The sequence below is a fragment of the Erpetoichthys calabaricus genome, chromosome 6, assembly GCF_900747795.2.
Source record: "Erpetoichthys calabaricus chromosome 6, fErpCal1.3, whole genome shotgun sequence".
NCBI classification, from domain to species: Eukaryota; Metazoa; Chordata; class Cladistia; order Polypteriformes; family Polypteridae; genus Erpetoichthys; species Erpetoichthys calabaricus.
Genome location: NC_041399.2, coordinates 46,769,490 through 46,913,668, shown reverse-complemented (window position 1 = coordinate 46,913,668; position 144,179 = coordinate 46,769,490). Strand labels below are relative to the sequence as shown.

The window sequence follows — 144,179 nt, the reverse complement described above, 5'->3', positions numbered from 1 at the left end:
TGGAATTGTACAGCCTTCGGTGAGTGCATGGTGTAGTCCCATTTCATGCAACCAGAGGCCTGTGCCAATTCAATGTAATGCCATTTGGTCTACATGATGCAGCTGCCAATTTCCAACGCCTGTTAGACAAATTGCTGCTGGGAGCAGAAACCTATGACAAGGTAATAAGTCATAGGAAGACCAGTTAAAACACCTTACTGAAGTCTTTGACCATCTAAATGCAACTGGTTTGATGGTAAATCTAGAAAACACAATTATAGCTAAGGAAGAGGTGCAGTACCTGGGTTACACTTTAGGGGTGGTATCATCCATCCTCAAGTTGATAAAGTGGTTGCCATCCAGAACTGTCTGTAGCCTGAAAAAAAATGACAGGTCTGTTCCTTTCTGGGACTGGTAGCATGGTATTGTTGGTTCACACTGAATTTTTGAAGTATTGCAGCACCCTTAACCGACCTGCTGAAAAATCAGGCCCCAAGAACTATGCTTTTAATACATTGAAAAAACTCTTCTGTGGAAAGTCATTGTCCCGACTTTAACAAACCTTTTGTTTTACAGGTTGATGCCACAGGGAAAGGTTTGGGTAAAGACTTAACACTAGAATCCCTGAATCCCTGAAGCCTATGAAAAAACGTGTAAACCCAGACCACATTAAATTTCTTCGCACCTCTCCATTAGTGTTTTTTGTTTTGTAAATGTGTCGATCAGCACAAGCAGCAAGCAGCCTGCTTTCCCATCCCCACACCGATGCAGTCAACTCAGGCAAAAAGTTCCCCAAGCTCAAGTCCTGTTTATCTTGGTTTGAGGTGCATGAAGTTGTATAGGGTAAATAATATATTATTATTTGGAACACATGCATTTCATGTGTATTCCATGTCTACAATGATCTATGTAAATGTAGGATGACAGGAAATGTGAGAAATGTTGAAGACATACCTAAAACAAACTTTTTTCATGTTACAGTACTAACAACAAAATTTTGACATGAAGTGTATAATGTGTGAAAGCTGAAGTCCAAATATCAAATAAACACTTTCACAAAAGATACATGTATAACAAAACAAGTGTGCTTTTATTTAAAAATATAACCAAAGAAAAAGATATTGGGTTAAGGTACAATGCTGTGTTTTGTGGTTGGGTGGTGCGGTGTTAAGAGCTGCTGACTCACAATCAAGAGGTCGCCGGTTTGAGTCCGGCCACTAACTAGAATTACTGTTTCGGGTAGTGAGCAGCTCTTACTGTTACCATTATAGAATAAAAAACGTACATTTGATTTGAGTCTGTAACAGCTGGTGTAAATTTTTTTTTCAGTTTTATTCTCTCAGTCACGTTCACGCTCCCTGCTGTTCACTGCTGTTTTCAAATAAAGACGTGTTATAACAGAGGTGAACTCAGACGAGGATGAGGGTTCCACATCAGAGAAAGAGAACAGAAGCCCTCCCTGCAAGAAATGTCCACACACACATAACTACAATGCAGCTGCACCAGGCATAAAGATGCAGCAAGAGGTCAGGAGTATTCCTGCCAGTGGATATTATTGGTCAACCTGCCACGCATGTCCTTCAGTGAAACAGCAGGGCCTGCTGAGCTCGCCAAGGTATCATCAAAGTTCTGTTTGTGATGGTCTTTATTTGAAAAACATTTATATTTTACCTATTTACCTTGATTTATTTACTTATCTCCCAACAGTGTAAAGTGACAAGTAGACTGCAGAGCTTCCTGTGTTTGATCAACACAGGCATGCTGACAAACTACATGTGTAGACACATGTGATATGTGTCATCCTACATTTACATAGATCGTTGTACACACGGAATACACATGAAATGCATATGCTCCAAATAATGATATATTATTTATTTTGTACAACTCCAGGCACCTCACACCGAGATAAACAAGACTTGAGCTGGGAGAACTTTTTGTCCGAGTTGACTGCGGTGGTGGGGGGATGGGACAGCAGGCTGCTTGCTGCTTCTGCTGTTCGACACATTTACAAAACAAAAGACACTAATGGGGGCAGCATGGCGCAGTGGGTAGTGCTGCTGTCTCGCAGTTAGGAGACCCAGGTTCGCTTCCCGGGTCCTCCCTGTGTGGAGTTTCTAACTTGTCCCTAGTGTGTGCTTGGTGTGTGTGTGTGTGTGTGTGTGCGTGTGTGTGTGTGTGTGTGTGTGTGTGTGCCCCGTGGTGGGCTGGTGCCCTGCCCGGGGTTTGTTTCCTGCCTTGTGCCATGTGTTGGCTGGTATTGGCTCCAGCAGACCCCCGTGACCCTGTAGTTAGGATATAGCGGGTTGGATAATGGATGGAGGACACTAATGGAGACGTGCAAAGGAATTTAAGGTGGCCCGGGATTACAAGTTTTTTCATAGGCTTCAGGGATTCTAGTGTTAATGCAGAGGGAAGAAGAAGAAAGGAGACCTATTTTGTATATCAGTCGAAAGCTGTTTGATAGAGAAAAGAAATATGTGGTGTTGGAAAAGGAAGGACTATCTATTAAATTGGCAATTGATAGTTTAAAATATTACCTTTTGTCAACGGAATTTGTTGTTGAGACTGACCATAGATATTTGCAATGGATTTGACACATAAGACTTTCAAATACACATGTTGCATGTTGGTATTTATTCCTCCAACCTTGTAGATTTCAGGTGTGCTTCATGTTGGAAAAGAAAAATCGCATGGCAGATTATTTGTCCCGACTATGCGACCTATAATCTTGAGGGGGAGGGTGTGTGGTAATATGCGACTCCTTGCATTACCAATTTAAGTTTAAGTAACACTAAACTGAACACTATTGTTCATAAGGGTAAAAGTACGCCAGGGTAAGGGAAGGGCCCTTGCCGTTTGGGTGTTGAAGGAGCTGCTGCAGGAATGCAGGATTGTCTCCGTGGATGCACGCTCTGAGGCACAGTGGGTCTAGGCACACATGGAGCTGGTATAATGGCCAGTATGGGCTCCTCCACATGTGTTCAGCTTCACATGACTGTGTCCTCACAGCCTGCCCATCGCAGGCAGTTTAAGGTGCAGTGCACCTGGACAAAAAAAAGCTGGCATCTGGATTTATAATTGAGGTTGAGTCAGAGATGGGTGTAAATAACGTTGACTTGCTGGAGCATCAGCAACTGGTGTGCTTGAGCTCAGCAGTTGGCTGTCCATAGACCTTGTGCATGTACAGCAGTGGTTTAATTTTAAATAGAAAAGTGCTCGGGGTGTGTCACGGCACATGGTGTGGATGTGCCAGCATCTACCTGGATAGGAGTGTGGGCCAGAGGTGGGGCGGCAGATTGGCTGGATAATCTTGCTGGTTATAGTTAAGGAGTTGCTGACCAACAGAGGTTGTCAGTGGACCTAAAGGCGAGGTACGATTAGAAGGATTAAAAGGAGCAGTTGTTTTACTTGACGGCTTTGTAAATATTTTCTTAATTCTTTTTGTACATATGTATCTCTGAGAGATGGTGTTGGTGGAGGTATATATACATTTTTGGCTTTAGTATAGTTTTTCTTTTGGGATTGGTGCAATTGTTTTTTCTTTTTGTATACCTGTATATATACATAAAATAAATATTTCTTGTACATATTTTTACTCTATTTTTTCTCCCTTTTGAGGAGCTTCCTGAGCCAGGGACAAATAAGGAATTCTGCCTTTTATTTTTGGAACATGTGTATGTAGTTTTTGTATAGAGAACTGAGGAGTGCACTGTATATACTGTAAATACACACTTTTTCCTTTTTTTTTCTTTTTGTTTCTATTTGCTTTTTGATGGAGTGTCAGCGCTGAAGGACTGTGAAACAAAGCTCACCTGACACTACTGTGTTTTTGTTGTACAACACTCTTGTAAATAAAGTTTCACCTTTCACCCTTCAATTATGGATCTGTGTCTCTTCTCTCCTCTGATCCTGTTTGGCAGATGTCCAGAGCATAAGTTGGGACCACTTTCCCACTACATGGGATATCACACTGAGATGTTTTTTATAGTCAGCTTCTCAAGGTATACCTGAGGAGCATTGCCCTCTGAGGTCCAGACCCTGGGATTGCTACACAATATTTGAATGCATTTAAATAACACTTATACCAGACATTTTGAGATTAAGCAAAACCTTAGCTATTCTGCCACAGAAAATGTTGGGGAATGGTAGATAATAATGAGGATGAATCAGGAGATGAAACACAGTCCAAAGTCTTGCAAAGTTTCAAACCAAGAAGTCTTAGTGATCTGTTGTTAAGTCTAATTAAATAACCAGTGATCAAAGTGAAAACAAAATTAAGCCCTAAGTCATAACCAGAAGGTCAATAAACAAAACTGAATATGTGTTTTTGAAACAAGGGGAGCATTTTGAGGGGGATTAATGGCAATGTGTCTTTTGCTGTAATAATTTTTTTATTTTGCTGTATTTTTTGATGACACCTCATATGTACTGTGTAAAAAAAAAGGATGGCTCAGTAGTAGGCTGTATTACTTCCTCGTCAATTATCATCATAGCCACGAAGGAAAAAATGATAACAGATCAAGCAATGATTATATTCTTGAGTTACATTATTTGTAATTAGTCCTAACAATTGTATTTCTCTACAGCCATCAGAAGAACACAAACGAGAGACAATAGCACTGTACCAGTTTCAGGGGTGAACCGCTCAGTGACTCTGACCATCCCATCAGATTCATCACTATTTATATGTTGAAAAATTAAGTAAAATGGTAATTTATTACATTTTAGTTATCACTGTACTTTCTTGTTGTGGTGTAATGAGTTTTTTTTTATTAAAAAAAGTATTATACATTTGTGTTTTAAATGTTCCAACTATAATTTTTTCATTAAAACAGGCAGATATGTTTTAATAGGTCATCTTTCAATCCAAAACAAAAGGTATAAAATCACTCTCACTGTTGTAATATGAATTGTAGTACTCATTTTTATAATTTTGACATACACGTAATTTGCCCTTGCATGTATGAATACTTACATTGGTATTTTGTATTCTGTATTTTGGATGGTCAGTAATAATAAAATAATTCATTACATTTATATAGCGCTTTTCTCAGTACTCAAAGCGCTATCCACACAGGGAGGAACTGGGAAGCGAACCCACAATCTTCCACAGTCTCCTTACTGCAAAGCAGCAGCACTACCACTGCGCCACCTCAGTTTTTATACTGTGATATTCTTTGTGCAATTTACACTTGATATGCCTATTGCTGGTCACGGGACATATTTTGTCATTGTGCCCCACCTATAAAAGATGGTGCAGCACAAATTTTGGCACATCTTGGTATTTGCTCTCTTTGTTATCCATGTCTGTTCCCTACCATGAATCCAACTACTCCAATTGTACTTCCACCTCCTAGTTACACCTTTTCATTTCTGTTTGTGGGCTTTACCTCACAATTATTAACACTCACATGATAAATATTTCTCATTGTAACACAATTATTTACATATGCTTCTCTTGCCAATTACCTTTCCAAACTCAGAGAATTTAACCTTTCTTCTGGTAAACATGTTTCTGAAAGTGAATGTTTACAGCCTACAAGTTTATATAAAATTGTGCCTGCCACTGCAAACATTAATATGCCTGCCTCTAATAAAGGTGAATGCAATATGGCAAATGTAGTAACTTATGGAGTGGCTGTAAAATGGTAGCAAATACAGTACGTTTCCTTTTCCACTTTTAGAATGGAGGAAGATACTCACAAGGAACCATCATGTCACTTCTGCTGCAACTGTGACAGTCCCACTAATTCCACTCCAGGTGCTATTTAAATGTGACAGAGGCCAAATTTTGGCTTTCATTTGAAAACAGTGGAAGCATCTACAAAGATCATTTTCCTAACACAAATGCTCAGATGATCATAACATTCCTTCTCCTGGTTTATATAAACTCAAAATTTCTGAAATCGCTAAATTTATGTTGATGACTTGAATGTATAGCAGCATAATCTCAGGAGTAGGAGGGCAATGCATTAAAAGTAACTTGTGTTAAGTAGTCTGATGACTTTTTAAACTAACGAGTAACCTAATGGAATATTTATTTTAATGAAGTAAGAACACCTGCGCTATTGTTATCCCAGAAGCACTGGTATGCTGTTCCTTTAAAGGGCTCACTTGCACTGGCAAGCAGAAAAAAGTGTGCTGCATGCAATCCAGTTACAGAAAAATATTAACAAATTGTCACTTTAGTCTTCATCAAGTTATCTGCTTAAAGATATGTTGAAGCAGTGTGATTGGGAGATGCAGTGGTCAGTGTTCATACTGTGAACCTTTAGAGACTCAGTTCAGGAATGTAAAAAAGGGATGGATCTTATTTATTTCACACTACATGAATGACTAAACACAGGAAAATGTTTGGCTGTTTTCTTGTCAGTCTAATGAAGGTTCATATACGGGTTCAGGATTTAATAACAAATGCTGGGCAGTCAAGTGTGTCAAATGTGCAGTTTTTCATACAAATAAAGAAAAAAACATAACTATATAACATATTTAGTTACATTTTTAAGTTATGAGTATTGTAACTAAGCTACTTTTAAACATACTGTTCCCAACACTGTTAGGGAGAAACAGGCTCAAGGCTTGTTTTCAGATCTTTTTTTTAAAAGCTTTTCTATCACATCAGAGTGTTTTACCAAAGAGAATACGAGGCTTCTGCCTTAACCAGGTTACTCAAATTATCCCAGCTTTCTGTGTGCATGGAAATGTACTCATTGATGCATTATTGTCAGTGCTTGGATATTATGGGTCAATCGCTAATTGTAGTTTATATATCTCCAATATAAAATTCTGAAACAAATATTCATTGAAGAATTAAAATCTTTGTTGATGTCCACAAGCAGCTGAAAAGACAACGACTCTACAACTTAATAACTTGCATTGGGCATCTGTTCTGTTGTCAGAATCAGGTGTAAAATTGAAAATATACAAGCTTGCCAATGCATTTTAAAAATGTGAGGTTTTGAAAATGTAAGACATTGCACAGCACTCTCTGAGATACCACAATGAAAATGGATTTTTTCCAAAAAATCTTGAGGAATAAATGTAGCAAAGTTCAACAAAATCAGTCCACTGAGAGCTGAGTTGTTGCATTAAGACAGACAGATGGAGAAACAGACAGTATAACAGACAAATATAATGATGACAATAGGTGGTCTTGCATTTTACACAGACATACCTAAAAAAGACAGGAATGACCAATTAGGAATTATTGTGAACAATACTTTAGTTTCTGAACAATATTTTAGTTTATCAGTATATGCTTTTTCTGCCATCTGTGACAGATGTTAATGATTAATTCCTGCATCTTCACTGCAACTACAAAATTATTCTAAAAACATCAGTAAAAACAAAAGAAGACCAAAATCAAATCTTTCCTCATGAATGCTATGCAGACTGAAAACTTACTGAAATGTACTGTACTGCTGCCCCATAAAGCTTTTCAGTTGGCCTAACTTAATGAGTTTAATTATTATAAAAAATCATCTTTGCTGGTCTATTTTTCAAAAACATGGAACTGAATATCCAGACTTCCCTCTTTTAAGACTTCATGTCATGTGAGTTCTTTTGAAGCAAGGCATTTAACTGTCTAATGCGTTGTGGTGAAACTCAAATGAAAGCTCAGGTAGTTCTGTGGTAGTCACTTTCTGAAATGCTATTCCGATGTTTGTGTGAATCTGTTTAAGTTTCTTTAATTAACTGAAGCTATCGTGTTTTCCACACTGCACTCAAACAATGGCATTCTCATCCTTCTTTATGACATACATATTAGAGATGTACGTTATGACCTATTTCTGTCATTTACCATTCAGTGTTCTTCATTCCATCTGTTTACTGCATTTGGTGCATTTCAACACAATATCTGATTGTTTTTGAGGTGTGAAGTTCTAAGCTGTTTTGTGAAGTAGTCCGATATAATGCCTGCTATGAAAGCACACTTTAAAAAACAAAGCCTGCTTTAATGACAGACTCTGCCTAACATTTTCCTTGTACATTTATGAGCAATGCAGTATATGTATTGTAACATGAATGCAATTGTATATAACTAACTTAATAAATCACATACAGCATTACACTGACATCTAGAAAATGCAACATATAATTGTACAAACAACTTTGAGTGACAGAGTAGGGATTTAGATGTAGGGAAAAATACATGCTTAATATACTGTATACTTTAAAGCATACTGAATACCCACGGCACTGATAATACTGTGCAGGCAGGAAAGATTGAAGAATTTTCAAGTTTGCCTTATATACAGTATCACCCCGGGGACAAATAAAGTTCTATCTATCTATCTATCTATCTATCTATCTATCTATCTATCTATCTATCTATCTATCTATCTATCTATCTATCTATCTATCTATCTATCTATCTATCTATCTATCTATCTATGCTTACTGATAAACATTAAGTACAGTATATTTAGTCTCATCAAGTTATTCAGATTTTTAGACATTTTTAAGAGTTTTACTTATCGTTTTATTCTCTTTGTGTCTCTTCTTGTCCACCTCTTCCTCTTCTTCATCCCATCCCCTGTTTGTATTTTCTTCCAAATAAGTGACTACTACTGACCATCGCTTTATGTGGATAACGCAGTAATTCATGCTGACAAGTGGACTTCTGTCCTCTCTATACATGAAGAACAGTTCTGGGGGATATTACTGCAAGTCATCACATTACATATCCTCTTTAATTCTGTTCTATGTCACATAAAGCAAATGGAAAAAACATGTCTTTTAAATCATCATTTTAAATTTTCTGCTAAATGGGCCACTACCTTCATAAATACCCCATGACCATTATAAATATATTAGAACTTGACAATATTAATCCGATCAGTTATAATAATAGCAGAAAGATGATGATAATAAGAGAGCCTAATGTGTATGAAGTGCTTTTTAAATGGTTATATTATAGTATGCTATAATGTGAACTGACTTTCATTTGATAATTTATCCACTGGTTTCTTGTACTTTAATAGGAATAATCTATCCAGAAAATGATATGACTACTCTCTGGACAGTTTAAATATATCAGATGGACAGCATTTTTGTTATTAAAAATGCTTCCTGGGTCTCCATATTTAGTAGGTGAACATTTAGACAATGTCCATTACATACCACATGCTATAGACATCCATGAATTAATGATGAACTAGAAACCATCACTGAAGCAGTAAAACACTGCTTATGAAAACAGCAAGCATAAGAAACTAAAAGAAATAAGCAGGAAATAACTTTCCTAAAGTATAACATATTTCAAATGTGAAATAATTAGATGAAAGAATGAAACTGAGAAATAACATCAACAAAATAAACTTGTATTGAAACTTCAAAACAAACAAACTAAAAAAATACAGAATTATAGAAAAAAATTCTTTGTCTGGGGTACATAAACATAGAAAAAACACATATAAAAGTCTGGGCCAGCACGTCAGAGGACCTCCTCACAGGCTCAGTCGAGGTAACGAGACAAGCCAGGACGCTGCTGCTAACCTTGAGTTTTCCTTCTTTCCAAAAGATCCCCAAGAAGCAGCCATGCAGTGAAGACATTTGACCCCACCCCTTCTGGTCTATCTGCTAAAAAACCCAAGGTGTCCTGGAAGGAGGCATCATTACTGGCTACACCAACCCACCGGACAGAGCACCACTAGAAGCGACTGCAACTCTCTACCCTTCTTTGCGATGGGTACTCTTCTTTATGAACAAATTTTTTTTTTCATTGTCCACAGACAATAAAAAGGACAACCCAGTTGATGTCCCAAACTTTCTTTTTGCTGTCTGGAGACCAGTCATTCCTGCACCCGGCCACAGCTATTAACCAACAAACAAGGGATGGACCAAGAAACAAAAACAAAAAAACATATAAATAAGGAAGTATGAAATAGAGTTGTAATAAGAAAAAGTAGTGAGTGTAAACAAAATACAGTCCCATAATCTCCTCCATTATCCTGTGTTCTTGTTGAACCAGGGCCTTTTGTTTTGATAACGTGCTATATCCTAACAGATACCTGTTTCAAAAAGTTAATCCTGAGTTGTGTTAAGCCTTGAGTATTTTCTTCTGTAATGTTCAACTGTTTTGTAGTGTTGTACTGTTTAAAGTACTCAGCAGCCATACTTGAGTAAAAGCAGAGATACCTTTCTGAAAAGTGTCCTGTGTTGGGCTGCAGTTACAGTATACATATTTTGTGCTGCATTGTTGTTTTTGTTAATTCTGAACAATTATTTCTCATGTCTTGATGTTATTTCTGTTAGTTGTATATATGACATTATAATGATGTATTTTTAAGTGTACTAATGTTCCAATGTTCTTTGTGGTTGGGGCCAAAAGAATATGAACTACCTTGACATCTCCACTCCTGGGCTCTCTCTGAGGCTAGTTAAACTAAGTGAATATTCCTGGGAATGATAATCATTTGTTTTTTAAGGGGTTTGCAAGTTTTGTGTTTTCTGGCTTAGATTTTCTGGATTTCATTTTTACAAGTGAGAGGTCATAGATTACCTTTTTTCTCACGGAGCTTTCTTTAAAGATCTTGCATTTTATAGTTGTTTTTCCAGCTCCTCAGTTTTCAGCCTGCTCCAAATGAAGCAAGCAGGTTGACTTGGGACCTGGCTGAAGTTCAGGTTGCCCCTGCTGGGCAGACCAGGTAGGCTTCTGACTTTCTTCTTAGCTTATTTTGCAGGCCTCATTCCTTTTTGTTCTGGAGGAAACTCCATTTAATAAAAAAAGTTACTCAAGTAAAATTATGATTTGCCCATGAGCAAACTATTCAAGTAGAATTTTTTAGTTTTACCATGTATTTATGTACAAGTACATATAAGATCTCTCCTATTTTAAACACCAATCCATCTATCCTTTTTGGAAAACCACTTATCTAGAGTAGGGTCAGTAAAGAGCCAGAACCCTCTCCAGGAGGCATCATATGTAAGGCTGGAAACAGCCCTGGACAGGGAGCCAATCCATAACTACGTCAACACACACACACACACACGCACGCACACACACACACACACACACACACATATATATATATATATATATATATATATATATATCAGGGGCCAATCTAACCTGCAGGTCTTTAGACTATGGGAAGAAACCACACCACCTAGACAAAACCCATGCAAACATGGGAAGATCATACAACCTCCATATAGCTAGCATCCCAAGATGTGAACTCTACGTACATACTTGTGAGCCAGCTGTGGTACCACTGAGCCACCCCTTTGTTTTTATGTATAGTCAAAATTTATATAGACTTAAAATAATTTAGACTACCTTCTTTTTTCTTCTGATTTGTATTACAATCACTAAAATATGAGCCAATTAACTGCAACTAGAAGCAGTGACATTGAACATAAACATACATCTTAATGATTATGCATTAATTTAATAGAGTAGGCACTAATAGGATAGGAACACAATACTCCCCCACTTTTTGAAGGAAGTAATCCATTCTTGATAATCCCTTTGTAAAGTCAATTATTGCAATGTGAACACTTAACTACAATTAATTTTAATGGAAAATAGTTGTTTAGCATTCCCTGGGTTCAAAACTTGATCCCAATTTTTGTTTGAATAACGTTAAACTGCATGAAAATTGTCAAAATTAGTTTAATTACCTAGACTTTATCATTTCTAGCTCCTCATTCAAAGGAATGGGCTTTCAGTTTTTTTCAGTTAGCTTTTTCAAGTATTTTACAATCTTCTTTGAAGCTGTAACTCCAGGATAATGTTGAAGGGCATGTGACTAAAATTTGTGAAAAGGTGAGTGCGCCTCAGTATGTGAATGCACAAGCCTATCTTGGTGCAGTCTGTGGATCAACTCGCCCTGTTCAACAGAAAACCGTGAGGACAGCGTTGGAATATAGCAGCATCACTCTAGATGCTGTTGTAATGACTGACACTGGAGATTACGCGTCACCAATGTCCAGCTCTGCTTCATTCTGCAGGCTGGAGTAAGGTGTACTTCGAGCAAATGCGTCGATAATCAGAAGTTACTACCAGTGGTGCACATTTGAAAATTGTCTCAGATTCGTGATATACACACATTTTTTTCAAAGAAAGGGAAGACTAGCTTTGTAAAAAAAGAAATTGTGTGTATTTGAGTAGCCCCTTTGTTTCTGATTTAATATTGAATTAGTTAATATGTCAAATACAATGTACAGTAATCCCTCACTACTTCACGGTTCACTTTTCGCGGATTCACGACTTCGCGGATTTTATATGTAAGCATATCTAAATATATAACGCGGATTTTTTGCTGCTTCGCGGGTTTCTGCGGACAATGGGTCTTTTTACTTCTGGTATTTGCTTCCTCAGTTGGTTTGCCCAGTTGATTTCATACAACAGATGCTATTGGCGGATGGCTAAGAAACTACCCAATCAGAGCACGCAGTTAAGTTCCTGTGTGCTGCTGATTGGCTTAGCGACGGAGTGCTGCATTAACCAGGAAGTCTCATCTCACTCATTCAGCATTAACGTGCTCTTGCTACTGCATTCAGGGGATTATCACCTTCATCGTCATCATTTTTACTGCGCAGCATATTCATCACCATCATCACGTCATATATAGCTACGTGTACCTCGCTATACAGTAAGTGTAAACTTATCTACCGATTTCATATTGCTTAGCAGTTGTCCCTGTTATTAACAGAGTAAAGGGTGGGTTGTAAACAATACAGGGAGAGTTTAAAAACGTCCAAATACACGTTAAATAATTAAATAAATATGGTGTCCCTACTTTGCGGAAATTCAGTTATCGCGGTCGGCCTTGGAACCTATCTCCCGCGATAAGTGAGGGATTACTGTATATTGGAGTAAAAGCAGTTTATGTTTGAAAGTGTAGTAAGTAGACAGAAAATTTTATATTCAAGTTAAGTACAAATTTAGTGCTAACAGCATGAATCAGTGCACCCAAGCTACCTTGTGTCAACAATCCAAGCTGATTGTGATGGTGTAATGGAGTACAGAATATTATCTTGGACACTTTGGGACCATTAATACCAAGTAATCATTGCTTGAATGACATGACCTATCTGAGTATTGTTGCTGACCATTTGAATCCCTTGAAGGCCACAATTTACCCATCTTCTAATGGCTACTTTCACCATGATAATGTACCATGTCACAAAGCAAAAGTCATTTCAAACTGTCTCAAGAACATGACAATGAGTGCAGTGTTCTTCAGTGGCCTTTCCAGTCACCAGACCTGAATCCAGTAAAATACCTTTAGAATGAGGTAGAAGAGAGATTCACAGCATGAATATGCAGCTGACAAATCTGCAGAAATTACATGAAGTAGGTATGTCAACATAGATCAGAACCATCAAGGAAAGTTTCCAACATCTTGTAGAAACTGTACCACGAAGAACTGAGGCCGTTTTGAGAGCAAAAGGAGTGAAAGCATCACAAGAAGCCAGATTTGACTTTATGATGTGGCACCATGCATGTTCTGCAGTATATACAATTCTTCTGATATAGGAAACCACATGAATGCAATTCAGGGCCCATACTGTACATAATTGTTTCTTATCAGCAGATACTAGAATCTGGTGAGATTCTCCTCTACCTTTATGTTTCTCTGTCTCTAATATGGCCCTCAAGGAAGTTTCTCCTGACCTTTGCCCCCACTTGAAACCCCTTTACTTCTAGGCATGTCTACCTCTAGGTAACCAGATCTCCCAAAAACCTCTCAAAATTTGCTGTGATCTTTTATTTAGCTTTAAGCAACACTGTTTCTTTTGTTTTCATTTGTAGTGAGATGTGTAACAGATTTAGATGTTAATATGTGGTGCCCTTGAGGCAGCCTCTGGTACTTTGTTCATAGCCCCCTTAGAAACACTGACCATTCAATACTTGAATTCATTATAGTTCCTCAGGTCTTCATTAAATAATTTCTCAAACTAATAAAATATAATATCAAATGTGACGTAAATAAAATAAAATACATTTCTGTTCATTTATTAAAAAATTTTAAATGATTCATTATGAATAAGAAACATTATGTACCATTATGACATTAAACTATTAATGTTACTAGTATGGTATATGCAGATAAAAACCCTACAGGAAACAGGATTAGCACCTAATAATAAATTTGGTAAAGTATAAAAGGTATAAATCAACTTAACAAAACCACCATATGTTTTTAAATTACTACAAAAAGGTCTGACAGATTTTAAATGATGACTACATGAAACACAATGGACCTTTTCATGCAGCTGAAACATTTTAGTCAAAAGCTTTATCAGCAGTAGGCAGAAAAGGCTGGCAATTTCAAAAAAGAACCGTAATTATTGTGAAAGGAAAATGAACCAATTGATAAAGGACTGAAACAGGTATAACAATCCAAATTTCCACAAAAAATAAAAAAGTTAAAAAAGAAAAAAAACAGAAAGTGGACATGACAAAATAAGTTAATAAGCTAATATGCTAAAAGAGCACTAAATGAATTTAAACAACTATAATGTGCAAAATACCAAAATGTAATGAATTTTAATTACTTTTAATGGTTCTATTGTTGTTTTTTTGTCAAGAAAGTAAAAATATGTATTTTGTAAAAACAAAAAGAATATTAAATGGGGATTTCAGTTAGCAAACAAATAATAATCAGATGTTTTGAAATTGTGGGTTCCTGGGACAATTGTGATGTATCATATGTAAACCATAGTCCGTCTGATTACTGCTGTGTTTCTGTTGTTCCTGGAACAACCTCAAGGTTGTCATTCCAAGGCATTCAGTGACAGTGCCACAGTCTGGTTTCGAGTGCAATTACCAGTAGATGATCCCAGAAGTGGTCTCCTGTACACACATGCGTGACACAGGTTTAAAGTTAGCCTCTGAAATCATAAAACAGGGACCATATGCACAAAAGTACACAATTTCACAATGTTTACAGTCTAAATTAAATTTGATGTCACATCTCAGAATGAAGATTATATTTAAAAATAACCACATAAATATCTTTCCTGATTTCTCACCGTCAACAGCTGCTAAACGTGCCGCATTTTACAGTATTAAACAGTGCTTACACAAAGTTAAAATCGGATACAGCCTCTTGTGTCCTGCTAAATTGAGAGTGGATATTCAAGGCAAAGTTCTACATTTTTAGGTCTCTGGATGAAGCAGAAAAAAAACTAAGAAAACTGATCCAGACACTTTTTGAAATACGATTGCGAGTAAAATAGTGTCCTGGCAATGCAAAGAAGATTTTACCTGCAATGTGGTTTATTCGCATTCGCATTATTATACATTCTGTTTCGTTCTTGGCTCTTTTTACATTTTAATTACAATTACAGTGGAACCTCGGTTTGCGAGTAACTTGGTTTACGAGTGTTTTGCAAGACGAGCAAAAATTTTTAATAAATTTTGACTTGATAAATGAGCGAGGTCTTGCAGTACGAGTAGTACGTATACTCTTTGTCTGCTGAGCGTCATGTGATCACAACTGAACTGATGGTTCTTCTCTCTCTCGCTGCGGGATTGTGGGCAATCATCTCCTATTCTCTGTCTGAGTCGGCGTGCCTCAATCATAGTAAACATCCGTACAAGCGTATACTGTTCACTACAGCATTAGCACGCGCGCTTGTGTGTGTGTGTGTGTGTGTGTGTGTGTGTGTGCTCGCGCACGCACGGGTGTGCTGTGATGTGCGAGTCCCCGTCTTGCACACTAAAACACAAAGCTGAGTTTCAGTACTTTCGCAACACCAGATTTATTCAGCTTGAAACAGACACAGCAGTCAGGCAGGGCCCTGCTTATTTATAATGTTCCTTGTTCCTTGTATCACCCATCGACGGCAGGCACTTATAGCATGTCCGCGATCTTTTTGGATTCGCTTTTACGGCGAACTGCTACAGCGCTGGGAGACTGCAATTGCTTTGGTACTCTCTTCTGCGTGTCGTCCCATTGGGTGGAATCCCACAAGAGTTTAGAAACTCACTCACACAAGCCATGATTCTTTTCAAAGGTAAAGTGCAGGTTAATTTGTTTTGTGTATTTTTACTTTATATTTTGTATTAATTATTTTTATATGAATAGTTTTGGGTTGTGGAACAAATCATCTGAGTTTCCATTATTTCTTATGGGGAAATTCACTTTGATATACGAGTGCTTTGGACTACGAGCACGTTTCCAGAACGAATTATGCTCGCAAACCGAGGTTCCACTGTATATATTTTTTTTCTTTTTGCCCCAAAGGGGACTGTTTAACATCACACTCTTGGTTTATTGTATTAGTATTACCATACATTATCTGCTTCTCCATGGATACTGTTTAACATCATTTCATGGGTTTATTCTTTCGGGACTGTTTAAGATTGTACTCTAGGTTTATTGTATTTGGCCTGTATTGCCAATAGATATCTTTACTTTAATCCTTCCTCACTGCTGCTAGGGGGGCTTGTTTTGTTTTGGATATGCTCTGTCTCTAGGTATATCATAGGACTGGGACTTTGTGAAGTGTGATCTAGGCTCACGTGGGGAGGCTGAAGGGGGGGGGGGGATCGAGCAAGCTATTTCTAATCTATCCTTTTTACCCCCACAATTGTAAGTGCCAACACAACAATAGGCTTCATAGCAATAACTCTTGGCAAAACTGGAAATTAAGGCTAAAGATATCTTATGTAATATAACATATCACCTTAATTTAAAACAACAAAATGTCAACAAAAGTTAAATGTGGCAATGTGTCTATGACCAAACAATGAACTTTGTGAGCTCGACTGTCAAAGGTATTGTAAAGGACAGCCGGGTCCCATGCCCAGCAGGGATGCCTCTGCTACATCTAGTCCGGGGGAGCAGCCATGGACTGTTCAATACCTCCCCCGGGACGCTTGGTGGCAGCCTCCCTGGCAGCCAATGATTCCCCAACCCAGCGCATGGCTCCAGGGGAGATGGAGTCCTCCACAGCCTGGTTGGGGGCTCAGAGGGCCACCAGGGGGAGCTGCGTGGAGTCAGCAGCCTGGCTGGTCATACCTTCAGCCCCACCCGGAAGGGCAATTAGGACCAGGTGGCCAAGCACCTGGACGGCTTCCGGGTGGGATATAAAAAGGGCCAGCCACCACCACTCAAAGAGCCAGAGTTGGGAGGAAGGAGGACGAAGCCTGAGGAGGAGTGGTGGTGCTGAGGTGGATAGCGTTAATTGTGAGTGTATTTTGGGACTGTGTTGGGCCTGTGGGACACGGGGAAGGCGTGCCCCATGGCTGAAGATAAATAAAAAAGCATTTGTTTAAGTACGTGCCTCTGCCTGAGTCTGTGCCGGGTCGGGCGCTATATAGCGCCTTTGACAGCATCAATCACAAATTAAAGAGAAAGAAAGTATTCTCTTACCGAAGAGGTCTAAATGCCAAGACAGTATTTTAACAGGAGACCCACTTGTTAAGTAAGGATCAGTTTTGGTTGCAAAGATTGGACTGGCCAAATATTCCACTCCAGCTATACAAAGAAAACTGAAGATGTGGGAATTTTAATAGACAGAACAGTTTCATTTGTAGAATCAGATGTAGTATCTGATGATGTAGTATCTGATTCTGTATTGCAATATGTGATTGTTATGGGTAATTTATTTAATTGTAAAGTGATTCTGATAAACATCTAAACACCCAATGTGGATCAGAGAGACTTCATCCAAAACGTATCTGCATTCATTCCTAATGTGAACATTGATAAAATTATAATGGCCGGAAACTTTAACTGTGTTTTACATCCAGACCTGGATAGGTTTTCAGCCACAGGGGCAATAACATCTAACAATGCAAAAAACAATTACACAGTGTCACAGACGTGCGCATGGGAGGCAGTTAAAGGGCTCGAATAGTGACAATACCATGTCTGACCAGGGGATGACGAGGTGCACTGAATTTTTCTGTCAATGCTCTGCAGACCATTCAAAGGAAATTCCACACAAATTCTGGCAGCCGTGATGATGTCACTTCCTGCCCAGAAAACGTCACTTTCTGTTTCCGGCGCCTGTAATGACGTCACTTCCAGTTCCGTTGCCCGTGATGACTTCACTTCTGGTTTTGCCGCCCATGATGACTTCACTTCCTGTGCAGACCTTTAAAGTCGCCATCTTTGCCACATTTCATCAATTCTGTTTTGGACTTTGAACCAGACAAAACACAAAACTCCACAAAATCCTACCCTTTTGCAGCTAGGGCATAATATACGGGTGGCTGCCCCAAACCTTTTTGTACATTCTTGTAACAACAGTTTGTAATTGATCATATCTTATCAGACCCTTGGAGATTTCTAAATCCAAACTCAAGAACATATTCTTTCTTCTCACCAGTACATCATTATTACTCAAGAATTGATTATTTCTTTATACATTACAAGTTTTTGCCCACGGTCAAATACAAGTACAGTACTATTGTTATGTCCGATCATGCCCCTCTGATTATGGAGCTCAAATCATTATGCCCTACATACTCATTTCACAGCAGGCATCTTAATCCCCTGTTATTAGCTGACAAAAACTCTACAGAATTTATATCCAAGCAAATTGATTTTTTTAGAGACAAATACATCCTCACAGGTCTCTGCAGGAATACTCTGGGAAACTCTGAAGGCATTTTTAAGAGGACAGATTATTTCATATCTCTCCCATAAAAAAAATCAGAAACCAAGAAGGCATCAGAGTTAATCAGTAAAATTACCAGAATAGATCAAAAACATGCTAGGTTCCCAAATTAAGCATTTTACAGGAAAAGACAGGCTTTGCAATCAGAACTCAACCTCTCAACAAAAGAAATAGAACAACTCATACTTAAATTGTAACATCATTACTATGAACACAGAGAGATGCATAATAAAATCTTAGCTCAACAAATCCACAAGCAGGGAGTTCGCATTGCAATACCAGTAACTACCAACACAGACAGAGGAAAATCATTGACTATAAAAAAATTGAATGCACACATTTACTATACGCCTTATATTCTACTTAGTTTAAAGAAGATAAGACACAATCTTAAGTGTTTTTCAATGCATTACAGATATCATAACTAGATGCTGTCAGTGTAGAGGAATTGGATAAACCTCTAAAACTCTCAGAATTACTAGACACTATAAACTCACTTCAGAGTAGGAAAGCAGCAGGCTCTAATGGCAACCCTGCCGAAATTTATAAAACATTTTCAATCAAGTTAGCTCCCCTTTATTAGCTACATTTATAGAAGCCAGAAACAATAAAATTCTACTTCAAACTTTTTGCCAAGTATTAATTAACATCTTTCCTAAGAAAAATAAGGATTTATAACAATGTGCATCATAAAGACCAATCTCATTTCTGAATAATGATGTTAAGATACTCTCCAAAGTTCTAGGTAGAAGGATACAAAATTATACTAAAACAAATCCAAGACTAAAAAACTGAAAATAATATATATATATATACACTTTTTTAAAACCATGGTTATATTAAGTTATAAAGTGTACTAAAAAGTAAAAAATAAGTTACTCATATATCACTCGTAAAATAAAAGGTGGGCCCACACTTTTATTTTACAATTGATGTATGAGAGACTCATTTTTTACTTTTTAGCACACTTTTTAACTTAATATAAGTGTGGTTTTTAAAAAGTATGTAATATATATATATATATATATATATATATATATATATATATATTATTTTCAACTTTTTAGTCTTGGGTTTGTTTTAGTATAATTTTGTAATCAATATTTTAACATCCATCCATCCATCCATTTTCCAACCCGCTGAATCCAAACACAGGGTCACGGGGGTCTGCTGGAGCCAATCCCAGCCAACACAGGGCACAAGGCAGGAAACAATCCTGGGCAGGGTGCCAACCCACCGCAGGACACACACAAACACACCCACACACCAAGCACACACTAGGGCCAAGTTAGAATCGCCAATCCACCTAACCTGCATGTCTTTTGGAATGTGGGAGGAAACCGGAGCGCCCGGAGGAAACCCACGCAGACACGGGGAGAACATGCAAACTCCACGCAGGGAGGACCCGGGAATCGAACCCAGGTCCCCAGATCTCCCAACTGCGAGGCAGCAGCGCTACCCACTGCGCCACCGTGCCGCCATATTTTAACATTTCCTTTAATATTTCTATCCGTTACTAGCGCCATCTATTGGTTAAATCTTTAACTATTCTTCATATGAAAATTTCATTTCTTAATTAACATGGATTAATTGATCAATTGGTGAATCTGATTATTGATTCATGTATTGTCATCGGAAATGTGAGTAAGTCTGCAAAAACTTTGAGTCATTTGGACAATAGGAAGTGGGTTAAATATTGATTACAAGACTTGTACCAGACAACAAACAGGTGAAGTTAAAATAAGCGTGGTAAAGAGCATTTGATATGGTTGAATGGGACTAGCTATTCACTACATTGTACAAATTTTGGTTCAGCCTGAACATATGTGCATGGATCAAACTACTGTATACCTTCTCCAGAAGCCTCAGTTTGTATTAACCACATTATTTCAGACTACTTCAAATTACAATGTGGTACAACTCCCCTGTTACCACTGCCATTGAGCCATTGGCTGTTTAGTTTTGAAATGCTTTTGAGATAAAGGGGATTATCAGAGAAGGACTTGAACAGAAAATATCACTATATGCAGATGATACAGTACTATATACAGTCATATGAAAAAGTTTGGGGACCCCTCTTAATTCTTTGGATTTTTGTTTATCATTGGCTGAGCTTTCAAAGTAGCAACTTCCTTTTAATATATGACATGCCTTATGGAAACAGTAGCATTTCAGCTGTGACATTAAGTTTATTGGATTAACAGAAAATATGCAACATGCATCATAACAAAATTAGACAGGTGCATAAATTTGGGCACGCCAACAGAGATATTACATCAATACTTAGTTGAGCCTCCTTTTGCAGATATAGCAACCTCTAGATGCCTCCTATAGCCTTTGATGAGTGTCTGGATTCTGGATGGAAGTATTTTTGACCATTCTTCCTTACAAAATCTCTCCAGTTCTGTTAAATTTGATGCCTGCCGAGCATGGACAGCCTGCTTCAAATCATTCCATAGATTTTCGATGATATTCAAGTCAGGAGACTGTGATGGCCATTCCAGAACATTGTACTTCTCCCTCTGCATGAATTCCTTTGTAGATTTCGAACTGTGTTTTGGGTCATTGTCTTGTTGGAATATCCAACCCCTGCATAACTTCAACTTTTTGACTGATTCTTGAACAGTATCCTAAAGAATTTGTTGATATTGGGTTGAATTCATCCGACCCTCGACTTTAACAAGGCCCCAGTCCCTGAACTAGCCCCACTGCCTCACAGCCCCACAGCATGATGGAACCTCCACCAAATTTGACAGTAGATAGCAGGTGTTTTTCTTGGAATGCAGTGTTCTTCTTCCGCCATGCAAAGCGCTTTTTGTTATGATCAAATTACTCAATTTTTATCTCATCTGTCAATAGCACTTTGCTCCAAAATAAATTTGGCTTGTCGAAATGAGCATTTGCTTACAACAAGTGACTCTGTTTGTGGTGTGAGTGCAGAAAGGGCTTCTTTCTCATCACCCTGCCATACAGATGTTCTTTGTGCAATTGCGCTGAATTGTAGAACGATGTACAGATACACCATCTGCAGCAAGAGGTGATCTGTGGGTTGTCTGTAACCATTCCCATAATCCTGCGCATATGCCGCTCCTGTATTTTTCTTGGCCTGCCAGACCTGCTGGGTTTAACAGCAACTGTGCCTGTGGCCTTCCATTTCCTGATTACATTCCTTACAGTTGAAACTGACAGTTTAAACCTCTGAGATAGCTTTTTGTAGCCTTCCTCCAAACCATGATACTGAACAATCTTTGTTTTCAGATCTTATTGAGAGTTGCTTTGAGGATCCCATGCTGTCACTCTTCAGAGGAAAGTCAAAGGGAAGCACAACTTGCAATTGACCACCTTAAATACCTTTTCTCTTGATTGGACACACCTGTCTATGAAGTTCAAGGCTTAACGAGCTAATCCAACCAATTTGGTGTTGCAAGTAATCAGTATTGAGCAGTTACATGCATTCAGATCAGCAAACTTACAAGGTTACCCAAATTTTTGCACAGCCAGTTTTTCACATTTGATTTAATTTCATACAACTAAATACTGCTTCACTAAAAATCTTTGTTCGGAAAACACCCAAGTACTCAGATGTTCCTAGGAAATAAAAGACATACCACTGTTATCTTTTTTGTTGAAAGTAGAGTAAATTATTATGCAGGCTGAGAGGGGTTCCCAAACTTTTTCATATGACTGTATATCAGATCCACAAAATACTGTGCCTGCAGTCCTAACAGCACTAGCAGAATTTTAAAAGATACCTGACCTCAAAATTAATTTGAATAAAAATGTGTTTTTTCTAGTGAACTCTCTTGCACACAACATTAGATTGGACATGTTCCCTTTTATCATCAAAGATCAATTTGGTGATAATCTGTGCATTTTCCAGTATGATGGAGCACCATATCACAAGGCAAAAGTGATAATGAAGTGGCTTGGAGATCGTGACATTGAAAATTTTGAATCCCTTGGCCAGGAGACTCCCCACATCTTAATCCCACTGAGAACCTGTGGTCAGTTCTCAAAAAGCGGGTGGACAAGCAGAAGTCCACAAATTGTGATCAACTCCAAGCACTAAAAAGGCAAGAATGGATCACCAACAGTCAGGATTTGACCCAGAAGCTGATATCCAGCATGCCAGACTAAACTTTAGATGTTATGAAGAAGAAGGGTCAATACTGTAAATATTGACTCTTTACATACATTTGATGTATTTGCCAATAAAAGCCTTTGAAACTTATGAATTTTTTATAATTGTTCTTTAGTATACAATAGAAACATTTTTAAAAAATATGAAAATGCTGAAGCTGCAAAGTTTGCAAAACCCAACATTTGTGTCACAGCCAAAACCTTCGGCCAGTACTCTACAGTGCCCTCCATAATATATGGGACAAAGACACATTTTTCCTTGATTAACCGCTCTGCTCCAGAAATGAGGACACCATGTAGAAAAAGAGCTGTCATTTCTACGTGATGTGACCAAAATGTATTCAAATACCCTTAAATTAAAGTCTGCAATGTACACCTTAATCATGTCAGAATTGTTTGATTTGTAATTTTAGACTGTGGAGCAGAGGGGAACACATTAAGGAAAAATGTGTACTTTGTCCCAGACACTATGGAAGGCACTGTATATTGCTCCTATTTATTACCATTGCTTTTTAGCAATCTACAATATGTGTGCTTCGTTAAATCTTTGTTCCTGTAGTGCTAATGTTTCTGCACCAGCAGAACCAGCAATAAATTGTTTTTATTACGTTTTTAGTTATACACTAGTGACAAATGGTTGGATTGCATTATATTTATGTGTTTTTTATTCCTATGGTTAATTCCCATAGCTAAAGTGTGCATCCGGCGCCGCCGTGAGTGGCAGCCTTTTCAGCAGCTCTGTGTATGACTGTATATGTATGTGTACTTTTCTACTTTTATTTTTCTATGTTTATTTATTGATCACTCCTATTACTTTATTTTATGTGGATTCCTTCCCTGGACACACTTACTTTTACAACATGGGCATGGATTTTAACACGCCGAGACTCGCCTATTCAAGTACTCAACTTCGGGCGCTGAGAACAAATGCCAGTGCCGGTGTGGTTCCACATTTACCCGACGAGGTAAGAAGGCGGTATCGTGGCAGCAGAGCCGGCACTAAGCTAAAAAAGAAGCAGCTTGCGAGAAAGTGGCGTTTCAAGCCTTCGGTGCCTTCTGTGATTCTGGGGAATGTAAACTCAATCTCAAATAAGATCGACGAACTGGCTGCGCTGGTGAAAAATGTAAGGACCTACAGAGAATGCAGTTTGTTGTGTTTTTGCGAAACGTGGCTAAATAACACCATCCCAGATGCCAACGTGGAGCTACCCGGGTTTAGCACAGTTAGAGCGGACAGAGATGCAAGTACCTGTGGTAAGCACAAAGGAGGAGGACTCGCTCTCTATGTTAATACACAGTGGTGTCACTCTGGACATGTTAACGTCAAAATCTCCACTTGCTGCAGGGATATCGAACTGTTGGCCGTAAGTTTACGTCCCTACTATTTGCCCAGAGAGTTTGGACATGTCATTGTTGTTATTGTATACATTCCTCCTTGGGCAGACGAGGAGTCAGCGAGTGACATCATCCATTCCGCTGTTGCTAAGTTACAAACGCAGCACCCTGAGGCGCTTGTGCTAATCGCTGGAGACTTTAACCATGTGATGCTGGACAAAACATTACCTGCATTCTCCCAGTATGTGCACTGTAACACCCGGGGAAATAAGACTATTGATTTACTTTATGCAAACGTTAAAGACGCATACAGCGCCACCCCGCTGCCTGCGCTTGGGAAAGCAGATCATAACCTGGTTCTGCTTCAGCCTCACTATAAACCAAAAGTTAGAGTCCTACCTGTAACCACACGATCATTCAGGAAGTGGACTCCGGAGGCTGAGAATACTCTGAAAGAATGTTTTGGAACTACAGACTGGGATATCCTGCAGGGATCTCATAGTGAGAACATTGAGGAAGTTGTTGACTGCACTACTGACTACATCAACTTCTGTATGGACATTGTAGTTCCAGTAAGAACAGTACGCTGCTATGCTAACAACAAGCCATGGATTACAAGTGACATCAAGGGCCTTTTGAATCAGAAGAAAAGGGCTTTTAAAGACGGTGATCAGCATGAGCTCAAGCGCGTGCAGAAGGAACTCCGAGTCCAACTCAGGGCGGCGAAGGAGCAGTACAGGAGAAAGCTGGAGCAGAAGTTGCAGAATAACAGCATGAAGGAAGTGTGGGATGGGATGAAGATCATCACTGGCTGCAGCTCGAAGCGGGGTGCCACCATTGAGAGAGACGTGAAGAGAGCAAACCAAATGAACAACTTTTTTAACAGGTTTGACCACCCTAACCCACTCTCACTCTCATCTCGGAGTACTGCACCCTCCACACATCCTTCTGCTGATACCAGCATAGGAAAGACATCCCCACCCATAATTACAACAGCGCAAGTGAGCAGAGAGCTGAGGAGACTTCGTGCCAGCAAAGCAGCGGGTCCAGATGGAGTATCGCCACGACTGCTGAAGGTCTGTGCATCGGAGCTGGGGGGTCCTCTACAGCGCATCTTCAACCTCAGCCTGGAACAGGGGAGAGTCCCGAGGCTTTGGAAAACATCTTGTATCACCCCAGTCCCAAAGGTATCACGTCCTAGTGAGCTGAATGACTTTCGGCCTGTTGCTCTGACATCACATGTGATGAAGACCATGGAGAGGCTGCTGCTTCACCACCTTAGGCCACAGGTTCAACACGCCATTGACCCTCTGCAGTTTGCATATCAGGAGAAGGTGGGAGCGGAAGATGCCATCATCTATATGCTACATCGATCCCTCTCTCACTTGGACAGAGGCAGTGGTGCTGTAAGAATTATGTTTCTAGACTTCTCTAGCGCCTTCAACACAATCCAACCTCTGCTCCTTAGGGACAAGCTGACAGAGATGGGATTAGATTCATACCTAGTGGCATGGATCGTGGACTATCTTAAAGACAGACCTCAGTATGTGCGTCTTGGGAACTGCACGTCTGACATTGTGGTCAGCAACACAGGAGCGCCACAAGGGACTGTACTTTCTCCGGTCCTGTTCAGCCTATATACATCGGACTTCCAATACAACTCGGAGTCCTGCCATGTGCAAACGTTCGCTGATGACACTGCTATCGTGGGCTGCATCAGGAATGGGCTGGAGGAGGAGTATAGGGACCTAATCAATGACTTTGTTAAATGGTGCGACTCAAACCACCTACACCTGAACACTAGCAAAACCAAGGAGCTGGTGGTGGATTTTAGGAGGCCCAGACCCCTCATAGACCCAGTGATCATCAAAGGTGACTGTGTGCAGATGGTGCAGACCTATAAATATCTGGGAGTGCAGCTGGATGATAAATTAGACTGGACTGCCAATACTGATGCGCTGTGCAAGAAAGGACAAAGCCGGTTATACTTCCTTAGAAGGCTGGCTTCCTTCAACATCTGCAATAAGATGCTGCAGATGTTCTATCAAACAGTTGTGGCGAGCGCCCTCTTCTACGCAGTGGTGTGCTGGGGAGGCAGCATTAAGAGGAAAGACGCCTCACGCCTGGACAAACTGGTGAGGAAGGCAGGCTCTATTGTTGGCATGGAGCTGGACAGTTTAACATCTGTGGCAGAGCGAAGGGCGCTCAGCAGGCTCCTATCAATTATGGAGAATCCACTGCATCCACTAAATAATGTCATCTCCAGACAGAAGAGCAGCTTCAGTGACAGACTGCTGTCACTGTCCTGCTCCACAGACAGATTGAGGAGATCGTTCCTCCCCCAAACTATGCGACTCTTTAATTCCACCAGGGGGGGTAAACGTTAATATTTAACATTATACATAGTTATTGTCTGTTTTTTCACCTGTATTATTATCATTCTTTAATTTAATATTATTTATTGTATCAGTATGCTGCTGCTGAAGAATGTGAATTTCCCATTGGGATTAATAAAGTATCTATCTATCTATCTATCTATCTATCTATCTATCTATCTATCTATCTATCTATCTATCTATCTATCTATCTATCTATTTATCTATCTATCTATCTATCTATCTATCTATCTATCTATCTATCTATCTATCTATCTATCTATCTATCTATCTATCTATCTATCTATCTATCTAATTGATTGGTAATACATTACTGTCCTGAGTATTAGAGGGAATAATAATAATAATAATAATACATTTTACTTATACAGCACCTTTCCTACATACAGTATACCCAACAGCAGGGTATATGTAACATTGGATACAAATAATTTCTGCATAGAACACTAAAATAGATAAATACAGGATATACAAAGCATTAAATAGAATAAAAGACCATAGACCAGAATAAAATACTAATTTCAAACAAAGAAGAAGTAACTGAATAAATAATATCATCTGTGATATAACACAGTTGTTTTTTTTAAAAGAATGAATGAAGTCAGCTGATCTCAGAATCAGAGGACCTTAGTGGGCAAACAGGAGCATAGTGATGGAGAAGGTCCCTGATATAGCACAGTGCAAGGCCATTTAAAGGTTTGTAGGTTAATAATGGAATTTTATATTCGATCCTTTAAGACACAGACAGCCAGTGAATGTGAAGCAGGATGGGTGTGATATGCTTGCTATTGTTGGTTCGTGTAAGGACTCTTGCAGCAGAGTTTTGAATCAAATGGTGCTGTGATATAAGATCTGAAGGGGCACCTGCCAGTAGGGAGTTACAATAATCAATGAAGGATGTGATAAAAGCATGGACAAGTTCCTCAGCATTATAGAAGGAGAGGAATGTGCGAACACGTGATATGTTACAGAGGTGGAAGTAAGAAAGTTTCTTAATGTGGTTTATACAGGTATGGGTGGAATAAGAAAGGGAGTAGTCAAAAATGACACCAAGATTCTTTGCATTAGAAGAATGTCTGATGAGCTCAACGTCAAGGGTGACTGAGAAGGAGCTCATTTTCTTAAGTTGTGCTTTAGTGCCAATTTGCAGTTCAGTTTTGTTGCAATTTCATTGTATTATTGTTTCAGGAGAATTTCTAGAGTACTTATTTTGCTGAAAAACAAATAATTACTATTCCTAAAACCGGTAAGTTGCAGAAAGAACTTATGCCCATCTAGCCGGCCACACTTACTGCATTTTGATAACACAATTTTTCATTGGAAAATCTAAATCTGTAACTCCAGCTCACGGATGAGTATAAAAGCTGCTTGATTTCTGTTTCTGATATAATTTTGTTGTAGTTTTACTCCAGTCTCAGTCGCACAAATTAGTGACTTGGAAATATACCACATGGAAAAAAGAGACAACTTATCTAGTGTATCCTCTCATTAACAGAGTAGATAATTACAAGATATTCAGATTTAAGCAGTAGTGTTGATGGCAGCTGCTCCCAAAACAATTCCTCAAGAGGGTTTAATATCTTTATCTGTTGAAGTGATTAAGGCATCAAAACCATGTCAAGATCATAGTATGATTAATACCTTCAAGGGTGGGAATTCGCTGCTGGGAGGCACATTCATGCCACAAAGGCTATAGAACTGTCTACTTGATATTTTAATAGGTAATTTTATTTTGGTTAAAATTCATGGATTATTGTACTTGAACCAAAGGGGCCTGAACAGCTCCACACACAAAGCATAGTTGGAGAGAGGTTGATATGCTATATTTTAAAATGGGATTTCTCCAATATGTTCCAAAACACAAAAAAAGTAGTACATTAAAATAAATGCCCCCCACAACCTGAATTGTATTAAGCGTTTTTGGAGAATTTAATGTTGTGCTTCAAAAATAAATTAATAAACCATACTATGGAAGGATTTTTCAACACAGAATAAGTAAAAATGTAGAATATTTTTGTATTCATGTACTTTAGGTATTATCTTTAACAATAGATACATAAATATGACAATATTCCACAACTAATATTCCAATCTAGTTATAACATTTGAGTATTAATAAATGTATTAAAAAAAGGTGGGTTACATTTGACCTGGGGAGGCACACAAGAATTAGGGAGGCATTACATATATGTAGGTTAGGTTTTAGGACAGGTCAGGTATATAACTTCACATAAAAGAATGGAATGGACAGTAGTGTTAATAAAAATATACAAGACAGTAGGTTTGCAAAATACTCCGTGGTAATCAGGGGTTTTGTTTGTGCTCTATTATTAGACTTTTCTACTATATAATATACGAGGGTTGTTTCATAAGTTTTGAGACTCGGTCACTTGCCGTCATCGGAGGCGGACGAAATTTTTTTCTATTGTTCTACAATCCCTTCACATCTTCTAATAAATTTTTGGCCCACCCAGCTACAGATGGAGATGAGAAAAAGAGCTCGAAGTGGGGTCCAAAAGGTTGCCTTCTTCCACTGAAAGCCAGGCGCCAAAGGTCAGCCAAGAGGACCATGTTTGCCGTCTTTTTTGGCCACAAAAAAATTATTGCTTCAGTTCCACGTCCTGAACGCACGATGATGAACTCTGATGTCTACACAACCCTGTGCCTTCCAGAAGTTTTCAAAAATCTCACTAGAGGTCGCCCTAATCGCACCTTGAAAAACTTCATCCTTCACCATGACAACGCGCTGCCTCACAAGTCAAACAAAACTGTTGAGTTCCTCGCCAAATCTGGGATTAAAGTCCTTCATCCGCCCCCTTATTCACAGAAGGCACCCTGTGACTTCTGGCTGTTCCCGACGGTAAAAAAGGAGCTGAAAGGAATGGATTTTGAGGACAGGGACAGCCTCATTTCTGTGGTGGAAGAGCAGCTTGACCAACTGACTGAACCTGATTTTCGTCACTGTTTTGATCGTTGGATTTATCGCATGAAAAAGTGCATTGAAATCAGGGGAGAGTATGTTGAATAGCACTGAAGTGTTGTCAAATGACGAGGTTATGTGAGTAAAAAATTTCTTTGGAATTGACCAAACCATGTTGGATCTATTTAAAAAAGTCTCAAAACTTATGAAACAACCCTCGTAGAACTAGGTATGTGTAATGCTATCACTTATGATATGCATATTTTATACAGTTAAATCACAGCATACACAGATACACAATTTCCTGACAAAAGCAACACTACCTTGTTGTTCTGGCTAGCACCACAGAGATTGGTCACTTTTCAAAATGCATATGCAGTTTTTTACAGGACTACACAGGCTGCCAACTCACTCACCATAGCACATTTATCCTTGACTGCTGGAAGAGGTTAGTGAGTACATATTGTGAGATCCTGGCACCCTCGGTACACCACAATGGGTGCTCGACAATCCCCCAACTGCTCTGCGCACTGAAACTGTCCTAAAATAGGCAGGGGTGGTTGTCCGCTGCCGGTTTAACTGCAAGTTTGTAAGATCACTGTATAAAGTGTCTGTTGCCTGATGGTTTATGCAGGGAACATGTTAAACCAGCCACTGAACAGGCCTCACTCTCTTTCTGTCTTCTCTCTTATGCAGAAAGGCTATCTGTTCTTTTAATCTGAGAAGGGAGCTGATGCAGAACGACACATGAAAGGCTAGTGATCAAACTAAAAGAAGTGGTAATTTATGGCATGGTCTGCAGGTGGGTACAAAATTGCAGCTTAAACACAGGAAGCAAAGGACTATGGTGAGGGGTCCTTTTTCAGAATTAGGTGATGTTAAAAGTGGTGTCTCTTGTGAATCAGTACTGGGGCTCTTTTTAATGTACATAAACAATCTAGACAAGAATGCAATTATTAAGCTGGCTACATTTGCAGATGGTACCAAACTAGCTGGGAGAGCAGCTGATGTAAAATCCGATAAATTGTTAATGAGGGACTTGGACAGCCTACAGTCTTGGGAAGATTTGTGGCAGATGAAATTTACTATAAGCAAAAGTATTACACATACAAAGTAGAAATGGTTAGATTTGAATACACAATGGGAGGTCTGAAACTTCAAAGTACATCTTATGAAAAGGGTCATCACTATCTACATTCAGGCAGTGTACAGAAGTGATCAAGAAAGTTAATAGCACAAGTAAAGGGAGCTTATGCACTAGTCAGGACCTGGAGTACTGTGTAGAATTCTTGTCTACATGTTACATAAAGGATATAGCAACACAAGAGAAAGTCCAGAAAAGAACAACTAGATGGCACCCATTGTGGCTGATGTCTTTGTGTACTCCTCCTGCAACCGTCTTTATTTGTTTGTCTTAGTAGTTTTTAAGTGTTTAGACGTGCATACCTCATCTGCACTGAACACTTATGACACAGAGAACATTGTTAGAGACTGGTAAACAACAACCTCACAATATTATTCTTAACTTGCTGGATCAGGACTGTTTCCTCCAAAGGAACTTCTCCAGGCGTGGCACACTTGCAATGGAGCCGAGTGAAAAATGCAGTCAGAGGAAGGAGTGAGGCAAGAGAGGTGAGTTACATGCTAAGCTGAAGGCTAGGGCCAGCAGATCAACTCTCCACAGCCATCTGCCTGCTAATGTTTGATCTTGTGAAAATAAGAACCAGGATTATGTCCTGGCAAGAAGTGAGAGACTGTTCTGCATGCTGATCTTCACTGAAACCTGGTTATCAGACAATATCCTGGAATCAGCTGTTCACCTGCACACTCACTTCATTCATTGTAGGGACTGCATGGCGGTATCTGGCAAACTCAAAGGTGAGGGAATTTGCCTTTATATTAACATCTGATGGTGCTCAGATGTGCAGACTGTCAGTAGCAGTGTACCTAATGCTGAAATGCAGACCCTTTTGTTTACCAAGGGAGTTTACCGCTGTGTTCATTCTGTCTGTTTAAATTCCTCCTTATCCAGACCCCAGTGCTACCATGGGGACATTGTATGAGGTTATAAACACACAAGAAAACAAACACCCTGATGCAGTATTTATAGTGGCTGGTGACATTAACCACTGTAACTTAATGACTGTGATTCCAGCACACCAACAACACGTTACTTTTCCTACACAGGAGAAAATCTCACTGGATCATGGGGGATTGTCTCTGTATTAGACTATCTGGCACAAAGGAGGCTCCTCAAACAAGTTCCCACTGTAAGGAAAACTGTTAAAATGTGGAGAGAAGAATCTGAGCAGGAGCTTCAGGACTTTCTCAGTGTACTCACTGGAATGTTTTTCAGACAGCTGCCATGAATGAGGATGGCACTGTTAACCTGGAGGAATACAGTTTTGTAGTTTGCAGCTAGATAAGCAGTTGCACTGATTTTATTGTGCCCTTCAAACACATCTGGTCATATCTAAGCAATATAAACTATGGATTAATTCCGAGGTCCTCCCCACGCTTCATTCTCACTCCAAGGTATATGACTCAGGCGATGCCAGCGAGAACAAAAAAATCTACATATGATCTACGCAGAGCTAGAAATACAGGCTTAAACTCGAAGGTCACTACACTAGTGCTGATTTGGAGTATGCGGCAGGGATTGGGAAATATCACAGATTACAGAGACAGAAGTAGAGGGTTGACCACTGACAGCCATTTCTTTCCGAATGAGTTCAACGAATTCTACATCCACTTTGAGGCCCACAACACTGAGTCAATGGCCAGATTTCACACAAATGTTACAAAGTTTTTCTTCATGCAAAGAACTATAGACACATGGAGTAAACAGCCAGCTAAAGGCCTACTTTCTCATGTATGACTGATACAGTAAAAGAATGCCATGAATAACTCTGTATAGTGACTATGGAATGACAATGCATAGCTAAATGGCCTTGCTGCTTGACATAAAGCTGTATTATTATCAGTGTTGAGGGCAGTGTAACAAACAAAGGCAGCTAGAGCCCTGTGACATGAGAGGGCCAGAATGTTGAGCTGAAAAACATGGTGTATGCTGAAGGATTTGATACCAAAACCATGTAAACAATTACTCCCTGAACAGCTTCATCAATGGCAGTTACTGATAAAGAAAGGTTGGGCTACTAAAGGACATTACTGTTAAAAAGGTGGACTTTCAAAAAAGCAAAGAACATGTGCATATGAACTAACCAAAAATTAATATATTGACTTACATTTAACCTGTTGAATTTCAATTTAGCATAATTCAGTATAATATAAGGAGCAAATGTAGAATTTCAGTTTGTAAAGACATTGTTGCAAATAGAGTGAAGTGGCTTTGACAAGAAAACAGCAATCAGCTGCAAGCTAGTATCTAAAGCAGAGGAGGATGAAAGAAGAGCCTAATGCCACTGTTATATCTGGATGTCTGTCTTGCCCTTTTGGGAAGTATCCTCAAATATTTAACTGCATGTGTTGAATAAACATAAATTTGCTAGTATTTGTGAGAATGTTAATTCTAAATTCTTTTGAAAAAAATTATCAAGGCTATATTTGAATAGGAGGATATAAGCTCTTGTCTGTCATTACTTTCTTGTCTTGGGTACTATGAGAAGTGCAGTCATTCCGGTTAAGGAGTCTGAGAGGTGTGACTCTGTGTCTGCTTACAGGGTGAAGGTCAGGTCACCATGGGGTCTGGAGGTAGGAGTCTCAGATAAGGTACTATCCCTGGTAAGTGGGCTGCTAATGGGAGATAAACAGAGAAAGATCACTGCGGTGACTCATATTTAGCCTAAAATTTATAAGAACAAATTTTAAAACACAGCACTCTCTTCAGTACACTTCTAGTTTTTATAAACTTTTGACTAAAGTGGAAACAGTAGGGCTTTGAGGTACAGCATAACTGTTCAGCTGTCTCTTTCCCACAGCTAAGCATTCAAGAAAGGGTGAGCTGACTGTGATGTCACACAAAAATCCCACAGTGTTGCGTTAAACGAAAAAGGCTGTAAAATGAAGACATTCAGAAAACCTTTAAATGAACAAAGAGCAGCCAGCTTCTGTTGTGTTATACATTTGTCTCATCTGTCTTGTATTTCATCTTTCCTGTTACTATATAATCAGCTATCATATTTCTATAATCTATGCGTACATGGATACATTGTATAATTCTGTTGTTTTAATTACCTTGACATGGGTCTAACGGCCTGGGAAGCCTACAGAGAAACGTATGGAAATAACATGTTCCCCCTACTGAAAAATCAAATTAATTATTTGCACTGCAATTGATGCATTGTTCTTTCTTTCACATTTTCCAACATTTATATATATTTATTATATTTGAGATACAGTAGTTTTGTCATGTGCACATCTGTTAAGTACTGTTTAATGGTAGTTTTAACAGGATATCAATAATGATTAATTACTTTAATTGACTGAAATATATTTTCTGGTGAATCAACCCAAAGCTTACACACAGACAAACACACACACACACACACTAACACCTCTAAACGGTCATAATAATGAATTTATTGCTGCTCAAAATTATATCTAAGAATGTGATACCTCAGAATTAAAAAATCTTCTACAGTATGTATTGATATGTGCTATACTGTATGGTCTCTAGATTGTTGTGCATGGAGATAAGATCAGCCAAGGGTGCCAAAATATGTTGTCACTAGCAATATTGTAATAATTAAGTTTGTATGAAGTGCTAGACACTTTACATTAGAATCACCATTATGATTATAATCAATACGCATTAATACCTGCCAGATTCTACACAAACGTCGTTAAATGAGCATGCATCTAAATATAATTAGTCTATTCTGCACATATTTTAAATAAAAAGTTTTAAGATGATCTTTATGGTATGTATGAGAATTTTAAATGGCTGAAGAAACAATCTTAAAGTTGAAGGTCAAGATACTTATGTGGGCGAGGGTGACTAATGCTGACATTTGAAGTGCATGGCTCTTTTAATTATGAACTGTCAAGTGGAATATTTCTGAAATCTGAAACAATCAAAATACTCAACCTAAAATCACAACTGAGATATTTTTAACATAATTAAGCAAATAACTCAGCTTACTGACTAATCCAACATAATCAGTAAAATCTTTTTAAGTTAAGAAAATCATGCCAATCAAAATGAAAATGGTATTGCTACTTTAAACAAAATATTTTAGCTGAATAAACTTTTGTTAGTAATTTTTGTCAATTTGCCCAAAATGCTTCATCAAGTTTTATTTTCATGAAGGCCCTAGCTTATCCAGGCTGCCTCAAGCACAAGGCAGCTGCCAATTTTGAATGGGGTGCAATCCTAAGACACAATTACACACACACATCTATAAACACTCATACTTGCCCAATTTAGAATTACCAATTAACCCAATTAAACAACTAAGACATGGGTGGAACATGCAAAACTCCACAGGCACAGGCACCAGGCTAGAAGTCAAAACCTGTGTCCCCAGGCTATTAGGCAACAACACTAACTGCTTTACCACTAGGGATGCTAATGTAATAGATATTCATGTACTGTAGCAATCATTAAATTAGTAAAAAAAACCAAAAAAAAACCATAATAATTGCATATAAGGTAATCAACCTAATTTTAAACTGGTGATGTTTATTTTGATAATTGCTGCGACAAATGTCCCAATATAAAACTTGATCTGTAATTTCATTTTCTAACCCTGTTATAAACTTAACAGTCACAGGAAGCTGCTGCATATAAAAACAGCATTGGGTACAAGGCACAAACCAATAATGGATGAAGTGACAGACTAGAACATAAGGTTAGGTACTTATAGCTCGGGACAATGGGTGCCCCTCGGAACTCCATCCTTAGATAGGTCCCTTGTCCCCACTCTCACTTGGTGAGTGATTGCAGACTCCACTCTCTTTTTAAATTTCACCTCTAGGCTTCTCTCCAATCACTCCTTTACTTTTCATATTACTCTGAAGACAAGCTGCTCATGAAACTTGGGATATTGGTCTGTCTGTTGTTCTGGAAATTGCAGATTACAGTTAGAACATAAGGAATTTGACAAATGAGAGGAGACCATTCTGTCCATTAAGCTCATTTGTTTAACTAATAGCTAAGCTGGCCCAATTTCTCATCCAGATACTTCTTAAAGGTTGTCAAGGTTTCTGCTTCAACTACAAGTCTCAGTAGTTGGTTCCAGATTCCCACATCTCTTTGCCTAAAGAAGTGTTTTCTGTCTTTAGTTAATAATGTACTTCTCCTTAATTGCCACTGGTGTCCTCAAATACATAATTGAACATTAAATTCAAATAATTCTGCTGGATCTATTTTATTAATACCTTTGAAAATTTTGAAGACCTATCAGAGGACACACTCCTGCACATACCAATAATCACTTATACGGTGTCAATCGTGAGTTTCCAGGGGAGAGAGAAAAAATGTGGGGTAACTGAAGGAAGAAACAAACCTAACCATACATAGAGAACTTGTCGGGATTCTACCCTAGTCTCTAGCAGCTATGAGGCAACTGCACTAAAAACTGCATTTGCAACATACTGTAAAATTACATGTTTTCATGTCACGAAAATATAATGTACAAGATGAGTATTGTATTGTTATAAATACACACGAAAATGAACTGAAAATAAAGCTTGCTTTTTTAAGCAGAAAAAAACTATTGAAACAATTAACATATTACAAAATGTAATACTAACAAGAAATTCAGCCTGATTTATACTGTTTATTTTTATATGATACTTGTAACATATATAATAATTGTTACATTACATTTATTTTGTAGAAATGTAATTTTCAGTAAGTCTCTTTCATCTCTTAAATTATGATTTTAATGTTCATATACCTCAGAATCTATTAAATAAATCAATTAAATGGAAAAATTAGGTACAGAAAAATAATAAATTGCTTTGACTGTAATTGAATAAGAAAAATAATGATTCGACTTTAGATATTTTTGCCCAAAATTTCATTTCATAAACTGCAGGCTACTGCCATCTGGTGTGATTCTTAAGAAATTGTGTGAAATGAAAATAACATTCAGAAAAAAGTTGATGTACTAAGTCTGACAAGTGTATTTTGTTAGATATAATTTTGTTTTGTATTGCACTTTGCATTTCAGCTCAGTGTCGTATGCTACTTGTGACTTGTGTGTGCTTGTTTTGAGGGGTTTGCTTATTGTTTTAAGTTTTGGTGGGGTTGCAACAAAGTTCAGGTGAACTGATTAGTGTGTGTTGGGATGTGAATTCATATTAATTATTTTCTTTGGTTCAGTTCAATGACAAATCATTTTTGTAAATATTTGAAAGGGTGCAAAGTAGTTTTAGGAAGGACGTTTTCCTTATTTTACATACTAATTAATGCTGCAATAGTAATATATATACAGAAGTAGAAGAATTGCAGAATACTGTCTGTTTGGTTATTAGAGTTTTATTTACTCAATGCATAAAGAATTTAGGAAAGTTAAAGATCCAATTTTTTCAAGTGTGTACACTCTTAAAGTTACTGCTCCGTTTCATATATGAACAGTGTTCATGCTGAAAAAGTACTTTCATGTAGATTTGATTTTTATTTTTGCTGAACTTTTTGATCATAGCAAAACACAATCAGACTTGTTTAATCTAATTCAGGGTCATGAGGGGCTTGAGTCTGTCTTAACAGCATTGGGATTATGGCAGCAATCAACCCCTGAATGGAGCGCCAGTCCTTTGTAGGATCCACATGTACACACTTACATACTGTTTAGACTCACATAGGGTCAAATTGGAAATACCCAGAGAAAATCCCTACTGGGATAGACAGAGGACATTTAGACCTCTGACAAGGTAACACAACAACCAGGTAAGAGACTTGGCATCCAGTCAAGTTCTAGACACATCTCCAGGAGAAATTAAACAAACAATGAACCTGAACAACTTCAAGTGCCACAGAAAGGGTTTTTTTATTAAATTTGAAAACACTTTCTAAAAACCCATTGTCACTTTGTTATTATTGGTTATTGATTGTGCATTGATGGGCAAAAATGGAAATGTATAAATTTAAAATTAAATCTATAACACAATAAAGTGTGTAAAAAGTGAAGGGGTCTCTCTGAATCTACTGCATTTTAATACTTTTGTGACTCTATTCTATTAAAATATGTTAATAGATTTTCATTTAGTATGATATATTGTTATTGCATTAGTCAACTGATATCAGTCTCTCTCTCTCTCACTCACTCCCTCATGTGACTGATCATCCACAATTCCTTCCACACTGCTCTAGTGATTTTTTTTCTGCTGCACCCCCTGTCTACACATTCATGCTATCAACTCTGTCCCACTCCATTCACTTGGAGTCAGAGGCAACACCAGATGCACTCAATTTCCACAACTTTGTCAGCTGAGTTGATTCAAGCCAAAGTCTTTCCCAAGATCACCAACAGCCATGTACCAAGGCCAATGGATTTAAGCAAAGGAGTCACATAAGTTCTTTATAATTGTGTGATGTCTCCATCTTTCAGTCACTCACACACCACCTGCATGGCTTCTCGGCATGGCTCTGTCCCTTCTGAGAGCAGCTCTTTACCAGATCCATGTGGCTCCAAATTTTCATGCAAAAATACTAATAATGATACAACATTCTTAAACCCACTTAATTTAATTAATGGTTGCTTGGGTTGGCAGAGCTTTTTTTGGCAGCATTGGGTACAAAGCAGGAACCAACACTGGATGATATACCAGTCCAAAACCGAGCTCACTCATGCACACCCATACCCAAACTAAGGGTAATTTTAAGTTGCTAATAAGGAAATGGAGAGAATGGAGGAGGAAACCTGGAGTAGCAAGAGAAAAACACATATAGACTTGGGGACAACTTGCAAACTCCACACAGACAAACTACTGGGTGTAGGATTTGAAACCATTATACTGTTCAGCAGGTATCAATCACCTTCCCACCCTGTTAGTTTTATAGTTTTATTAAATGTCTTTCTTACCTAATTTGGTAAGCATACGTTACATTCACCTTAAGATTTGGCCATTTATTTTGATTCTTATTTTAAAAGTTATCTGACCAAACAGTGTATTAAATTCCAAATGGTGCAGTCCTCACAACTGTTCTACTCCATTTAAAGTTCACTTGCACTGCCAGAAATTTCAACATTACTGAGGTGGAATTTGATTTTCACCAAAGTTGGAATGCATAATGCTTATGGCAACAACAACAACAACATTTATTTCTATAGCACATTTTCATACAAATAATGTAGCTCAAAGTGCTTTACATGATGAAGAAAGAGAAAAAAGACAAAATAAATAAGAATTAAAATAAGGGAACACTAATTAACATAGAATAAAAGTAAAGTCCGATGGCCAGGGAGGACAGAATAAACAAAAACACTCCAGACGGCTGGAGAAAAAAATAAAATCTGCAGGGGTTCCAGGCAATGAGACCGCCCAGCCCCCTCTAGGCATTCTACCTAATGTATATGATCAGTCCTCATTGTATTCAGAGTTCTCATGGAAGAACTTGATGATGACGGTCATGTGGACTTCTGGCCTTTAATCCATCAATGTAGGGACATCACGGTGCTTTGATCAGGTGGTGGTGGCGCAGGTCGCCACCCCAGAAAACCTGAAAAAGAACAGAAGAGAAAGTAGGGGTTAGTACGGATTTTGAATATGAATACCATGAATAATAATAATTAATTGAATATACAGAGCATCAGGATTAAACTAAGATGAAGCTATGAGAAAGCCATGTTAAAGTAATGTGTTTTCAGCAGTTTTTTAAAGTGCTCCACTGTATTAGCCTGGTGAATTCCTATTGGCAAGCTATTCCAGATTTTAGGTGCATAACAGCAGAAGGCCGCCTCACCACTTCATGGCAGGTAACCTGTCTTTCAGCAGCCCATTGGATGAATCTTACCAGTACACATCATTCATAAGCAAATAATAGTCCAGTAGGGACAGTCTTCACTGAGCCACTCATAATTATGCTGATCTTTCAAATGCCTTTAAACTGGCCGTTGGTTTAATATGTACAGTGTAACATCTGTGTTCATATGCAGAAATTGCTCTTTGCTTGTGCAATACTAAAGAGTAAGTTCATAATGGTGTTTTTGTTGTATATTTTATTAATTTAGTAACAATGTGTTTCTTTGTGTATACATAGTATTATATTTTTTTAGTGTTAATTCACATTGTGTGTGTTCCAATATTGTTATTTCTTTTTGCTTGCTAAACCTCATTAAGCTGAGATTTCACCAACAACCAGTAATATTGTGAGCTGCGAAGCTGATCGCACCCCCAGAAGTTACAGACGCCCCTGGGAAAACCCCTAAGAAACATAGACAGATTACCTTCACATTCCTCCTTTCCTTCTTGCCGGCTATGTCACGTAATATAGCTCTCGCGCGGTACTCCGCCTTCTTAAAAAGCCTGCACGGGCTTCTCTCAGTTTGTTAAATTGATTATCTCTCCTTCTCTCTCTCAGACCTCTCCTGCTCCTGGCACATATTCCTCCGAAGAAGAAGAAGTCCAAGGTTACTTTTAAATGACAAGAGGAGGTGTTAACTCTTTCCTTTCAAGGAGCAAGTTTGAAACCCTTTAGAGAGATAAATGTTTGTTTGCAGTGTTTGAATAAAATTCCACTCTCTTCAACTTCCTCTGGTTTTTCTGTGCAATTTTGTAACCCAAGCGTGACAAGTGGTACCAGGAGTGGTTGCACAGATGGATGCTGCACAGTTGGAAGCTGAATACTTTTCAACTCGCCCAAAATGTTCCGATCCCTTACGATCCAGAAGATGATTTACCTCCCGAGCGTCCTCCAAGTGTCTGACCTCCAAGTGTCCGACGAAGAGATACTCCAGTCCCACAACAGTATGTTCCGCCGCCTCCAAGAGCTACTCCAGTCCCTCAACAGTATGTTCCGCCTCCACCACCGCCTTCTCTGCAAGATGATAGATGAGTTGTACCTCTGCCTCCGCTTCCGGACAATGCCAAAAATGTGCTGAATAAGATGGGTCCGTCTGATGACCCAGAGATGTTTCTTTTGGCTTTTGAGCAAGTGGTGACTTTGTTGGGATGGGACAAACGTCATTGGGCTGTTATCGTCACCCCGTTTTTATCTGGTGATGCCCTTCTTTCATTACGAAATGTACCTGCCGATAAGCTTGGCGATTATGGTTTTTTGAAGGACCAAATTGTTCTGCGTAAAGCTACGCCATTTTTGTCTAAAGGTTTTGCACTTTACGACTGGAGACTGAATATGGACGGTTCCATCCGTGCACAAATACAAGATTTGATTCATAAAGTGCATTGCTGGTTTGAGGGAGATAAGATGGAGCGCATCGTGGAAAAGGTTGTTATGAACATAGTGCTGTTCGGAATACCAGCACTTCTCCGAGATGAGTTTCTTCGTCACAATCTTGAATCTTCGTTACAATCTTGAGTTGCTCATAATAATCCCACAACTTGGGACACCGTCCTGCCTTTTGTTTTGTTCGCGGTGCTGGAATCGCCGCAAGCATCCACTGGTTTGAGTCCGTTCGAGTTGTTTTTTGGCAGGCGCCCAAGAGGCATCCTAGATGTGGTACGAGAAGAATGGATAGGACATGAAACAACATCTCTCGGGGAGAGTTTTGCAGAGCGGGTAGTTTCCTTGCAAGATAGAATTTCTAGACTTTCTTCTATTGCTGTGGAGCATCAACAGCGAGAACAGGAAACACAAAAACGTCTTTACGATAGACGTAGTCAGCTTCGTGAATTCAAATCCGGCGATCGTGTTTTAGTACTGGTACCGTCTGACCCGCACAAATTCCTAGCTAAATGGCAGGGCCCGGCAGTTATCGAGCAGCGTATGGGACCAGTAAACTACAAGGTTAGAATACCAGGCCGGCGAAAACCATTCCAAATTTTACATGTTAATCTCTTAAAGAAATGGCACAACCGACAAGAGGTTCACACTTCCTTAGCTGCTGTTTCTCAGACTGATGTTGTCATTGGCAATGATTTGACTGATTCACAAAAGACAGAGTTATTAAACTTGATAGAACAGAACACTGATGTTTTTTCAGACTTGCCAGGCGTCACTGGTTTAGCAGAACATAAAATCACCACTGAACCCGGTGTTCGGGTGCAGATGCGGCCATTTCGAATCCCAGAAGCACGAAGAAATATTGTGTGCGAAGAAGTCAAGAAGATGCTGGAGCTAGGTGTAATTCGTGAAAGTAAAAGTGACTGGTGTAGTCCGGTCGTGTTAGTTCCCAAGCCAGACGGTTCGCTTCGCTTCTGTATCGATTTTAGGCGCTTGAATAAGGTGTCTAAATTTGATGCTTACCCAATGCCCCGGGTAGACGAACTCTTGGAAAAACTGGGTCAGGCGACCTATATTTCCACGCTAGACCTCACAAAGGGTTATTGGCAGGTGCCTCTAGAGGCTAACAGTTGTGAGAAAACAGCATTTGCGACTCCTGATGGACTTTATGAATTTACAAGACTCCCGTTTGGTCTTCATGGGGCCCCTTTAACGTTTCAGTGAATGATGGATCAGATACTGCGTCCACATTCTGAATATTCTGGGGCGTATCTTGATGACGTGGTGATTTTCAGCAATGATTGGCATTCGCATTTAAAACGTCTCCAGGCTGTACTTGATAGCCTGAAACAAGCTGGATTAACTGCTAACCCTAAGAAATGTAAACTAGGTATGTCTGAGACTCATTATCTAGGTTACTCCATGGGCAGGGGTTTACTTCGTCCACAATTAAGGAAAATACAGGAGGTGCTCGCTTACCCACATCCTAAAACGCAAAAACAGGTGCGCGCTTTTCTTGGACTAGCTGGTTACTACAGAAGATTCATCTCTGACTTCGCAAATAGGGCTGCTCCTCTCTCAGAGCTTACTAAAGGAAGAAAAAAACGCCCTATTATATGGACAGAACCTTGCGAACGTTCCTTTTCAGATTTAAAAAAAGCTTTGTTTTCTTATCCAGTGCTACGAAATTCCGATTTCTCTAAAGATTTTATACTACAAACAGACGCTAGTGCATTCGGAGTAGGCGCGGTCCTATCCCAGGTATTTGATGGGGAAGAACACCCTATCACATACTTGAGTAGGAAATTACTCCCCAGAGAACGCAATTATTCAACTATTGAGAAAGAATGTTTGGCGATTAAATGGGCTGTAGAAGCACTACGCTATTACTTATGGGGACGAAAGTTCACATTAGTAACTGATCATGCTCCACTTCAATGGTTATACCGTCAAAAAGATACAAACTCCCGTCTCATGAGATGGTTCTTGGGATTACAACCTTACAGTTTTGAAGTCAGGCATCGACCTGGCTCTGAGCACATTAATGCTGATGTCCTGTCACGTCTGTTTGAATCTGGTCTGGAGGATCGCTTGATTCACAAAAACGTGAATAAAGCTGAGGGAGGGGGTGTGAGCTGCGAAGCTGATCGCACCCCCAGAAGTTACAGATGCCCCTGGGAAAACCCCTAAGAAACATAGACAGATTACCTTCACATTCCTCCTTTCCCTTCTAGCCGGCTCTGTCGCGTAATATGCCTCTCGCGCGGTACTCTGCCTTCTTAAAAAGCCTGCATGGGCTTCTCTCAGTTTGTTAAATTGATTATCTCTCCTTCTCTCTCTCAGACCTCTCCTGCTCCTGGCACTATTCCTCCTCCTCCGAAGAAGTCCAAGGTTACTTTTAAATGACAAGCGGAGGTGTTAACTCTTTCCTTTCAAGGAGCAAGTTTGAAACCCTTTAGAGAGATAAATGTTTGTTTGCAGTGTTTGAATAAAATTCCATTCTCTTCAACTTCCTCTGGTTTTTCTGTGCAATTTTGTAACCCAAGCGTGACAATATGATAAGCTAATTTTCAGGGTTTTTGCTGAATCAATGATTTAACATTTTTTCCAACCACATTCCCTAATTAAACAGTCTGTGGTTAAAAAATTCATTGTTTAAAGTTAACTGTCAGTAAAGTTTTGTAATTTGGTTTTCTCTGGCAAAGTTTACAATCACAGTCTGAATAAAACAGCAATTAGCAACAGTAAATAGAACAATAATTATAAAATGATGTCACACTAACATTAAATGGCATAAGACCAACAATTAGTCACTCTCTGTGTGACTTTAGCCTGAAATGAATCTTAATGCAATGCCTCAGAATGCAAAGGCTTGTATGGTGTCCAACGATTGCACTGGGCGGCACATTTTTCTACAGTGGTCAGTTTAGTTTCAGTTTGATACAAAGTGAAGAAAACACTCAGTGCAAAGAACGCCTGGGGTTGTACTAGGGACCATGCTGGCTGGAGAAAAGCTTACCAATAAAAGAAATCAGAGAAAAAAGTGCACAGTGACAAATGACTGCAAGAAAATTCACACAACAACAAATATGCTCACATTCAATATGTCAACTTGCCTTTTCAGCCAGGAATTCACAAACCATGCCTGCCAGAATGCATGCAAAATTGGCTTTCCAGTACAGCTTATGGTTTTATTTTCCTATATCCAATAGTTGCCAAAGTGCAAGAATTTTAATTTAGTGGACACTTACAAAAGAAACAAAAAGGTTTGCTTGCACAATAAAATGTTATTAGCTTTTATTCTTGTGCTTTCTAATGACATGCTTGCTGCTTTTGAAAAGCTTGTGGATATGTCCCCTCCAGAGCTGGAGACGTACAAAGCAAGATATATCCTGCTTAATCACCACCTGCAACATTTAAATATCAACAGATGGATGGGTGCCACTTTTAGACTTTTTGTAAATGATTGTACATTCAGTGGAACTATTTTGTAAATTGCATAGTATACATTTATCTTTTTACTTACATGAATTTGTGTTTTCTCTCCATTGTGTATCATGTTTCTTCTTGTGTTCCAATTTGTTTTGCCACAAGTTGTTTTTTATTTTTTTAATTTTTATTTTAATGAAAATAATATCTTTCTAGTCCCCTTTAGGTTTCGAGTGTTGCAATGCAGAAACATTTAATCGTCAAGCAGGCTGAGAAGACTAAATATGCATGATGTGTATCGCTACGCTCAAAACATTGCCAGGACACAACAGCTAAAATTTGAGGAATGCTGGTACTCTGTACCAGTGCATACTGACCCACTTCAAGCAACCGGTATTATGACAATTCATATGTGTGTACTGTATATGTAATGAAGAAATTATTACTAATGTGGGATTACGTTACCTTAAATGTTTTACAATTACGCCAAGCACTTGTCACTGCACAATTTTGCCTCACACTCGAGCCAGAAACCATGGTCATAAGTTACTAAATGCTGGAGTCATGGGTTAAAGAGCTATCAATTGCACATTTATGGGATATTTTTGGAAAACACTTTGATTCTACCTATCTTCCTGCCTCAATTCAGGCTTAGTTAAACAAGCTCTTCAAACAGGTGTGGAACAACACCCCACATGAAAGTATTCACACTATCAGTGACTTCTTGACAATTGAGTATATGACATTTAATAGGTTATGTTTTGCAATAAAAGTCTGAATATGTGCCTGACATCTATGTGTGTAATGATTTGCATCAAACTTGGTAGAAACAGAAAGATACCTTCCTTGTGTTGCAGTTTCTATTTTCTCCAGAAACACCATCTCAAACCATGCCATGCAGTATTGGCAGCAGTGCTAACACTGCTCCACCCTGATGCTCTAATGATCTGATATATACCATATGAGAAAAAACACATTGTGGAAATATCACTTACTGTTTTATAAGTGCAGGGTGTTTGTGGTGTGTGTTTTTGCAAAATATTTTGATTACGTTTATTTGTAAGTATTTATGATGAAGGTGTTTGGCATGAGGACAAAGATTTTATACAAGTGCCACTGTTTGGTTAAAATGAACATTTATGGTGAAATAGTTTCTCATCATTAGACCACAGAACTGTGGAAATGATTAATATTCATACTTTTAAACTTTACAAATTCAAAATGATACAATGATTTTATGCCACTATTTATGTCCCTATTGGAGTCAAAATAAATTCTGGAATTATTAAAGATAATTCTTATTATTCTATTATAATCATATATATTATTATATTATAATTCTTATAAGTCTCTTAATTTCTAAGAGACTGTCAATTTTAATTAGACATTTTTTCTATTGAAAGTTGAAATTTATTCTATTAAAATAGGCTAATGATCAGCAGAATAATGAAATGTAAAAAAGTACAATATACTATATTTTGACATGGTCTGCTGCACCTTGTGCCAAATGAATTTGGAGCACAAGGTAAACAATTGAAAGGGGAAATGACAACTCTGCATTCCTTAAAGTCCATTCTATTTTCCTTTCAGGAAGGAACCAGAGGTGTGTCATTCCAGACACGGCCAAAGGGAACCAATACTGCAAAGGTCAAGAAGGGAATTCCTCGTGCACACACATGCCCCAAGGTGAATAAAAAGTTGAATGAGAGCACTGATAAAGCCAGTTCTCACAGACCACTGTATAGAGCAGAATTAAGTCTGAGATATTGCTTTAGGTACCATTTTATAAATAAAGAGAGAAATTACAAAGTTCTTTATTTAGAGGCATTCTCTGATGACTCTGCTGTGAAGCAGACATGAAATAATTGAGAAATTATACAAATACACACATTCAGCATGCCTGAATTTAAGAAATATATTCATGTTATAGTCTTTAGGTTTACTAAGCCCCTCATAGTGGGCCATACTGTGCAATACCTCATTTTCCTAAAGGAACCACAGAGCATGCTTTATAGAATGAATGTATATGGTGACAAAGCATTCACATTAATGATGTAAAGCAGTTTCTAAAGGGACTACCATTTATCTGCCGTTGTATTTTCAATACACACTTTTTCCACTCCAGGAGATCATTCCAGAGGCTGCATTTAATTACCTTATTTGGTTTTAATCTTGATTTTTGTTTTTTATTTTTACTTTATTAATTGGCTTTCCCTGTTTCTTTGACTGCACCTTCAAAAATATATACTGCAGAACTCTTAGATCCCCTTAAATTCTAAAACATGCATACTTCTGCTAGTTAATTCACAATAGTCTATTCAGTTTCTGGTTTTTCACTTCCTTTTAATTTACTTCCTTGCAAGTAATATTAAATTCTTAACTGATTTTGCATACAAACAGTAGAATGAATAATAGTAAAAGTAAATGCTTTCTAATAATTAAGAAACCTGCTTGAATAGAACCTTTCTACCTCTGCAGAACCTGAGCTGGAATAAAGACAAGACAGGCGGAGAGAGAAACAACACTGCCATGTATTGAAATGGGAACATTCACACGATTATTGCAAACAAGACCTGAAATTGCAATCTGTATTAATAAGCCCAACTAGTTTTGCAGCCAACACCAAAAGAATTCTAAAACTGTCCATCCATTTTCTTAACCTGATTTAGGGTCATGGGAAGAAGAAACTATTCTGGCAGTGTTGGGTACAAGGATGGGAAAACACCTGAATAGAGTACCAGTCTATCACAGTGTACACTGGCATTTGTTCATAGTGGACTAACGTAGTGTAGCCAATTAACCTTACACACATGTCTTTGAGTCTAAAAAGGAGTATGTGCAGACTAATATCCGATAATTGCTGAGATTGGAACAGAACCCAGTCCACCTGAGCTTTGAGGTGGAATTCTGTAATCACTAAAACTAGTACAGAAATGCTGTATGTCGCTAACAGATACTAGATATTTTACTTAGTTCTTTACTAGTATAACTTTAGGCAAGTTTATTAAATCTTTACAGGTAATATTTCCTAATGAGATTCTATGAATTATCTTAAATAATCTATTTGTGTTCGCAATTGACTTTAAAAGTGCTTGCCATATATTAAATATGCTCTCACCTATGTATGAAATGAAAAGTATTGCTATACAATTAAGGAAGGGAATATTGTTTATGATACTGCACTTCTTTTTCTGCCACTAGGGGTCTGCATTGCATTACTGTCTGTTAACTCTAAAACCAAAAATACTGAATTCCTGAAATAGCTTATATGTTTAGGACAAATTATAGCTAACAAATAAACATATGCTGCATGTTGAATGTATTAATTAAAATAAATATAGACAGATAAATGTTATTAACCAAAAATGTTCCTTTGGCAATGTGAATGCAAGGATATTTAAATTCCATGTGATAGTGTACAATATAATATAAGAATAATTGTAATATAATACAATATAATATTTAGTACAGTACAGTCTTTACTTTTAAAGTTATAAAAGAGTTGCCCCCCACCTACCTTAATGACCTGATTATTCTGTACATCCCAGGCTAAAACAGAGAGGAGACCGTTGGCTCCGAATGTTAGGATGAATGTTAGGATGGAAACCTCATAGCCTCGCGCCTCGTGCCTTAAAACTTACTTTATTCCCTGGCCTTTAACTCAGTTTGAGAGTTGTTTGTTCACTATTTGTCCTGATTTAAAAATTGTCTATCATTTGTTTTGTTCATTGTTGTTTAAATACTTACTTTTTTGTATTACCTGGTACATGGTTTGTACAGAACTTTAAGTTCAACTCCTTAATGTAGGGTACCGTTTTGATGGTGAAGTACTGTCATCACAATTAATCATCATATGACAATAAGAATAAAAAAGATGTTTGATAATATAATTGAAGTAACACAGGATAAAGTTGTACTTTGGCAATTTTTTGTAGGTGACAAAAACATTCTGTACCCTTTTGAGGGGGTGCCAGGCTGGCAAGAGGTTATCAGGGATAAAGGCACTCATAGGATGGCACAAGAGAAGAGCAGGCCCCAATACTGGAAGGAGAAAAAAACATGATCTCAATGAGGAACACATATGACAGTGATGTCCCTTTAACAGAGCAGGAGCCTCATGTATAAATGGTGCGTACGCACAGAAATGTTGCGTATGAACGTTTCCACACTCAAATCGTGATGTATAAAACCTAAACTTGGTGTAAAGCCACGCACATTTCCATGGTAGCTCATACCCTGTCGTACGCAAGTACTCCGCTCAGTTTTGCAGACTGGCAGCACCCAGCGTCAAAGCAGTGCTACTGTTCCTGTGTGGTTTCCCTTTCTTTTTTAGATCCACATCCCTGACACAGCTTTATAAATACTGTACACTGAAATTAACCACATATTGTTTATTAGTTTAATGCATCTGATTGTAATTAACCTGTAACAGTATAATGGTCCACAGAATGGTCAAACTATTCTAAATACCATAGCTGCTTTAGCGTTGTTACTCTCACTGCACCTCCTTCTTCTTCTGTTAGCTGCTCCCGTTAGAGGTTGCCACAGCGGATCATCTTTTTCCAAATTACTCTCACTGCACCACTCGGAGTATTATATCACGGTATCTGAGTGTGAATCACAGATCCACAGCGATCGGAAAGAGAATTATCAGAATACAGCATCAAGCACACGCTGCCTCAGCCATTCGCTATTTGAACTGCTCTCATCTGACCAACGCTTCAGAGCCTTTCCTGTTTGGACCTCGCGGTTAACAAACAGTTTCATCCCAAGAACTATACACGCACTCAATCAGTCCATCAAGTGCTCCTTGTAGAACTGTTTGTACTTGCAAGTTACAGTGAGGTAATTGTACTTATGATACAGTTATAATATTGCACAACATGAGCCACTTTATAAAGCACGTATTTACATATGATGACGATATCATTTTTAAGATGAAATGCAGCAAAATATATTTGTTATATTATACAGATAAAACTTTAACTTTAACTACACGGTGCCGCAGCGCTAGCAAGAAATTTGAGCTTCGTTCATGGTTTTTTCCTGCCTCGCGCTGTATTCATGCTGTGGCTGGCACGACATGGGAAGGATAGATGGATAGAATAATTAAACATTACGAAGATATTTCAATGTTCCTTAAAAGTTTTGAAGAATCGCTGTTCTAAGCTTACAGATGGCTTAATGTCTATTACAGAGCTGATTGTGTGGCGATTGGGTATTTGGAGAAAGAAAAGTAAGGACAGGAATTGGGGGTTAGTACGTTTGAAAAAGACAGTACTTCTATAATAAAGCATTTCATCGAAGGTCGCGCATGGCGCAGCAAGTATCTTGCGTAAGACATGAACAATCACTGCGCCACCGTGTTCCCATGTTTAATAACATGCTTTAACTCATATCATCATGAAAATGATATCACGTGTACTTCTCAGTATTTTAATTATTCAGAGGGCTGTAATATTACGAATGTAATGGAACTCTGTGTCCTGTCGAAGGAAGAGCACGTAGTGATTCAGGCACATAGAGCACATAGAAGATCAAATACAAAACAAAGCATTTAACGTAGTACTTTAGTTACGATGGGATTTGAGAAACTAGTAAGTTAAACGATTTTAAGATGAAGTTTATGATGTTCTACTTTAATGACAAAATAAACTATGTGATTAAAGTGGAAATTTCGAGATTAAAGTTGACATCTCAAGCTTTTTTCTCACTGTGTGCCTATTTTTTTTTCTCTGTACCCTAATAAGCTTTCCTATGACACTCAGACGGTGGGCTACGAGTTGCCTTCTCACGTCAACTTTGATATGTGACAACTTCTTTTTTATTTCGGGCACTGTGCGACTTTGTGAACATTGAGCTTCGAGTTTCTCTGACACTCTGTCACACGATCAACTTCCTTTTGTTGCCTATATAACTGTTTAAACCAACAAATAGTACGTTTTTCTTTGCCTCCACTTGGTATTCGCTGAAATTCTTCTATTTTCCCTCTTGCTTTTGCCATTGCCTTTTCACAGAACGCTGAGCTTAAGGGCTATTAATATTGATTTGCATATTCAAAGAGGCGTAATTCTGGGAGGAGATGGGGCGGGACAGCAGGCGTGTGCACGAGCGTTACTTTTCACGCTGACCGGGATTTATGGACCGGAAGAACGTGGAAGTTGGCAAATGCAGAGATTTATGCATCTGGATTTTTCTGTGCGTAAGCACATTTCGGCTTTTGTGCTTATGTCATGTTATAGTGTGAATTCTATGCACGGCGTTATGCATGAGGCCCAAGGTGATTGACCAATAATGAGATTATAAAAGTTATTTCTGCATTTTTAGTAACAACATGCTGAAACATGTGATTTTGGTGGATTTCCATTACAGTAACAGCAAGCTACTATATACTGTAGATAGCTTAGATTATTTCCTTTTGGATTTAAGCAAGGGAGGGTGGCTAGCGTTTTTTTTATCATTGGGTCACCCATTTTATCTTTTGTTAGTTTATGATGTGAATGTATGATCTAAGCTTAGAATAAACAATCTGTGTTGTTATTTGATTTATTTCTGTGAGCCCTAGAAAGAAACATTTAGTAAAAATTGAACAGATTTCAACCCCAAGGTTATGGAACAAAAAAAATTAATTACTAAAAGGGTGAAACATTAACTCATTAAACAATCCTAAGTCATAACAAAAATGTATTTGTTGACAGATTATTATTTCTCTGCGGTGGGTTGGCACCCTGCCCAGGATTGATTCCTGCCTTGTGCCCTGTGTTGGCTGGGATTGGCTCCAGCAGACCCCCGTGACCCTGTGTTCGGATTCAGCGGGTTGGAAAATGGATGGATGGATTATTATTTCTTCACCTTAATTATGAAATAATAGAGAGGAACTTTTTAACATGCTGTTTTCTTTGTAGCATACTGGTGAATGTGCTATATATTATATTTTGGCCCAAATTACATAGATAACAGTAGGTTTATCTCTTGCATTTCTCTGCTGAACATGTGCAAACATAAACTTATAATGACAGATAATACAGATGAACTCTTTGTTTAGTGATAATATTTTCTGTGTGTTTGTTATCTACCAATATTTTCTAATGAACTGACAGTAATATACAATTATATCTCATTTTAGTTTTTTTTTTTGAGACTAGACCCTTCTAAGAGATGCTATGTGTGACTTTGTGAAAATCTTATAAGGCAAACTTAAAGGGACAAATAACTTCATACAGTACAAAAAAGGGGGAAGTTAGAGAACCCATGCAGTGGCACAAGAGGTTTTTTAAAGAACGGAGTGCTGCTGGTAACAGAAAGTAAATTTGTGATGTCAACAGATGTTGACATGGCTGGCAGAAATATAGTCTACTTTGACTTTGTCTATGTAAGTTATGAACCGAACATATGCACAAAAATCACGTTCATACAACACATTTACAGTGTCATGTTTTACACAAACTTCCCACAAACTTGTTCACTATGAAAGGCATCTCCACTACAAAAAAGGTTAAAAAAAAAAAACTTTATTTTTTTTTATGAGATTGTGATGATGCAGGTTCACCTCCATGCTCCTATCCAGCTTCTGGGAGCTCTTGAACCCAACACCATCGGTAATGTCACCAATGACCTGGACAGTGAGGCACAACAATGAAGCAAGGGGATGGTGCAAAAAGTGCAAAGTGCTTTTATTAAAACAGCAACATAATCAAAACAGCGTTCAAATAAATAGTGCAGTGTCTCTCAAACGTCAATAAATAAATAATCCAATAAAAACGAGTGAACTGGTGGAGGTTAAAAACACAATAGCAAAATCCTTTTAAAACTGAGGTTAAAACAATGGCTGGAAGCAGTCTTTGAAAACAAAGCCAAGTGCCTTCTTTTACTGGTGACTCCCCTGCTTCTCCCATCCAGGCTATGCACCAGGGGAGTCACCCTACATGCTGCTGACCTTCTTCACTGTACTGGTCCGGTAGCCTTTCCGATCCCTGGCTCCAGTTCTACTCACTCAGACAGAGACTTAGGTTCCCCACCAACTAGGACGCTCACGCTGGGGCTTCCACTTCCCAAGTCCCCGACTCCCACTGCCTTTGCTGCGGCGAGCCAACCTTTTCCTGGTCACTCCTGCTCTAAACAAGCACTCAGCAGGAGCAACCACTACCGTCGGCCCTCGGGTGCCAGCCAAACACCCCTCTCGGGCTCGCCTCTCCCAGCTGCCTTCAATCAGCAAGAGCCTGCGCTCGCTCACTTGTTCGTTCTCCCTCACCAGCTTTCTCCATCCTACTTCCTGCCATCTTCTTCAACCTTAACCTCCCTTCACGTTCTTTTTTTCTTTCTCCCCTCTCATCTTCCTTGCGCTTCTATTATATGATCAGGTGTGGCAATCAGCAGCTCCCAGCAACAATTACGGATGCGGACGACTCCTTACCTGTGCACTTACAGTAAGCGAGGACCGTCCGGATCACGAATCACCTGGGAACCACTCCGGCCACACTACCAAGCCCCCTCTCTGAGCCGCGAGTGCGGCGATTATTTATTTAAAAAGTGTCCTTTTTGATCTGAGCTGCGGACATGCTATATCCACTCCCACTTACTGTCCAGCTCATCGGTGACATTACCGACAGTGTTGGGTTTGAGGGCTCCCAGAAGTAAGATGGGAGCATGGAGCTGAACCCACATCATCACAGAGATTCATTGGATTTTTACTGTAAGAAAATATGTACAGTCATTGACAATCATACAAATGTTTGCAATATGTTTCTTTATAATATTTTTTAATTTTACTTTTATTAAAAGTGGACAGTTACACAAATTGCATTTACACTAATTCAGTAACAGAAAGAAGTTCAGGGCATAATTCTAAAAAAAGTACAGGTATATTTAAAAAGAGAGACAGAAAGAGAGAGAGAGAGAGAGAGAGAGAGAGACAGAGAGAGAGAGAAATCCACAGAGGGAGAAAATGAATCACGTATCTTCAAATAGTCTTTTATTCCTGAGCTTTTGACACCTGTCAGGTATCTTCATCAGTGGAAAATGATTTGACATACAGGAATCAAGTCAATAAACAGCAAATGAGGAAGGTGGTTAGGTGATGGTAAGAAGGGTGGATTAGGAAGGTGGAGCTCAGAGGGTGTTAGTCTTCAAGTCTTTTTTTTATTTGGATGTTCTTTTTTTTAAACCTGCATATGCTGGGTTCAATTTTATATATATACAGGGAGATTCACTCAAAAGAGGTCACGAATATTCTCTAATAACCCTCGCTAGGATGAAGCAATCTCAATGAAACAATGTGCAATGTGCTCCTCAGTATATGGAGCTTCGAAGAAGCTGGGATGTCCCTGCATTGGAGGTGGACGCCAGACAGGCATTGCGACGTTTAACCTCCGTTTGCAACTTTGCCATGCATACCGACCGTATCCCTTCACTCAGTCACTCGACTTCTCATCATGATGGTGGTGTACAGTATTGATCAGTGCATCTTCATGGTGCGAACCTATTGGGTCACCCATTCGTTTAAGTGATGTCAGATTCAACTGGATGATCGTGAGTTAATGGAAGGTTACTTCCAGCAAGATAGAGCAAGGTGTCACACATCGGCAAGGAGCATGGCAGAAACGGAGTTCTGCTTCGGCAACAGGGTAATTTTAAAGGGGCTATGGCCATGACGGTCGTCGGATCTAACACCACCGGACTTCTTCCTTGTGGTATGTTCAAAGGAAAAGTCTATTGTACAAGCCTCGCACTAATTGCTTCTACTCCCCCCCCCCCCCCCCCCAAAGTCCTTGCCAATACATTCAGGAACATGGAGTGCTGCATCGAAATGTGCGGAAACCACTTCCAGCATCACATGTAATGCAATCGAATACACATACATCAAGGTATATAGTGTATTTTTGTGGTTCAGATTGCTTCATCCTAACGGGAGTTACAACATAATATTTGCGGCCTCTTTCAAGTGAATCTCCCTGTAGGATGGCTTCAGTAGAGGCCAGTGAAGTTCCATTGTTCATTCCTCTCCTCTCTAGAGCAAATCTCCACCTCTCCAGCGTCTCCTCAACCTGCTCCCTACCCTAGCTACAAAGCACAATGTCATCAGCAAACGTCATAGTGTAAGGGAACTCCTGTCTAATCTCATCTGTCAACCTGTCCATCACCATTGCAAATAAGAAAGGGCTCAGAGCCAATCCCTGATGTAATCCCACCTCCACGTTGAATGCATCCGTTACTCCTACTGCAGACCTCACCACTGTCACACTTCCCTCGTACATATCCTGTATAACTCTTACATACTTCTCTGTCACTCCCGACTTAGATAGATAGATAGATAGATAGATAGATAGATAGATAGATAGATAGATAGATAGATAGATAGATAGATAGATAGATAGATAGATAGATACTTGCTTACTTATATAATACTACAACTCCTCTCGAGGCACCCTGTCATATGCTTTCTCCAGGTCCACAAAGACACAATGACCTGATAAGACCTTCTGGCTTTCTTTATATTACTCCATCAACACCCTCAGAGCAAACATTGCATCTGTTATGCTCTTTCTCGGCATGAAACCATACTGCTGCTCACTAATAATCACCTCACTTTTTAACCTAGCTTCCACTACTCTTTCCCATAACTTCATGCTGTGGCTCATCCATTTTTTTATCCCACTATAGTTACTACAGCTCTGCAAACCCCCGTTATTCTTAAAAATGGTTACCAATACACTTCTTCTCCACTCCTCAGGCATCCTCTCACTTTCCAAGATTCCATTAAACAATCTGGTTAAAAACTCCACTGCCATCTCTCCTAAACACCTTAATGCTTCCACAGGTATTTCATCTGGACCAACGGCCATTCCATTTTTCATCCTCTTCATAGCTGTCCTTACTTCCTAATCCGTTGTACTTCCTGATTCACCATCTCCACATCATCCAACCTTCTCTCTCTCTTATTCTCTTCATTCATCAGCCTCTCGAAGTACTCTTTCCATCTTCTCAACACAATCTCCTCACTTGTGGAGACTTCCTAATGTTTGAACAAAATTTTAAGTTTCCATCTGTGTCCCTATGTTCTTGATAAACTCATTTTGAAGTAATACTCTCGATCTACTGTACTAATTTCTTTCATAATTTTGGATACTTCAGTCATATCAAGTCTTAATCTTCTTTAACATTAACTGAAAAGGCTCAGCTCTTGTAATCTTTCCTTATACAGGTAACTCTGAGAATCAGCCTAGTCACTCTTCGGCTTTACTAGCACATCATAGCGCTTCAACATAAAATACTTAAACCAGCTTCACCAAATTGTCATAGTATTAATAAATGTATATGTGAGTATAGTCTGTGAAGTGCTCTTGATTTGGATTATGTGGGTCTGATAAATAAATCTTGAAGGTTTAATAAGATCCAGTTAAGCTCCCGTAAGGTGTTGTTACCTGATAGTTACTTCTAAGATTGGTTATGCATGCAATAAAGTGTTACTAATTTTGACCAGCGGATGTGCACGTTAATACAATTACATAAATCCAACTGATAAAAGCTTGCCATTTTAGTGTTGGGAGTGTAACTCCATTAACAGCATATCACTAATGCATTTACAGGATAACATGACTATGATATACCCGTATACATTTAATTCCTTAATAGCGCAATATTACAAATAAACATTTGTCTCTGCAGTAGCTAACTCACTTTTGAATTGCTTTCTACGACATATTACAGATTACATTTAGTTGATAATGAATGATTTAAAATTGTATATCCGTTTTTTTTTACTGTTGTTGAAAATATGGATTACACAGATGTGACTTATGCCGTCCCATGTATATTTCCCGTTGTAGCACACCAGCACATAATGTGCACTAAAGCTGAAAACACATTTGTGAAAAAATGACGTTATCTTACTTCAAACGCTTTTTTCCGACTTGTTTTTAATGTGCACTTCTTTCCCATCTTCTGGCAAGAAGACTTGGCTCAGAACTGCGCATTCTCAGGTTGGCTAACGGGAAAGCTACGCGCATAACTTGGCTGCTTGTACTTTTAACTTTTCTATCATAAGCACGTCATTAAGCGGTTCATTTCCTTATTTACTTTGTGACCTCCGCTTACAGATGCCCGTGGTTGCGTCCAATGGCTTTTGTAAAGAAGAAGCTGGGAACCGAGGAAAGGTTTGGACACGTTTTATATTGGATTATTTAGGTTTGTATTTAACTTTTGCAGATTTCCCTTTGCATCGCCCTGTGGGAAGGCAAGATGAAGGGTTTGACAGTCGAGCTCGGCGGGCGCGTGACCGCTCTACTTCCGGATGGAGTGCTGCGAGTTCGAGCTGAAAAATACTCGGCCCTCCTGGACTGTCGGGCAACAGCAGGCCAGCGGGGGTATTTGTACGACAGAAGGATGAGCTGTAGGTTAATGTCATCATCAAAAAGAAGTATGTGTATTTCTAGCTGAGACGTCTGTTTGTACAAACTCAGCCACGATAAGCGCTATGCCTCATATTTGCTGAATAACGTTTGCGTTTATTGGACAGCAGTCACCTGCTGTACCGGCAAGAAAGGAATCGAATTCAATAATTTCCTTGACAGCTGTTATATCGAAAATCTTAGTATGATGCAATATATTGCTTAACATTAGCCTTTTTGGAGTTAAATTTGTAGATCGTATTTTCGGTATGAGCGCAATTAGAGAGATCTACCTTAAATAATTTAGATATTTCTGTAAAATAGTACATTGGACTTATTGATTATAACCCAGATGTTAACCAAGCACAAGCTTGTCCAGCGGTTTGTGAAATCTGAGTACATATGACCTGCAACCCTGCAAATTCCGATTATCCACTAATTCTTTATAAATCCAATTCAGTGTGCTTTTTAAATATTAAATATACTACGAATGTTATTTTATAACTAAAAAGGAATCTTATGTGAAAGCCATAGTTTGGCTTCAGACTTCCCCTTGACTTTCACTTCATTTTTGTTTGTTTTCCTAAATCTGAACAAAGCCTAATAGATGTAAGGTTCGAATGCATGTTATTTTTTAAAATCAAGCAATAGTGACAAATTACAAGTTCCTTTTTAAAATCAAACGTTTGCGATAATGATAAATTGGGACCTCCTTTTGGAGTTTTCCATGAAATACTATCCAATGCTGTCATAAAAATATTTGTCCCCACTTTATACATATACCGCATGATTGCAAGATTTTTGGAATCTTATGCAAACTGTCTTCAGTGCTTTTTATGGTGAAATTATCAATTTTAATTTTTTTGCCTTTTTAAGGGTTCCACAGTTCATGATTAGTTTTCATTTATGCGGTGTGGGGTGTGCATAGACAGAAAACTAATTTTACGTACTGAAATTAAGGCATAATAAATACACCTGACCCTTTTTAAACAATATCTTTGTGCTCTTTGAAGGTTAGAAACGGACAGTATACAAATTGCATAACAGATTATTTTTATGTCATAGATCTTTATATCAGAAATAGGAAACTGCTTGATTATCCTTAATTTTGAATATGTAGGTGTAATAGAGGTACTAGTAATAGTAGTAGTATTGTGTCTTGTACAGTGTACAATAAAATTCACAGGTCACCAAGCTCTGGCGCCATGACTAAGTGATTAACTACAATGTATGCTACCCTGCTTAATCCATACCAGGGTCGTGGGGGTTGCTGCAGCCTATCCCAGCTTACACAGGGCTCAAGGCAGGAGCAAACCCAATTCACCTAATATGTGTGTCTTTGGACAGTGGGAGGAAACCCACGCAAAAACAGGCAGAACATGCAAATTCCGTGCCGGGTGGAATCCTGGTCTCCTTATTGTGAGATAGCAGTACTGCCACTATGCCATCCATTTACACACTGGGTTTGTTAAATGTTTCATATGAATGTAAGTAGCATCTACGTGTACTATACTGTAGAGATGAGTTAATTTTCTTTGATCTTTGTTTTAAAGTTTTTTGCCAACTTTTTTTTTTGCTTAATGTTGTTACTTAGGCCAGTGGTTTTCATGTTTAGTCATGGAGCCCACTGAAGCTGCAGGTTTTCTTCCCCAACTGTTTTAAAATCAGTGAGTCATTTTTACTTGTACAGTACTGTACCTTATCTCATTGTGTAGTTAGCCTACATTTGTAAAAAATGTATAAATAATTGTGTTTTGCTATGGATTTTAATGTTTAACTCTGTGTTGTGATTTTATTTTTGAATAGTTTTGTTTTATGTAACATTTGCTCTGTTAATTGTACCCAAAAACTGAAAATTGTTGCTGTGCCTTTCAGAATACAGAAAGTGAGCTGGGCGCAGCTAATTAAACATAACATTACAAATATTCTTACAAATATTCAGTCATTCATTACAAATATTCAGTCATCTTAATATAATTCTGTTTGAAATATGAGGCACAAGGTTAGAGTCAACACCGGACATGGCATAATTCCATTGCGGTCCACGCACATGCACAGATTCATGCAGGAAGGATTTACAATTATCACTTAACCTGCCATACATATCTTTTGAGATGTGGGAAGGAAACCAGAGTATCCAGAGGAAAATCAATTTGGACACAGGGAGAATGTGCAAAGTCTACACAGGTAATGAATGGGCTCAGAATTTAAACCTGGGACATTATTTTATATGAAAGTAAATGGCAAATCCCCGTTCCTTTTTGTCCCACATATTTAGAAGCTGTCTGCCATGAACACTTGTTATTTATATTACATTTATTTCTTTACCGTGGCATACCATCCAGAACTGGCTCTTGTCTTATACTCCATGTTTCCTGGACAAGCGCTCAAACGGTTTGCCTTTAACCATGTAATTTACTAAGCAAATTATGAAAAGAATGTTTGAATTAAATTTGTTGAAGCATTTATGTAAAGCAACCTGCAAGGCAATAATGGACAGTTTAAATCATTTACATATTTCTCCAATTTGAGCACAGGCAAGTTTTAATGACTTGCCTGGTTCAAACACTAATCTGCTCTCGGTTGTCCTGCAAAACACTTCAGCCCCTGTGGTAAACATTTGTGCCTTCCAGTGATATTCTTGCTAATACTGCTAAAGCAGACAGATAAATGGATGAAGATATAGTGGGTCTATATGGAGAAAATCATTTCTACTACACTTAGACTATATCTGCATGATACTTAATCACCTAGTAGTAGGAAAGGTTCCCTTTGGAAAAGGGACACAATATAATGTTGAATCAATTTTAAAATGTCTTAATATTTTGTTATATTTTTGGTCCTCTGTTTTTTTTAAAAAGTGTTGTTTTTTATTTTTTTTTAGATTTTCTCTATTGCTTCTTGACCTTGAGGAATTTTACTTTGAGCAGCATTCAGCCTACCAAGTCATCAAAAGTGATAAAAGGTGTTTTGAACATGATATTCAGACTTTAGTTTAAGTCCTTGGCAAGAGGCTCTTGTTAGCTGTTTTATACAACTATGCGTTTAAATAATTAAATAACTTCTGAATAATAAGAAAATTGAATAAAGATTTTTCAGAGTTTAAAATATTTATAAAAAGCAAAAGTAGTCAACAGTACAATTAAATGATTTTTTGTGCATTAAGTAATATAGTGAAAGGTTCAGTTTTTTTCACCAAACTAAGCATTCAATATCTGCAAATAATACCAATGGTATTTTAATGTTACATTTTTCAAATGTTGCATAATTCATATTGGGTAATTAGTAGTCCATTTACTAACTTGATTTTCAGTTTGTCGCTTTTAATAATAATCTAATCTCTGTTAATAGATTGTTATAATAGATCATTAGCAATATTTTTAACAGTAGCTTTAACTTCACCAATTTAAAATGATTAAAAATAAATCTTTTTTTTTTTAACTAGACCTTAATGATAGGCATATTTTTGTTTCAGAAAAATAAGCGGATCTTTGAAAATTTGCTCTAAATCTGTCATTTTTGACCCCGAATCATTAACAGAGGCAATTTTAAAGGTATGTGATATTGTTTAAAATATTGTTTTCTCTATGCATGTCTAAGTCCAGCCAGTTTGAAAGGTAAAAATTACTTTTATTTGTTTCATGCTCAGGGATCACTGGGCTGTATGTAAGAGAGTGCTTCACTTGTGCAATAGGTCATAGTTGAAATAATTATGCAAAGTATAGTGCTTTAGATAGATAGATACTTTATTAATCCCAAGGGGAAATTCACATATTTTAACAGTGCTGCAGTCCTCTCCGTCTTAAAGTATTAGAACATATTTTCATCAACAGAGGACAACTGGTAGTTCAAAAAGGGTGTGACTTTAGGACCCATGCCCATATTCATTTAGAATGATCACCTCCTACTAGAGAAGATACAGAAAATGTAGATAATCTTGTATTTGGTCAGTATTCCCCTTAGTGTACATGTATAACCCATAAAGCTCAAGTACACTGGAATGGAAATAACAGACAGTATTTTTAGTTAAAAAATGATCATTGCACATCACTGCTTCTAGAGTGACAAGGGGGGCTCCGCCCCCTGCTCGCTTCGCTCGCCTACCCCCGGCGTTGGGTATCCTAAAATACATTAGTCGAGCTCGTTTGTCTTGGAGCCGTGCCCGCTCTGCTTGCGGCATTTCAGACGTGCATTGTAGGCGCCTGCATTCATTGATTTTATCCAACCGGGCTCGTGTTTGTATATCCGTCAGTCGAGCTCGTTCATTTTGAACCCGTGCCTGCTTTGCTTCCGCAGTTTCAGACGCGCGTTGCAGGCGCCTGCGTTCATTGATCTTATCTAGGTGGGCTTGTGTTTGTATCGTTGAGCTGTATTGTGTTTGAATTTGGTGTAAAGCGTTCAGCGGTTTGTACAATCCCAAGCAGCTCATTACTCCTAACTTCACCCCGCAGTAGTGCCACTCACAATATGGCGGTGACGCCTGCGCCCTTCGTACTATCTTTGTGGACCTGTGGGGCCTCCGTAGCCTCTTCCGTTTGAATCCGGGCTGCAGCACAGAATCCTCTTTTTGGCGTGGCTGTGTCAGTAGTCGTTAGCTATGGGCGCCTTGTTGCTTCATTTCTCATTCACGTCAGTTGAGCTGTTTCGTTTTTGGGCCGTGAGTCCTTCGTTCGTGGTGGATAGGACTTCGATTGCGGTTTATGAGACGTGCGCTGTCCTGCGCAGTACGTCTCATGGTCCCATCGCTGTGTACCTGCGTCCATGCCATCCGGTTTACTATTCTCGGTTAGTAATATGGATACTTTCCTCTTCTACCTTTCACAAATTACTGACTTTAAGTGCAAAGTAGGACTGACTAATTAATATAGTTATGCTAGCTTGGATGCTAACATTGGTGCTTGTAGGTTCATAGTTATTTTGAAAGTTGCTTTCAGACTGATGTAACTTCCTGTGCATTAGCATTAGTGAAAGACAAAGACACAAGCCTCCTAAGCACAGTTCACAATGCATCAACTGTCAAAAGTTTTTGTCATAGGAAATTGTGCTGTGGTAGCCTACAATAGCATAATGGGCATGTACATTATGTGGATCAGCCCTTGACATTTTATCCTCTTTTGGGCAAGCTGCAAAAAATGTCACAAGAAAATTACATAAAGAAACATGCTTCTACTGTCCCGATTGCAGCATCGAGTTGTGTGTTAGTGACTGTTTCAAAACATATCATATGAAGGACGTGTACTAAATCTTTATCATTAAAGCAGTAGATACTCTACCTTTCCTACTGTATTTATGTTGATGTTTTGGCATTTATAGGTTTCTGTTACACATAATAACACTTTTTCTTGTTGGGAAAAAATGTAGTGTTTTTGGCTAATAATACTAAGGAGAGGGCACTGAGAAGTCTTTTATGAACATTTGCTGAATATTATGAAATTATATACTTTATACAAGGTTCCTTCGAATTAAGAACAACTGCTATACAAAAATTTTCACATACAAAAAAAAAAAAAACTTTTAATACCCTTTCTTGTCTTATAAACCGTAAAGAAGCTGTATTTTTCTGGTTACAAAGTTGGAGTCTGGGATAATTTTTAAACATGCATCTTCAGTGCCAAAACCCTGTCATGTGAGTTTCTATCTATCTATCTATCTATCTATCTATCTATCTATCTATCTATCTATCTATCTATCTATCTATCTATCTATCTATCTATCTATCTATCTATCTATCTATCTATCTATCTATCTATCTATCTATCTACAGTCATTCTAAGTATACCTCACTGCATCCTCATTCTGATGCTGCTTTAAGTGCGTGTCCTCATAGCTGCATACTGAAGGGGGCAGAGCTAAATCCACAGGCTGCAGCGAGGTGTACTTCTGTGTTGCAATGGTTCGCTCAGCTTTTCACGTGTTTTGCTCACAAGTCTCCTTGTGTCATCCTCAGCATCTTAGCTCCAAAAATGACTGTGAAATAGTTGGAAAAGAAAGATTGAAAAGACCGTTCCTTTTAATGTGAAACTCAAAGTGATGAAGCCTAGGTAGTCAGCTTTATTAAAACAGTATTTAATTAAAAGGGATTTGTTTTAATGACTAATGTTATCATTAAATTAATTATATCAATTTTCATGTATTCCCATGTTATTTGAACAAAGATGCTCTCATTTTGTGTTGTAATTGAAAGCTTACATTTTTTTTTCATTTAGATTAATGCTAAATAGGCATTAGTAAAGTGTGAAGCCACCCATCAAATCTGCTTGAAAGTTTCAAGTTATGTTTGATATTGTATGTATTTTTTAAAGATACCACTAAGAGACTGCATTAGGATTGAAGAAAAAGAGCACCATAGTGGCCTTAATCCTTTTGAAGAGTAAGTTTGATTTAAATATTTTGCATATTATTATGTTTATGTATTTGCTTCTGATATATATGGTGTTCGTTTGTGTTGTAGAGACATATCGGATGGATTCTGTATTTTATGTAACCAGGTAAGATATTTAGTTATTTAATTTGTGCTATATGGACACAACCTTCTGAGTATCACAGCATGAAACTGGTGTGTTCTCCAGGGTTCATTCCTGTCTTGTACCTGATGTAGCTGAGAGAGCTTCAGTTTTCTATGACTCCACATTGAAAATCAGATTGATAACATAGAAGAATAGGTTTATTTTCTGTATATAAAATTATCATATGTTTTGTGTCTATTTAAAACAGCGATTTTTATACTCAGTCCTGGGGCTCCATGTGGTTGCCAGGTTTTGTTTCAATCAACATCTATTTTACACCCAGGGGGCATTTTTCAGCAGTCTCCACCTGTGGTGGGATACTCCCAAATAAAGCCTTATTATTCAAAAAATAAAGGCATGACAGTAGATAACTTCTCAAATGTGATAGAATATGTGTTTGTGTCAAATTCCTTTACTTGGAAACTACTACTAAACTAGGAACAAAAAAATAGGTGCTCACAGTAATATTCACACATGTTTGTTGTCTGACACAGTACATCTCATGATGTAAGTAATGCCAGGGCAGTTTTTTCACCTCTGAGGTGATCCCAGATGTGTCAACTGTACCTGCCTAAAGTTTCATGTTGGCAACACAAATAAAGCTTTTGGCACCCAAGTACCCTCCTACCCCACCTACACATTTAAATGAAACTATCTACATTGTTTGCACCTGCTTCAAATAATGCATTTTTTTCAGTATGCACGCTGTCAGCTGTGTCTCATTATATCCATATACAGTATGGACAATCTGTGTATCTTTGGAGATGTCACAGTCGCTGCCATCCAATGGTATAAAGTTTGTGAGTATGTGACCTACAGTATTGAGTCAGCGCTAATGACCTGGAAATGTAGAACAAAAAAGAGGAAGTAAGACCTTCTAATTAAAGAGGTAAAATAGCTCACTTGTTGTGAAAATGGTTGGAAGAAAAACATGCAGCCCCATGGGGTCCCTTGGACTGAGCCTGAGAACCTCTGATTTAAGACATTGAACTTCTCTTTGAAATATTTATTTTTTAATACACTTTTCAGAACAATTTTCAATCACATTTTTTCAGTTTAACCATTTATGTTTTTAATCTTAATTTAGGTTTTTTTCATCAAAGAACACAATATTGTGGCTCCTTTTAAAATCCAAAGAGTGAGTTTATGTGATTTTTTTTTTTTTTGCTTTAAAATAATAAAATTTATAAATTAATAAAAGTTTGATTTGTCTTCAGTTTTGTTTGGTTATAAATTGATCTATTTGTATGGAATGATTACAAAAAATAAATAAATAAAATATAAAAAAAATAAGTAAAATAATAAAATCGAGGGTATCAGTATAGCTATGTACTCTAGGTATTTGTTTAAATATGTTGGGTAGGGAGTATTTCATATTATTGATAATAAACAAAAAACAAATGTAATAATTCATTATAAACTGTAGAATGTTCACATCTTAATCATGATGAATGTGTAAAGATGTAAAGAAGGTTATAAGTAAACATGTGGTTATATATGTAATATGTTTATAGAGTTGGTGCATGATGGTTTGGTGATTAGTACTGCTGTTTTATAGTTTTAGTGGCCTTGATGTGAATTCTAGCCTAGGCACTGCCTTTTTAGAGTTTACAGATTATCTATGGTTTTAGTCTCACATCCTAAATGAATGTAAGTTAGGTTAATTATCAACTTTATATTTGCCCTATATGAATAACTGTGAGTGTGTTAGTATGCCAGGCAATATGCTAGGGTTGGTTCCCATCTTGCATCCAGCAATGCTAAGACCCTAGAACTGGATAAGTAGGTTTATAATGAATTATGGATATTTTGTATTAATATTTCATTTTTATAATATAATTTAGGGAAAACATGAGCTTTTGTTTCAACTAGAGGCTTCCAGAAAAACAGAGGATGTTGTTCAGATATTATTACAGGTAAAGTAATGTATAACAAATTTAAAGAGTACATATTGTTTTGATGGATTACTGTCCTACAGTATATTTCTTTATAAAGAATGGTTAATATGGGTTTTGGCCATCTCAGTGCCCTGACTGGAGTTCAGTTTTTAACCTGTTGTCTGAATTGGAGAGAGCAGTCCACAATAGCAAACCTAGGTCTATCAGAAGTTTTAAATTGTTCTGCTTGAAGCAGTTGGTCCAAGATGCTCTTATATCAGACTTTATAGAAAGAGACCTGGCTGTCATCCTGGACAGGATACTTGTCTGTTCTCCGGATGCAGACATGTTTAACATGTATAATCATCCAAGCAAAAAGTACTAAAGCGAACATATGTTAATAGAATGAAACTGCACAAACCAGTAAAGAAGAAAAACAACAACATTTTTTTACTGTATATAGCACATTTTCATGTAAATGATGTAGCTCAAAGTGCTTTACAGGATGAAGAAAGAGAAAAAAGACAAAACAAGCCCAATCACAATTCAGCACAGCATGAAATATGTAAAATATTACATGTTTCTTTGAGAAATGGTGGGAGACAGAGAGACGGAAACAATATAGCGCAAAAGACCTTTTTGGTAAGATGATTCATAATGGTATTTGCCAGTCTGAGCTTTATTTCATAATAAATATTTTATAAAGTTCCTATTTCTGGGCACCTGGCCACACCTTCTCTCTTTCTGCTGTCACTTGAAATGAGAATGTTACCTAGTAAGATTATCTTTGTTTCCTTAGATGGCTAACGAGAGCAGTCCTTAAGCCATAGATCTTAGGACAGTGAGGACAGGAGGTTCTGTTTAGGAATCCCTTCTAAAGTAAGCCTTGTCTTTGAATCTCTTCTTCTAGAGACCCAGGCTTCTCAGATCTGAGTGCAGCTGGGAGTAGAGGACTTGAGTAATGAGTTTAGATGCAATGGTCAGGCCAGCTTAGCTGCTTCTGTAGGATTATGGCTTCAATGCTGGATGTCTTTGTGCGACAGCAGTCCTCCCAGTTTATACAGAGAATCCTTGGAAGCAGCACAGATAAAAAATGTGTGAAGTTTTATGATAGTTGTAGGTATCCAAAATCTTTACCATACAAGAGAGTAGTGACTTAGAAGGTTTTATAGATGATTTCCTTCTTGAGGTCATGGTTCGTAAATATCCATTAGGCTGTTCTCAGAAAGAGATGCTGTCACAACTGATGCAGGATTTTACTTCCTTTTTCAGTAGCTGCCTTTTGGGGTGGTTGGCAGTCAGGCCGCAGAAAGTGTTCTATAACAACAGAGATGATATGTGCCAGTTATATCCCTATGATGAGGAACTGTTCTAGTCACTTGAAGGCATCAGCACAGGAATTCATTGCAATATGTGGCTCCTTTGTGAAGTGGGCAATGCCAAATCATCAGCATACCAAAGGTTGATGGTTGTCATTGTATTAACATATGTTTTTTCTTTATGAAAATTATATTTAATTGTGATGCCACAGGGTGTGTGGTTAAAGCAGAGATACAGAAAATGTAGAAGTGAATGTTTTAAAGTGTTTACACAGTGAAATAACCCAGTTTGAGCCCTGTTCTGATTCAGTGGCCTCAGAATGGTGATAAATATGATAGGACATCCATGTCTAGACAGTCTTTCAAAGCTGTATGCCTTGATTTCCTTCAAATGTTTTATGACTGTAGGGTTTAATAGATTATCCAGAGAGATGTTTTCTGAATGCATTGGAACACCTAAACTACAGTATGTCATCTGTCACTTAGGATTTGCAATTCATCAGTTGTTTGAAGTTGTTCTTTCAGTGCTTTAAAACAACAGGGTTATCTTTGTAAAGGATACATTCCTAGCACCAGAAAGAAGTGGGACTACTTCAGATCATTTCTTTTAGAATCTCTGTCATTTGGAAGGAGGTGTATGGCAAGCCGAATTAACATTTCATTTTTAAGATATCTGAAACTCGCTTTGAGATATCTTAAAGTAATTTCCTTCACATTTTAAGATATCTGCAATAAATTTTGAGATATCTCAAATGCATTTCAAGATATCTCAAATACATTTTCAAATATCTCAAAATAATTGTGTCTGCTTTTCAAGATATCTCAAAATCATTTCCTGTAAAACTGCCTATTATATCAATGGAACTTCTTGTTTATTATAAGATATCTTAAAATGTATTTGAGATATCTTGAAATGAGCAGGAAGTGATGTTGAGATATCTGAAAATGTATATGAGATATCTGAAAATGGACAGGAAGCAGTTTTGAGATATCTGGAAATGTATTTCAGATATCTTAAATTGTATTGTAGATATCTGAAATGCTATTGAGATATCTTGAAATAATTGAGTGTTCCTTTAAATACATCTTAAAATGCATTTTAAATATCTTCAAATACAATTTGAGATATCTTGAGATACATTGTTAGATATCTGAAATGGAGCAGAGACCCATTTTAAGATATCATGAAATTAATTTTAGATATTTAAAAATGTATTTTAGATATCTCAAACAAAGAATTTTAAGTTATCTTAAATGCTTTTTGAGATATCATAATTATATTTTGCGATATCCTAAAATGACTTCCCACTCATTTTAAGATATCTCAAATTCATTTTGAGATATCTGAAATGCTTTTTCAGATATCTCAACATAACTTCCTGCACATTTTAAGATATTTCAAATAGATTTTCAGATATCTTAAAATAACTTCCTGTGCATTTCAAGATATCTCAAATACATTCTGAGATATCCTAAAATAGATGGGAAGTCCCATTGAAAGAGTAGGAAATTTTACAGGAAGTGATTTTGAGATATCTGAAAATGTATTTGAGATATCTTGAAATGCACAGGAAGTTATTTTGAGATATCTCGAATTGCATTTAAGATATCTTAAAATGCATTTCAGATATTTCAAAATGTACAGCACATCATTTCAAGATATCTTGAAATCTATTTGAGATATCATAAAATGCTTTTTATTTATCTTAAAATAGATGCATTTTTAGGTATCTGTAATTTAATTTGAGATATCTAAAATGCATTTCTAGATATCTTAAAATTCATTTTGAGATATCTCTAAATGTTAATCCATCCATCCATTATCCAACCCGCTGAATCTGAATACAGGGTCACGGGGGTCTGCTGGAGCCAATCCCAGCCAACACAGGGCACAAGGCAGGGAACCAATCCTGGGCAGGGTGCCAACCCACTGCAGGACACACACAAACACACCCACACACCAAGCACACACTAGGGCCAATTTAGAATCACCAATCCACCTAACCTGCATGTCTTTGGACTGTGGGAGGAAACCGGAGCGCCCGTAGGAAACCCACGCAGACACGGGGAGAACATGCATACTCCATGCAGGGAGGACCCGGGAAGCGAACCTGGGTCTCCTAACTGAGAGGCAGCAGCGCTACCCACTGCGCCACCGTGCCGCCTAAATGTTAATTCGGCTTGCCATATGGAGGTGATCAGAAAAAATTTGTGTCTTCTTAGCTTTCTTCTTCCAAATTTTACTTGTAATTCCAATATTCTTTGAGTGTGCTTCAGTTTTCAGGTGCTGTTGTTTCTCACATATCTAGCACCTTGATTTAGCACAAGGAAGACAAAGTACTTGAGTAACTGAGTAAGTTTGTAGAGCCTTTTTCTAACTAAACATGATTTAAGGAAATATCTTTCATAAATTAGTTATGAATATAAAAATACACAAACAGCCATCAATACCACAGCTCAAACACATGACATTGTTCCAACACTGTCTATAAATTAGTAAGAAAATGTTTAATTAGTGTGTACATGTATCAGAATGTGTTCACCAGCTAGAAGGCATCTTCTATGGTACCTTTAACAGATTCTTGCCTGATGATACAGTTCCTATCTACTTTTAAGATATTGTACCAATGTAATATTGAATCAGTGACAAAGTTGACAATAGCTTTTTAAGAGAAAAAAATATTTTAATTTTCATTTAGCATTTTTTTTTTTTGTATTTTTGGATAGGAAGAAGAATAACTTAACTGATTCATATAAAATTTTGTAAACAACTTGCACTTGTTACACTTGAGAGCTTATTAGCCTTTGGGTGAATTCTGTTTATGTTTGCACTTTTAAAGTTCAAATTTTTTTTAAAGCCAGTACCAACATCAGCCAAACCACTGTTCAGAATTTTAGTAAAACTGTCAAAAGAATGTGGGTGAAAGTTCAATCCAAAGCTTGAGTTCTGAGCTTTCAAAGTAACATTTTTTCAAACACAGTAACAGCAACTAAGTGACAAAAACATTGACTACATTTTATGTCTTTATGAAATTATTTGGGCGGCACGGTGGCGCAGTGGGTAGCGCTGCTGCCTCGCAGTTGGGAGATCTGGGGACCTGGGTTCGCTTCCCGGGTCATCCCTGCGTGGAGTTTGCATGTTCTCCCCATGTCTGCGTGGGTTTCCTCCAAGCGCTCTGGTTTCCTCTCACAGTCCAAAGACATGCTGGTTCGGTGGATTGGCGATTCTAAATTGGCCCTAGTTTATGCTTGGTGTGTGGGTGGGTGGGTGGGTTGGCACCCTGCCCGGGATTGATTCCTGCCTTGTGCCCTGTGTTGGCTGGGATTGGCTCCAGCAGACCCCCGTGACCCTGTGTTCGGATTCAGCGGGTTGGAAAATGGTTGGATGGATGAAATTATTTGGATGTCTCTTTTTTTCACGGTAGGTTCAGCATTTTTTATTTAAAAACAATAGCCTACTTTGAGTTTTGAACTCGGAATATTCAGTTTATGAGTTAGTGGTGCTAGCCCCAAAGACCATGCCAAATGCATGAATAAAAGTGTGGGCTTATACTACTCCTTCTTCTTTAATTCTCAGCATCTTAAAATAAACAAATTATGAGTAGGGGAATTAAAATCCATGAAGTTATAGGTAGATTGATTCATTAATTAATTGTTCCTATTTTGGCCAAATAGTCCAAATATTTCGCACTTTTAGTTACATTAAAAATATGATTTTTTAAAAATAGATTTACCTTTAAAGTGGATGAAAATGTTAAAAATAAGCATCAGTGATACTGCATCTTTCATTTATTTTGGTAAATTCACATTTGCACTACTCATGTTGCAAGACGTCCGAGGAAATGAGCACATTATTCTCAGTATAGGTGCGCAGTAGAGTCCATCCTCATTGGCTTTATAACATCCTGGAATGGCACCTGCTTAGGTCAAGATTTCAAGGCACTGCAGAGGGTGCTGAAGGCAGCATAGAATAGTTACTGGCAACCTTTTGTTCAAGACATATACTGTATAATGCTTGCTGCCTTAAAAAGGCAAACATTATTGAATATCTCAGACTTCTTGCATAATTGCTTTTCTCACTACCTGTCTAGCAAATGGTACAGAACCAGTTGATTGAATGACTGTTTCAATCCACAAGTCATAAGATTATGTAACAGCCATTCATAATAAGAAATACTCTGTGTGCATGTATGGGTAGTGAGTGTGTGTGTGTGTGTGTAATTATTATTTTTTTACTAGCTTTCTCTGCAAAATAAATTTACAGTTCTACCAAGATTCTATTTATTTTTTTCATAGTCCCTTTTAAAACATTTATCTTACTTTTCTGCTTTTATTGTGCAGCTATCAACTCCTTTCCTGTCTTTTTAAGTATTTTTTTTCTCTTATTTTTATATTTGTGGCTTATGTGTTTTGTATTTTACATTTTTGTTTTGTAGGTTTTTTGTGCCATTATTAATATAGTTTATGCCTTTTTTAATGATTTTGACAGTCCCTTCAATTACTTTGTTTTTGTCTTCAAGATACAGTGCTTTCAGTTGTTTTCCAATTTTTTTGTTTGTTCATATAGCGATCATTACATTTTTTATGCCTGTTTCTCCCCACTTTATCTGAAATGCTTTCTCTTCTTGTTCTTCTCATGAATTCTTTGCCATTACCTTCATATTAACTATGTAAAATCTTTTTTGTTATCTAGCTTCATAGAGCATCCTGTCTTGAGAAGCTTGGGGATCAAACTGCAATGGTAAATAATTGTGCTGTTGTAATTTAGTTATTTAAATACAGATGTTTTAAAAATATTTTTTAAATTAATTTTGACATAATGTTTTTGTTTCATATTTATTTGTAGGTTACAGCCAATTTGCAGTCTCGCTTAGCCCGAACATCTTTTGATAAAAACAGGTAATGCCAAGTAATTTAATTATTTCAGCAGATAAAAATTTGCAGGTGTTTCTTGTTGTCTTTGTTTCTTCAGGATGGTCTTTTAATTATTTTATACAGCATTTTCTAAATAGTTTTGAACTACCTACAATATTTTGTAATCTGTATATTGTAAGGAACAGAGTCAGTATAAATACATTATTAATTGCAACCAACTTTACACTTTCTGAGACTTGTGTGCATATTTATATACTGCTGTACTTTTTTTTCCTAATATTTGCTGCTGCAGATTTGCTCATCATTATAATAATTTTTCCTTGGTTAAATGGTTATAATGTTTCAATGTAGAAAAACTTGTGAATGATGCTGCTCTGAAAAGCATAAACCATGTCTTTTTTCATACTGATTTCCTAAAGGATTTTCATCCTCTAAATTCTGTTACCTAACTCTGTGACTGACTTCTATGATGCCATTTGTTACTAAGATAAAAATTACAATTAAATGTTTAACTGATTCATTCTGCATTTTCACACCTAATACTGCACATGTCTCATTCATTGCAATAATTATTTAACATGTTTGAGATGTATCAATATTTCTTTTGTTAATTACTGATTTGTAACCACATATCATTTTAGTGTTTCCTCTGTTATCTTTGGCTGCTTACCATTTAATCCGTTTTTTTTAATTATCTGAAATTGAGAAATTTGAATAAAACTGAGCACACAGTGTATTTTTAAGGCTTAACACTACCTGATATTGTGCTTGCTTCTCTGCCATATCTGTTTGCATATTGACTACAACAACTCCACATTTACAATGGATATGTTATCTTTTCTTCCTCACTGTGTTTCTTCTATTATTTTAGTTTTAAAAACATTTCAGAAAACCCACATATGGAATGTGAAGCTGAAATGGTAACACCTTTAGTTACGAATCCTGGGCACGTGTGCATTACTAACCGAAACCTCTATTTTCAACCACTCAATGGATATCCTGTAAGTTATATTTTATATTATACAGGTTACTGACATTCTTTAAAACAAATCAATCTGAATAACTAGAACTTTAGAGGGCCTCATTGGTGTATATAAAAATTGAAATTTCTATGTATTTCATTATAGGAACCAGTTGTACAAATAAATCTGAAGAATGTGATGCGTATTTTTAAAAGAAGACATGGACTGAAACCTTTGGTGAGTACCTTGATAATAGGTTACAATATTTAGATTTACATTTTAAAACCTCATATTAAATGTTGTATTGTAAGAGATCAAAGGTATACAGTAATCCCTCCTCCATCGCGGGGGTTGCGTTCCAGAGCCACCCGCGAAATAAGAAAATCCGCGAAGTAGAAACCATATGTTTATATGGTTATTTTTATATTGTTATGCTTGGGTCACAGATTTGCGCAGAAACACAGGAGGTTGTAGAGAGACAGGAACGTTATTCAAACACTGCAAACAAACATTTGTCTCTTTTTCAAAAGTTTAAACTGTGCTCCATGACAAGACAGAGATGACAGTTCAGTCTCACAATTAAAAGAATGCAAACATAACTTCCTCTTCAAAGGAGCAAACAAATCAATAGGGCTGTTTGGCTTGTAAGTATGCGAAGCACCGCGGCACAAAGCTGTTGAAGGCGGCAGCTCACACCCCCTCCGTCAGGAGAAGGGGGAGAGAGAGATAGAGAGAGACAGATAAAAAAATCAATACGTGCCCTTTGAGCTTTTAAGTATGCGAAGCACCATGCAGCATACTTAAAAGCTGCACACAGAAGGTAGCAACGTGAAGATAATCTTTCAGCATTTTTAGACGAGCGTACATATAGTCTAGGTGTGCAAACAGCCCCCCTGCTCACACCCCCTACGTCAGGATCACAGATAGTCAGCGCAAGAGAGAGAGAAAGAAAAGTAAGCCGGGTAGCTTCTCAGCCATCTGCCAATAGCGTCCCTTGTATGAAATCAACTGGGCAAACCAACTGAGGAAGCATGTACCAGAAATTAAAAGACCCACTGTCCTCAGAAATCCGTGAACCAGCAAAAAATCCGCGATATATATTTAAATATGCTTACATATAAAATCCGCGATGGAGTGAAGCCGCGAAAGGCGAAGCGCGATATAGCGAGGGATTACTGTAGTCTAATTTAGCTTTTGTTACTGTATTTCATTTTGGAATCAAACTGGAAGAACCTGATTGAATATTAAAATTCTTTCCTCAATCATTATTGTTCCTTTTTGAAAAAGTGGTGACATTTAGTCTCAGTCTACATTTTCCCCAAGCTATGTGTCAACAGTTGTAAATGTACCCAAATAGTTTGCTGTGCTATAGCCATGTCTTTGGGTTAGTTTTTAATGATCCAACCCTAGAAAAATTTGATCTGATCTGATGCATTACTACTCACAGAAAGGTTGAGGAACCCAATGTACTACCTCAATACAGTTTTTTTTGTGCTAATATTAACACAAAATCACAAAGCACAACACTTCAGTTATGGAAGTTAATATCTTACCTTGAATGTTTTGGACTTGGATAATTATACTCTAATTTTGTTCTTGGATATTCCTACATAAATTATATTGTTTGAAGGGTGGGGTTAGCTGTGCTTATTTGAATCTATTTAATGTTAATCCATGTACTTTGGGTAAATTTTACTAGCAATAATTTACAGGGGTGGGCAAAAGTAGGTTTACAGTTATTTGTATGGAAAAAGGTAATGACTACTACAGTCAAGCACACTATGATAATATCAAGAAGACGACAAATAAGAAGTCAAATAATACAAATAAATAAGTAATTAATAAATACATAATACAAAAATATATTTTGTGTTTTGCATACTCACAACTGTAAACCTACTTTGCCCACCCCTGTTTAAGCCCCATCTTAAAAGTTGCTGATATATCTGGCATACATGAGTGCAAAGCACTTTCATACTGTATGTCAGTCTTTGCTGTTGTGTTTAAAGTATACTTATCCAATTTCTTCTCTTATCCATCTATTCTTTTTCTTAACTTTTTCATAATCTGCATTATTTAAACATATGGTTTCAAGACACTTGAGCTTATCAAATCAGCCAGAATGCAAATTAGGAACCAGCCCTGGTTGGAGCTAAAGTTAATTTTGAATATGTTTAATTGCAAATTTAGTTTAAATGTTTTTTTATCTAAATATAATACAAATAACTCGTTTTGCAAGCAGGCATTTATTAATTTACAACAGAAAACACTCAGCCAAAAAACATTACATAGCCAATGAGTAAGAAGAAAAGGCATTTTATACAATATATTTAAGTGATTTCATTTACAGCATTTATTAGTTTTGCCTCAGTGTGACCTGAATACCTCAGCACACAGTAATGCCCAACACAATTCTTGGTTCAAATAAAAGACATTTATTTGTAAACCACTTGTTTCCAACAATCACTTGACAAACAATTAATGCCAAAATTATAAATAAGATCAATTTCTTCCTCCTTCCTCTTTCTCCAAGAGTGTCTCACATCGGGGAGTCTGAGTCTGGAGGTAGTGGGTTCCTTTTCACATAAAAACCAGGATTGTTTCCATGTCATCGTACTGCATGTCGGGAGCACTTCCTGGTCACATGAAAACCAGTATGGTCCTCCTCCAGCACTGCCCTCTAGTGACACCCAAGGACCTTGACAGGGCTGTGCTTCTACTCTCCAATCCCTATGCAACCCTGCTGGTGTTCTGATTGGGATCAGCCTCAAGGAACCCTGCCAGTGTGTTATGAACTGCTCCCGGTATCCATGTATTACAGTTCAATCCCAGCCTAGACAAATATAGGGCATTTCGGCAGGGTTGTGTTTTCACTCCTATAATCCTTCCATTATGACATCCTGGACTAGCAAGAACACAGTCTCCATTCTGGTCTGGATGCCTGTCTGTCTTCCATGGCACTTACAAAGCTTTCAACATAAACAGCTCATCTTTGAATTTGCTGTAAGTAAAAGTTGGTCTTGGTTCATTGGCATGGCAGTAGCTGCTCACGAGATTGACTGTAGCCATCTATTTTGAATTTACCTAAAATGGAATCATTTACAGAACACTCTTATTTCAATTCACGGGTGCAAGTAGTTGTGTTTTTGCTGGCACCATTGGATGCTATGGAGTAACTAATATTGTCCGTCATACACATATTCATATGTCATACAGGCACACTGTACCACCCTAAGTATTTCTTGTCTAATACATGTGAATGGATTATGCAATATCTCTTTTCTTTGTAATTTAATTTTTGTTCAATTAATCATGGTGGGCTTCCACATTCTTAAAAGTATACTGAGTAATGAATTTAAAATGTTTAAAATAGATTTAAAAGGTCATTATTGTCACATATACGGAGTACAGTGAAATTCTTACTTGCATGTGATAATCAACATATTATTTTACCTGCTGGATAAATGCTTGTAAAAGAGAATTGTCTATTTAAATGTATTGTACAATTAACCTGTGTGTTGTTTTTTAGGGTATTGAAATATTTTGCACTCAAGATGACTTATGTTCTGATATATACTTGAAATTTTACAAAGCAGAAGATCGTGATGAGCTATATTACTACATTGCTTCATTTCTAGGTTAGTTATTTTATTTATATTGATGTGTCTAAACATTTAACAGATTTCAGCACTCCCTTTCAAAATTGTTCACCTTTTACTGGTATAAAGCCAAAAAAGAACAAAATAAAATCAGGCCTTCTATTGCTTTATATATAGACTGCACCTTGCAATTCCCAAGTTCTGAAAAATAAAGCATAAATAACTGGATTTGAATAAGAGAAAAACCTTCCTGAGTCTAAGGCTGGGGTGGGCAAAGTAATTTCTGGAGGGCAGCAGAGACTGCAGATTTTTGTTCCAAACAAGTTGCTTAATAAGAAGCACTTATTGCTCAAGAAACACTTCTGCTCATTAAGATTTTGAACCCTTATTATGTATTTTTGTCTTAAACAACTGTATTCTTGGTTTTCAATTGCTCCTTAATTTCTTCATTTAACATGTTTCAATTTACACCTGTGTGTATTTGTTGTGGACTACTTGGTTTAATTAAATACTTGGAAGGAAAGTGAATTACTCGTCTGTTTTAGACTGCAAGTCATTTGGATGATATCCTTAAAAAGGAACAAAAAGTCTTTGTTATGAGAATGACCTGACATGGCAGAGTTAAACCACTAACAAGCCATGAAATTAAATTATTGGCAAGGATTTTTTCTTATTAAGCAACTGGGTTGGAACAAGCCACTCAGAGACATTCACCTTCCTAAAATTCACCCACTGTACAGTTGCTTTGCAAGTGTCATTGTCATAGTGAAAGATAAACCATCTTTCCATTTTCAACCTCCTGGTTATCTGTCCTGACAAGTGTAGGAATAGTGTCCTTTGAATGGTTGGGTGTATTAGATTTTTTTTTTTCACACATCCCATTTTTCATTTCTGACAGAAATTAAAATTTTGATCTCATGTAACCATAGCACATTTTGCCACTTGGCCACGGAATCTTTAAGGTAATTTTTAGCAAAGCATACACAAGATTTTATGTGCTTTTTTCTAGCCCTTCTTCTTTTTGTAGCCTCCCTGTTCAGCCTTCTTCTTGCTGAAACAATCAATTTTTAGGGATGGCCAGATTTCTGCAAGGTCTGTGTGGCACCAGATACCTTCTACTTCTCAATGATGGACTTGGCAATGGTCCTTGGGATCCTTATAACTGTTGAAAAAATTTCATACTCATTGCCTGATTTGAGACTTTCCACAGCTTTATCTTGAAGTACTTTTGAAAGTGTTTTTCTACCCATATTTTATTTTTTGTTTTGAAATGCACTTCCAAGCAGTAGAATCTTTTGGAACCAGGTATTGTTATTCAGAACTAATCAAATCACCACAGCTGATTATAGGTGGGAACAAATTAGTTTGCTGTTTGATATTAGATCTGATTGCTTGTACTTAGAAATGTAATTATAGGGGGTCAGAGGGTATTCACTTATCTAAAAAAATCAAGCAAGCCTAATTAAATTTGTTTTATTTTCAGTGTGTCATCCCAGAAAAGTGCACATCTTTGAATCGGGTGGTGACTTTAAATAGCTATTGTTTGTGTTTTTTTTTTTTTATCTATCAGTACTAAGCAAAACAAATTAGTGGTAAAATGTACATTTCACCATCTTTATACAAACAGAAAACTGTGTTGATTATATTAGCTCCATATGAAATGCCTTTGCTTTCAGTTTTGCAAAATACATTTTTTTTATTTTGGAATAATTGTGGATTCAGGTTCCATTTCTAAAAGTTATAATAATAATAATTCATTACATTTATATAGCGCTTTTCTCAGTACTCAAAGCGCTAAGTTGTTATAAAACAAAGATTCATTGATATGCATTATGGATTGTTCTCTAAAGCAAGGTTTAACAGTGAAACTGATTTTGAATCAAAATCTATTCATAGATTTGTTTTGATGTCAGACTTAACACTAGAATTACCAGAGTCTACGAAAAAAACTTGTAGATCCGGCCCACCTTAAAACTGTTCTCACCTCTCCTTTGTCGTTCTAAACCCCCCCCCCCCCCCCCCAAAAAGAGCAGCTTACTACTGAAAACGGCAAATATAGGAGTGAGTGGGGATCAAACCGGTGACTCTTGATCACACTTGGTTTGCGTCTGTACTTGCGCTGTTTCCTAGAGTCAGATCGGGGGGGGGGGGGGGGGATGTTAGAGCGCGTGAGCTTATTCAGTGCTGCAGGATCAACGCACATGTTGATCTTTTTTTTCTGTCAGTAATAGCGCCAACATAAATCCACACCCGATCTGACGCTGTTTGTTTTCAAATAATATTGCATTAGTGTGATGATGTTTTCACATATATTGTGTCTTTCTTTCAGGTGTGTAATAGGAACCACAGCATAGAGAGAAGCGTGTACATTGTAACAGGTACACACGTTGTAAATGTAGGAAAGACTATCCTTGCGTGTCTGTGAGCAGTTAACATTTGAATCTGATGATTGCATATAGCGCTGAACTTACTGCTCTGTACTATTCTATCCTCTGCATGTCCTGGAGTACAAAAGAAACAGCATACAGCAACATGTGGGGACTGGCAAGATTGGGAAAAAAAAACACGCAGTCACTGATTACAAACCGCAAGATGTTATGCGAATGAATATGAATAATATGAATAATGTTTCATCCTACGATAAAGTTTTCCGAAATGTACTATACAGGTCATAAAACGAATAATTCCAAATTTCATATATACCTACGTCTGTGTTTTTTTGACATCATACACCATAAGGTGCACACTAATTCAGCATGAGCAGGAACACTCAATAAAACTGAATAAAAAAAAAAAATCAAGTGATGGTGAGATACGAAGAAGGCAGATTCGCTAGCGTTTGTGTGTCAGCTTTTATCCCTCCAGATGAGAGAATGCCCAGTTCCATTGTCTCAAAACACCACTCACATCTCCAGTTATTCCGTTTCAAATAAAAAATAACAGCTTCAGATCTTTTGGTAGTATGTATCGTGATCGTGATTTAGAGAGAATAAAATAAAAAAAAAAGGTAACTTTTATAAGTCCTATAAATGCACACCGTGTGTTACAGACGCAAACCAAATGTATATATGTACTGTATAATATTAACAAAAAGAGGAGCTCACGACTGAAAACGGCAAATATAGGAGTGAGTGGGGATCGAACCGGGTATTCTTGATTACAAGTAAGCAAATCTTACCACTACGCCACAGAAGCTGTTGTGTTATCCTTGAATCTTTTGTGAAAGTGTTTACTTGATCTTTGGACTTCAGGCTTCATACATTATATAGTTTATGCCTACATTTTGTCATTTACTACTAAAATATGAAAAACGTTTCTGTTTTAAAAATGTGTTTACACAGATTACTGTTGAAACGGAACACACATGAACTGCGTGAGTTCCAAATAGCGATCTATTATTTCCACTCTAAAACTCCAGCACTTCAGTCACTCCCAGATAATCAAACAAGGCATGAGCTGGGAAAACTTAGTGAATGTTCTGCGGTGGTGGGGAATGGAATAGCCGGCTGCTTGCTGCTCGTGTTAATCGGCACATTTAGAAGACAAAAGAGAGCTGAGAACGGTTTTAAGGTGGGCCGGATCTACGAGTTTTTTTCGTAGACTCTGGTAATTCTAGTGTTAAAAGTTGAATTTTAATAAAATGAAAACGTATAGTGTACAAGTTTTAAAATTACAATGTGAAGTCATACATATTTCTGTAAATATTTGGTCAATTTAGTCAAAATTGCTTTTGAATTCCTGCATTTGGATTAACATTAAATAACCTGTGATGCAGGTGTCAATTTGTGTTTAGCCATATTAGATGTTTAGGCATGTTTCTGCCACTGTACTTTGTAGTTTTTTTTTAATTGTCTACATTTGAAGACTGAAATTGCAGAAGTATTAATTTTGTTAGTGCACATTGTCAGACACAGCAATATTTGTACTCATTATCTCTGCTATGTCCACCTCCTGGTGGGCCATTACAGTTGTGAAGTTACTACAACAAAAGCATGGACAGACAGACAGACATTTTAAGAGTTATACTAATGAACATTAGTTTGCCTTCAAAAATTAAGTGTCTGATGCAAATTTAATATTTGTAGATTCATATTCATAATATATGGTGTTCTGTCTGTATTGTCATATCTCACTGAAGCCATACGTACAATATGTATGTCTGGAGAAATCCATGAGTGAATTTTACTTAAAACTCAATTAAAACAATTAGGTGCCTCACTATATATTAATAAGATTAAAAACATTTCAATTTTTCTTTAAATTTATTAACTTAAAATGCAACGAATGACCTACAATGGTAAAAAGGTAAGCAGTAAACTGCCAGAGGTTTAAATGTAGAGTGTACTTTAGCAAAAACTGAAAAAAAAGGAAATATCAGAATGGCAGAGGTTTAAATGTAAAGTGTAGTTAAGCAAAAACTGAAAAAAAGGAAGTATCAGAATATTACAAATGGGCCTTCTTCGGGGAACAACTAATAGGTTACAACCTACTGATCTTCTATGGTAATTAAAGTAAATTAAGCTTTGCAAATTGAAGCAACCAATTTGCACAGTTGTCCCAACTTCTTTTGATTACTTCAGAACCCTCTGTTTGTCTTAAAGAAGAGTTGGAACTGACTGTGTTACTACACCCTATGAAGTACTACTTGAACAATATTCCAGTGATAATGGCAAGAAAACTGCAATTAACAAATAAATTCTATTCACAATAAAAACTGAGACTTTCTTTTTTCGATCACTGTTAAGCTGTGCTTAAAGCTGTTGTGCTGTGATGCAGTTATCACACAAATTAGTGCATATACAGCTTCAAACACAGCATAACAGTGGTCGAAAAAGCAAGTTTCATACACATTGAAGCTATGGTGCAAGTTCCACTATGGTGGACTACCCTAGACCAGGGGTAGGCAACGTCGGTCCTGGAGTGCCACAGTATGTGCAGGTTTTTGTTCCAACCCAGTTCCTTAACGAGAACTCAATTATTGCTGATGAAGCACATATTGCTTAAGTGACATTTTAATGCTTCATTTTAGTGGTCTCGCTTGTTAAGGTTCTCCAACCTTAATTGCTTATTTCAATCTTAAACTGCTGCATTCAGTGTTTTAATTGCTCCTTATTAGCAATAAGATGTAAAACAGGGGTAGGCAATGTCGGTCCTGGTGAGCCGCAGTGGCTACAGGTTTTCATTCAACCCAATTGCTTAATTAGAAACCAATCATTGCCAATCTCAGACCTTATTTAATTTTATGGCTTGTTAGTCTGTGCAATGTAAGGCTTTTATATCGTAGATTTTTTTTCCTTTCCAAGGATATCATCCAAATGATTTGAAGCCTAAAACAGATCATTTTCAGTCTGTCACATTTTTCTATTAAGTGTTTTATTAAATCAAACCGTGCATGATGAACACACACAGATGTAATTGGAAAAAAGCTAGCTGGAGAACTGCTGGCTGCTTTGTCTTTTACATCTTATTGCTAATAAGGAGCAATTAAAACACTGAATGCAGCAGTTTAAGATTGAAATAAGCAATTAAGGTTGGAGAACCTTAACAAGTGAGTCCACTAAAATGAAGCATTAAAATGTCACTTAAGCAATATGTGCTTCATCAGCAATAATTGAGTTCTCGTTAAGGAACTGGGTTGGAACAAAAACCTGCACATACTGTGGCACTCCAGGACCGACGTTGCCTACCCCTGCCCTAGACCATGTCGGCATGGTGTCATTTATAAAGTTCCACCCACATAATTGGATATTTGGCTGGGAGTAAGCTATTTGCATTAACAAACTGGTGTACCTAGTTAAGTGACCACTGATTTTATGCTTTACATTTTCCCTCTTTTATTTTTATGTGCCTGTTGGCCAAGGCAAACAAGCTGACCAGCACCATAAGTATCTCATAGAAGAGTTTAACTGCAGCAACTAGTACGTTTCTAGTTGGACAAAGGCTAAATAATGATCCTAAAAGAAGAAGAGCAGCAGAAGATGATTAATAGCTACTTATAAAGGTTGCCAGATCTGATTTGTACAAACAATTAATGAACATGATTGCTATATGAACAGCCCAATCTATATGAACAGTGAGGTTATGGTAGACTAAAGTACTAAGGCTTCAGACAGGATTTAAATTCTGAGACAGATGGGACATGTCTTATGATTTAAAGCAGATAATTCCACAGTTTTAGGGCATTGTTAGCTTAAGGGTTGACCTGATGTAATTTTGTTTATCATTTTAGTTATTTGATGTTACTCTCAGAAGATTGAATATTATGATCATAATTTTCATTCCCTACTGTATTTACTGGTACATTCTGTTAAGTGATTATGGTCAAAATCATGAAAAGGTTTCTATACTATTAAGATTTTGAAATCAGTCCTTAACTCAACAGAACCCAGAATAGTGACTTAAGAACAAAAGTTATATGGTTGTACTACCTAGTCTTGGTAATGGTATTTTGGGCATGTATACATTAACTTTTCTTTATCTTGTATATTAAGAAAACATCTTAATTCCCTTGCATTTCTTAGCTCGAAAAAGCAAATTTTAGAAAGTCAAGTAGTAAGTGCTAAAAGACAGATTATTATTAAAGATAATACCTACCTTTGCCTTTTTGTCTTCTAATATATAACAATATAACATTTTAGCAGATGTTATTAAAACAACTCTTGCAGATAAATGTGCCAGAGCCATGGCTACACCACTTCATCCAAATGAAGTGCTTTCGTCAGCTGAGGTAAAGAAGGTGTTGTTTGATGTGTTATCTTTTGTTTCATCTGTAGTTATAATGGATGTTGTTTGGTTGCTTAATTACATGTCTATTCCTAATACCTAAAAGCAAGTTGGATAAATATTTGCATTCGTTATTGACTTAATCCTTTAAACATACTGAGCAGGTAAGATTTTATAAGTTTGGCACAAACATGCTGGTCCATCTTTATTCCAGTTACAATTGTTACAAATTAGCTAAAGATTGATGACTTTGCAATTGGGATACATCAATAGCAAATGACATCTGAAATTCTGCAGCTGCAAAAGATTTCTTTACATTTTTAAGTACACATGTTGAATACACACACTGCACAATTACAATATCACACCAGACCTTCATTTACACCTGATATAAAGTGATCATGAACTTAGTATTTTTGCCATATCCAAGTCTTTCTATCAGTATGAACTGGCATGAATCAGGAATCAATAAATGTTTTTTCAGGTCCTCCACTTTCTTGTATTTTTGTTGCCTAGGTCACTGACTTCATGTCTTTTTGTTTTATTTTGGAAGAGTTTCTTCGATTGTTGGTTTGCCTTAGAAGATTAAAACACATTACACATTTTGAAATGCCTTCTTTGACACCATATAAATACTGCTCTGCTAGTTTGCCAGCTATAAAATTCCTGTAATTTTGTACAAGTTGTGAGTTTCAGTCAGCTGTTTTCACCAGTAGTTTGTTTCTGACCACAGAACTGCAGTTGGTTGACCTTTTTGTGGTTGGTGGCTCATTTTCGATTCACTTGTCACAGTGTATTGTTGCAGAAAACCTCAGTATATTCTTAATTCTCTGATACCAGTTAACTCCATGACATTTAATTTTTTAATCGTGTTAATTTTTTTTTTCTGTGTATTAATTTTTATTGTAATCATTCCAAACAAATAGTTCAATTTATAACCAAACAAAATTGAAGACAAATCAAACCCCACCCCTGAGAAGGAGAGCTTAGCCAAAGGAGAATTGCTTAGGGCTTTTTAATAAGGCAACAACAAATAAAAGAAAGGGAGAAATAAATATATAGGTAAATAAGAGATGGAGAAGGGAATTAAATGCGGTAATAGTTATTTCTCTTATTCTAAAATAATATTGATCAGATCCTGCCAGGTTTTGAAAAAATTTTGTACAGATCCTCTAACTGAGAATTTGATTTTTTCCAATTTCAAATAATATAAAACATCAGTTTCCCACTGACTTATCAGAGGAGAATTAGGATTCAACTATGAATTTCCTAACATTGTTTATTTAGATAGCATTGCCTACATATACTATATGATCTGTAACTAATTGACAAATTAGTTATGTGGGAAGGGTAGGGTTGTCTAACTGAATGGCAAATTAATGTATATAGACTGTAGAAGGACAAAGTTAACCACTACTGGTTAATAGTGGATAACCATAGCTGGTAAACACACTTTAATTAAATAAAAAAGGGTAATTTTTTTTCCCTACAGATTACTTGGTTCAGAGAATTAATTCAAAACATGCTTTGATGCCTTTTGGCCAGTGTCACATAAAATATCTTAAAATTAATTATACTTTATTGGTCCTTAGAAGAAGAAAAAAAATAGAATTTAGGATTAAGGTAATTTTAAATTGGTATAGAATATAGATGCCTTTCTTCAACATCATTTAAAGTGATTTTCTGAGAATACTTGGCTGCTGCTTTAAGGCTCACTTTCTTTTTATGTTTTACCTTCAGTGAGCTATAAATTGAACATGTAATAAGTATTTAAAAAGATCTGGATCACTTTCCTCTAATGCATAATAATTATGTGTAATAATTTATAAAGCTCTTGTTCAAATTTAGTGAGCTCTAATTATTTCTTCCTTTTAAGTTAAAAGGATATTGTTCATCATTCATTGTGGACAACACTGGTCAGTGGGTGTAGTAGCATTTAATACCAATCACATTGTCCTCTGTATATATTTATTTATTTGTTTGTTTGTTTTTTGTTACTAGTATATGTACGAATTCGTGAAAGTCTTTTTAACTGGTATGTGTTATTTATCTAATATAGCAATATAAATGATTGTATACAAATGTTGTGCAAAGCATAAGATGATACCTTTTTATTATTTGGTGTCAATGCTATCTAACAGATTTTTTTTCCTCCAACAGAAGATCACATGGGAGATTATACAGCTGAAAACCTTATGTTGCAGTGGCAGAAAGGACACATAACTAATTACCAGTATCTGTTACACCTTAACAACTTAGCTGATAGGAGCTGCAATGACCTTTCCCAATACCCTGTGTTTCCTTGGGTAATAGCTGACTATAACAGTCCAAAGCTTGGTAAGTAAATAGGTTTTTAAAACCAGTATGTTGCAGGTTACCTTAAGACTTGACTCTAACCACCCTGACATTACCAATTACAAATGTTCATAAGCTTGCAGTGGTCAGTTGTTGATCATGCTTGTTTGAATTTTCAAAGTTTATTTATAATTAAAATGTTATACTGCACAGAATATTTTTAAAACAATTTTATTTGCAAATAATTTATTATAGAATTATTTGAATTTACTTAAGGAATAATTAAGAAAATTAAGTATTTTATGCACTCCTCATTTTTCAATTAACAGTTTTTATACAGTAATAAAGTAGTTGCCCCATTCCTGATATCCTCTATTTTTATATATGTCACAATGAATTGTTTCAGATCTTTAGGCAGAATATAATAAAATAGGTGAAGGGAACTAGTGTAAATGTATAAGAGAGTTCCTAAATTTCTACTTGATATACAGTTATCCAACATGTATATTGCTTGTCTGAAGAGGTAATTGTCCCCTTAGTCACTCACTGAAATAACTGACCATAGTTAATTGAAGATTAGATTCAGCTGACTGTATGCAGCTAAGACCCATTGCTGAAGTCTGTGTTGAATATAAATGTCACCACATGTGAGTGGTTAAGTTTCTAGAAGAACACTATGCCTCAGTCAGGGGAAGTCCCAGTGATTTAACAGTTATCAAAAAGGGTTACCAAGCCATTTCTTCCCCTCTGGGATTCCCTCCCACCACAGTTAGGATCACTAATTTCAAGTGGAGAACGGTAGTTAGTCCTTCTAGGAATGACTGGCTTGTCAAAAAGACACCAGTGATGACTCATTCAAGAAGTCGCAGAGGATCTCAGGAGAACACCCAAAGAACTGCAGGTCTTTCTAGCTTTAGTGAAGGTCACTGTTGGAATAGACTGAATAAAAGTGAGATTGATGGGAGAGAAGCAATGCAGAAACCCTGGCAAATAATTTGTTTTCTCTCATTTTCAAAGAAACACTTGGATAATTTTTATGTAGGTAAAAAATGTGTATACTAACATACATTAGTGTTGTATTTGATCTTAAAAGGCTTGGCCCATATTTAACTTACCGGTAAGTTTCTACAGGTTATTTTACTTGTGATTTTTTTTTTATATATATATATAAACCTTTGCTCTATAAACCATGATACTGCATGCTGCTCATGACACTATATAAAAGAAATATTATATTTTTGAATAGACTGAGCTTTAAGTCAGTAAAAAAATACAGATTTAAAACGGGTTTTAAAGAAATGTAATATTTGTATTCTATTGAAACAGATGTGTGGTATTTATCATTTCGTCTTGATTCTAGAAAAAGTGATTTTATAAGAAAATATATTTTCTCAGTTGTATCTAATATAGGCATCATTATAAAATGAAAGCATGACATGTACAGTAATTGGTCAGCTTATTGATTGCTATGCACATGTATTTTTTGTATTCTTACTTATACATCTGTGCTTTATTTTGAAACAGATTTGATGAATCCTGAAACATTCAGAGACCTGAGCAAACCAGTTGGCGCACTGAGTAAAGAAAGACTTGAGAGGCTATTGGTGTGTACAGTAATGTAATTTTTTTTATTGTGGGTAGGACTTTTTATTTGCAGTTTAATTTTAAGCAGTAATAATCCTTTAGTGATAAGAGTAGCATGATGATGACACCCTCACTTTATCAAATTGTTCCTTGATAAAATATTATAAGCCAAAAATACTAGGAAAAGGTAGTAAAGTCGAGTGTTAGAAAATACATTTTTAATTTAACCCTTAGGACATTTCAGAGTATATGACAGTAAACTTGAAAATAAACATGACTCTTACAGAACCAGTGTTTTAAAACATGTTTACTTGTATATTGAAGGTTTTAATTCTTCTTTCGGGATTTACTTTAACAGTAATTTGTATTAAATTATATTTACACTTAAGAATTCTTCTTTCTATATTTATTTTATCAATATCTTAATATTTTTATGACAAAACCTCTTTGCTCTGCTTCTTCCCTTAACGACTAGAATACTTACATGTTCCCAGCCATCTTTTACTATGAAGATATAACACTGGTCTTTTAATTAAATTATGCTATCCTTACACTATTTAACCTCACCACTACTTGGTAAACATGCTTTGAAGAAGTGGATAAAATAATAATCTTTTTTTTAGAAAACCAAGAGGTAAACAGTGACTGTTTGATGATTATCATAGAGTTATCTGTCACAGCAAATGGGATGAATATTATGCAATTTACACTTACTGTACAATGAATTAATTAGAACATTGGACAATCAGACATGTTTTGACGAGACCAGGCCATTTATTCCAGAAGCCTGTCTGTCCTATTTACATAGCTTGTCCAAAATAACATCAAGTCAAGACTTGAAGGTCACTAAAGTCCAAATCTCCATCATACTACTTGGTAATTTGTTTTTTTTTATGTCTTTTTTGCATGAAAAAAGCTGTCTAACATTTGTGCAAATTCTGCCTTTAACAAGTTCTCAACATGGCCCATGTTCTTGTTGCAGAGTTTATTCTTAAGTAACACCTGTGATCTACTGTACTAATTCTTTACATATTTTTATTAAACTTTTCGCTCATGTCACCTCTTAATCTCTGTTTCCTTAAACTGAAACAATTTAACTCCCTCAGTCCCTCCTGATAGCTCATACTCCTTAATTCTGGAATTAGCCTAGTCCTGACTTTCTGTAGTGCTGCTATGTCTTTTTTGTAATATGGGCACCAGAACATTACAAACTACTTCAGGTGAGGCCTCAGTAGTACGCTATGTAACTTTAAGCATAACCTCTTTTGACTTGTACTCTAAACACTGTAAAATTTCACCTAACATCTGTGATGATGCGGGATAGCTCCACGCTCCTATTGTTCTTCCGGGAGCCCTGAACCCGTTACCGTCGGTAATGTCACAGATGAGCTTGGCAGTGAGGCATAACAATGAAACAATGGGATGGTGTAAAAGTGCCATGTGCTTTTATTTTAAAACCAACAAAATAAAACAGTGTCCAAATACTTCAATAAATAAATAATCCAGTAAAAACAGATAAAAGGTGGAGGTTAAAATCCAATAGAAAAACTCTTTTAAAAAAAAAAAAAAAAAAAACAAGGTTAAAACAATGGCTGGAAGCAGTCTCTTTAAAAACAAAGCCTGGGGCCTTCTTTTTACCTGGCAGCTCCCCTGCTTCTCCCATTGGGCTTCGCAACAGGAGAGTCGCCTTACCTGCAGCTGATCTTCTCTCTCCGTTCTGATCTGGAGGCTTCCCGATCCCTGGCTTTGGTATAGCACTCTCCAGACCAAGACTTAGGTTCCCCCAACGGCCAGGTTGCTCACGCTTGGGAATCCATCTCCCAAGCCTCCTGACTCCCGCTATTTTCCGCGGTGAGCCATCCTTCTTCTGGTCACTCACAGAATGCTCAGTGGGAGCGACCACAATCAACTGCACTAGGTGTCGGCCAAACACTCTGCTAAGGCTCAACTGTCCAGCTGCCTGCGAGCCTGTGCTCGTTCGCTGTCTCTCTCACACACACACACACACACACACCGGCTTTTTCCTCACTGCTTCCTGCCTTCTTCTTCACTCCTGCAACCTCCGTTTCTTTCTTTTTCTTTTGTTCCTCTCTTTTCTGATAGCCGCCTAATGCTTCTATATATCACAGGGACGTGGAACAGCAGGAAGTGGCAATCAACAACTCCCGGGAACAATTACGCATGCGGACAACTCCTCACATGTGCACTTAAAGAGAGAATCGCCCACATCACGAATTCCCCGAGAACCGCTTGGCCACACAACACCACGCCCCCTGTGGACCCGCTATATCACAACATCCTTTTAGCCTTCTTGACCACTTCTGTACACTGTCTGGATGTAGATACTTATGAGTCCAGTATTAACATTTAGATCCTTCTCATAAGGTGCACTTTCAAAATCCAGGCCTGCCACTGTGTATTGAAATCTAACATTTCCACTTCCTATGTGTAATACATTTCATTTTCTTAATTTAAATTTCATCTGTCACAACTCTGCCTAAGCCTTTTTACTGTCCAAGTCCCTTTGTAACAATTCAGAAGATTCTACATTAAATGCCCTTCCATGTAGTTTGGCATCATCTACAAACTATTGATGTGGAAGTATTTCTTTTTTAGCTATTCCTATAGGTGGATGACTTTCAAAGTAAATCTAATTTTTCAAGATACAGTGTGTACTTTAGTTCATTAACATGATTGTTTTATTTAATTTTTATATTACAACTACACAGAATTTCTATGATTTAATATTCGCCATTGCTACTGTTTTTAATGTGTGACAACATTTTAAATGAGTTATGCTGCACTGTTAAAAAGACTTAATTTGGTTAGTACTATGTTACATTTTACAATTAATTAATTTTTTAAAACATTTTAAATAGTCCATGATGATCTTTCTATGAAATTGTACTTAATAAAAATTTGTATGTATTTTATGTAATACATGCTGAAGTATTCATTATTTAAAATCTGTCCACTGTAGTTTCATACTACATTTTACAAAGTTTAATAACTCTGTTGATTTTAATTAAAGTATGCATTTTGCACTTATCACAGTAATACATTTTTTCTATTAATATACTTTCTCTTTGCTTACTCTGGTAAGAATCTTGATAGCAACATGCTATGCTGGACATTTAGGTCACCCTATCCTTACCATCTTTTTTTTTTTTTTTTTTTTTTTAAATGTACATTCTAAACAGTGGTGTAACAGTCCATGCATTCATTCCAAACAATTCATCACAGCTATTCATTAACAATGATATGGCCTTATATAAATTTTTAACTGTTTTGTACAGTGCCTATAAAATGTATTCACCCCTTGGTAATTTTCATATTTTTTTATTATACAACATTGAACCATAGCGGATTTAATTTAGCCTTTTTGACATTGATCAACAGAAAAAGACACTCTGCAAGTAATGCCCAATAATAAACTGAAGCCACTTCTAAAGCGCCCCCTGCCAGTTGAATCTGAATCATTCAATCTGTTTTTCCTAATTGGTTATTTTACTGTAAAACATGCTTGTATTGTTACAGATTATCAAAAAAGAGAAATTATGTGGTTTGTTTCTGGGTAAAGATCGATGACTAAAATAATAACTAGAGGCTGTGAATTGCCCCTAGATTTAATGTGTGGATTGTCAGTAATATGATGAGGAAGCTAATTAGTTATGATTATTTATTATTCTTTGTGCACTAGAGTAAAGGGAGTTAAATGAAATAATATGAATAAACTTTTATTTCTCAACTGTTGAACAGTTTACAGATTGTCTGTTATAAATAGATGTTATTTTCATTCACAGGCTCGTTACAGAGATATGCCAGAACCAAAGTTTATGTATGGAAGTCATTATTCATCTCCAGGATATGTACTGTTCTACCTTGTAAGAGTTGGTATGTTCATATTTTTGTACTGCATGTGTCTGTATGGGTTTTCTTCCCAAGTACACTGGTGTTTCTCCCACATCCTTAACAATGTGCTGGTAAGGATGATTGGCATTTGAGTGTGAATGTGTGTGTGTGTCAGTGAACCTTGTGATGGATTGGTGTCCTGTCCTGCCTGTTCTGCACACATTGCTTCTCGAGATGCTCCACTCCCCAGTACCCCCTGACCCCAAATTTGATTTAACTTTACTGTATAATACATTTTACCTACAGCTAAGGCAATATGAAATCATCATGAGACACACAGTGGCAACAAATCTAAGGTGCATACTTAGTATGATATCATAAAATTAATTAAAATTGTATTGGGTCTTCTCAAAGATAGCCATCTAATTTATCTTTTAATATAATATTTGTAAATATTTATTTTAGGAAAATAAATGAGTTAATTTCAGTCTATGAACAAGTACATTTAATACATAGCAGGTGTGTTGTCTCGTGTACAACTAAGAATATAAGAATGTTTCCTAAAAGGTATGCCGCATTTCACACAGGTCACTTATTGATTAATGTTTAAATTTCACTTTTAATTTTCACTGATTTCAGATGAAACGATAATTTTCTGTTTAGGCAAATGTGCATTTCTGTTACCAGAACATTTAGTGGCAAATTTAGCGGCAAATTTAGCTTAACCTTGGGTGACCTAATGACACAAAAACATTGCATTTTTTTATTTATTTATTTATATATATAGTAATATGATGTGTATATGTACAAATACAAAGTTGACTCACTCACTAACAAAACTATTTCTTGTTTAGGTGGAAAGCTAATAATATTTAGGGGTAAAAATAAATACCGCAAAATCTGAAAAATGCCTTCACGGTTTGAAAAAATAAAATTAGCCACCATGTTTATTTGCTGATATTTGTCATTAGTAATGCTCTAGGACAGTGTTTCCCAAACTCGGTCCTGGGGACCCCCTGTGGCTGCAGGTTTTTGTTCCAATCGGATTCCTAATCAATGGCAACACCTGATAGCACTGATCTCATTTAATTAGCTGGTATTATTTTTCTATTATTCTACATTCAGAAAAGCATAGCAGCATGATTTTTATATTTATAAGACATTTAGAAATATTTCTGCTTTTGCTATAGATTTCAACACTTAACTCTCTTTTGTTGATTTCATTATACTTTGCCCTTGCTCTGTGCAGTTTTTCCCCCTTCGTTGTATCTTAATAATGACAATTTAAAACGAGCAGATCAGGCACCCAGTCAAACAACACTGAATAATAAAAGACTGCAACTACTTTAGAGTCAGACTCACTAATTAGTAAATAATGGATTAATTAAACAATTAGAACACCTAGAAAAGTAGAATGAAAATCAAGATGAAAATACAGTTAAAAAGGAAAAAAATACATTATTCCTATATAACTGCTTGGTACATTTTAATATTTTTTTTTTAGAAAACTTAGTTTTCTAATTTCTATATTGTTCTCTAAACACAAAACTTGGGAAATAACACATGACTTAATTAGCCCAGAAGTTCGATTAAAAACAGAAGCTGGTTGGAACAAAAACCTGCAGCCACAGGGGGTCCCCAGGACCGAGTTTGGGAAACACTGCTTTAGGAAGTGGGGCATTCTAACACACCATGTGTCCTGATTCACCACAATGCTGGAAGCAATCTCGCAAAAATATGGGGTGTTTCAGGCAAATGTAAGCTGTCCGCTGAAGCGAAGTTTAAGAAGCAAAGCTCAAAGAAGATGCATTTAACAAGTGCTTGCCAGGCACTGTGGCTGTAAGTGTAGTAAATTGTGTGCATCTTATCAAGTAAGAAAGATATTTAATATTGTCAAGCTTGGGTCCCAAAGTTACACAGGAGAGTTCAGCAGGTTTTCCAAGGGCCGCTGCATCCCCCTGCGGCAGTGGTCACACACGATATCACCCTTTCCCCCAACACAACGTGATGCAAATGGTGAGGCAGGGACTAATTACCAGTGAACTGCTCCAGACAATTCATCAGCACTCACAAATTTTAAAATAAAAGCATCAATAAAAACTGTGTCATCAAAAGGTAATAACTGCTTTTGTTTTTTTTTTTTTTTTTAATTTCCTCAACCACTTTATTGTCTTGCTGGATTATGGAGTTTATTTTAGAGCAGTATTCCTTTTTCTTTGTGGCCTTGAGACCCAGTTTTACCTTTTTAAGCTCTGTGACTACCCACAGACAGCATTGCAGAGTGGGCAAAATTTGTCCTTTCGTGAATTAAGTATGATTTGAAGAGCAGGGATAGGAGTGGCTTTCCTTGGTGAAACAAACACAGAAACATAGAAAATATCACACAGCATCGTTGATATCTTCGACAAACTAGGGTATGTAATATGTGACAATAAATCTGAGAAAACTGAATACACTACATGTTTTTAACAGTGTAGCCTTGCGTTTTGTTTTTTTGTTTTTTTAAATACTGTTGTCCATCTGCATATTGTTAAGTTTACAATATCAAAGATCAGCTTTACACTCTTTCTAAAGTTATAAAGATTACATCTTGCCTGAAGAAGGGGCCTGAGTTGCCTCGAAAGCTTGCATATTGTAATCTTTTTAGTTAGCCAATAAAAGGTGTCATTTTGCTTGCCTTTTCTCTAAAGTTAAAAAGCAAAAGAAAAAAAATGGGGTCAAGAAACAATTGAGAGAATGAAGTGAATTTTTTTTTTTTATTTCTATTTTTCTATAGCTGATAAAGATGCTACTTTCAAGATTGTGATAAGCAGAGAACAAGACAGTGCTTTTGAGAGGGTACTAATTTTAGGCTTTGATACTAACGGCGAGTCAGGATTTTTAGCAGGTCTTTGCAGTTTTACGTTGAGGAGCGTTATTCTGAAATTGTTCCACGATTTATATATGCAATTTTTGCATATTGGTGAACATCTGCCCATCTTTACTTCTGAGAGACTATGTCTCTAAAAAGTGTTCTTTTTATACACAATCATGTAACTGGCCTTTTGCCAATTAACCTAATTAGTTGCAAAATGTTCCTCCAGATGTTTCTTTTTAGTCCGATTTACTTTTCCAACATTTGATATGTTTTCTATGTTCTGTTGTGAATAAAATATGGGTTTATGAGATTTGCAAATTATTCCATTCTGTTTTTATTTACATTTTGCAGCATCCCAACTTTTTGGAATTGGAGTTGTGCGTGTGCGTGTGTGTGTGTGTGTGTGTGTATATGTATGTTGTGGCGGACGGTCGGGGTCCTTGCCTGGTAGGGACGCCTCTACAGTAAAAGGACCAGGTGAGAGAGCTTATTCAGGGCATTACCTCCCATGGAGTGCTAGGTGGCAGGCCGCCTGGGTTGCAACAGTGCCATGGACTTCCACAGGGCTCCATTGGAGTTGGGGTTTGGTGCAGCCCTGTTGGGTTCTGTGGGTGCTGCCAGGGGGTGCTGCCAGAACTGTTGAGCCCTTTGGTGCAGCACTTCTGCCACACCCAGTTTACCGGACACCTGGAGCACTTCCGGGTGCCCTATAAAAGGAGCCAGAGTCAGGAGGTGATGGACAAAGCTTGCTGGAGGAGGAGTGGAGGCAAAGAGAGCAAAAGAGAGAGGAAGAGGTGAAGAAAATGAAAACTGTATTTTGTACTGTGCCTGAGCTGTGCTGTGTAGGTGGGAAATGGGGGGAGGTGTTTCCCACGCGGAAAAGGAAAAATAATAAAGGCGTATGCGCCAGACTCTTGTGTCCTGTGTCTGTCTGTGTCGGGTTTGGGCAACAGGAATGCTGTCTGCAGGCCACAATATATATCTCTATATATAAAATCCAGCGTCTGTCCGTATGTCTGTCCGCTTTTCAGGGTTTTAGGTCGGGTTTTTTCTATAATTTGCTTGAACATTCTGGTTGATTTTGTGATCTTTCTCATCACGCTACGTATCATAGTTCGCTTGCAGGAGTGATATATTCCTGCTAATCTGAGACAGATGCTGCAGGCTGAGGGGAGGGGGAAGCATGACTTCAGGAGTAGGGAGCCAGACAGGGCCCTTCTCGCTGTCCTGCATCACTTCTGTGTGCGAAGCCGTGGGGGACAGCTAGTATGTATGTATAATATATATAATATATGGAAGTGAAGGACTGTAATACAGTGTGCATATTTGTAGCTGGAAATCCATAAAGGAAAAAAACAAATCACGTACCTTAAAACAGTTTTTTATTCCTAAGCTTGTGATTCATCATCAGAGGAACATGATAAGACTTATAATAATCCAAGGCCATATAGTAAATAAGGAGGAGAGGGTAATTCGACCGGACACACATTTAAATGGGACTCAGAGCAAGTAAAATCCAAGGCTAATACTAAAAGTGCCAGAGACCTGGCTGAATCGTGGCTTTATAATTAAAATGCCATTACCAGACATTTGGACATTAACCCAGCATATGCAGGCTTGACAAGAAGAACATGCAAATAAAAAAGACTTTACTGTATGACCAACACACCACCTCATCAATTCCTCATCATGTATATATTAAACCTTTTTCACCTTTTTCTGGCTGATCCATCAGTCATTAACCAAATGAAACTGTAATTTAGCCAGTTCATGTGATAGGGTAAATCACTACTTTTAATAGAAAATTACAGCATTATATAAAAAAGTCTGAATGGTGTCCCTTCTACAAATAATGAATAATAATATGTCTTTATAGTGCATACATAGTATATATAGTAAGTTTAATTAGCATTACACATTAATTAGCATACATAGTTAGCAACACATTAATGTATTTGTGATTAAGGTTAACATGTGCTCACAAGCTGAGCACTAAAGGTAATTTCTACAGTCAGTTACCACATAACACCAGTTAGCTGCAGTGTAGTAAATTCTCACACATAAACTTTGGTAAGAGCTATTCGTATAATAATATGTAAATGCCTGTATTAGTGTATACTGTAAGTATCAGTTGATTAATCATATCTTTGTGTACAATATGTAGGTGCTCCATTGGTCTTTCCTGCTTCTAGCTTTAATTCTGTAAAGGGGGTTGAGTCAGATGATTACTATTGAGCAGGACATGGAACATTAGTTTTTTGACTGTTTTAGTTGGATATGATTACACAGGTTTACAGTAAAGAAAATGGCGTTTCTGGAAATGTGTTAGGCGAAGTTTAATAAGTTTATGTTCTTTAATTTGCCTATGATTTGTAATCAAGTTCTTTAAATCATATGGAAGAACTTATGAGTAGGTTTAACACATCAGGATCTTCAGTCCTGCTCAAAGTGGCACTCAACAGGTAGTCGCCGCTATAACTTTCATTCCATTCCTTAATACTTGACTGTTCCAAAAGAAAGTAACATATGCTTTATGGTATGCTTTAAAAGTAATGTATCATGAACAAATTAGGAAAAATGTGCTTGAATTTGCTTTATTCTGACAAATTTATTTTCAGTATTATTAAGTACTGTTCATAGCTACAAGTTGCTGACTGATTTTTTTTTTTAAACAGGATGTATTAGTTATACCTGGCAAAGTAGACTGATTGCTGTTATAGCAGGCATTGCTTCCAAGACATTGTAAACAACCCACCGCTTAAATAAATCATGTCGGTTGTGATCCCATTTTCCGTTTTGTTAATACAACTAAGGATAGTCACAATGCTAAATAAACAGATACATAAGTGAATAATAATAGTCACATTTCATTTTGTTAACCATTATAATTCATCAATTACCAGTCTATATAAATTGTATTACACATGTAATTAGCAGTAATAATTTTGTCAGTAAAAGTAATGAGACTCAGGAAATATATTACTTTAATTTTTTTGTTGTTTTATCTCATGTTATGAAGTCTTGTTTTATAATATGCATACTGTTAATAGCTGCTTACAATAAGTTACCTATATATAAAGTAAAAATTCTTATATTTATAATAGTTTTTGTGATACAGCTGCTTAAAATTTTTTGTATAAATCTGAGGAACCATATTACACCTACTGTGATATTTGTACATTTGCAATGCCTAGCCAGTGAGTAAATGCCTGAATAATTACCACTAGTTTTTTTGGCCTAACAACTTATTCTGACGTAATTTCACAGTGTTTCTTCATTCTATTCTTTATAAAATATTTTGCTCCAGCGGTATAGTTTTACCAGATAAAACTCAATAGTGTTTAAGTAACCTGCTATTCTAAAAAATATATACTTGTGTGAGCAATACAGCAGTACAACCATCATGTTCAAAAAGTATGTACTTAAATGTAGATCTGTCTTGAAACACATATATTACAAACATCAGAATTAAAAGCATGGTAGGTACAGAGAATTGTATGACGGAGCAGTACAACCACAGAAAACCCTTTAAGTTAAAAGAAGCAATAAAAACCCTTTTTCCAAAGGAACTGTAGAAATTAAACCCTGACACTCAGACATGAAGCAGTAGAACCAGCATATGTGTCACCAGTTAAAGTGTAGCAGAAATAAAATATTACAATTCATTCATAAATAGTATTTCTAATCATGACAACTATATACATTTATTGTACATTATTCAGTTGTACTGTATCACAATGTGTATTTCCCACAGTCTTCACAGCCTTACTCCCATGCAGTCTACTCTACACATGTCTCTTTATAGCATATAATTTTTGACCTCATGACTCTGCAGCAACTTGTTCATTGCTGTACATGTCTTGACTTCACAGTTACTTTGTCATCATTATACAGTTTTCTTACCTCAGTACATGTCTTCAGCACCCTCGGAGAAACTAGGAATATCTACCTGATCAACCTCACTTTATTTTCTGGCCTATAGCTTTCTCCTTTGGTGCCAAATGAAAGTGGAATGCAGCACAGCTTATGCAGCATCTTCAATAAAGATCAATAAAGAATTGCAGCCCTTTAGTTGACACTGTTATCTGCATTCGTCATGCGAATCTAATCATCATACATTTCCCCAGAACAGCTACATAATTCCTAGCTGTGCTAGATTTTGAGATATATATAGTATTTATTTGTTTAAAATTCCAAGGTTTAGAAGTATTTCTACATATGTAATAATAAGCACATTTAATATGTTTATATTTTATTACATTTATTTTAATGTTTTTTTGTTTTGTTTTTTTTTAGCTCCAGAGCACATGCTGTGTTTACAAAATGGCCGGTATGATCATGCAGACAGAATGTTTAACAGGTATGCTGAAAATACTTTATTAATAATCATCAATTAAATGTAAATAGCAGATCTAAATGTGTAGAATATATATGACCAGGTTTTTTTAGTTGCTCAAATTGAAGTTTTTTAGATGAATAAATGTTGTTTAGCTACTCCCAGAAGATTACATGAAGCACTGTTGATGATATATTTGACTCTTTCATATACATACAAAGTCATACATACTGCAGATTCAGGATGTATTCAGGCCCCTTCACTTGTATAACACTTTATTATGTTGTTGATTTAATTTGAAAAATATAAATAAGCCATCTTTGTTATCAATCAACATTAAAGATCCCATAATGAAAAAATGAAAACATGTTTTCAGGAAGATTTGCAAAATTATTAAAAATCAAAAATTGAAATCTCTCATTCATGTAAATATTCAAACCCTTTGTTGTGGCGTTGCAGATTGTGGTTAGTTACATACTGTTTGCCTTAATTATCTTTGAGATATGTCAACAACTTGATTGGAGCCCACCTGTGGCAAATTGAATTAATTGGACATATTTTATAAAGACACACACTTGTGTTTATTAGGTCCCACAATTCACACTGCATGTAAGAATAAGAAAAAACAAGCCAAGGAAATCTATGCAACCACCATAAGCCAATTATGGTGAGGTATAGATCAGGGCAAGGGCATATAAAACCATTTCTATAGCTGTGAATGTTCCCAGGAGCACAGTGGCTTCACTAATTGTGAAATGGAAGAAGTTTGAACCCAACAGGACTATTCTTAGAATTGGCTTTTCAGGCAAATGTAGTGACCAAAGGGCCTTAGTCAGGGGGTTTTCTGCTGAGATGAGATGGCCTTTCAAAAGGATGACCATCTTAGCAGCACTCCATCAATCAGACGAATATGACAGCCCACTCTTATTTTGTCAAATGGCATTTAAAGGACCGTGAGTGATCAAAGATTCTTCAGTCTGATGAGACGAAAATCAACTCTTTGGGCAGAACTGCAAATACTATGTCTGGTGAAGACCAAGCATCTGTTCAATACAATCCTTACAGTAAATCATGATAGTGGCAGCTTCAAGTCATGGGAGTGCTTCTCAGCAGCGCAGACAGCGACACTGGTCAGAATTAAGAGAAGCATATATGTTGCCAAAAACACAGAGGCTATTGAAGAAGATCTTCTCCAGTACCCACTCTCGATACGGTACTAATCTGTTCTGAGGCAGACTAATTAAAATTTAATTAATTTGCACTTATCAACTATAATAGTCTGCACATCTTCAGAATGTGAGAGGAAGATCTCAGTACACTGAGAAAACCCCACAGAGACAGTAGGGAAATGTGTAAATTCCATAGAGACAGTGGTGAAAACAAAATTTGATAGGTGTATCTACATGCTACTCTCAATACAAATATAGACAGGGGCAAATAAGTTGGTGCCTTTACAGCTCATTGAAAAAGTGCTGCATGCCTCCTGTAAAGTGATTAAATAAAAAGCAATTGTCCCACGTATACCTGCATGCCTTTGATATGTCTCTGAGTAAAGCAAAGCAAGTGTAATAAGAGATAAAGTAATGCTTATTCTGCAAAGATATTCTAAAATGGCCTGCACACATTTGTTGGTATCCGTAGAAAAGATCATTTCTCTGCTGGTAGTGTTTATTATTCCCTCGTAAGTTAAAAGTGTTTGTATTAAAGACTAAGAATCCTCATAGTCAAGGTATATGCTGTGTGCATTGGGAGGGCAATTTTATATAATAGAATAATTAGAAACAACTCAGAAAATTTGCAAGAAATTAAGAAAACTATACTGTGTGTGTATGTACAGTATATGTGTAGAGTAGAGCTATTCAATTACAATTTCAGTTGCCCCAGATTTTCAAACCAAGAAATTTAGCTGGGCCAGACATTTTCAGCAGCAGGTAATGGCAAACTTTAAGTCAACACAAATGAATGTATTTATAAACAAATAATGTTTATTCATTGTTTCCCTTTTACATCTGGTCACATCTGACACAGGCACATCAAAATTGTATTAAAAAAACAACAAAAAAAGAATCTGAACACAATTTGAGGTAGTAGCAATGTTTTTTCACCTTTGAAAAAAAGAAAACAAACCATTTTGCTCACATCTGACCATGGCACATCTCAAAGTGCACAGTATTTGCAATAACATTTGTATATTCCCTTTGAAATATGAGATCCTCCCCAGTTTAAATGGGTGGTCATGACAGACAAGGGATTTTTTTTCATAGAATTATTTCATTCACATAATTTTAAGTACTCATAAGACAGAGGTTAAATTTGAGTTCCACAACAAAGCCTTTCCAGTTGAAATTGTTTCCCTACTCCCTCAGAAAAAAACTACCAAGTAAATTTTTAAAAGCAAGGCACCACGTATGGCGTGAAAGTGGATTAGTACATTTATTTTAATGACTTGTCTTTAAAATGTTATTGTACAGAGTTCTTGGGTGTCAAGCAATGAATTATTAATTATAATTATTACTATCATTATTTGTTTTACTAAATCTTATTTTCCATGTTTCTTTGTTGATGAGCTCCTGTTGAAGAATTTATTGGTAATAGAACATATAGTGCACACGCCAAAACTACTGAAGTAACAACTAAGAGGCATTTTTGATACCATTTTAACAAAGTTTACTGTCCGCCGTCAATCACCGAGCACCCCAGTTAAACAACTGTAATACACCTTCAGCCTTAAAAGGCAGACTTCATGGAGTATGTGTTAAATCAAACAAGAAATGGTATGCGAAGATGTGTGAACACAAGGAAATCGGTGATGGGCAGATGAATTTTAAATGTTTGGCATGCCTACCTTTTCTTTTGATGTCATATTCAGCTCTTTGTTCATTATTCTGGCACAAGCGTAACCAGCCTCTCATTGAAATTCACCATTTGGATTACATGGCCTTCCCATCAGCAGCGCAGTGTACTTAGAAATATTTTCCTGCCCGCGTCTCCAAGTCTGATGTCATTTTCGCCGCTACTTCCTCGCACTCAGTGTGAGATATAAACCAGCCTTTATGCGGCTCAGGGATATACACAGGGGAGCCGTGTACACATGGCACATCCCTTAACAATAAAAAAAAATGGCCTTTTGCATCTGTTATAATATAATTAGTTTAAAGTTTCAATGATTTAATTCACAAATGGCAAACTAGGTAGAAATGATAATCGCCAAAGCCTATTTTTAGTTGCTGTCTGGAGCCTTGGCGGTACCATGGGCTGGACACTCAGAGGTTGCTTGTGGGTCACCATCTGAATAGGCCTGGTGCAGAGCCTTAAAGACAAAAACAGTGAACAATTCAAACAAGTATTATAAATAGGGAATATTACAATAATATATTAGTAAATATATTAGTAATCCTATTTTTTTCTTCCTTAAATAAAAGGAGAAAATTAGTACATATTTGCAGACTTCCAGGCAGAAGTATCGTTCTGTACCACAGAGATAGATAAGTGGTTCTTTCAAGAGAAGCATGGTACTTTACCACAAATAGACATACTGAAATAAGGACCATACTCCAAACTGTACCTGAATATGAACTATAAACAATAATGATATAAAGAGAGTGGTGCATTATTTTTATGATTAATACAAGAAAGTTTAGAATTCCTTTACCATTTCTTATTTCCTTGGTGGCTTTACTTCATGTTGTATGCAGTGTATGTGGTGTTTATTAAATAGGCTTATATTAATTTGAATATTATTCAGCATTGCAGAGACCTGGAAGAACTGTTTGGAAGGTGCCACAGACTTCAAAGAGGTAAAGTATATTCTGGGTCCTGCTTGTTGAAAATGTAATCAGTGCTTACTTTTAGAACTCTTGTATTCTGCAGTGTGTTTTTAACTTAAGACTGAAGGAATAAAAGGACACAGCTTTTTTTCATCCATGGGAAACATAATTTTAATATATATGTGTTTATATTTCACCACAAATTTAAGCATCATAATCATTACATATATCAAGATGTGGGTATAATTTCTTATAGCTATAGGTGTTTAGTTTACTATTAGCTATTATTATTATTTTTGTACTCTGAAATCTATATAATTATTATAAATCAGAAAAACCAATGGACTCAAGACAGACCCTGAGGGACTCCACTGATGACCTCACTCCACACGGAGCATTCTTCTCTTATCTGTACTTTTTGTCTCCAGTCCATTAACAAACAGATTTGTAGGTTGTGTGGAATATGGAAATCTGAGTATCATTTATCACAGTTGTCAATTGTTACATTTTCTATGCCTGAGGATGCTTTCAAGACTAGTTTCCAATTTCACAACAGCCTGCTAATTACATTCAAAATTAATTTGTTTATTAAATTAATTAGTATGTTTTTTACTCATTTTCCCCAAATAAAATGTACTGGTGTTAAAGTATTCGTAGATCATGACAATAATGAAACAAATTAAAGCTTTTCCCTTGTTTTCAATCTGTTCATTAAAGGTTTTCTAGTTTGTCAAACATCTATACTTTTTTTGTTCTTTAGCTTATCCCTGAATTTTATGGAACTGATTTCAGCTTCTTAATGAATAATTTAAAACTGGACCTAGGCAAAAGACAAGGAGGGAAAATGGTCGATGATGTGCTTCTTCCACCATGGGCTAATGGTAAATATTTTGATAAAAATGTTTATAATGAATTTAAATACAGTTTTATATTTTTAAAAATGTATAGTTATCATAGTGAAGGACCATGAGTAGATCTTTACTCATATCTTTAGACTCCAAATTAATATATGGTTTGAGTGTATTTCAACTAAAAGTAGCTAATTTTCTCTTTATTTTCTTTGATTTCTCTCACAATCAAAAGATCTGTTTACATATGTATGAATTTGCATCCTCATATGTGTTTGTTCTGTATTTAGTGAGTGGTATAAACTATTCTTGAATTTTACCTTGTAGTTTGTACTATTGTATTATATTCCTGAGGTGGCAATGATAGATTGCCCATTCAGCACTGTGAAGAGGATTACTTTTGGTCTATTCTATATACAGTAATCCCTCAGTATATCACGCTTCGCCTTTCACGGCTTCACTCCATCGCGGATTTTATATGCAAGCATATTTAAATATATATCGCGGATTTTTTGCTGGTTCGTGGATTTCTGCGGACAATGGATCTTTTAATTTCTTGTACATGCTTCCTCAGTTGGTTTGCCCAGTTGATTTCATACAAGGGACGCTATTGGCAGATGGCTGAAAAGCTACCCAACTTACTTTTCTCCCTCTCTTGCGCTGATTTTCTCTGATCCTGACGTAGGGGGATTGAGCAGGGGGGCTGTTCGCAAACCTAGACGATACGGATGCTCGTCTAAAAATGCTGAAAGATTATCTTCACGTTGCTACCTTCTGTGCAAGCTGCTTCCTGAAGCGACATGCTGCACGGTGCTTCGCATACTTAAAAGCTCAAAGGGCACGTATTGATTTTTCACTGTTTGTTTTTATCTGTCTCTCTCTCTCTCTCTGCTCCTGACAGAGGGGGTGTGAGCTGCCGCCTTCAACAGCTTTGTGCCGCGGTGCTTCGCATACTTAAAAGCCAAACAGCCCTATTGATTTGTTTGCTTTTGTCTCTCTCTCTCTCTCTCTGACATGCTCTGCTCCTGACTCGCACTCCTTTGAAGAGGAAGATATGTTTGCATTCTTTTAATTGTGAGACGGAACTGTCATCTCTGTCTTGTCATGGAACACAGTTTAAACTTTTGAAAAAGAGACAAATGTTTGTTTGCAGTGTTTGAATAACGTTCCTGTCTCTCTACAACCTCCTGTGTTTCTGCGCAAATCTGTGACCCAAGCATGACAATATAAAAATAACAATATAAACATATGGTTTCTACTTCGCGGATTTTCTTATTTCGTGGGTGGCTCTGGAACGCAACCCCCGCGATGGAGGAGGGATTACTGTATTATATTTATCCCCATTTTATGACACCCATTGCATTCCCAACCTACCTGTAAAGGGGTCTCTCTTTCTCTAAATTACCTTTCTCAAGATTTGTTCCATTTTTTTTATCCCTATAAGGGTCTTTTTGGGAGTTTTTCCTGTCTTCTTAGGGAGTCAAGGCTTGAGGGCTGTCAAAAACAGGGTCTGTTAACATAGTGGCATTCCTTGTGTGATTTTGAGCAATGAAAAACAAAACAAATGTACCATAAAGGTAACTATAATTTACCCAATAGTTTGTGTGTGGAGGGTGCCCTAGGGTCCTGGCTAGTTAATTCATCATGCCAGTTGCTCCCTAGAAAGATATCAATGCCATATGAACAAAAAAGGTGATGTTGGGCAGTTATAAACAATGCAATATTTTATTACTTGACAAAGGTTGGAGAGATTCCCGTGTATTTTCCAGTCTTATGTACAAAAGACAATGTAGAAAAACCTACAAGTCAAAATTGCTTTGGCTAAAGATGTAATTATATATATCCATGGCATAAGGGTGCAATAATATTCACTTCATGATGTCAGATTTTTCATTTTTGACAAATTTTTAAGTATTAGATTTCCTTATTATAGAAAATAGGTTAATATTTTCATTTTCTGGAAAGAGTACTGTTGGGTGTTGTCAGGTTGTCATGCTTTTTGATTTTATGTTCTTCTTCATTGGTAAAATATATTTGTTTGGTAAGTACTTAAAAAGCCTGGTAACATTAGAGGCACATTGCTGGGCAATTAAGTACAGTAAGTGCAATTGTATTGTCTATCAGCAGGTGTGGGACAACTTTAAACCCATTCTGTGTTTCTCATACAAAAGCTGAACATTGTCATTAGTGGTTTCCCAGTACTGGAAAATATGTATTTTTTTTATACTGTTGTGTATAAAATATCTATTCCATTTTGGAATAAAATCAATGTTAAAATTACCCCCTTGCCCAGAAATCATGTAAATAGTAATAATAATGTTTCTTTTAAAATGTATGTAATTGAAATATTTTGTTTCTCCTAATTGTAGATGTTCTGTTTATTTAGACCCTAAAGATTTCCTTTGTAAAAATCAAGAGGCTTTAGAGAGTCAATTTGTTTCTGAGCACCTCCATGAATGGATTGACTTGATATTTGGCTATAAACAAAGAGGAAGTGAAGCAGTTTCTGCACATAATGGCAAGTGTTTTTACAGATTTTTCCTCTAAGCAGCCCCTTTCATTATATTAACGGTTACAAAGAAGTGTTCAAAAATATTTTTAAGACAGTTTCATCCTAGGAGAACAGGACTCAGTGTTTCATTTATACTAGTAGACCTCACATACTTTTTATGTGAATGAGGTAATGTACACCTGAAATGCAAATGGGTATAAAGGTATATTTTAACAGTACATTATGACAAATTGGTGCCATTTATGCAGTTTTGGATATGTTTTTCTTCACGAAGTAATTTATTTTACTTACACAAGTAAGTATTTATACTCCTTTTCCTGTAAGGAAATATTAGAGAGAAAATGAGAGGTATTTATATAAAAATTAGTGATGGACATAATAATCAGTTAATTTTGATTATTTTACTTCACCTGATAGTGCTGGAAATGTAAGATTTTTAGGTTAGAGATAAAAGTGTGATTCAGGTTTAGGTTTATGTATAAAATAACTTTAATATTATTTGCAACAGAAAGCATATGATCTTAAATGACTACAAGGATAAAAAATGCAATACATTAAATAATTTGTTACTATATGGATTTTAAACAAGCTTGATTCTGAAGGATTACCAACTGTGCAGTTTTCTCGGATCTATTTACCAGGCCTTGTGTTTCTTAACTAAGGGTGCTGTCAAATTATGATTAGTCAATTAAGAAAATATAATTGGATTACTTTTAAAGCATTGATTAGTTGATTATGTTGAATTATCAGGGCAGTGCTAGATTGGAGTATTGCAACTATACCTATTTGCTGTAATGGTGCTTGTTGTGCATGGCCACTTCCATAATTGTTTAGCACATTTTTATTTAAAACTACACAAGCACAATATGTATAACATCGTGGTTGCCATTCCAATCCCTTAGATGTAAAGTTATACTCCATGATTATTAAAGGCAGCATCTGGTTTTTGCTGAATTAACATGCTTACTAGATTTTTTGGAGTTCCAACTTATGATGTTTCACTTTCCCACTTCAGTGCATTTGTGTTTATTATAAAGATAAACTGTATTTTATTCGTGGAAATAAGGAGTACGCTAATGCAGTGGTCCCCAACCTTTTTGACAGCAAGGACCACTTTATTAGATGCAATTTTTCCACGTACCGGTCGGGTTTTGGGGGGGAGGGGCGCAGTTTTATACACAATTTACATAACATTTCTATTATTATCCATCCATCCATCCATTTTCCAACCCGCTGAATCCGAACACAGGGTCACGGGGGTCTGCTGGAGCCAATCCCAGCCAACACAGGGCACAAGGCAGGAAACAATCCTGGGCAGGGTGCCAACCCACCGCAGATTTCTATTATTATTAGGTTCTTAAGCAGTTCGCATAAGTTTGCAACCCAAGATTTTTCTTCTTTTTTTGCATATAACATAATATGCTTTGCATTTGCCATTCCAACAGACTGCACATCACAAACATTAACACTGTTATCGTTTTTTTCGTGTCTGCCGTTTCTATAGGAGGGTGACAATGAGTTAAATTCCAAAGGATGTTTTTCAAATGTTGACAAGCAATAAGCAAAAGGTATCACTGAAAACCACAGAAAACAAAAACATCAAAAAAAAAAAAAAAAAACAGTACGAGGAAAGTTCAAAGAAAGATTTTTTTTTTTTTTTACAATGTTTCTGTTTGGGGATCGTTGTGTAAATGTGTACAACTGAGCTGCGACCACAGATCTAACTGCTCTGTGGATGATTCATTCAAGCATTTCAAGGTCACTTCGTTGTAATGAAAGCATCTGCTGAATGTACTTCGTAGTAACGAGATTTCTATAGTCTCGTGTCATATGGGGAAACTGTCGGGACCATAAAATACTTTTTTGTAATACTCTCTCACCTCGATCTTTCTCCTCTCTCTGTGCCGCTGCAAAGCCCCGCCCACCTAGCATTCTGAAAAGTCTGAGTGAGTCTCCGTTGCCGGCAGTTCTCTCGCGGCCCGGCTGTCAGACGGCTGCGGCCCGGTAGTGGGTCACGGACCGGTGGCTGGGGACCCATGCACTAATGTATTAAATATGTATAATTTTTCTCCAAATGCACAAATTGCATTTCTAACTGACCAGGTTACATTTTTTATTTTATACAATTGACAAAGTTGTAAGGTCAGCATTACATGACAAGTTGGAGAATTCTGTAGCTTTGTCTACTCCAAAACATCCAACTCATAGCTCTAAGTTTCTAGGGCAGTCACGTGGATTTTCTAATTATGCTGCTACTTTGAACTTCAGTTTTAAAACAACAAGATCATAATTATTTTTTTGTTTTTGGAGATGGGATGGAAGAATGGACTAACATTTTTAGAATGTTGGCAATAGTCCTTTAGAGGATCATCAGTTTAACTGCAGCCAAATCTAAACCTCCAACTTTGGCCACACTTAACATGCTGCTCTGTCCCATGTTGCTCTTCCCTTGAGATGCTGTTTTTCTCTTAAACTCAGTCTTGCTCTATTCTGCTGGAATATAGCAGTAAAAAAATAGTGCCTCCTATATGCTTTTGTTCTAATCATCCTTTTATGTGTCTCTGTCAGGTCCAGTCTATGTTTACCTTCATTTTGGGTTAATAATTGGGTTAAAAAAAAACTGTACATAATATATGTATTAAGTGTCTATTTCATTTCTGCGTTTATATTTTTATCTGCAGTGTTTCATCCTTTGACATATGAAGGTGGAATGGATTGTGACAGGTAAAATCCAAACATTACTTTGTATTCTTAAACACCAAAGACGAACATTAATCTCCTTTGGTTTATACAGGCACATATTTGAAACATGTTTTGGAGCTTACCAAGATGAGTCCCTATTTATTTTTACTTGTAGATAATACGAAGGGCGTTCAATAATTTATCTACCTCAGGAGGAAAGAAAAGAGTTTTCAAAAAATGTTGGTTTTATTTTTCAATACAGTTCCCTGATAACTCCATATACTCATCCACTTTTCCTGCAATGACTTTTAACCCCTTTGAAAAAAAATATTCTGTTTGACCTTCAGACCAGGACATCACAGCTGCCTTGACATCTTCATCACTTGAAAACCACTGTCCACAGATCAATTTCTTCAAAACTCAGAACACCAAATAATCTGTGGGACCGGCACCTCTCCCAGTAGCACTGGGCACAATTGTAGTTCCAACTCCTGCACTCACCTACACTCACATGAGGTACAGTTTGGAATTGATAGTTAATCTTAACATGCTTATCTTTGAGAATGTAGGACGTGAACCAGGTCACTCAGAGGAAAACCTACGCAGACACACAGAGAATCTGTTATCTCCGCATAGATAATGACTGGATGTAGGATTTGAAACCAGGATGCTAGATCCTTGAGGCAGAGTCATTTTTATTCATTTCTTTGATTAATTTCCAGTTAATGCACAAACCAGTATGTTTCTTTGTGCCGGTCCCAAGCCCGGATAAATGGGGAGGGTTACGTCAGGAAGGGCATCCAGTGTAAAATTTTGCCAAATCAATATGCGGACAACAATACAAATTTCCATACCGGATCAGTCGAGCCCTGGGTTAACAACGACCGCCACCAGTACTGTTAGCCAACAGGGTGCTGGTGGAAATTGGACTACTATTGGCCAAAGAAGGAGAAGAAGAAGGGGGGAGACATGTCCGGAGGCAGGAGGAAAGTAAAGAGAGTGGAACTGAGGGTAAGAACATTGAATGTTGGCAGTATGACTGGTAAGGGGAGAGAGTTAGCAGATACGATGGAGAGAAGGAAGGTTGATATATTGTGCGTGCAAGAGACTAAATGGAAGGAGAGTAAGGCCAGGTGGATTGGAGGTGGATTCAAATTGTTCTATCATGGTGTGGATAGGAGGAGAAATGGGGTAGGAGTTATTCTGAAGGAACAGTATGTCAAAGAGTGTTTTGAAGGTGAAAGGAGTGTCAAGCAGAATAATGATTATTAAGCTGGAAACTAGAGGTGTGATGATGAATGTTGTTAGTGCATATGCACTGCAAGTTGAGTGTGCATTGGGTAAGAAAGAAGATTTTTGGAGTGAGTTGGATGAAGTGATGAACAGTGTACCCAAGGGACAGAAAGTGGTGATTGGAGCGGATTTCAATTGGCATGTTGGTGAAGGGATCAGTGGAGACAAGGAGGTGATGGGTAGGTATGGTGTCAAGGAGGGGAATGAAGAAGGTCAGAGGATTGTGGATTTTGCCAAAAGGATAGACATGGCTGTGGTGAATACGTATTTTAAGAAGAGGGAGGAACATAGGGTTACGTACAAGAGTGGAAGAAGATGCACACAGGTAGATTACATCCTATGCAGAAGAGTTGATCTGAAAGAGACTGAAGACTGCAAAGTGGTGGCAGGGGAAAGTGTAGTTAAGCAGCATAGGATGGTGGACTGTAGGATGACGTTGGAGATCAAAAAGAGGAAGAGAGTGAGGGCAGAGCCAAGGATCAAATGGTGGAAGTTGAAAAAGGAAGACTGCAAGGTTGAGTTTCGGGAGGAGGTTAGACAGGCACTGGGTGACAGTGAAGAGTTACCAGACAGCTGGGAAACTACAGCAGATGTAGTAAGGGTGACAGCAAGAAGGGTGCTTGGTGTGACATCTGGAAAGAGGAAGGAGGAAAAGGAATCCTGGTTGTGGAATGAGTAAATTCAGGAGAATATACAGAGGAAGAGGATGGCAAAGAAGAAGTGGGATAGTCAGAGAGATGCAGAAAGTAGACAAGAGTACAAGGAGATAAGGTGCAAGGTGAAGAGAGAGGTGCCAAAGGCTAAAGAAAAGGCGTATGATGAGCTATATGAGAGATTGGACACTAAGGAGGGAGAAAAGGACCTGTACCAATTGGCTAGACAGAGGGACCGAGCTGGGAAAGATGTGCAGCAGGTTAGGGTGATAAAGGATAAAGATGGAGGCATACTCACAAGCAAGGAGAGTGTGTTGAGCAGATGGAAAGAGTACTTTGAGAGATTGATAAATGAAGAGAACGAGAGAGAGAAGAGGTTGGATGATGTGGAGATAGTGAATCAGGAAGTGCAACGGATTAGCAAGGAGGAAGTAAGGACAGCTATGAAGAGGAAGAAAAATGAAAAGGCCATGGGTCCAGATGACATACCTATGGAAGCATGGAGGTGTTTAGGAGAGATGGCAGTGGAGTTTTTATCCAGATTGTTTAGTGGAATCTTGGAAAGTGGTAGGATGCCGGAGGAGTGGAGAAGAACTGTACTGGTACCGATATTTAAGAATAAGGGGGATGTGCAGGACTGCAGTAACTACAGGGGAATAAAATTGATGAGCCACAGCATGAAGTTACGGGAAAGAGTAGTGTAAGCTAGGTTAAGAAGTGAGGTGATGATTAGATAGATAGATAGATAGATAGATACTTTATTAGTGAACAGCAGTATGGTTTCATGCCAAGAAAGAGCACCACAGATGCAATGTTTGCTCTGAGGATGTTGATGGAGAAGTTTAGAGAAGGACAGAAGTAGTTGCATTGCATCTTTGTGGACCTGGAGAAAGCATATGACAGGGTGCCTCGAGAGGAGCTGTGGTATTGTATGAGGAAATCGGGAGTGTCAGAGAAATACGTAAAAGTTGTACAGGATATGTACATGTACGAGGGAAGTGTGAACAGTGGTGAGGTCTGCGGTAGGAGTGACGGATGCATTCAGGGTGGAGGTGGGATTACATCAAGGATCTGCTCTGAGCCCTTTCTTATTTGCAATGGTGATGGACAGGTTGACAGACAACATTAGACAGGAGTCCCCGTGGACTATGATGTTTGCTGATGACGTTGTGATCTGTAGCGATAGTAGGGAGCAGGTTGAGGAGACCCTGGAGAGGTGGAGATATGCTCTAGAGAGGAGAGGAATGAAGGTCAGTAGGAACAAGATAGAGTACATGTGTGTAAATGAGAGGGAGGTCAGTGGAATGGTGAGGATGCAGGGAGTAGAGTTAGCGAAGGTGGATAAGTTTAAATACTTGGGATCAACAGTACAGAGTAATGGGGATTGTGGAAGAGAGGTGAAAAACAGAGTGCAGGCAGGGCGGAATGGGTGGAGAACAGTGTCAGGAATAATTTGTGACAGACGGGTATCAGCAAGAGTGAAAGGGAAGGTCTACAGGACGGTAGTGAGACCAGCTATGTTATATGGGTTGGAGACGGTGGCACTGACCAGAAAGCAGGAGACAGAGCTGGAGGTAGCAGAGTTAAAGATGCTAAGATTTGCACTGGGTGTGACGAGGATGGATAGGATTAGAAATGAGTACATTAGAGGGTCAGCTCAAGTTGGACGGTTGGGAGACAAAGTCAGAGAGGCAAGATTGCGTTGGTTTGGACATGTGCAGAGGAGAGATGCTGGGTATATTGGGAGAAGGATGCTAAGGATAGAGCTGCCAGGGAAGAGGAAAAGAGGAAGGCCTAAGCGAAGGTTTATGGATGTGGTGAGAGAGGACATGCAGGTGATGGGTGTAACAGAACAAGATGCAGAGGACAGAAAGATATGGAAGAAGATGATCTACTGTGGCAACCCCTGACGGGAGCAGCTGAAAGAAGAAGAAGCTAGCTGTCCCCTGTGGCTCCGCCCGCCTAGTAGTGAAACAGGACAGTGAAGAGGGCCCTGCCTGCCTCTCCAATCCTGGCATCATGCTCCCCCCTCCCCTCGGCCTGCAGCCTCTGTCTCAAATTAAAGTGAATATACTGCTCCGGCAAGCAAATTATGATTCTTAGCGTGATGAGAAAAGTCGCAAAATCAACCGGAATGTTCAAGCAAATTATAGAAAAAAAACCAATCTAAATCCGTTAAGTAGTTCTCTCATTTGCTAGCTAAGCAGAGTTTAGGGTTATGCCCAGAGGCTGGCGCATGAGTGAGAAGGGCCCGTCACCCCTCCCCTCTGCCCACTGCATTTCCCTCAGATTCACGCAAATAAATCAGTACCGCAAGCGAACTGTGATACATAGCGCAATGAGACAAGTCACAAAATCAACCAGAATGTTTAAGCAAATTATAGAATAAAAACAAATCTAAATCCGTTAAGTAGTTTGCTCGTGAAAAGCAGACAGACATACAGACACACAGATAGACGTTGGAATATATATATGGAGAGAGAGAAAGAGTTGGATTACATGCTTTATTTTTTCAAAAAATATTGTAACAAAAAAATGTCAACAATTATCATGCTACAGGTCTTTGCAATAAAACTAATAATATTTTAGTATTTTAAAATATGTATATTATATATTTAATGACTTCGTAATTTATTTAGTAATGTTTTTTCCTAATATTGAGGTTTTACTCTATTTTGTTCATTCTTTAGCATTGAAGATACTGACCAGAAGATTGCCATGCTTACACAAATTCTGGAGTTTGGACAAACTCCCAAGCAGCTTTTTAACACTCCCCATCCTCAAAGAATAACACCAAAATTTCAAAGCTTCTCTAGCCCACCAAGCAGGAGTGCTTCTCAGTATGAATTATCTCCAGGTAATATACTGCAACTGTTGTAATGTGAAGAATACTTTTGTGCACTTGATAGTATTTCTAATGCACCCAATTAACAAAGTGCATTTCTGAATACAATATTTTTTTTTTTAACTTTTCTACCTAAGGCTAATATTGTTAGCAGGCAGTGTGATGTAATGAATTTAGGACTTCAAACTCTGAGGTTGTGGGCTCAAATCCTGCTACTGACACTGTGTGACCATGAGTAATTGACTTCACATGCCGGTGCTTCAGTTGGAAATGCAACAGAAATGTAAACAGTTGTATCTTAAATATTGTAAGTCACTTTGGATAAAGGGATCAGTGTTTGGTTAATAAGTAATAATATTAGGTCAAGCAGAGCTACTTACTCTTGAACATGCTATAAACATTGTTAATGAGTAAAACATTACTACCATATATATAAATAAACAGGAACATGGAAAAAGGTCCGAGGTAGCCACCCCGTATCCTTGAAGAATTTGGCTGTTTGTTTTCCCTTAAACAGTATTATGTATATAGCTGACTGACAGGAATAGGAGGGATTGGAAAAGGAAATGGCATCTTTAGGAGGCAGGTTCTAAGAGACCAGAAGTGGAAGTGCTACTTTTAGGAGGCAGGTTCTTGTGATGGTCTGCAGAGGGTAAAAATTAAATATGCCATGCCTATAAAATGTATTCACCCCCTAGAAGTTTTCACATTGTATTGGTTTACAACATTGTATCATTGTGGTTTTAATTTGGCTTCTTTTGGAACTGACTAACTGAAAAATACTCTTTAATGTCAAAGTGAAAACAGATCTTTGCAGAGTGTTATACATTAAGTGTAAAATACAAATTAATTCATGCATGGTCACTCCTTCATCCTTTTTATGAAATTATTTCAAATGAAATATTTTGCTGAGCCAAGGCCTGTCCCAATCGCAATGAGCACAAAATGAAGCAGTCTCCAACCACTGTTAAAGTAGTGTGGTGCTGAGGTGTCACCCGATGCACGGCTGTACTTGGGTCCTAATCTGGGATCCTGAGGTGGTTCGTTGTGTGGTGGGTGTGACAATGTGCTGTATCGGCGCATACATCCAACCAAACACCCAGCCAAATTAAATTAGATGTCATTAACATTTGTTTAATGATGACATTCTCACTTAAACTGCTGTAAACATTTATTAAATAAAAACTTTCTAGCAACCAGCTAAATTCAAAGAATATTATGTACAAGTTTATAAATTAAAAGAAAAATTGAAAAAATATTAATATTTTATTATGTTCATTACTTACAACTTTTAATACTGATGTTGTTTAGTTTCTACAAGTGAGGATTCTTCTTTTGAAGATTTGACTGAAGAAAGCCGAAAGCTAGCATGGAACAATATTTCTAAATTGAAACGGTCATCCATGCATAAAATACACAAAGAGTAAGTTTGCCTTTATGCTATTAATTGCTTAAATGTATTTTTGTTTTCATCGAGTACTCTGTTTTTGTTGCCTGCAGCTATACTGTATGTGTCAAACTGATTTTCTGCTGCAATTCCTTCAAGCATTCAGATATGACAAAGTTATGTACTGCCTTATAAACCTTGTAAACTGTTTTTGCATTCTAGTTGATATCCGTCATTTGCAGGCCATTTTATAGCTTAACATATGTATGGTTTGACACTAGAATTACCAAAGCCTACGAAAAGACTTGTAAAACCAGCCCACCTTAAATCCCTTCGCACGTCTCCGTCAGCATCTTTTGCCCTATAAATGTGCTGATAAAGACAAGCAGCCTGCTATTCCACCCCCCCCCCCCCCCCCACCGCCACAGAACATACACAAAGTTCTCCCAGCTCATGCCTTGATTATCTGAGAGTGAAATGCTGGGAGTTTTAGAGTGGAAATAATAGATTGTTATTTGGAACACATGTGTTTCATGTGTGTTCCATTTCTACAATAATCTGTGTAAACACAATGTTAAAACAGAAACGTTTTTCATATTTTAGTAGTAAATGACAAAATGTAGGCATAAACTATATGTGTGAAGCCTGAACTTTTACAAGTACTATAAATGTACACTGGCTGTTACAGACGCAAACCAAATGTATCTGTTTACTGTATAATATTAATAATAGAGCAGCTCACTACTGAAAATGGTAAATATAGGAAGCAGTTAGGATCGAACCAGGGACTCTTGATTACAAGTCAGCAAATCTTACCACTACGCCACGGAAGCTGTTGTATCGTCCTTGAACCTTTTGTGAAAGTGTCTATTTGATCTTTGGACTTCAGGCTTCACACATTATATAGTTTATGCCTACATTTTGTCATTTTCTACTAAAATATGAAAAACGTTTCTGTTTTAACAATATGTTTACACAGATTATTGTAGAAACGGAACACACATGAAATGCATGTGTTCCAAATAACGATCTATTATTTCCACTCTAAAACTCCAGCACTACACTCCCAGATATTCAAGGCATGAGCTGGGAGAACTTTGTGCACATTTTGCGGTGGTTGGGCGGATAGAATAGCAGGCTGCTTGTCTTAGTGAGGGGATGGAATAGCAGGCTGCTTGCTACTTGTCTTTATCGGCACATTTACAGGACAAAAGACGCTGACGGAGATGTGCGAAAAGATTTAAGGTGGGCCGGTTTTACAAGTTTTTTCGTAGGCTTTGGTAATTCTAGCATTAAGGAAGTACACGGTTAAAATCCAAAGTGAAAATGCAAGCAGCTGCAAGAAACATTTTTACATGGTCAGTTACAATTTTTATTATATCTTGCTTTCACTATACTTTGCAGCACAATCAAAACTTTTTTGGTATTCAGCTGTAAAATATACTGTAACAGAAAAGTTCTTCAACATTTAATTATAAAGAAAAGACCTGGAAAGGAACACAAAAAAACTGTATGTCGTTATGATAAAAATAGATGGCAAAAGCAACTGTTTTAACATGAATAATATCAAGTGAACCACCACCAACACAAAATGTGCAATATACAACAAAAAACTGAAAAATGTAATCAGCATCACTAGCATCACTAGCATCTGTTTATTTGGTTACCTCATTTTCACTCGGTCACAATCCCTATGTTATTAAGAATTTTTTTTTTTTTTTTTTACCATTCTTCAGTTTAATTTCTAAGTGGCCCTTTGCTCCTAATTGAAAGCAATTTTTTTGATGAAATACATTTAAGAGAATAATGTATGATTTCTAAATAGTATTCTTCATGAATCACTTGTTTCATAAGTTAAGAACTTGATGTTAGTAACATACTGTTGTAATATTAATTTGTAAATTTTCTTTTGATGTCTTTTAGAGCAGTAACAGGAATAGCAGTTACACGTAATGCTGCTACAGTTTTTACTACCTCTCAAGGTCAGTCCAAGTTATGTACATATCTGTGTATAGTTTGCTTTACTTTTTAAATATTTATAAATGCCTATATACTTCAGATTCAGCATTGAAGATGTTTTCATGTGAATCCAACACTTTGCAGAGAAGCATTTCCTTTTCTAACATGGTGAGTACAAAATAATTTCGTTTTTTTTTTAATAGTTGAATAGTCTACTGTAAGCATAATGCATGGATATATACCCGCTCAATGTTTTTAAGATTGGGTTTCAAGGCAGACAATTTGGCCAAGTTACCAAAGTGATTTATGTTCAATGCTTGCTCCAAGCTATGTGACTCTAACCAAGTCAATTTATCTGACTTTGTGTTATTATATAAACAATTGTATTATTGCTATCTGCAAGCAGTTTGCCTTTTAATCGTGTTAACTATACCAAGATGCTGTATAAAACTGGTTGTTGCTTTTAACAGTTTCTTTTTATATCTTACTTTAAGTTAGTATTAGCTGATGCTACTGTTACATTTGTAGTGAAATAATAAGTAGCACCTTTCCCCTCTCAATTTTGCTATGAAACATTTTAGTTTTTACATTTACCATAGTTCCTGAAAAAATTACACTTTTTGCACCTTTCTTATTAAGCTGTGTACTTCTTTTATTAGCCACTGTCCTCTTGTGTTGTACTCCCAGAAGACACCACTGTTGTTTGTTCATCATGGGATAACAAAATGTAAGTATGTTACTGTATGTTTTACTCTTTTTAAACATTTATATGGCACATTTTTCAGTGCAGTATTGTGCATATGTTTATGCAAAGTCTTGTACTTTTATAAACAAAACAAATAGTAATACTTTTCTATGTAATTTATGGATTTACCTAGACATATGCTGTATATTTATACTAAGGCATCTGTCTCTGCAAAGAAGAGATTTGGTGGTACTGCAGGTGGAATGTTACAGTAGTCTGTATATCCCCTTAAGCCGGCAAACACTTTACAACCCAAATGCTTTTTTAAAAGACTAAAGAGTTGGAAATTACTTTCAAGTTCTGAACTGTTAGCTGGATTGTCCAATATCTCCTATGCTAAGAAGTATGTTTGTAGTGTGCAGTCTGGCTTTATCATGCAGCAGATTGATTCGTTCTCAAATTAGCCCAGGTCATTTCTGGTTAATTGTCTGCTGCAAATGTTCTGAAATGCAGTTATTGAACTTCCGTATTTGACCATATTTAAAAACATTCTGCCATTTTTAATACATTGCAGAAATAGACACTGATGACCTGAGATATATTCACATATAAAAACTATATTAACAACTACTGTATGGTTTTTCATACAAGTCATACAAATTATGTGTTTAAATACTTTTTACTTTTTAAGTACAGTATGGTTGTATTTCATTTTGTATTCATTCATTTATATGTTTTTATTAATTATTATTTTAATATTTAGATATTTTTATTCAGTTGCATATGGAAGAAGACAAAACACCCTCATGGGACATGATGATGCTGTGAGCAAAATTTGCTGGCGGGAAAATCAACTATTCACTGCATCATGGGATTCAACAGTTAAGGTATGTGTAAAACTACCTTTCACTTTCAGTGCATTTCAGTATTACTTAAATCAGTACTAGAAATAAAGAAAAACATTCATTTTCACTTTATTTATAAATATGTAGCGATACTCAGTACACTTTACTAAGTTCAATTCACTTACAAAGTAAATATGTTAGTATATCTTATTTTTAGTTTGATCTAATGTATAAAAGAAACAAAGATAAAGACAAATTCTCCTATGTTCTCTCACCCTAATTAATCGTTAGTTCCTCCCTACAGCTCATATACTTACTGTAGATGTCAGCATTTGAAGCCCCACCTGGAATTACCTTGATAGTCTGCAACACCTTTTAAATGGCCACACTCCGTTTCCAGAGTCTGGAATGCCCTACAAAACACCAGGACCTCTTGTTAGCATATGCCTTAAGAGGATCCCTGAAATCACATCACTCCTGATCCCTGTTTTTAAATAAAAAATATATGTAGCACTAAGAGAGCTTGGGACAATTATCTGGATAACAGGCAAGATTTTATCACCCCTCCGCAGGGTGGTTCTGCTGATATCACATGGCCTAGAAAAATCCAGATGTCTTCAATGTCTTCTACCTGTACCTCATGATCTCTTCTCTCATTCTGGTATCCCCGTCTCTGGGGGTTCCTGAGTACTTACAGTACTGTCTAGTCTGACTCTTGTTTACTATGTCTTTTCCCTCAGTGACTTCTTTGTATATTTTGTGCAAACATAATGCTTCTGGTAACATACTAGTATTTAAGCAGTTCCATTGCCTTAATTGTGACAAAGATAACAAACAGCAGCAGACATGAACATTTATAGTATGTGTATATTGTGAAAAATGAAGTGTTTTGGGGCCTAGGAATAAAGATGTAGTGAAATATGGCTACATAACTTCAACTAAATATTAACCTTATTATTATCTGTCTGGTTTGCACTTTCCTCATCAAAGAAAGTTTAACTAGTGAATTAAACATGAAATGAACCATTCTTGTGAAAATTATTGAGTGGTTCCATTCTGGCTTTCAATCTGAAAATTACTAAAATGAAATTCTAATGAATCAGTTTTTGGAGACAGACAAAACCTCAGGTGTAGCTTTTCTAGGCACAGGAGTAAGAAATATGCAGGTAAAATTATTTCTATGTCCCTAAGGTTTACTCTACAAATTCAGACATCTAGACTCAGTACCTATTGATGGAGCTTAACATGCCTGATTTAGCACTGTTGACCAGGATTTCATCATGTTTTATTCGACATTTGGCCTGTTTATCAGAATAATGTCATATGAATGAATTTCATATAAGTAGAGAAGGTGCAGTAGAACCAGCATTTAAGCTTGCTTGGTTTGAAGCCGAGACAAGTGAATGTCAATATACTCATTGAACAGTGTTATATATACAAAAATGACTGAATTGAATATGTTGTTCAAGGAGTTTTCACTTTTTCTTAAAGCCATCATGATTTATTTTTCTCCATTCATTGTAGTTTTGCTACTACTTTCTACAGACAAGCTTATTATAGGGATAATCTTTGTGGTCAATATGGTGGACTGCTTCCCTATTTATAGATAGTTCCAACTAGGCCTGGGTAAAAATATTGATTTTTCTGCTCAATTGTCATTTTTCGTTTAAGCGATTTGATATCGATTTTTAAAGTCTCAAAATTGATCTCATGAATCTCTATGCTGCTCAATTACTATATGTAGATTTTTGCTTATCTTTGTTTTTGGTGCCCAATCCAGTAGAGGTTGCTAATGTGCCTGTTAAGGCTTTCTACAGAAAAAGAAGTTTACTACTGTGTAAACAATGGTGTGTTCTCTTTAACTGAAATCAGCATCTTAGACAATTAAATCAGATTTGTGGACTTACTACGGATTCAAATGGTGCATTGGTAAAGAACAACTGGATGAACAACAACATTTATTTATATAGCACATTTTCATACAAACAATGTAGCTCAAAGTGCTTTACATGACGAAGAAAGCGAAAAAAGACAAAATAAATAATTAAAATTAGGAAACAGTAATTAACATAGAATAAAAGTAAGGTCCAATGGCCAGGGAGGACAAAAAAAACTCCAGAAGGCTGGAGAAAAAAAACATAAAATTTGCAGGGGTTCCAGGCCACGAGACCACCCAGCCCCATCTAGGCATTCTACCTAACATAAATGACCTCAATCAGTCAAAAAAGCAAAGCCATATGTAAGGTGTGGAGCTTAGAAGTTAGTTATTGTTGTAACACAACAAATTTGAGAAATTACCTATCCCAATGTCAAGCAGAAATGTTGCCTCAGTCGACTTCCAAAGGAGGAGAACCTAAACAATCTACAGTGGATGTGGCATTTAGCTTCCAGCTTCCTTTCAGTCTGGCTTCAGGGCACAGCTGTGAAACTTCCCTGCTTTGGGTAACTAATGATTTGCTTATGGCAGCAGACTCTGGACAAACCAGTATGTTCATTTTTTTAGATCTTAGTGCAGCATTTGACACTGTCAGACATGATATTCTACTGTCCAGAATGGAGAACATGCTGGGTATATCTGGCACTACCCTCCAGTGGTTTAAGTCATATCTGACTGACAGGCAAGAGTTGGTTAGTCCTGGTAACAGTGGATCCAGCTCAGTGCCAGTCATTAGCCGTATCATTTGTAGCTATGGACTGGGTTATCATTTTTATGCAGATGATACTCAACTCTATTTTAGTGTTAAAAGTAAGAGCTTTCTCAGCTCACTACTTGCCTCAGTGAAATTAAAACCTGGATGGAGCAGAACTCTTTAAAATTAAATTGCAGCAAAATTGAACTCCTGCAAATTGGCACTAAAACACAAGTTAAGAAAATAAGCTCTTTTTCAATCACTCTTGACAGTGATATTATCCGACCTTCTTCTAATGCAAGGAATCTTGGTGTCTTTTTTGATTCCCCCTTTCTTATTCCGCCCACATAATCCACATTAAGAAATTTTTCTACTTTCACCTATGTAACATAACATGCTTTTATCACATACCGCATCGGTTATTGTAACTCCCTGCTGGCAGGCGCTGCTTCTAATCTTATAGCACAGCTCCAGCTGATTCAAAACTGAGCTGCAAGAGTCCTAACATGGACCAGCAACAGCAAGCATGTAACACCCCTTCTGCTTTGTCTCCACTGGCTCCCTGCGTCTTACAGAATTTAATATAAAATTCTATTATTAACCTACAAAGCTTTAAATAACCTTGCACCAGACTATATACAATAAGTGACCTTCTCCAACATTATGCTCCTGTTCGCTCACTAAGGTCCTCTGATTCTGACAATCTTGTTGTGCCTCATACTAACCTACACTCAATGGTGACAAGGCCTTCAGCCATATAGCACCCAGACTTTGGAATGACCTCCCTAAATTAATTTGATCAGCTGACTCCATTCATTCTTTTAAAAAACAACTTAAAACTCGTCTGTTCAGGAAGGCTTTTAACTTAACCTGACATTATGCCTCCTCTTTCAGTCCTCCTCTGTGTCCAGATGCTCAGTATAATTTGTGTGTGGGTTATACCACAAAGATATTATTTGCTAGGCTTTCTTTTAGTATTTAATTTAGTATTTTACCCTGGTTTATTGTCTTTTATTCTGTTCAATACTTTTGTATATCCTGTATCTATCTGTTTTAATGCTCTATTCAGGAAACCTCTGTATCCAATGTTAAATATACCTACTGTTTCTTTATGAGAATCTGTGAAGTGTCTAGAGCCAAGGGAAAGGTGCTACATAAATACAATTTATTATTATTATTTAATTCAACTTGTGCCCAAAAATAACAATCTATAGCATTTTTTATCTGTAAAGATAAGAGTCCCTAAAGATAATGGACCCTACAATGCACCTCACCTGACAAAGCAAGCAGGCATTTATTGGAACTTTCAGAGCAGCCTGAGATACAAAAGTGGATGTGTGCTGAAAGCAGTCGACCTGAAGTATTTCCATGATAGCATTGCTTTCAGTCACAATAGCCTTTTTTTCATGTTCCATTCATTCAGTGCTGATGTCAACAAGCATCAGCTCTAGTTCCATGTTTTTAAATACTTCCTTTTTATCTCAGGACAGTGAGGACACATTTTCTATACTAATTAATGTGACTGCTATAAGTGATCAACTGAAGATATGTGTAAATTGTAGAATTATAGAAAGACACAAGTCTTCCCACTGAATCTTTCATTTCGACTAATTCAAGATTGTTTTAAATGTCTAATAGGGAAATAAAGATGGCTAACAGTTTAGGTGAAGGGTGTCTACATGGAGATTCATAACACACAAATAGGTTTTTGAATAACGTATAATTTAAGAAGCGATATTTGATTATTTTCTAATAATAATATTCACATGATGATATCGATGTTTTATAAAGTACATAACATTGCATTATATTAAAACAAAGGGCCCCCCATAACAACAACATTTATTTATATAGCCCATTTTCATACAAAAAGTAGCTCAAAGTGCTTTACATAATGAAGAGAAGAAAAATAAAAGACAAAGTAAGAAATTAAAATAAGACAACATTAGTTAACATAGAAAGGAGTAAGGTCCGATGGCCAGGGTGGACAGAAAAAACAAAAAAAAAAACTCCAGAAGGCTGGAGAAAAAAATAAAATCTGTAGGGGTTCCAGGCCACGAGACCGCCCAGTCCCCTCTAGGCAAATAATATGTGTGCCATTACATATGTTAAATTATGAATTTTGAATGAGTGCAGTGCTGTGAAAAGTTTTTTTTTTTTTTTTTTAAATTAAAATAGAGCAATGATATTTTGTTCCACATTGTCCAAATACTGATGTTAACTATACATTACTAATCAAGTATTTCTTCTTGAATGTCGTTCCATGCTTATGCATATGTTATGAAGTCACTATGTAGACACCCTTCAGATAATGTGTTACTGAAATATGTCATATTGTATTAATGTTCTCTATATATGGTTAAGTAATTTCTTAAAAAAAGCCACCACTTCAGATATATCAGTACACACTAATTCAGTTAAGATAAAATCGATATTGAAGCAGGGCTTTGTGAATCAGAATTAAATCAAACCAGTAGATCAGTGCTGACACCCAGCCCTAGTTCCATCTCTGTCAGGTAAGGCAATGGTTCTATACTACCTAGAATTAAAATAGAAAGGTTTAGAAAATGATTGGATTTATGTTTATGTTCAGCAGTTTCTATCTTTTTCTTTTTTATTATAATAAATACAGAAATTAAGTAATACTCTTTTTTCCCCAAATGTAAAGTTTGTATAGTTAAAAAATGACATGTCTTAATCCCCAAAATTCCATATAACCATTCTCCCACCTGCCACCAACTATAATTTCTTGCTTCGGTTTACAAGAATTGAGCCACAGACATAGAAAGAGAAGAGTAAGAGGCAGAGATTGAAAATGCTTAAACCAAAACATTTATGGACCCGACAGTTTCATTTTGAGACTATAAATATGTAATCAGTCAAAGAAGTTATTTAGTTTGTGTATTTCAAGCCGTCCATATAAGAATGCCAAACATTAAAAGTCAGTAATGATAACTCAAAGTGAATATGATTATACAAGTGACTATGAAGTATCTGTGTGAAAGTTTCAACATTTTGAAGACCTTCTGCATTGATGGATCTTAAAGTAGTTACCCAGCAGAAATGTTTTGGAAAACATTAAAAGATAGTGTTGAGTAAATTAAAAATAACCGTAAGGAATAAACAGATTTGCAGATGCAGTACATGTAGATATAGCTAATGTGTAAGATGCATGAATGGCAAAATTATCAGGGGAAAGCTTTAAACCCAGCAGACTTTGAATGTGTATATGAAACCTCTGAAACCAAGTGTAAGAATAATTGTTAGACATGTTAATACATCAAAAAGATAGTGGTCCAAAAATGACTTGGAATGAAAATCTAGTTCTAGGATATGGAATACATTTTGGTTATTTTCTATTGTTTACAATAGGAATTGCTAAATTATAAATAAAAAGTATAAACCTTTACCTGATAATGGGTGAAAGATGAAAACTAATTACAAATGTTATAAATACCGTTAAATAGAACACCAAAGTTACACATGACACATCTGAAGAACATGTGTCAGGATTGATTCAAGAAAGATGTTGTAATGTTTTAGATTTATTTTCTATTTATTTATATGTATTAGAAATTGTGAAAGGAAAAAATTAAAAGTATAGAGAGATAATCAAAGGGAGAAATACTGATAGCTCCTAATTAGGTTTATTTCCTGAAATGTTGTTTTCGGTTTTAAATTTTTAGTACATGTGCTACATCAGATTTGGCATTGCAATTTTAATTTTACTCCAGAATTCAGCTTCCATCGTTGTGTTATTATGGAATGTAGTATTTCAAAATTATCTCAGAAAGACTTTCTATCGTATCTAATATAGCAATGAAAGAATCAGGCTGAGGTGGCTTATTAGGAGAGTCAATCACTGCAAATACCTTCTGTGGGACCGATTTGTGAGTGACTGCAGTAATAATTCTCTGGTGAAGAACATAATATGTAGTTATATTAAAAACAAACCAGAATAGGGCCGACATGGTGGCACAGTGGTAGCACTGCTGGCTCATAGTAGGGAGAGCAGGGTTCGTGCCCCACTGGAGTTTACATATTCTCTTCATTTCCATGTGTTTTCCACTGGGAGCTCGGGTTTCCTTTCACAGTCCAAAAACAAAGTTAGGTGAATTGTCATTGTTAAATTAGTCCTAGTGCATGGCTGTTAGTATGTGAGTGTGTGTCTGTTCACCAGGAGTTGTTACTTAATTAGGCCCTGTGATTACTGGGATAGACTTTAGCTGCCCGGTGACTCTGTCCTGGGTAAGTAAGTGGGTTAGAAAGATGAATGGATGCAGCTGTCTGTTCAGAGTTATCACATGATCTCTCATAGTTTACCTTAAACTCAGTGAAATATGCATTTTCAGTTGTGTTATCAGGCATTTATGAACCAATTTGTTAAGTTGTTTTTAGCTTAAGTTTTTTTTTTTTTTTTTTTACTTTCATTAACAATTTAGATACTAAATACTCAAATTTTAATTTTCATGTATGTTTTATCTGCAGTGTATTTATTATTTAACAGGTTTGGAAGTGTGTTCCAGTAGATATTTCAAGTAAAAGAGATCAGTGTGAGCTTTTGGCAGAGCTGGAACATGATGCTGGTGTAAGTTAACATTTTATATTAAAGCCACTACTTGTGTTTTTTTTTGGGCACAAAAATATACTTCAGGATTAAAGAGTTTATTTCAGTCTTTGAAATGTCGAACTTTTGCGGTTTGTGGATTGTTTTAATTGTTTTCCTGATTAGTGGTTAACTTCGGCACCGTTTGAGGCAAACTATTCACTTATTCACAAATTCTGAACAATGATTAGGAAGAGATGACAATTGCAAAAACAGAAAAAAAAATCCATCTTCTACAGGATTTCTGGTGTTGCTCTTTTTTAAAGGTTTAGAATTCGGCAGTTGGAAAAAAAACTTGGGAGTAAAGCTGCTTCTCTAGGATTTTATAATAAATTTACTGTTTAGGACTTGACACAATGACTGTCTGTTTCAGTTGCGTGCAGATGCAGTATAATATTTCATATGTGTGGAAAATAATGTAAGAATTTTTTCAAGTTTTTCAATTTTTTTTTTTATGGCTGCCAAACCTTCACACACAGTAACTACTTTTTTTACTAAAACACATGGATTTAAAATTCTATTTTAAATAAGCTGCAAATACAAATGGGTTTATGTAGTTTTTTGTGCTTCCAATTTTTGCAAATATTTCCTTTAAAAATGTATTTTTATTTGCCAGTTTGCATACGCACAGTGTTGATTGGTGATTCTGTATTGGCCCTGTCAGTTTTTTACAGAGCACATTGACATACTTATAACATACCTGAACAACATGTAACACACATATGAGTGCAGGCTTGGTAGTGCACTCTGAAAAACTAGTATCTTATGGAAAGCTGGTCACAACTTGGCATTTGATATTATAAAAGCAGGCTGTGGCTTCCTGGTTTTATTAGTATAAACATTGTTGATTGTATTACAGACCAGTTTCTAAAATACTGCATAATGAAATAATAATACCTTATTTAGAAAACAAACTAGGATCACTACATGAAATTTCTACTGTTCCATTTTGAATGTTACTAAGTATGTGTACTTTGTGATGGGTTGTAGTTAATAGCAGAATTTGTTTTTGCTTTATTCCCACTGTTTATCTTGACTCTGCAAATATAAATAGCATAGACTAAAGAAAGAATGTTTAAATGTAAATGGAAAAAAGAGCCAAATAGAAATTATGCAGACTTAAAAGCTTTATAAATTAATAATACATAAGCTTAATAAAATTCCAGGCCAAAAGAATGATTTGAACATTTTTATTGCTTTAAATTATATTTCATAATAATATATGTTGATATTTGAACAGTATAACTGAGTTTCAGCTTTGTTTTACCATGTTACAGGTCAATACCATCAGTCTGAATTCTGCAGGCACCATGTTAGTGTCAGGGACCAAGGAAGGAACTCTTAGCATATGGGACATCACAACATTCAGTTTGCTACGTCAAATTCTAGGCCACTCTGGTGAAGTATATGATGTGGCGTTCAGCCCTGGTATGTTAATTTATGAGTTTAGTTAAACTACTTCTTGTTTTAAAGATAGATGTTGTTTATTTAAGATGTACAGAGTTGGATTTCATTTATCTAAACCATACCCAGAATACGGTTCTCAATTACGAAACGTTTTCACTTTACCAAAATGACTGATTTAAATAAATTATCAGTTATTACAAAAAAACAAATCTATAAACATATTTATATAAATTCACATCCCACCTGTACATCTCAGCATACACAAATGATCTTGGGATCATACAATAGATTAGTAAATTTTGGAAATATAGGAAATGTCTTATTTCCAATTAAAACATTATGGGGTGAATGGATATTTCAAAATATGTAGTTGCTGAAATACACAATGATTAGGATATTTGGATAACTCTTAAAAAATAATTTGTATATTTGAAGCAAAGCAGCTATCACATTTGTTCATTGACTAGAGTGTCACATACTCCTCCAGCAGCCCTAGCAGTTCACCTAATACAGAATACAACTACTGAGTTGCTTGCCCTGGCTACCCTACTTCTTTATGCATTTGATCATTGCTGAAAGTTGCTTGGATTTTGTCCTTTCTTCAGCCATAACCGTGAATGGGAATATTAAAATTTAATATTTAAATCTTAATTGACTCAATGTTAGTTGACATCCTCAACTGCATTCTTTTTGCCATATAATTTTGAAAAGCTGTCCCATGCCTTCCCTATGCATTAGCATTGTCAATTGACCCTGATTTGGTGAAAATGAAGGGAAGCCTTCATTGTGCCTCAGTTTTTTTACTTTGTTCAATATATTAGACTCATTTACAATGAAAAATAAGATCTAGTTCAAATTCTGGCATTAAGTATAAACATTTATGATCTAGATCCAATATATTGTTTCATATCTGATTAATTTTATATGGCAGTGTAAACACCGCATAACTTGTCAATCTGGCCTTCACCCTTCCAGAGCGTCTCCATTCATAATTTTGTTTACAAAACGTCCTCATAACATGGTGACATGCTACAGTATTAAATGGGTTACCATATTTTCAAAGATAAACCATTTACTAAGAATTGACTGATGCTGTCTGCTTTTTAAATTTGACCATTTCTGTGTGAATTTTTCACGTACCTCTGTATCTGTCACTATACACTTATTAAACATTTTTACATGTACTCGGGAGCTTTAAAAGGAAAAAAAAAAAGTTGGTCAAAGCTTACTTTCTGTACTGTGAAAGAAAAGGACCTTTTCACTAACCAGATTTAAGAGTAGTTGAGGCAGGAGTGTGGACTATATGAAGTGCACCCCCCTATATACAGTATAGCTATAACTGCGTACAGTATATGTGAGCATGCACTGACCATATACAGCAGTTTGCACTTTGGAGGGAGTTCAGATTATCTGTTTTTTTAACCATAGCTTTTCAGATTTTGTGTTATTTAATAAAGTAATATTTCATCCATATTCAAATACAGTTTAAACATAAATAAAAATACTGATTCAATAAATTGTTTATTGAGTGTTGTGTAGAAACACTTAAAAAGATTAATATGATGCTGCTGTACAGTTCTGACCATAAAATACTTAACAAGAATTTTTTTAAGAGAGACAACCTATTGTTTGTGTGTCCAGAGTTTTAGCGAAGTCTTTGAACTAAAGGACATACCCCAATTTGACAAACTAAGGGAATTCAATTTCTTTGTTACTTTGTGAGAAAACATTTGATGGTAGTAGTGGAAAGTAAGACAAAGTACATGTGAAGCTGTTTTAAACCTCATTTTTGAGTGAGTAAATGGCATACCTTACTATATTTTTGCTCAGCAAAATTAATTTTGATTTTATACATTTGACCCTTTCTCATCTGTCTTATATTTATTTTGACATGCAGACAGCAGACATGTCCTTAGCACTGGAGATGACAAATTCTTGAAGGTGGTTGATGTACAAAGTGGAATGCTGATTTCATCAGTTGCATCAGAGCAGGTTCAGAGGTAAACAGTCTTTTTAACTGTGGTGCATTTATGTGAAAGTTTAATATGCACATTTATAGCAGCAGTATTCTTTTACCCAAACTTGATTCACCATGTTGTGTTGACTACTTGAAATGTCAGTCAGTCAGTCATTATCCAACTTGCTATATCCTAACTACAGGGTCACGGGGGTCTGCTGGAGCCAATCCCAGCCAACACAGGGCACAAGGCAGGAACAAATCCCTGGGCAGGGCGCCAGCCCACCGCAGGGCACACACACACACACCAAGCACACTCTAGGGACAATTTAGGATCGCCAATGCACCTAGCCTGCATGTCTTTGGACTCTGGGAGGAAACAGGAGTACCCTGAGGAAACCCATGCAGACACCAGGAGAACATGCAAACTCCACGCAAGGAGGACCCGGGAAACGAACTACTTGAAATGTTCTGAAGAAAAAGATAACCTGTCTACTTTAAATATGTGGTGTATTTTTGTGTTATGGACTCCTCCGTCTCATACGTTGTACCTAACCTATTGAGCACTTTATTGTGAACATGATTACAAGTCATGTACTGTATAGTAGCCATCTTTTTGACCACCTGCTATTGTTAAAATAGTTTGCTGCTAGGTACAGTTATATCATTGGAGCTGTTTTACAATTATATACTGTAGAGCAGTTTATGATTTATTTTCTGTGACTAATTTATATGTTAGGTCTGTGCTTCTGTGATAAAATACAGAATGTACACTCCCAGGGCCATTGACTTCCCTTCCTAGGCAACAGAGTAGAATAAAAAGTGTTAATGTGAGATTCACTTCAAATTCAGCCAGCAGCTGGGGAGGCCTGCATGGTGTGGAAGTAGATCTGGGCTGTCAACACCCAATATGGTAACTCAAAGCCAACACATGAAGGCATCATGGCTCTCCAGATTGCTGTCTGCCATGCACCTGCAAATATTTCATTTTTGTAATTGAATAACTTATTTCTCCATATTTAAATGCTCATACACCTGAAATATGTTTATTCTGGAACTGCTAAAAGTGATTCAACACAAAGACCATACAAATACGAGCTTTTTCATGAAACTTTGATAAAAAAAAATCATCATATATTATGACTGTAGAAAGCAAATATATTTCAATAAATTCTAAAGAAAACTGAAGTAACATTAGTATGTTCTGTCTAAGAATAGTGATTTAGCAACATTATTATTGTTTAATATCATAATATAATGATATGAATTACTTTTTAATACTTTCAGTTTCTAATATATTTGTTAACAGATGTTTCTTATGGGATGGAAACACAGTTCTTTCTGGAAGTCAGTCTGGAAACCTCTTCGTGTGGGATATTATTTCTGGAAAAATTATTAATAAGATCCCTGGACATTCAGGTATGAAGATAATGGAATAGATATTAAATAGATAGTTTTGATAGTATATTTCTTCTTGTATAGTTTGTAGTATTCATTTCACAGATACTAATGAATTTTGTCCTAAATGTCATCTTTAATAGTTGGGATTAATTATGTAGTAATACTTATTTAAAAAAAAATAAAATAAAATAGTTTAAAATAGACTGACTTTTTATCACATAAGTCAGTTCTAGCAGCATTTGTATTTAGAATATGAATATATCCGTTATTTGAATGTGGAGCTCCTTGAAGTATTTCACAACTAGGAAGTAGTGAATAGAACTTAAATCAGTGTAAAATAGAAAACACACATAAAATATATCATTTTTACAGGAATGTTCAGTGTTTCTTTAACCATTATATAAATACAAGACTTACTGAAGTCTCAGTAGCTACAGTGCATCCGGAGAGTATTCACAGCGCATCACTTTTTCCACATTTTCTTATGTTACAGCCTTATTCCAAAATGGATTAAATTCATTTTTTTCCTCAGAATTCTACACAAAACACCCCATAATGACAATGTGAAAAAGTTTACTTGAGATTTTTGCAAATTTAATAAAAATAAAAAAATTGAGAACACACATGTACATAAGTATTCACAGCCTTTGCCATGAAGCTCAAAATTGAGCTCAGGTGCATCCTGTTTCCCCTGATCATCCTTGAGATGTTTCTGCAGCTTAATTGGAGTCCACCTGTGGTAAATTCAGGTGATTGGACATGATTTGGAAAGGCACACACTTGTCTATATAAGGTCCCACAGTTGACAGTTCATGTCAGAGCACAAACCAAGCATGAAGTCAAAGGAATTGTCTGTAGACCTCCGAGACAGGATTGTCTTGAGGCACAAATCTGGGGAAGGTTACAGAAAAATCTCTGCTGCTTTGAAGGTCCCAATGAGCACAGTGGCCTCCATCATTCGTAAGTGGAAGAAGTTCAAAACCACCAGGACTCTTCCTAGAGCTGGCCGGACATCTAAACTGAGCGATCGGGGGAGAAGGGCCTTAGTCAGGGAGGTGACCAAGAAACCGATGGTCACTCTGTCAGAGCTCCAGAGGCCCTCTGTGGAGAGAGGAGAACCTTCCAGAAGGACAACCATCTCTGCTGCAATCCACCAATCAGGCCTGTATGGTAGAGTGGCCAGACGGAAGCCACTCCTTAGTAAAAGGCACATGGCAGCCCGCCTGGAGTTTGCCAAAAGCCACCTGAAGGACTCTCAGACCATGAGAGAGAAAATTCTCTGGTCTGATGAGACAAAGATTGAACTCTTTGGTGTGAATGCCAGGCGTCACGTTTAGAGGAAACCAGGCACCATCCCTACAGTGAAGCATGGTGGTGGCAGCATCATGCTGTGGGGATGTTTTTCAGTGGCAGGGACTGGGAGACTAGTCAGGATAAAGGGAAAGATGACTGCAGCAATGTACAGAGACATCCTGGATGAAAACCTGCTCCAGAGCGCTCTTGACCTCAGACTGGGGCGACGGTTCATCTTTCAGCAGGACAACGACCCTAAGCACACAGCCAAGATATCAAAGGAGTGGCTTCAGGACAACTCTGTGAATGTTCTTGAGTGGCCCAGCCAGAGCCCAGACTTGAATCCGATTGAACATCTCTGGAGAGATCTTAAAATGGCTGTGCACCGACGCTTCCCACCCAACCTGATGGAGCTTGAGAGGTGCTGCAAAGAGGAATGGGCGAAACTGGCCAAGGATAAGTGTGCCAAGCTTGTGGCATCATATTCAAAAAGACTTGAGGCTGTAATTGCTGCCAAAGGTGCATCGACAAAGTATTGAGCAAAGGCTGTGAATACTTATGTACATGTGATTTCTGTTTTTTTATTTTTAATAAATTTCCAAAAATCTCAAGTAAACTTTTTTTTCACATTGTCATTATGGGGTGTTTTGTGTAGAATTCTGAAGAAAAAAATGAATTTAATCCATTTTGGAATAAGGCTGTAACATAACAAAATGTGGAAAAAGTGATGCACTGCTGTGAATACTTTCCGGATGCACTGTATATAGTAGAATAGAAAATGTTTCTGGCATCATACAAATTCTAGACATAAATGGGCCTCCTTGGACACATGCTTCATATATAAAGAGGATCTCCTTCAAATATAAAGCATTTGGCTAACAACCCATTCCTTTGGTGATTTCCTACAGAATTTTCCCATGGGATTAATTAAGTTTATCTAATCTTATCTAATCTAATTTACTTGTACACAGCTAACAGGCAGACATCCAAGACTATGGGAATGATGTGTTAAATGATGCAACACTTCCTAATCTTGATAATACATGCCCTAATATCCTTTAGCTCACTTGGAGTTAGTCCCATATCCTAACGGGTTCAGTATGTTTCTTCTTTTATGGGTAAGGTAATTGTCTGAACATGTCACTGCCTGTAATTAATTACTTAGTAGATGTCTAAACTTCAACATACTGAAACCACTCAAATCAGGCTAACTAGGTTATAAAACTGTTTTCAGGTAGTCTTACCGAAATCAGAATGTGGGGTGGGTAATTTTAAAATAAGGATTTTAGGTAAGCAAACCACTGTGACATTGTTCTTACATAGTGGTGACTTTAAATTATGACACTTTTTGTGTCTTCCTGTTCTATTTCTTTATGTTCCAAATAAGAGAGGAGCTTAACTAGAAGCTTGGATCAGATCTACAATCTCAACATGACACCTTTTTATCTTATTTTGTCCTCTTTTAATCCTCCTTTCCTGACTGAAGTTTCACAGCTGTGGGTAGAGTGGGTCTCAGGTTTTCTGTCAAGATTAGAACTGTGCACACATACATAATTAATTCTTAATTGGGCACATGTGAGAGCAGGTATGTATATAAAGTGATGCCAGCAATGGCCTGGCTCCCTCTCCAGGTACTTTTCCTGCCTTCCACTGTGTTACTGCAGTTGGCTTTGACTTCCCAGGACCCCTGTTTTGGATTAAGTGGGTTGGAGAAAGTTATGTTAATATTAGTGAGGTTATTTCACTTGTTAAATTATCAGTTTCTGTCTTCATCAGGAAGTTATGATATAGTAAATTACCTTTTGAGCAAGACCAGTTCTTCAAGGGGCTTGAAAAAGTCTGTTGTGATCTTGAAAGTAATATTCATTTTAGCAGGGTACAGTAATGCATATCCATAGTTGCTTTTTTTAATACCTTGTAAGGAGTTGCAATTGTGTGGGACTCATGAGCCAAGTTCAAGTTTGACTTTCAGTAATGCAGTCTCTGTGTGTTTTTATGAAAACTGCAGATCCAAATGCAATTGTATTGTTTTCTTCCTGCTTCTTTATGCATACTATTTATGCTTTATAGATAGGCTTCTCAAGTCTTCATTTTTCTCCAGACAGGTTTTTGTTTAACTGGTCAGGTTATCACATACTGTATGATAAACTGAAATGCATCTTCCTTTACATTAAACCAGACACAGTGCACCTTCTGCCTATATTTATTTTGTGGCATCATCATCATTTTTTCAATCTCTTTTTATAATTTACAGTTAATGAAACTCTGCAAAAGTATGGTAATTGCCATATATGTTACAGTATATGAACCTCTTCTATATCTTAAGTGATAATATTAGATAATAATAACCGCTGGAAGTCAAAGTTAACAGAGAACAAAAAAGTAACACCCATCCCAATATTTGTAGCTGTACTTGCTGGTAGACCAAACACTGAAAATCACACTAAGGACAAAGTGAGTATATGTTCTGCTTGCTTGCTTTCATGCATTTGCATTTATGAAATTTGTCTTTTTCTCTTTCAGGGGCTGTTACAGCAATGTGGATGAATGAGCAATGCAGTAGTTTTATAACTGGTGGGGAGGACAAGCAAATCATCTTTTGGAAAGTGCAATATTAAGTCTTGATGTGCCTTTTCTGCGGTCATTAATTTTGATGCATTTTTCAAGAATAATATTATTAGCACACTTGTAATATTTCTTATTCCATGCCACTCCCTTGGACAATATGGAAGTAAGCTCATTTCTGCACTAGACTAAAGGACAGGTTAAGGATGATCATGCAATTTTGGAGAGACATTTGCTTTATTTGTACATATCATGCTTTTATCAAGCAAAATCTATATTATTTTTTGTACTTCTACAAAGAAGTGCTTTCATATTTATAACTGTTTATTTTATTATTTTATATGCTAGTAAAAAAAATCAGTATTTGGAGGATACCTCTGTTAATATGTTTTCAAGTCATCAACCAAGAGGCTATAAAGAATATGTTTAAAAGCACAGAGAATATTTGGTTTTGTTGTCTTTAGAAAATATGAACTTGTGTTAGGTAATTTTTCATCATTATTTGTGTACATTTATACATACAAAACTATTTTTTTCTTTTTGCTTTGTTAAAATTTACATTTTTTAAGACCTGTACGCAAGCCTTCTTCTATGTGTGTGTGTGTGAATAGTCCGGACACAACCTGCATGTGCAAGGTAAGCTTCAAGGTGATACCTTGCATACTGAAAGGAGGTCAGAGATTACAACTCTTTTTAAATGAAGTATTTAAGTTAGAAACTTTATTTGTTTTTATGTTTAATTTTACTTTTTTGTATTGGAGACAGATATACTTCAGCTTCCAGGGCTATCTTATGATGCAAGTCCTCTAAGACCATTAAATCTTATGTTTTAAAACCTTAATTAAGTTGATTTATGGTGTATGCTCTACAAGAGACCATATGCTACTTCCAACTCCAGTTTTTCTTCAAAATCCTCCCAGCACCCAAGCTAAAACACCCCACTCCTTTTTTTCTTGTTTTTGGTGTCCATCTGTCCAATTCCATAATTTCTTTTCTCTGTGCTTTACTAGTTCTCCTGTGGCTGTTGAATGTTTGATCAGAGGCACATTGCTATTGTGCTCTCAGTTTAACAAAGATATCTGTCACAATGCAAGTAACCTATTCACATTTTGGGATTTCCCTCCATTGTTAATTATTTCTACACCTCGGCTTCATTTTATATTATGTAGATTGTCTGAAAATGTGCAAACCCACTCAAAGTTGCTTTCCACAAACTAATATTATACAGTATATTATCATTAAAAACAGGGACATTGTGAGAAACTTTGCAGAACAAGCAACTTAATTAATTATAAAGTAGTGGTGTGACAGAATAAACCGAGTCTTGATGCCAGCCTCAAGCAATGATAAACAAATGGATTGTTGGTTGTGCTAGCATTTGCATTGTTTCGCCAGTAGATTTTTTTTTGATTTTAAGTTTGAAGCATGATATAAAAAAAAATCTTCCAAACAAAGCTGCAGAATTTGACAATATGCATGTGCATCTTTAAGTATAACTACCTCTTGAAGCATATTGAGTGTATAATCTTGAAATCGTCTTTAAAAATACCAATATCAATAACAATTTGGTGTGTGCAACATCGTGCTCAGATCCAGTCCTCCTCCACTACTCGTATGATAGAGTATCTGCCCCATTTCTACAAAAAGGTGGTCTTGTCAGTCATCCTGCTTATGGATTTTTAGTGAGGACCAACAGATATCATTGAAAAGACAAAATAAAATGAGTAAAGCACTTTGACCAACCACTTTTTAAAACATTTTCTGCTTCACCGCTGCTTGATTTCTGTAACACATTAGTAGTCTGGCATAACTGAACAATTGTGAATTTGCAGTGCTGGATATTTGGATGAGATGGGGCAATATGTTGTATTTTTTCAGATTTTGCATTTTCCAACAGAATATAAAGTTATAAATAAATATAATAGACCATAATAGACTTAACTGGTATATTTCCATATTCTACTTGTGTTTTAATGTTACAGTGTGTTTTGAGTTGAGGCCACAGAGCTACCAGTTCAATTACTTTTAAGAGTGGTGATTAAGCCATCGGCTGTGACATTTGACCACATTATGTTCGGCGATTGTCTGCTTGAGCTCCTTTTAGACCGCAAGGCAGTAATGCTGGTGAAGTTGTATGCAGTTTCAGTACAGGAATTGCATCAATCCTCAAAAGCTTTTCAGGTGCTCCCTGTGTATTTTCTGATGCAAGCACTGACGTCTGTGGTGGGCCCCTCTTCTGGAATGCTTGAATTTGTAGAGGTATAATACCCAATGGAGGTGGGCAGTTCATAAAAGGACCTTACCCCACTTCTGTTTGGAGGTTGGCAATTTGACACCACTGTGCAGGAGCTCCCTTAACAGAAACCAACAAATCAAGCGTTGTAGCAAACTGCCTGCTCTTCTTTTGTTTTGCTCTAAAGCTTTACTGACAACAGAGCCTGGATGTTAGATAATGACTAAGATAATAATAGCACTGCAAAAATAGCTGCGTTTTACTGTAGCACAATGGCATTTCTTGGCACTACATAGCACTTGGAGTCCAGTTCAGTTTTTGGCTGGGATGCCTTCTCTCGACTTTGCTTCTTTTCACAAGAATTTTTATTGCCATCTTCAGTTCAGAGCTGTGCAGTTTACATTGACAGAGGACTTTAAATTGGCCAGGCGTCAGTGAATGGTTTTTAGTACAATCATGTCCTGCTGTGAATTGCTATCCCATCAAAAGTATAGCCAGTGTTGCTGCGATAGATGATCATTGAAAGATGATTAAAACAATTAATTCTGAAATGGTCACCTTGTGAGTTTAAGTGTGCTTATAATAAACCTGATATTTCTACATGGGAGGGGCACAGAGACACCCAGCATCCTGCACTCAAATCCTGCCCCTGATTGTTGTCTCTGAGAGGTTTGCATGCTCTCCCTGTGACTTTGTGGGATTTTCTCTCCCACATCCCCAGACATGCGCCTCTCATGTTAAGTGGTGACTCTAAACTGGTCCAGTGTGTGTGTGTGTGTGTGTGTGTGTGAGTGAATGGGCCCAAGGCAGACTGACTACCAGTCCCCTGTTAGTTCCTATCTGGTGCCCGATTTGGCCAAAGCAGCCTTGAGCTGATTTGTGAATGTTCTCTTGTCTTCTGTGAAGCTCTCCGCAGCTGTGGTTTGCTTTGTGTAGCACAATAAAAAGTATTGGAAATAAATTATTTGGCTTTAATGGTGCAATGTAATTACCAAAAAGCAGTGCAAACTGGCGGCATCCCAGTCGTCTTCCAATTGATTATGTTCAGAAGAAGGGATGTCCATAAATAGCAATAGCACTCCATTGATTTAAACAATACATCTTGTTTTTAATATTTGTGTTTTACTTATTCTTCACCAAATACTCCATTTTGTTAAACTTTCAAAAACTTTTTATTTTAATGTGTCTCTTTTTCCATGAAGTGTTTAATTTTTGTTAGTGAAGAAGAACAAGAGATTTGATTGCATGTCATTTATATGTAAATATTATCGATCATGCGCATTATTGAGTTTTTTTTTAATAAAATAAAGACATTTCCATGCTGTATGCATGTATTTAAAAGTTGTGTAACTTGTATTGGTGTGCTCTATTGTTGTGTTCATGTATTGTTTTTCATTTGAACCGAAAAATATTACTAATATTATTTATATAACTATTTTGTAATCATTCCATTATGAAGAGCACTAACTGTGGTAAATTTTTTTTACTGTAAGTAACTTTTTTGTTTTTTTTTTCTGGGCCAAGCATTAAATAGTTTGGAAATGAGAATAAAAAACAATACATGAATCAAAACTCAGGGAGCCGAATTCTCACACTAACGCACAAAATCCATGTAAGATATCCAGAGATCAGCAATTTACATTTCAGCGGCCACATGTACTGTAGGGTCAGTATTGTCACGTGTGCAGGGACATTGTTACTTGCATGTGCTAATCAGCATGCAGCACGTTGTCACTTTCCAGCGCCATGACTAGCAAGTATGCTGTGTAGCTACCTTACCTGAAAATTCTCCAAACGCATTTACCAGAACACTTCCAGCGCGCAGTAATTGCTTGACCAGGTTAATACTGCAGTACGTAAAACGCACAATAACCAGATGCACGGCCATTTAGGTACAGGGATGACTACTAATACTGTATGTCATTTAAAATCAATATCCACAGCACGTGCACTTTTTGGATTTGTTGATGTTCCATTAGTGTGCAAATGTCGAAAAGATGGTCTTACTCGGCATAGGTACCTTAAACTGTTAGCGCTAAAGTATTCCATGTCAAATTTTGAAACAATATGCCCAAATATTGCAGAAGAAAATGTTAGCATGTAGCCATACTGCACTGGGAGATGTCTGTTTTCGTGTTTCATATGATAGCATGGACTTAGGAATAGTGATGTGTTACAAAAGCAAATAAGTCCGCTATGTTTAGCATACTGTATGCCCATGTAATAGAAGTTTCATGGTGTTTTATTTTTTGTTTTCCATGTAGTTATGTTTAACTAAATAATGTGAATGCCTGATAATGTGAAAATGATAAATAAAACATCACTTTAAACAACTGATACCACATACTGGGTGTTTCTTTTTCCTTAGACAGTTACACATTTTATCAGACATATTTGTCAAACTATTTCATCTTAACTGTCCTTTGACTATAAAGCACTAGGCAGCTCTGGTGATTCACAGTCCGGGCCATTCTTGGACGTTAACTTTGTTGTTTTTAAGCCGTTCCTGTGTAGCTTTGGCTTTAATCTTGAGGTTGTTGTCTAGCTGGAAAACAATCAGGTTTTCGTCCAGGATGGCCCGGTATTTTGCTGCATTCATTTTAGCTTCTATCTTTACAAGACTTCAGGGGCCTGCTGCAAAGAAGTATCCCCACAGCCTGGTGATGCTACCAACACGCTTCACGGTGGTATTTTTGATAATGCTTAGTATTTGCTTACTCCAGACATGATATTTAGTCTTACAGCCAAAAAGCACAATTTTGGTCTCATCGGACCATACAACCTTCTTCCAGCTTACTTCAGCGTGTGCCATTTGCCTTCTGACAAATTCTACTGAAGACATTGTTTTTTTTTGTTATAATTGCTTTCTCTTTGCCACTCTTCCATTAAGCTGCAACCAGTTAAGCACCCAAGCAAGAGTTTTCTGCACAGTCCATCCAATCTTAAGTCATTGTAGCTTGTAGTTCCTTCAGAGCTCTCATTGGTTTCTTGCTGGCTTTCCTGACTAGTTTTCTAGCATGATCACTCATCTTTTGAGGACTGTCTGCTCTATGCAGATTTACAGCTCTGCCATACTCTTTCCATTTCTTAATGGTCGATTTAACTGGACTCCAAGGGATATTCATGGACTTGGATCATTTCTTGTCTCCATCCCCTGACTTGTGATTTTTTAATCCATATTTCACAGACTTGTTTGGATTGTTCTTTTGTCTTCATTGTGTACGTTAGGCCAACATACAGATTCACCCCAACTTGGATCTTACAGATAAGGTGGATTTAGACTAGAATCAACTGAACCCCAGACAGGTAAACTCCATTGAACAATCATTCCTAATTACTTGTACCTTTCAGCCCTGATATCAGCCTAGTTGCTCTTCTCTGGACCTTTTCTAGTGCTGCTATGTCCTTTTTGTAGCCTAGATAGATAGATAGATAGATAGATAGATAGATACTTTATTAGACCAAAACTGCACCCAGTACTCCAGATGAGGCCTTACCAGTGCACTATAAAGCTTCAGCATAACCTCCTTGGACTTGTTGTACTCCACATACCGTGCTATATAACCTCTCCTTCTGTTAGCCTTCTTAATAAACACTGTCTGGAAGTTGATAGCGTTGAGTCCACTTCGACTCCTAAATCCTACTCGCAAGGTGAACTTTCGATTCTCAGCCCTCCTATTGTGTATTCAAATCTAACATTTGTACTTCCTAAGTGTAACACTTCACATTTATTTATATTATGCTGTCCAAGACCCTCTTTAATAATTTAGCTGATTCTGCACGATCTGCTCTTCCAAAATGTTTATCATCTGCAAACTTAACCAGCTTATCGATTTATGTTCTTGTCCAAAAGTCTATCAAAAAGCGCAGTGGCCTCAGCACTGATCATGATAATAATTATAATAATAATAAGGTAATCACATCACCCAATTCTGAAAAAGTTCCCCTCACCTTAACCCTTTGCTTCCTGTGGCTGAGCCAATTTTGTACCACCTACAAGCCTGAATTTCACTCTGAATTTCCACTTCTTTATGTTCGATCACTAGGTTCAAGTGGAACCTTATCAAAGGCCTTCTGAAAATTAAGATAACTGATACGCACTTCTCTGATAATATTCTTTTGTTGCTTCATCATAGAAATCCAACATGTTAGAAAAATGTGACTTTCCCTGTATGAACCCATGCTGACCTTTCACTAACAGAACTGTTCTTTCAACCTTCTACTTAATAAATCCTTCCACTTGTTTACCTGTGATGCACGTCCTATAGAAATACAGTTGAAGTCAGAAGTTTACATACACTTATGGTGAACTCACTTTATAATCCCTCCACAGATTTTATACTAACTATAAATTTGGCATATCGTTTTTCCAACAATGTTCACTGACCTCACAGTATTTTGGTTTTTACTGACCATATCACAATTCCAGTGGGTCACAAGTTTACATACACTTGCTAATATTTAGTAGCATTGCCTTTAAATTTTTTAACTTGAGCCAGACATTTTTAGTGGCCTTCCACGAGCTTCTTACAGTAAGTTGCTAGAATTCTAGTGCAGACAGAACTGGTGCAACTGGGACAGTTTCTTAGGCCTTCTTGCTCGCACATACTTGTTTAGTTCTGCCCCCAAATTTTCAATCAGATTGATGTCATGGCTTTGAGATGGCCACTCCAATACTTTGATATTGTTGTCCTTAAGTCATTTTTCCACAACTTTGGAGGTATACTTGGGGTCATTGTCCATTCGGAAGACCCATTTGATACTGAACTTCAACTTCCTTGCTGAGCTCTCAAGATGCTGCTGCAGTACATCTACTGTACATAACTTTCCTTCCTCATGATGCCATCTATTTTGTAAAGTACAGCAAAGCCCAACAACAACATGATGCTCCCACCCCCATTCTTGACGGTGTGGAAAGGGTTCTTTGACTCTCAAGCCATACTGTTTTTCCTCCAAACATAATGATATTCATTATGGCTAAACAGTTCGATCTTGAATTCATCAGAAAAGAGGATGTTTCTCCAGAAGATTGTTGTTCCCATGTGCCACTGCAAACTGCAGTCTGGCCTTTTTATGGTGGCTTTGTAGCAGTGGCTTCTTCCATGCTGAGCAGCCTTTCAAGTTATGAGATATCGGACTTGTTCTACTGTGGATATAGATACTTGTCTGCCTGTTTCCTCCAGCTTTTTCACAACATCCTTTGCTGTTGTTCTGGGATTGATTTGCACTTTTGATGCCAAAGTCTGTTCTAGTCTTGTAGACAGTATGCATCTCCTTCATGAACGGTATGATGGCTGTGTGGTCCCATGGTGTTTATGCTTGCCTATTGTTTGTACAGATGAATGTGGAACCTTCATGCATTTAGAAATTGTTCCCATGGATGAAACAGATCTGTGGAGGTCCACAGTTTTCTTTCCGAGGTCTTGGCTGATTTTCTTTAGTTGTTCCCATTATGTCAAGCAAAGAACTCCAATTAGACTAATTTTAGTGACCAATGTATGACTATATATATATATATAGAGAGAGAGAGAGAGAGAGAACAAGAGAAGAGAAACTGGAACTAGGCACATATGCTTTTCTCTCCTTTCATCTACAGAAAAACACCCAAATAAAACACTCCTACCAGACCTAACGCTCCAGTATCCACTTCCATCCAGACAGTGTAGAAGACTTCTCCTCCGGCACCATGAAATGACCTCACTTCCATCCCTCTGCTTCTGACATGATCTCCAGCCACTGCATTCTGCGACACCCCGCTATTGATGTCACTTCCTCCCTGTTAATTGTACTTCCCATATTGACTCCATAAAAGCTCAGAGAATTCATGTTATTTTGTCGAATGTGTGATTTGTTTTTTGACTGTTTGACTGAACTGAAACCTACAGCCAGTATACGGGGAGGCTCCCCAACACTTAATCTATGTTTCTGTGCTTTTGTTTGATTACAATACAATATATATATATATATATATATATATATATATAATCAAAATGTTCAGGGAATTCCGGTCAAATCACTATGTGCAACGGGCAAGCCCGAAAACCCCTTCTGAATGTGTGTGATCGCCAGTCTGTCAGACATCATGGACTTAAAAACAGTTGTGCACCTGTAATGGATATCATGCATGGGCTCAGAACTGCAGCCACAGATGCAACTTAAGACTTTACTATCCAAACATCAACACCATCCAGAAGTACCGCCGACTTCTCTGGGCTTGGCCTCATCTGAGATGGAAAGTTGCACAGTGGAATTGGGTTTTGTGGTGTGAAGTTTTTAACAGTTTTTGAAAATAACTGCCACCGGGCCAAAGAGGAAAAGGACCATCCAAGCTATTATCAGAGTCAGGTACCAAAAGCCAGCATGTATCATGGTATGGGGGTGTGCCAGTGCCCATGGCATCTGTAAGGGCACCATTAATGCAGAAAGATATGTACAGATTTAGAGGAACATATGCTGCCATCCAAGTGCTGTCTTTTCTGGGGACGTCCCTTTATTTTGCAGCAGGATAACACCAAAGCACTTTCTGGTTACAAGTGCATGGCTGCATATGCAGAGAGGGCAGGCATGAGATTGGCCAGCCTGCAGTCCTGGCTTATCTCTGACAATGAGTAGCACATACAGAAACACAAAATATGGCAACAACAGCCCCTGAAGACCTGTACAATGGATGAATAGGGGACAATTTTACGTGCTAAACTTAACCAACTCGTGTCTTCACTGTGAAGGTGAAGGAGACACAGTGCTACATGCTTGACTGTCCCAAATTTTTTAGAGCATGTAACAGATCAGACTTGACCGGAATTTTAAATTTTCAAAAAAAACAAAAAAAAAAAAATCAATTCACATGGATCAACTTAAAACAATTGTGTTCATGCATTCATTTTCCACCTCTTATCTAAGACCAGGTTGGAGGGCGAGAGACTTAGCAGTGAGACCCGTATGTCCCTCTCTCTAGCCACACTTGCCACCTCATACTGTGGGATCCCAAGGTATTCCCAGGCCATCTGAGAGATACAATCTGCCCAGTGAGCCCTGGCTCTCCTATTAAACCTCCACAGGGAGACATAAGATGCCTGAATCACCTCAACTGGCCCAGCCATAAAGTGGAGAAAGTTCATTTCGGCCACTTGTACCCGTGATCTTGTTCTTTCGGTCGTTACCCAAAGCTCACGATCATAGGTGAACGTGTGGACGTAGATCGACTAGTAAATCGACGGCATCGCCTCCTGGCTCAGTTCGTCCTTCACCACTACAGCACCCGTCTGTCAATGTCACCATCCCGTTTCTCTTTACTTGTAAACAAGACCCCAAGTTACTTGAACTCCTCCACTTGAGGTAATAACTCATCTCCCACTCAGAGAGGACAGTCCAACTTTCTCCTAAAAAAATTATGTTGTAGTAAATTCAATGTAGCACAATGAGAACAAAAATTACAAATCACTTCTTTTCATTTTTATTACCATTTTCCATATTGTCCCAACTTTTTTGGAATTGTCGTTGTATATAAAAGACTGTAGACTGATCATTTCTAACAGCCGGATGCTCAAAGGTATTAAGTTAGAAGTTGTTTAAATTTTCCTAGGGCGTGTTATCAGTTGACCATTTTACTCCTTGCATACTCTTTTGTCAAACAGAGGTCTTGGTCTAAGCTCACCCCCTTTATGTACACAAGATATAAAGCCACACAATGTTAAAACACCCCACCCGGCCCACCTCCTTTTCACGACTATAGCTTCATTATCACTGCTGGAAACAAAGTGACCTGTGAGGGGGGCCGTGACATGAGCACAGAGAGTCAGCAGTGCATCCAGTAAGTCTTTCCATTTAATGAGAGTGGGAGCAGGGCTGCCACGTAAGGTGGTGGTCTGCCATTTGAGGGCTTCCGGAAATCTTCTGCTTCAGTGACTGTTGTGTCATCGAGTGTTATGATTAAACAACCCAGAAGGGGCATTTCCTCAGTAGCTGACTGAGTGAATAAGCAGCACGGGTTATACAGTACAATGTAAATGCAATGTAATAATCTTCATTGCTTACATTATGGATAAAAAATTAGGACAGTATCTAGTTTAACAGTTGTGAGCCGAACACACTGTATACACGTATTACAGAATTTCCAGTTTTTAACTAAAGCATTGAACAGCAGGAACATATTTTTGTTTCTCATTTGAGTAGCAATCTAATGTCCAGTTGAATATGTACGGGTGCATCTCAATAAATTAGAATATTATTGAAAAGTTCATTTATTTCAGTAATTGAATTCAGAAAGTGAAACTCATATCTTATATAGATTCATTACACACAGAGTGATATAGTTCAAGCGTTTGTTTCCTTTCATTTTGCTGACTATGGCTTATAGCTAATGAAAACCCAGAACTCAGTATCTCAGAAAATTAGAATATTGTGAAAGAGTTCAATATTGTAGACTCCTGGTGTCCCACTCCATTCGGCTAATTAAAACAAAACACCTGCAATGGTCTCTCAGTCTGGTCCAGTAGGCCACACTATCGTGAGGAAGACTGCTGACTTGACAGTTGTCCAGAAGACAGTCATTGACACCCTCCCTCCACAAGGACGGTAAGCCATTGCTAAAGAAGCTGGCTGTTCACAGAGTGCTGTATCCAAACATATTATTGGAAAGTTGAGTGGAAGGAAAAAAATAAAGGGGCTCAAGCAACAGAGATAACCGCTGCCTTGAAAGGATTGTGAAGCACAGCCCATTCAAGAATTTGGGGGAGATTCACAAGGAGTGGACTGCAGTGCTTCCACACACAGACGTATCCGGGACATGGGCTACAACTGTCACAGCATTCCTGCTGTCAAGCCACTCTTGAACCAGAGACAACATCAGAAGTGTCTTACCTCGGCTAAGCAGAAAACTGACTGGACTGCTCCTCAGTGGTCAAAAGTCCCCTTTTCAGATGAAAGTAAATTTTGCATTTCATTTGGAAATCAAGGTCCCAGAGTCTGGAGGAAGAGTGGAGGGGCACAGAATCCAAGTTGCTTGAGGTCCAGTGTGAAGTTTCCACAGTCAGTGATGATTTGGGGAGCCATGTCATCTGCAGGTGTTGCTCCACTGTGTTTTATCAAGTCCAAAGTCAGCGCAGCCGGTAACCAGGAAAGTTTAGAGCACTTCCCTCTGCTGACAAGTTTTATGGAGATAATGATTTCATTTTCCAAGAGGACTTGGCACCTGCCCACACTGCCAAAAGTACCACGACCATAGTATCACTGTGCTGGATTGGCCAGCAAACTTGCCTGACCTAATCAATAGGAAGATGAGAGACACCAGACCCAACAATGAAGACGAGCTGAAGGCCGCTGTCAAAGCATCCTGGGCTT

General features: G+C 37.1%; 1 protein-coding gene across 2 annotated transcripts; it reads left to right on the top strand.

The window, feature by feature from the left end:
- The first annotated feature begins 56,110 nt into the window (after positions 1–56,110).
- Positions 56,111–135,604, top strand: nsmaf (neutral sphingomyelinase (N-SMase) activation associated factor). 2 transcript variants are annotated; one of them, XM_028803559.2, is made up of 31 exons: positions 56,112–56,253; positions 59,372–59,452; positions 59,963–60,041; positions 62,790–62,857; positions 62,939–62,975; positions 64,081–64,131; positions 64,838–64,909; positions 70,883–70,930; positions 71,036–71,088; positions 71,936–72,065; positions 72,192–72,263; positions 75,556–75,664; positions 84,509–84,685; positions 86,168–86,247; positions 90,031–90,121; positions 97,233–97,296; positions 101,018–101,069; positions 101,800–101,920; positions 104,274–104,405; positions 107,081–107,123; positions 111,718–111,884; positions 113,184–113,295; positions 115,183–115,241; positions 115,319–115,386; positions 115,878–115,945; positions 116,667–116,790; positions 123,886–123,966; positions 125,262–125,412; positions 127,289–127,391; positions 128,658–128,767; positions 132,566–135,604. In XM_028803559.2, the coding sequence occupies exons 1-31, from the start codon at positions 56,216–56,218 to the stop codon at positions 132,658–132,660; spliced, it is 2,736 nt and encodes a 911-aa protein (XP_028659392.1). In that variant the 5' UTR covers positions 56,112–56,215; the 3' UTR covers positions 132,661–135,604. The 2 variants fall into 2 exon arrangements, 1 of the variants encoding a protein (XP_028659392.1); XR_003716502.2 differs by lacking the exons at positions 125,262–125,412; positions 127,289–127,391; positions 128,658–128,767; positions 132,566–135,604 and having other exon boundaries at positions 56,111–56,253; positions 116,681–116,790.
- The last annotated feature ends 8,575 nt before the right edge of the window (positions 135,605–144,179 follow it).

Excerpts from the sequence above, each read along its gene's own strand:
- nsmaf (XM_028803559.2), top strand. The coding sequence starts at position 56,216 with ATGGCTTTTGTAAAGAAGAAGCTGGGAACCGAGGAAAG. Across the intron at positions 101,921-104,273 it reads TCTTCCACCATGGGCTAATG|ACCCTAAAGATTTCCTTTGT; the intron begins GTAAATATTTTG and ends CTGTTTATTTAG. Across the intron at positions 127,392-128,657 it reads GCATCAGAGCAGGTTCAGAG|ATGTTTCTTATGGGATGGAA; the intron begins GTAAACAGTCTT and ends ATTTGTTAACAG.